Here is a 144179-nt window from a genome sequence, read left to right on the forward strand (position 1 = left end):
AACCAAGAGAGATCACTTGGGATTTGTTTTTACAATCCTTCAAGAAAAGGTGGTTTCCATAGTTATTCTTTGACAAGAAGATGACAGAATTTCAAAACCTTACTCAAGGTAATATGTCGATAACATAGTACTGGGAGAAATTTACTAATCTCCTTAAGTATGTTCCACAATACCAGATGGATGAAAGATTCTGCATTCGAAAGTTCATTTTGGGTTTAAGAACCCATATAGGAGCAGAGGTGGATATCCATAATCCATTAACTATGGTGGAGGTATTTGAAAAGGCGACTAAGCAAGAGCAGAAGTTGCAGCAGTTGGGGAACCTCCGAAAGAATGAGAACAACCGACCAAATTTTGGGAATAGAAATTTCCAAAGGAACCACAATGGAAACAATTGACATATAAGAAATCTTAAGAGGGGACCCAACACCCAGGAAAAAGGAAGAGCAAATCAGGATGGAAACAAGAAAGCAAACAATAACACCAATGCTCGACAGAATATGGATAGAGGAAGGTCAGGTGGCCATCCTGGTCCTAGGGATGGGTGTTATAATTGTGGAGGGAGTCATTTCCAGTTGTCCACAACGTACCCCTGCATAGAGAGGAGCATATCAGCAAGTAGCCCCTCAACATTAGATTCACACTGCGGTCGACAATCGTCAAGCTGATTTCCAAGCCGCACCTATCCAAATTACGGGTAAGCTCTTTGGACAAACAATTTCTATTTTAAAAGATAGGGGAGCTACTGAATGTTTTATTGATCCACAAGTAGTTTCTAGAATATCTGTTAAACCTGGTTATATTTCAAATTCATGGATGGTTCAGTATGGAAATCGAGCAGAAAAGAGGGTAGATACTTGTCTATTTTGCAATGAATTAGAACTTCCTAGTTTCCAAACCCAAGTTAACCTTTATGTAGCACCACTAGGATCATATGATGTGATCTTAGGTATTAATTGGTTGACTGAACATAAAGCCATAGTGAACTGTGAAGATAAGGTCATTAGTTGCATGGATGATTTTGGGAATTCCGTTGAAATTTTCGGGTCTCAAAATCCTCTTGAATTGAGATACATTTCAGCAATGCAACTCAAGAAGGCCCAAAGAAAAGGATGTTCCATCATTTCCGTCATGGTTAATGATTTGAATAATGTAGAGAAAAGTCCTACAGATTATCCTATCCTTGCAGAGTTTCTAGATGTCTTTCCAGAAGATCTTACCAAGTTACCACCTAAGAGAGAGTTTGATTTTTCTATAGAACTCTTACCTGGAACGGAGCCGCAATCTAAGGCTCCATATAGAACGACAACAACAAAACTGTATGAGCTTAAGGCTCAATTGTAGGAGTTGCTTAGGCAAGGTTTTATTAGACCAAGCATATCCCTGTGGGGTGCACCGGTGATCTTTGTAAAAAAGAAAGATGGTACTTTGAGGTTATGCATTGACTATAGGATGTTGAACAAAGTAACCATCAAAAACAGATATCCTCTACCAAGGATAGATGAATTATTTGATCAAATGAAAGGTGCATCTGTATTCTCCAAGATTGATCTTCGATTTGGGTATCATTAGTTAAGGATTAAAGATGAAGACATTCCTAAGATTGCATTCCGAACAAGGTATGGGCACTATGAATTCACAGTTGTACCATTTGGTTTAACTAATGCCCCAGCAACATTCATGAACCTCATGAGCATTATTTTCAGAGAATACTTAGATGATTTTATTTTAATCTTAATTGATGACATATCGATCTATTCTAAGAATGAAGAAGAACATAAGAAGCACCTGAGGATAGTTTTGCAACGATTGAGAGATCGTAAACTTTATGGGAAATTCTCTAAGTGTGCCTTCTTTTAGAAAAAGGTGCAATACTTAGGTCATGTCATATCCGTCGAAGGAATTTTAGTTGATCCTGCAAAGATAGAAGCAATAGTAGATTGGCCAACACCCCAGAATGTTTCAGAAGTTCGAAGTTTTATGGGACTTGCAGGATATTATAGAAAATATGTGGAAGGGTTTTCCAGGATAGCAACACCAATTACCTCACTTCAGAAAAAGGAAAAAAGGTTTGAATGGACTGAGAAGTGTGAGGAATCATTTCAACTCCTGAAGCAGAAATTGACAACAGCACCAGTATTAACAATACCAGATCCCAACGGACATTTTGTAGTAATTACAGATGCCTCGGGTGAAGGTGTGGGAGCAGTGTTGATGCAAGAAGGAAAGGTGGTTGCATATGAATCACGAAAGCTAAAGCAATATGAGATGAATTATGCTCTGCATGATTTAGAACTACTAGCTATTGTGCATACATTACAAATGTGGAGGCATTACCTTTTAGGGAAGCCTTTTGAGCTTAAAACAGATCATTTAGGATTGAAGTATATTTTTACACAACCTAACCTAAATGCAAGACAGAGAAGGTGGCTTGAGTTCCTAAGTGAGTATGACTTTGGTATTAAATATATCAAGGGGAAAGAAAATAGAGTAGCTGATGCTCTCAGCAGAAGAAGACACCTATCTGCTATGGTTACAACAAAGACAAACTTGAAGCAACAAGTGTTGCAAAATCTTCCAGAAGATGAACATTATCTAAGGGTTAAGCAAGCCTTGGAAAGAGACTCTTCAGATCATCATTATGATGGATATGAGATAGAACCAGAAGGTATTTTGAGGTACCAAGGAAGGATGTACATACCAGAAGGGGGAGAATTGAGGAAGTTGATATTACATGAGATGCACAATACACCTTATTCAGGACACCCTGGAATAACAAAGATGGTAGCTGATTTGAAAACATTGTATTTCTGGCCAAAACTCAGGAAAGAAGTGGTTGAGTATGTAGCACAATGTCTGGAATGTCAAAGAGTAAAAGTTGAACATGTTCATCCAGCAGGACTTCTATTCCAACATGTTATACCAGAATACAAGTGGCAGGTAATCAGTATGGATTTTATCCAAGGATTACCGATGAGCAAGAATAAACATGACACTATCTTAGTAGTGGTGGATAAGTTGACTAAAGTTGCACATTTCATACCTGGGAATCTCAAGGATGGATCATTTGTTCTTGCCAAGAAATTCGTGCAAGAAATTTTTCGGTTACATGGAGTTCCAGAAACTATAATATCTGATAGGGATACTAGGATGACTTCCAGATTTTGGACAACATTGAATGCAGCATTGGGAACAAGGCTAGATTTTAGCTTAGGATATCATCCTCAGACTGACGGCCAAACAGAAAGGGTTAATCAGGTAGTGGAGGATCTTTTGAGAATGTATTGCATGGATCAGCAGTACAAATGGGAGGAGTACTTGCCCTTAGTTGAATTTGCTTATAACAACTCCTTTCATGTATCATTAGGGATGACACCTTTTGAAGCACTCTATGGGCGAAAATGTCGCACACCTATCAGCTGGGATAGACTAGAAGATATGATCATTATTGGTCCAGATTTACTTAAGGAAATGGATGAGCAAATGGTGTTGATAAAGAGTAGGTTGAAGGAAGCAGCTGACCGAAGAAGAGTTATGCAGACCGAAACAGAACTTACAGACAATTCTCTGCAGGAGATAAAGTCTTTTTGAGAGTCAAACCTCGTAAGAGCTCTATCTCGTTTGGAAAATCATCAAAATTGGCCCCAAGATATGTGGGACCCTTTGATGTACTAGAGGTTATCAATCCAGTTGCTTATAGATTAGCTTTACCCCCTGCTCTAGCTCGAATCCATAATGTGTTTCATGTGTCTTTACTGAAACCTTACAATGCTGATGCATCTCATATTCTTGATTGGCAATCCTTACAGGTTCAGGATCCAGGGGTGGTGCTAGTGGAGCCCATCTAAATCCTAGATCAATGTAGTGTGAAGCTACGTAGCAGAGATTTCACTTAGTATAAGGTTCAGTGGGACCAATATTCTGAGGATAGTGCTACATGGGAGGATGCTGAGACGATTGACCATCATTTTCCTCATTTGCTTTCTTAGGAAATAACTGCTATTTATTTTAGATATTTTGAAACAATTATTTAAATTTTATGATGTAAACTTGGATAGCATGTGTGCTATTGGTATTATTATTTGAATTTGAGGTATGATTGACATTTTATGAGATATTATTTTTTTGTGATTATTGTTGAGTGGCAAGACATCGAGACGATGTCTCTTCCAAGAGGGGAAGGATGTCACGAATCGTTTTTTTTAATAATGTGCATTTTAAAGATTTAATGTGATTTTGAAATTAAAATAGATTAGATCATTCATAATCTAGTGTGAGGAAATATTGTATGCATTTTTACTCATGCAATTGATATGAAATTCGACATTTAATATTCTTTTGGGTTTGTCAATACTGATGAACTTTCGAGTGCAAGTAATGCAAGATCAGGTGAAGGAGGTCGAAGGTGAGAACACAAACCAGGTAGAATTGTTTTTAACTAAATGACTTCGATGGAAAAAGGGAATCTCACACACCACATTTGCATATACATTTATCTTTGCATTTATGAATGAAATATTATGTTAAATTCGACCATATAGGATGAAAAATTTATTAATGATTGAATTAGATAGCGATTCCATGATTTCATTTGCTTTGTGTGAAATTATCGATTATGTTTGGTTTTCAGAATTACATTTTAGTCATACGAATTAGGAATAGATTATAAACTTGTATATTCAAAAGTAAATATAGTTCATGATTTATAGTGAATATTTTAGTACAATTAATTAGTCGTTAAATAAATTGAATTATATGACCTAGTTTATAAATTGATTAGTCATTGTTATATAGATGGTAGGAAACTTGAAATATATCGATTATATATATATATATATATATATATATATATATATATTTATATTTAGGTGAAATTGTAAATTTAATCATTACGGAAATGGTCATACGCTATAAAAGCGATTACATAAAACATATTATGAATATTAATATATATATTAAATTAGAAATATAAATTATAAAATTTCAATATTTCTAAGTTTATTATTTATATTAGTTAGTCGCATTTTAAAAGGTGGTGGAATTAGTTTGAAAAGCGACTATGTCGCATGTCTTAAGGGAGGCCGCTTAGACTCCATTTAACTAATGCATGGCCAAACTAATCAAACCAAAACTATCAACTAACTTGGAGTTAAAATAACAACTAATATGAGTCAAGTGACATGGCATAAAACCAAGATGTTAGTTAACACGTAGAAGATATAGGTTTTAATGCAGAAATTTGAGGATGTTAACATGGAGTTGATGGCATGCAAACGTTGGAACTTAAAACAAAGACTTTAGTTAACATTAGTGATGCGAAAACCAACGACTAAATGCATGGATTGGATGATTTTAACGTGGGTAAATAGCATGCAAACAGTTTAGTGAACTTGGAGCAGAAAAATAGGGAACGTGGCCTTGCATGGAGCGTTAAATCTGCCATTGCACATGTTTGAATGCCATGCAACAAGAGGAAGACTCTTAGCAGTGACATAAACCAAGCAAGTTAGCCTCGACGTGGCGTAGACCCGGCAGAGATAGCAATGAAACTATGAAATACAACACATAAGAGCTTGTTACATCTTCCAACCTCCCTATTCGACTGATAAGAACTACCATAAACACGATCAAGGGAGAATAGAAGCAGTAAACAACTTAGAGATAAACTCACGTCGTGGAGGTAATGTAGAGATAGACTGCTATCGTGGTGTTAATCTTGCATAATAATAGCAGGAATATAACAAAAGATGCCATCTCTCTCAGACGTGGAAGAATAAGAGGAGATGAAGGTAAAAGATTTCTAAACCTTTGCAATCACCGAGCCCTTAATAAAGGAGTAATCTTAGGGAAAAATTATATAAATAGTGGGAGAAGATAGAAGAAAGGATCATCTTTTCTTCGCTAGCAAGAAAGAATGAGAGAATCAAGAAGAGAAGGATAGAGTAGAGAAGAAGATATTTCGATAATATCGAAGAGAGAAATAGAGACAGATTTGATAGGAATAGTTTTGAGAGAGACTTGTGAAGAAGGCGAGGAACTATTTTGACGAAAGAACGTCAAGGTCGTACAAACCGGACCAAGTTTTACAAGAGGTCAGAATTCCTTGTTTATGGTTATTATTTGTTATTATTTGGTATGAGAATGTATAGAATTAGAAGCTTTAGATATTAGGTATGATTATCCAAATTTGTTTCATATGTCATTATCTTATTTGAAATGCATTGTAAATCATTTTAGAATAGAAGAAAATAATATAGAGAAAAAGATGTTAACTAATTGTTAATAACATATTTTGTCCAAAATAATTAGTTATAATTCTATTTTAAGAATGTGTTTGCATACTTTTTGGTTATATATGAGATTAAATTCATACATGTATAACACCTTCTTTTGCATGTACCTTATTTAGTCGAAAGATTGATTATGAGATTATTGTTTATGAAAGTTTATCATTTTCCAAAATATGAAAGATTGTCTTCGATAGATATATTAGACAAGTAATGATTAGTAAGGAAAATGATATCTCTATTTTTGTTTAAAAGAAAGATTGTATTCTCAATTGAATTTGTGCTCGAGGGAACCAAGCTAGGGTTAAGCTTGAGTTAGAAAATTACCTTTCGGGACGGGTGCTGAATGTGGATGTTTTTAGGGAGAATAGTTGTTTTTTCCAACTATTATTTTGCTGTGCATGGCATTATACTCGGCCGAGTTATTATTTGAATTATCCATAGAAAATGATGGAAATTCCTTATTTATGCTCTCTACCACATCCTAGTATGATAGCGAATGCTTGTTTCTTAGAATGAAGTAGAAAAATGAAAATGCATATATTATCTAGGCATGCACCAGATTCCCTCTTGCTTTCGAATTCTTTGGTTAAAACAATTCGTGCAGGGTCGGGTATTCTTGATTGACCAAGAATTTCGGGGAAGTGTAAGCTTCAAGGTTGGGTGGAAAAAAGCGTCTGATTCTTGTTCTCATCTGCGTTCAAAGGACTGAAGGAAGCAACTCAGACTAAAGATCGACAGATGCATCTTCTTGTATATTTTTAAGGCAATTTGGAAGCCTAAGTAGGAAATAAGGACTTCTAAGTGAGAAATTGTATTATTCATTTGCATTATAATGATATATCTATGAATGCTTTTATATCCATATTCGATGTGTTCTTATACCTTGTATGAAATAGGCTTAATTTTTGAAATCTAAGTTTATTTATGAATAAAGCGTAGTTTAGATTAGGTCCTAGATTGACGTCTTTACAAAAAGCAACTTTGTAACATAATTGGTCAAGTAAACCCCTCCACCGCCAAAATTATCGATCCACTCCTCTAATTTGTCAATGTATATCCTAAATAAAGTAGGGGATAATGGGCATCCCTTCTTGAACCCAATATCACTTCCAAAACATTCTAAAAATCCCTATTTGGTTTGAATTTTGGCCCAAACTTGTTCATACAGCCTATGAACAACAAGTCTATATTGTTTTGAAATTTTCAATTCTTCCATCCTACTCCACAATTTGCCCCTAAGTATTGTATTAAAAGCTTTCTTGAAGTCAACATAGCAACAAAATATATTTGCTCCCTATTTATCCTAGACCTTCTCGATCAAGTGTCTAAGTGTCATGCAATGATCAATAGTAGAATGTTTTGGCCTAAAGCCCACTTGCCCTTTTGCCCACTTTCCCTCCTTTTCAGCCCAAACACTGATCCATTTTTCTATCATGCTCCCAAAGTTTTACCAAAAAGAGGATTGATCATTATAGTGCGGTAGTTTGAAGTGTTGTTGATGTCACCACTTTTGAGCAGGGGGATGACAACACTAGTTGTCCAATTTGTTGGAAACCCATACTGAAGGACCTCATTGAATATTTTTTTAATATGAGGTGTGAGAGCCTCCAAACCCCATTTTAAGTGTTTTGCTTGTAAACCATCTATGTCTTGAGCTTTACACATTGCCAACTTTTTTATTCAGGTTCTTTAATATTTTTCGAAGACAAAAGTTTAGCTCCTGAATTAATTATTGGAGGCTTGTCTTTATTTGGCCCCCTCTCATATAGTTGCTTTGCATACTCTAGCCATTCAAGATTTGTAATATTGTTCTCTTTATTCATGTCTTGATGCCGCAATTCTCTCCAAAAGCCACTTGGATTGTGCCTCCCAAGTGATATCAACTCCTTTCTTCTAGTTTGCATATAAACTTCTATTTTCAGTCTAACCAACTTTACATATTCTCTGTTATTACCCCATATTTTAGCCATTTTCTTTGTTGCCTTACAATCCTCATTGTACCATGGGTTTGCTGGAAAGCTATTTTTATTGCCTCTTTTAGGCCTAGACCTTTTACAAGAATTGAGGGCCTTGAGAATAATAGAGGCCAGCATGATGTCGTCCACAATTTTCTTATTTGAATTGATCATCCCATTGGTTACCACTTCGTGTAGCTATTTTTCGAGCATCGTTTGAAAGGTTTCTTGGTTTTCATGTGTCAAAAGGATTGTACCTTGAGTAGCCTCTTTCTTTTCATTATGTTGCGTCATCTCTTGACGTTGAGTACCATTTTGTATGTTGATCTTCACATGTATTGGATTGTGATATGAATTCATTTTTATGGGACTCTCCTTTACCTCTATGTCTATTAAACTTGTCATGAGTTTCTTTGCGCTTATATCATAATCCACCACACTTTGACCATTGTATGTGCGACATGTGATGTTCCCAAAACTTGGCCACATTTCAATTCTGCTCCATATTATGTGATAACCTTTTTTTCATCTTGAGATAATCTTTCCCACTTTTGGTTCCCTTCCTCTTCTAGCCATAGAGGGTTGTCCCCTATTCCCTCCTCATTAGCAAGACAAAGAGACTGGTTATTTGCAGTTCTAACATTAAAGTCTCCAATTAGGGTGATTTCACCTTTGTGGTTGTATGTCGATATATCCCTTTTCAAGGATGCATATGGGTCCTCTTTGTCTAATTTTTTCTTCTTGTAGAATTTTGAACCATGGGGAGCAAAGTAACATGTTGTAAGATAAATTATGTTCTCCTTTACCTCTATTTTTATCCATATGCACTACTTATTTGGGTCTTATTTTTCTACTTGTATAATTTTTCCCCAAGTGTCTCTTACTAAAATTGTTACCCCTCCATATCCCTTGCTGCTTTTGGTTAACTCATTCCAAACTGACATCTTTGTGTAACCCTCAAAATTCAGAACCTTGTAGCCCTCATGCTCATGTGTTTCAAGGAGGGCAATTATGTCCATCCCCTCAGCTATGGGCCCTAAACCAGGCCCCCTCCTCCAAGGATAGCCCCTTCAATTCCAACTTACAATTGAGAAATGTGCCTGAGGGGCCCCGCCTTCCTATTTATCATGTGTAGTTTGGTTGCTGAATTGAGCTTTCCCTCTATACATCCAATATTCTTACTTGCATTTCTTGCTACTACGACTTTTGCCCATTCCTTTCTTCTCTCTTCTAATTGTAGTGGGGTTAAATCTTCATCTATGTAGAATGGCGTTTCCTTGAGAAACCTTTTGTTTTTCATAATTTTGTTCTTGTCCTTTGTATTTTTAAGTGTTACCCTTACTTTCTTGTTCTTGCCATCTTGTGCCACTTTGCCAATTCTACTTGCTTGCTGAATATGCTCCACCCACTCACACTTATCCGCTAAAACATCTTTAATTAGCTTATTAGTGTGCTCACCTTATCCATAATCCTTCAATCCTTTTATTATTATGTTTTCTCTTCTATCATTCCTATGTTTTTCTTCCGCTAAATGCAACTTAATCTGCTTCTCTATGAGTTCTCTTTGACTCTCTGCCGACCCTTTCGTTACTTGTGCCCACGATTTTGCCTCTTCCAATTGTTTCTTTAGCTTGGCTTCCCTAATTTCTATGCTTGCTATTGCTGATTGGAACTCCTCTATCAGTGGGACGCTCCTTTACTCCACTTCTATAAAGGAATTTCCATCTTTAATCTACTTTATCTCATACTCCATGGTTGACATTTCCTGCTAGCCTATTTTCAGATTGGCTTGAAGTTTGAATATCTTCTCCCTAAAAAACTTGTTTTCTTGAGAGAGTTTGTGATTGGTATCCATGATCTCTTGCCATTTACTATACTTCCTCTATTATACTACTTCTAAATCTTCAAGTCTCTTCTTTAGCTTCATTAATTTATTAACATACAAGTCTGAAGACCAAGTTAAAGGAGTTGAGTTAGGACTATATTGGTTCACCTGACCTTCACCTTGCACATCCCCCTCTGTTTCTGCTTCTTGCTGCTTCATTCTCTTAATACAATTAGATTGGTGATTTTGCAAATATATCCTTTCAACTTCATTTTCCAAGTTTTCAACTTGACTTTCCAGATTTTCAAATTGAATTTCCAGGTTTTCACGATTTTTTAGTAATTCTATCACTGGTTTTGCTTGCTCTTGTTTAGTTTCATGTGCGACAATTGTCTGATTGAAGCTTATTACCTTTGGAAGGATTACGATAAATTTACTGTGCCCTAGCCATCTTAATTTTCTGGTTATTTTGGCCTGCCTTCATTACAAGATCCTCTTTTATTGCTTGGCATTTAGAAATGTCAATCTTAATCTGACTTGTGTGTAGGCATGATGCTCCATATTCCAAGAGGAATCAATGGGAAAATACGGTGCTAGCATTTTTGTCTGAGATATTATTCCTCATTTCTTTTTGTTCCCAAACACTTCCTGTGTCCTCTTTGCATGGATGCATCTATTCTGGGTCCAAAACCTTCAATTCGTACAACATGTTCTTGACAACTTAAAAAACCGTGGCCGTTCTTTTCAAAATCAATGATGTATAACGATCAATGACCTACTTGTTATTGACTCCATATGCAACCCTCTTTGCATCTTGAGATATCCATTGATAAACCCACCACTAACATTGGTGTTTCTCACCCATCTGATCTTAGTTTGAGTATTTCGATTTTAATGTTGGACCCACACTCAACAGTTGCAAACATGCCTGAAATTTGACAGGCTATATGGCCGTTTTTGCACTTTTAGACCGTATATTACAACTAATAAAATTAGTGGACCTTATGTATCGACAGACTATTTTTTCCCCAAACCGTATATATGACACTTACAATTATTAATAAGCCGTAAAAAATGATAATAGGTAATATATATTGATATATATTATTTTCCAACATTTATTATAAATATATGAATTTATTTAGAATATTTGAAAATGGTAGGATTAAGATATAATTGTTTTTAATTTTATATTATTTTTATATGAATTTTTAGTATGTTTTTCCTTATATAAATTTAGAAACTTTGTTAATTTATTTTTTAATATTTTTTATAAGATTTTCTTAAATATCAATATAGAAACTTCTAACAATTGAAATGATAAGATATAATCATTTCTAATTTTTGAAAATATTGTAATAAAAAAATCTAAAATAGTTTCTATTTTTATAATAAACAAGATTTTTGGGTGTGAATTTAGAAACTTATAAGTAAATTTAAGATTTTTTAGTGCATTACTAATTTATCATTTTTTTTTTGATGGAATTATTTTTTTTCATCCCAATTTTATTAGAACTTCAATTTTGTGAAGCTTAAAGAATTTATATTAAACTATTCATAAATTTTAAAAAAATTGACACTCAACATTTTTTTAAAAACGTAAAACGAAAGACATTAGAATTACTAAACCGTCATAAAAAAATTCATATGACAGGCAGAGGTGGCCGTCAAATTCCAGGCATGGTTACCAAAGTTACGATGTTACTTGTCACCGAAACCCGGACTCACTTTCTAGTTATTGGATTACACCTCGCATCCCAACTCGCATCCTATCTGCTGCGTGCGTTCTCCTCTGCGCTCAACGCTGTGCGCTCTCTTCTTGTTCCCATCGCATCAACCACGTTGGCAACGATCTATTTTATTACATTTTGTATGGCCGCTTGCCTCTGGAAAGGCACCGGTTGATTTAATTCATATCCCACAGAGTGCCCACTTTTTTAGGAAATCATTCTTTGCGTCCAGCTCTACAGTTTCATTCCACTGTCCACCTCTTCCAGTCAGCCCTAATTAAATGCTATCCTCTCAATGTCGTAGCTTTCACTCCGCCTTTGGCTGGTCTTGGAAATGATGGCGATCTCTGCAGAATCACTCCCTTCTTGCTGAAGTGGAAGGGCTGTGAATACATCCAAAGGTTTTCAATTATACCATAATCTTTAGAGTCTGTCTGTTACTTTCGTTGTTTGTTTTATGAGGATCGGTAGAGATTATTATTGTTTACATTTTCCTAGACTGTAAGGTCTGGTGGCTGAGAGTTGTTGCGTTATATTGTGTTGTCATTTGCATGGGCATTATACTTTTCAGGCAAAGGCTTCGTGTGGGTTGCTCTTATGTTCTGTAAAAAATAAAAAATGTTTCATCTAGGACAATAGGTTGGCCATTGTAATATGGGATAGGTCATGTGAAGGTGGGACATCATACGTAGTCTGGAAAGCACTTCAGTTGGTTTGGCCTTTACCATTTATGTTTAAAAGCACCACTGGGGTTTGCCTTTTAAGGCCAGCATAATTGCTTTTTCACAAATGTATGAACAGTCCTTTCCTTCCCAGGAAACTAAACATCTAAGCGTCTTTTTTCCTTGTAAATACATCCAGTGGATGATGTTGCAACTGAGGCATTTCTTTTGTTCATTTTCATATCCGCTGCTGAACCATTGTGGTGTACCCCCTGTTTGATTATGAAGAGCGAGTAAATGAAAAATGAAAGTGCAGAAAAACAGAAAGGAAGAAAGAATGAATAAAGACACAACACAGAATTTTATGGTGGTTCACCCAAATTGGCTACGTCCACATTAACAGGGGAATTCTCTATTAATCTCTGTTCTCTTGTTACATTTAATAATACACAGCAGCAAACATATATAATGGCTCCAATACATAAGGCTCAGGAAGCTGAACAGCCAAGTGAATTGGAGGGAAGAAGACTATTGGTGTTTCATATTCCACACCCCCAGCATGTGTCACGTCCACACTCAATTGTGGATTATGTTTACAACTTTACATCTAAATTTCTAAAAAATGTATATATTGCCAAACACATGAGTCCGCTCGCACTTGCTCCCTAATCACTGCCACAACGACACTTATCTTAGTTTTTTCCCCCGTACACAGATATTTCCGAGCAGTCATTATGGAAGGTTCAGTTTGGGCTGTTACCTTTTTGGTTTCATTGTTGAAAAATAGCATGTATGTTTCAACAAGGTTATAAGACGTAAAAAACTGGTTCAACGAGGTTATAAGACAGCAACAGCTAAGGAATCCCCTGCTATCTCTATTCATTTGCACCTGTTATCTAATCTCAGATTTACTCCTTGCTTGAGTTGGCCAATCGGTGCATCAGAGAGTTGCAACTTGCAGTCAAGCTATCTTCACCTAGACCCTCTTAGCCCAGGCCATTAGCTTGACTGTTTTGTGATGCTTGACAAGGATGTGGGTGCTTCTTATGCTCCTGATTTTGATGCAGACTAAAGTCGTGTTCTCCTTCGTGCTCCATTTTCTTTGGGTGGTTCTTCTTGAGACGCTGAGCCTTCCTTTTATAGGATTGTTTTATATTATAAGATCTTTGTTTGCAATGTGCTTCAAGTTATATATTCTTTAGATGCTTTTTGTTGTTGTTGTTGGAGACGTGGAGTCTCTTTTGCACTCCTGATTTTCCATTGTCGTTTGCTCTACATTTAATTGCCATTAACCTTCAAAGATGATATTTCCGAAGTCCATGAAATTGTAATGGTAAAGCTTCTGGTAGTAAACTGTGTATAAGTTTTCAAATATATGTTTCAGATCACACTCAGTAAATCATCATCATAAGACGAGATGGCCATTGATATAATTTGTTTCTTTAGTAACTTTTTAGAAACTTCTAGCACCTTTTGTAGGTTTGTCTGATAAAGTTGCTGTTGTATCAGCTTATTCAGTTTCAATGGCCAGGCCATACGGTGGACAGTGGAATGAAACAGTCGAAGAGCTCAACAGAAGTAATGAAGAGTTGAATGCAAAGAATGATTTTCAATAGAAGTGGGCACCTCTGACAAAGCTTGATCAATATAGTGACATTGTTCTTGAACTGGAAGATGGTTCTAAGATAAAGGCTCACAGAATTGTCTTGGTAATTTTGTCTATTCCATCTGCTAAAGAATTGCCTTACAAGAAAAAAAAAAGTAGTTAGAAAGAAGCAAGATTGCTTATGAACATTATTTTTATAAGAGATATATTTGTATTGATACAATTACTGTTATACAATACTAATACAAGTTGGATGATAGCTGAAAAAAATTAAAAAAAAGTCCATGTCATCCTCACCATGAATGTCAATTGTCCCTTTTCTTGTAACTATTTGTGATTGTGTATTCTTAGCAATTTATGAAATAATCTGTTTTATTGGTTCAGTATTATGCGATTGTAAAGTCTTGCAACCATGTATTTGCATGGCAACACTTTAGATCTGCAGAAATCATTCTTGTAACCTGCAAAGATGAATCTATTAGCAGATATAATCGAATAAAATACAACCTCTTATATGATCCATTCAGTCACTTTAACAAGACTATTCACAAAACATTATAAATAGTGGATCTACTAAATTTATAGAAACAGGATATCGTCTGAGAGCTTACTACTGTTTGTAGCAAAGTCTCTGGTTGGGAATATGCATTTTATTTTCATTAGAATTCCACAAAATAGTAATGCACAAGAATTTGTTGTTCTTTAACTTAGTATGAGATTAAATTCAACTCCAACTGTTGATAGGAACAAGTGCTATGCTTGTACTCATATATTCAACTTGTTTTGCATGCTCTTTTAGGTGTTTGAGATAGTAAATTAATTGCAATAAATAAAAACACACAATAAAGAAATCAAACACATTAGCAAAACAGAGACAGATGCAAGATGTTACCCTGGAGAAACCCAATGTGGAAAAACTTTAGAAGGGTGAAGCATTGCTTCTTTATCTCCACTACTTTTGTTGTAGTTTTACTTCCTTCTTGAGATCTTCAAGGACACAAACATTCTTCATAGCAATTTAACACTTGCAAATGCTTTCTGCAATCTACTGTGAATGACTTGCTTTCTTGGTCAACATAACTACCCTCTTTCATATTGGCTTTGCTGTTTTCACTTTTCAGTGGTCACAATTCACTATTTACCATGTTTTTGATGTGTCATGAATTTCTCTTGCATACAATGCCTTAATTAGACTTTCAATTACCTTCTCTAATCTTCTTCAGTCTTCGGCAAACTTACAACGTGCTTTAGTCTCAAACAAGAATCCCGAGAGTCCAGATTATGAAGACAAAATGTTTCCTAATTTCCTTCTCTTCCTGTACATTTCATTGGGAAGAAACTACCACTTTATGCAACACAAAATTGCCACTGACAGAACCATCAATTGTGAAACGGCCCCAGTGGTTATAAAACTGTCATTGAGAAAATCAAAACTACCTCTTAGCTGTTTCACAATTCCTTTAACTTGCGGAGGTCATAACTTGTGCACACAGACTTGAAATCAGGTACTATTTTTCTGAAGTGCATAGCTTTTTGAGAGGAATACAATTATAATAATATCTCGCTTTAGGCATTACTCTTATGGTGCTTTTTCCCCTGAAACAAACTTGCTGTAGTCCGAGCATGTCATAAAAACTTGTGATAGTTGATAATGGTTAACTAAATTCAGTGACTTTGAAAAATAGAGTGACATTTTTTTTCAAGTAACATTTTGAGAGGACTCAGAATATGTAATTATATTCCACTTTTGAGATCTTCCTTATGCTGTTTTTTTCTTCTGAAACACACTTGCATTTATGAGGTATTAGAATGTTGTAAACACTCCCAATAGTTGATTAACTCAACTGAATTTGATGGTTTTCATGACCCAATTTTGGATTATATGTCTTAAATTTGAAGGCTTTGGGTTCCACAAAAGCTCTATAAAGAAAATATAATGATTCACTTTCTATTATGTCAAATGGAATCTTTGCTCTTCATCATCTTACCTGGACTGTTAACGTCTCTTTCTTAGAGATTGCAGTTCCACCCTGTACTTTGGAAAATAAGATTGGTCCAGTCCTTGACTCCTTCATATACTTGCCATCTGATCCTTTCGCACTCTTGGGTGTCTTTGTCCCTCTTGGCAACTCTCTTGGAATGCCCATGTTTCTCTTGTAATGTCCCCACTTGGGACTTCCCTTAATTTAAACCTGAGACATCCATTCTAACCTCAAATTAGAATAGTAATATATTAATAAATACAATTTTATCAGAATTAGGTATATTTTACTAAAAAATTCTGAGATTAATTCGAATAATGGAACTTATCTTGATCAGCTTTCTGGATTTTGACAATTGAGGATATGTTATGACTGATAGAGTTAATGATACCAGCAGTTCTGAAGGTGTCATTCATTGATATGAGTATGCAACTTGTGTCTATGACTGATTTTGTAATGGCAACTGTACTGTCGTGGTTTGTGTTGTAGTTCTTTGTCACTATGCTATGTATATACTGTCATCCCTGACACCAGTCCATGTATTCATGTGATCTGGTTTACTGACTCTGTGGATATAGAACCACCCAATTGGGCAATGATGGTGGTGTTCTTCCGGTTTTCTATCCATAAGTATACATAACCACTTAATGCCAAAATGTGAATGAACAACTCAGCTCATCCCCATGCATACCACTAAGAACAAAGATGTTACTGCTTGTAACATAATAACAGTTCTGATCTTATCAATCCATGGTGATGTTATTGGATGCTTTGATTCCTTTCCTTTATATCTCTCAATGTGAGGGAGAGGTCACACCACTTCATCATGTATATCCTTTGGCAAGAGATACGCCCTTTCACTATTAGCACCCTTTGAAAGAGTGCAACTCTTCATTATTTCTGCCCTTTGAAAGGGACACAACCTCTCATAATCAGATCTGCACTTATTATTTAAATCAGATCTGCACCTCTCATTTTCAAATTATTCCCCCTCTCAAATGAGGTTCTCTTCTCCCTTTTATATCTCATTGTTGAGGGAGTCACGACTTTTCCTTTCATGTCTTTTGACTTTTCATTAACTTAATTAATCATATTTAATTATATTATTTTATATTTTAATTTAATTTTATTATTATCATTTATTATTAAATTTTATTTCAAAGTGGGGACATTACAGTCTCCCCCACTCAAGATTGCTTGTCCTCAAGCAATGATCATGGAGTTTTCAAAATGATTCTTAATATGAGATGGCTTTGGAAACACACATGGAGCAAACACGCTGAAAATACATCAGATATGAAACAGACACAGAGAATACACATAAAACACGGAGCAAACATATGCAAACACAGAGTATACACATGGAAACATATATTGTTAGGTTCTTGACACTCACTAAGAGTATTCCGTACATTCACTAAGAATGTCCTTAGCACTCACTAGAATGCTCCTGGCACTTGCTAAGAGTGCCCCAAACATTCACTGAAAATGTTCCTAGCACTCACTAAGAGTGCCCCTGACATTCACTAAGAATGCCTCTGACATTCACTGAGAATGCCCCTGACATTCACTAAGAATGCCTTGTTTCCTTGCTGGATGTTTCTCCACCACAGTCTTCTTCTATCATATGTATGTGTCCTCTTTTGCATTGATTATAATGCATAATCAATTTATCCTTACCCTACAGGCTGGCAAGATCATGCTCTGATACCACTTGTAATTTCCCCACTTGGGATTTCCCTTAATTTAAACCTGAGACATCCATTCTAACCTCAAATTAGAATAGTAATATATTAATAAATATAATTTTATCAGAATTTGATATATTCTACTATAAAATTCTGAGATTAATTCGAATAATGGAACTTATCTTGATCAGCTTTCCGGATTTTGACAATTGAGGATATGTTATGACTGATAGAGTCAATGATACCAGCAGTTCTGAAGGTGTCATTCATTGATATGAGTATGCAATTTGTGTCTATGACTGATTTTGTAATGGCAACTGTACTGTCATGGTTTGTGTTATAGTTCTTTGTCACTGTGCTATGTATATACTATCATCCCTGACACCAGTCCACGTATTCATGCGATCTGGTTTACTGACTCTGTGCATGTAGAACCACCCAACTGGGCAATGATGGTGGTGTTCTTTCGGCTTTCTATCCGTAAGTATATATAACCAATTTATGCCAAAATGTGAATGAACAACTCAGCTCATCCCCATGCATACCACCAAGAACAAAGATGTTACTGCTTGTAACTTAATAACAGTTCTGATCTTATCAATCCATGGTGATGTTATTGGATGCTTTGATTCCTTTCCTTTATATCTCTCAATGTGAGGGAGAGGTCACACCTCTTCATCATGTATACCCTTTGGCAAGAGACATGCCCTTTCACCATTAGCAGCCTTTGAAAGAGTGCAACTCTTCATTATTTCTGCCCTTTGAAAGGGACACAACCTCTCATAATCAGATCTGCACTTATTAATTAGATCAGATCTGCACTTCTCATTTTCAAATTAGTCCCCCTCTCAAATGAGGTTCTCTTCTCCCTTTTATATCTCATTGTTGAGGGAGTCACAACTTTTCCTTTCATATCTTTTGACTTTTCATTAATCATATTTAATTATATTTAATTATATTATTTTATATTTTAATTTAATTTTAAATATTTTAATTTTATTATTATCATTTATTATTAAATTTTATTTCAAAGTGGGGACATTATAGTCTCCCCCACTCAAGATTGCTTGTCCTCAAGCAATGATCATGGAGTGTTCAAAATGATTCTTAATATGAGATGGCTTTGGAAATACACATGGAGCAAACATGCTGAAAATACATTAGATATGAAACAGACACAAAGAATACACATAAAACACGGAGCAAACATATGCAAACACAGAGTATACACATGGAAACATATATTGTTAGGTTCTTGACACTCACTAAGAATATCCCATACATTCACTAAGAATGTCCTTAGCACTCACTAAGAATGCTCCTAGCACTTGCTAAGAGTGCCCCAAACATTCACTAAGAATGTTCCTAGCACTCACTAAGAGTGCCCCTGACACTCACTAAGAGTGCCCCTGACATTCACTAAGAATGCCTTGTTTCCTTGCTGGATGTTCTCCACCACAGTCTTCTTCTATCATATGTATGTGTCCTCTTTTGCATTGATTATAATGCATAATCGATTTATCCTTACCCTACAGGTTGGCAAGATCATGCTCTGATACCACTTGTAATGTCCCCACTTGGGATTTCCCTTAATTTAAACCTGAGACATCCATTCTAACCTCAAATTAGAATAGTAATATATTAATAAATATAATTTTATCAGAATTTGATATATTCTACTATAAAATTCTGAGATTAATTTGAATAATGGAACTTATCTTGATCAGCTTTCTGGATTTTGACAATTGAGGATATGTTATGACTGATAGAGTCAATGATACCAGCAGTTCTGAAGGTGTCATTCATTGATATGAGCATGCAATTTGTGTCTATGACTGATTTTGTAATGGCAACTGTACTGTCATGGTTTGTGTTATAGTTCTTTGTCACTATGCTATGTATATACTGTCATCCCTGACACCAGTCCACGTATTCATGCGATTTGGTTTACTGACTCTGTGCATGTAGAACCACCCAACCGGGCAATGATGGTGGTGTTCTTTCAGCTTTCTATCCGTAAGTATATGTAACCCATTTATGCCAAAATGTGAATGAACAACTCAGCTCATCCCCATGCATACCACCAAGAACAAAGATGTTACTGCTTGTAACTTAATAACAGTTCTGATCTCATCAATCCATGGTGATGTTATTGGATGCTTTGATTCCTTTCCTTTATATCTCTCAATGTGAGGGAGAGGTCACACCTCTTTATCAAGTATACCCTTTGGCAAGAGACATGCCCTTTCACCATTAGCACCCTTTGAAAGAGTGCAACTCTTCATTATTTCTGCCCTTTGAAAGGGACACAACCTCTCATAATCAGATCTGCACTTATTGATTAGATCAGATCTGCGCTTCTCATTTTCAAATTATTCCCCCTTTCAAATGAGGTTCTCTTCTCCCTTTTATATCTCATTGTTGAGGAAGTCGCAACTTTTCCTTTCATATCTTTTGACTTTTCATTAATAATATTATTTTATATTTTAATTTTATTTTAAATATTTTAATTTTATTATTATCATTTATTATTAAATTTTATTTCAAAGTGGGGACATTACAGATTGATGGTCCAACTTGTACTTCACAAAACCAGATTTGTCTGAGTCCTTGACTCTTTTAGATACCTGCCAGTCTCCTTGCACTCTATGGTGCCATGCTTCTTATCTTACCTTGCCCTTTTTGCACTCTCTGTGCCTTGCCTTTCTGTTCTTTTCTATTCCTCTTAGCCTCTTTTGTTGCAATGTACATGCTTATTGGCTAGGGTGATGCTCTCTCTTGGAGATGCTTCCTAGAATAACTTCCTTGCTGTTCACATTCTTTGAACAAGTGAAGATAACATTCACACATGTAAGTTTATTACAACAAAACACCACTTCTACAAAATTGCCCATCTTGGGTCTTACCGTTCAATGTTTACATCAACAACAAATGCAACATATATGTAATGAAAATATGCTTCCTTCTACAAAGTTGCCACTGTCATGCAACTCAAAGTTTGCATCAACAACTATTGCAACATACATGGAATTAAATAAAATCAATGAAGGAACATGGCTTCACATTCAACAAAAAAGCAGTCTTTTTGTGGAGTGCAATTTGCCGTGAGTGCTCTTCTCACCTTTGTATTGGTGACCAATGTTATGCAATCTATTCTTCCACCTTGGAAAATCTTATTCCCATGAGTATACTTCTAGATGCCCACCAATGTGTTTTTATGACTGTTGTACCATTAGATAAGTTTGGACAAACCTGCAGCAACCTTATTCCCTGTGTATATGAGTTTATAACAATTAAACAATGAAGCTACATCATGTTAAATCTGTTTACAACTTCTTATACCAAAACCTTTGCAGCATCTATAATTATGAAATTAGGCATATACCTTTATAAACATCACAATGCCCACATATGTTCTACAACAATGAACATGCTACAATTGATGCAATTACAAACATAAATTGCAATCACCTTTGTTGTGCTTGGTCTTCAATCCTTCCTTCGAATGCTCTGACAACTTAGAGTGCCTCTTTTTTACTTAATCTTGTCATGTGCTACAAGTGGTAAAGAAATCTTGCATGATTTGCATGTCAACATGAACATATTAGAATGCTGGAAATTTGACGCAATGAGAACCTCATACTCGTGGCTCTCAAATTGAGTAGATGGCTTCTCTGTATTCACCCTTTATGGATTAAACTACTTCCTACAAATGGAATTAGTTTCATAGTTACCTTCTTGTTCCTTTCAATAAATAGAACATAACAAACAATTAGATGCTTCTCAATTTGAGTGTGTTGCAGTCATATGCATGCTGATCGATGTCTTAGCTTCACAAATATTCTAGAGTCTACCCATGAAACCTTTAATGAATTTCTTACTATTATGAACTTGCAATGTGGATGTGGAATTCTCTATTGATCCACCAAAATACCTTGAGCACTGATGACATGGCCCAAGTAGAAGATCTTTGTAACCCTAAACTCTCACTTAGATTTCTTAGCAAAGAGCCTATATTGCTTCAGTATTCCAAGGACTATGTCTAAGTGTCTCATGTGATCTTCCCAAGTTTTCCTGTATATCAAATATATCATCAAAGAGCACTAAATACTTGATACATGGCAAACAGAAACGTGATTGGCGTGTTTGCCAAACTAAACAAGGCATGACTAGGAACTCAAAGTGTCTATAATGGTATCTGAAATTTGTCTTGTCAATGTCCTCACTGTGCACACAGATCTGATGGTAGATTGATCTTTTGTCAAACTTTGAGAAGTAGATTGTTCCATGTAACTTCTTAATGAGCTCATTGATCTTGCGAATAAGACAACTATTTTTTGATGATCTTCTCGTTCAATGCTCTTTAGTTGAAACAAGAACCACTAATGATGCAGATGGGCTAGATTTAGGTCTTATGTGGCATATCACCAATAACTCTCTGATGGCCTTCTTTATCTCTTCTTTGTATATCTGTGGTTGGTGGTAAGTGATGATAATAACAAACACTATGATGTGTTGGGATCCCCTATCTAGTGGCAAACTTAGAGGCATATCACCAAACATCATATTGTGCTTATCCAAAATGTTTGAAATACCAACATGATAACTAGAGTGCTTACTGGAAGATGAAGTGGTGTGCATGCCTTTCATCACAAAGCAACGAGCTGCCTATAATGTCCCTTGTCAAATGATAGGCCACAGGGAGTCAAGTTCTAGCCTGCAATATTCCCAAGGCTAGAATAAATAAATAATAAAGGGAATAATTGAAAAAGCTATAGCAAGGAGTTGAAAATGTTTTAATTAATTGTTATGGCTTAAAGAGGGGGCCATATTTTAAAGCAATGTTATGTTGTCTAGGTGGGGTCATTTAAAAAATTAGTAAGTTTGCATTTTAGACAAAGTCGACCAAGTTAGAAGCTTCTAGTATAGAAGCGACTAGATACAATGTATCTGTGGCTGGCATACAATTATAAAAGAGAGGTCGATGTTATTGTGGGATTCTATTCTACAGCGATTGATATATGTTTGTATCTATTTGGAAGCTCTGCAAATTTTCTTCCACAGGATGAAACCCGTGTTCAGGCCTGGACGTCACCCCTGACCAGCAATCTGTGCATTAAGCAGAAATCAGCTTCTCAGGGAAGCGATAACAACGGTTATTGATCATAGTGCATACATGGTGTCATACAGATGTGAAGGCAGCGATGCTTAGGGTGTATTTAATCAATATTATGAACAGCTGCATAAATCGTAGAAATTAATAGGTAGTCTCACTGCAATTCAGTCCTATATCAATTCCTTGTGTTTGGCAATAATAATCTGTTTACAATATTGTAATCAGTGCTGCTGTAATAGAATTATCAGTCTATATCATTCAAAAGGGATAATTATATTGTCCATAGATCACAAATTCCCAGTTAGTTCATTTTAGTGTTACCAAAGCAATTGTCTGAATTCAAATCAATAGTATCTAACTGTTGTTCTTTTAAATTCCAAGTTAGATCATTACAGTGGTATCAGAGCTGGTGATGTTGCCAGACTGTTGGGGTTTCAACGTTGCATGTCAGTTTAGTGATCTTTCATGTCAGTTTGGTAACTACCAAGATAGTTGCATGTTAAATCTGAGCAGTTCTGGTTAGAGGATTTGTCTTATGCACTCTAGAGGAGCAGGTCCACATAGATATTTCACCAAAAGTAGGTCGGGTCAACAACAAGAGGAAGCACTTGACATGCAGGATCCATTATTTGAAGGAATGGCTGAGCAACAAAATGATGGTAATGGGCAAGCCAATATTCAGGACGTGTTGGCTCAAATTGCACAACAACAACAGCAGATGATGCAAACCTTTATGTAATCACAACAACAGCTCTTGGCTGCCATTGGGAACCTGCAAGTGCAACAACCGCGGGTGCAAAATCAGAATGGAAATGGAAGTGATAATAGACGTGAAACACAAGGTGCATCAAATGCTGTTCGAACAACATCAACACAGTTTGATCGCTCCATAAGACCTGTATTCCTTCCAATGCCTGCAAAAGAAGAGGCCGCACCAGAGGTGGAAGAAGATGTAACCAACATCACTGATGATGTTATGGTTGCATATGATGAATATAGAATGCTTTCGGCTGATGTAAGGCAGCTAATGAATGTAAACCAGTTCATGAACCAGCGGAGAGAAAAAGCCAGATTTTGCCTGGAAAGACAGGAGAGGAGACCTAGATGGCCAACTAGGCAGGGCACTCTGCCTCAAGAATTCAAGGATGCTTTAAACAAGGTCTCTTTGCCTACATTTGATGGAAGTGGCAAGATTAGCGCTAGGTCTTGGGTACACAAACTTGACACATTTTTGTCACTTAAGCCTATGGAGGAAGACAAGGCTATTCAGTTTGCTACGATGCACTTGGAGGGTGTGGCATATGATTGGTGGCACCACGGACTGGTAACACAAGATCATGGCTTGATCCATTCGTATGAAGAGTTTGTCAACAAGTTGTTTGCGCGGTTTGACAAAAAAGATGTTGAGGTTTATTATAGGGACCTAAGCTCAGCTGAAGCAAGTTGATCATGTTGAGACTTATATTAATGAATTTCAGAAAATTTCTGTCATGGTTCTTGATATGTCAGACAGGTGAGTTACCATGCTGTTTTTTGAAGGTCTAAGTGATAAACTGAAGGGATTGGTGAAGGTGTTAGCTGTTTTGCCATTGATGTCAGCCACAGGTTCTCTGGTATGATAATATCCATCTCTGTCACAGAAGCATACACAGATTCTTTTTAGCCACATTTGATGATAATAACAGTCTAAGTTACCGGTTCGGGTTCGGGTACCGGTTCGGGTTCGAAGAACCCGGTACGCCGGTACGGCAAAATTTTGAAAAGGGGTTTGGGTTCGTTTGGGTTCGTTAGTACAAAAACATGTAAATTATATATATATGCAACCTATAAGCATGAATTAAGATTAGCATGTCACATAGCATCATATAAACAACAAAACCAACATAAACTTGTAATTGTAGCATCATGATCATACCATAACAGCATCATATACATCAAGTCTAATATCAAAATGATAAAATATTCAAGTATCATTGTTTCAACTTTCAACAATTTAAAGTTTGATCATTAAATGCTAAGTTACCGGTTCGGGTTCGGGTACCGGTTCGGGTTCGAAGAACCCGGTACGCCGGTACGGCAAAATTTTGAAAAGGGGTTTGGGTTCGTTTGGGTTCGTTAGTACAAAAACATGTAAATTATATATATATGCAACCTATAAGCATGAATTAAGATTAGCATGTCACATAGCATCATATAAACAACAAAACCAACATAAACTTGTAATCGTAGCATCATGATCATACCATAACAGCATCATATACATCAAGTCTAATATCAAAATGATAAAATATTCAAGTATCATTGTTTCAACTTTCAACAATTTAAAGTTTGATCATTAAATGGATTCAAACTAAGAACATCCAAGTTTAATTTTTCAAACTGAGGACCTGAATTTTGCCGGCAACACCCCCAACGGGGTCAAGGGGCAGCGCCCCTTGTGGGGGTTTGGGGGCAGCGCCCCTTGCGGGGGTCGAGGGGCAGCGCCCCCAGCGGGGTCAAGGGGCAGAGCCCCTTGCGGGGTCGAGGGGCAGCACCCCTTGCAGGGTCCCGGGGCAGCGCCCAGGGCGCGCTCCCTGTCGCGGTACAGGGCGGGGTCGAGGGGCAGCGCCCCCGCCGCCAACACCAAATCACAACCTTCGAACCCACACGGAACTCCATGGCGTGCATCAGTTTTCTGTTTTTTTAAAATGTCTAATTTTCTGCTTATTAAGGTTATAACTTTCACTTTTTACAAGGCGGAATTGAAAAAAAAATTAAATTTGCATTGTTTTTTGACTTTACAAGCCGCCCAGCCACCCAGGTTCGACTGGGTCTGCCCGGGTTCAACTGGGTTCGATCCCGGGTTCGACTGGGTTCGACCAGGGTCGAACCCACTCTGGGTTTTTCGAACCCTGGTCGAACCCAGGTTGAACCGGACCCGTACCACGGACCCGGTCGAACCCGGACCCGTACCAGGGGGGCCCAGAGGCGAACCCGGTAACTTAGATAACAGTTAAAAGTATATCAAAGCATGATGGCAATTTTACCTTAAATCTGATTATATTCTGCATATCTGCTGGGTTGAATTCTGAATATGTTGGATGCTTACGTCAATCTATCTATGTCAGATTGGACTCATGTCTTTTTATTTTTATTTTTATTTTTTTTGTGGTTGAAGTCGGTTCAAACTTTAGCAGTATAATCTTTCACAGAGCAGATTATTGTTTGATTTTATCAAGTTATATTGATATAACTTCTGGTGTATCAGTTAGAACTGGTGGTAACTGTCATTGGTTACTTTATTTTATTAACAAAACAAATTAAAAAGAAACAGGTTCTAGTTGGTTGAATGGTTTCTAAAATTGGTTTGGTGGTTGGTCAACATTGATGTTTTCTAAATTGGTTTGAAGGTTAGTTTGTTAACCAAAACAGTTACAAACCAATTTCTAACCATACAACTGAAAGCTAATTCTTTATAAAGTCAAGTTGGACAAATGAAGGATGTGTTGGATGAATAATGAAAAAAGGTAACATATGTATTTCTGAAAAGAATGATATGAATATAATGTGCTGAATGGAATATTACCTATTCAGGAGATTGATATGAGATGACTGTTCTCAAAGAAGAATGATATAGCTTGAAGAAGTTATAGACTTTCAGATTTACTTTTGGTGGTGAGACTGTTTCAAGTTTTCAATTCAAACTGTTTTACTATTTGTTGATTCAAGAGTACCGAGAATTGTTAATCATGGCTGTATCAGATTGACCTATTACAATTAATGTTCATTCTGAATCTGTGAAGACAGGGCCACTGGAGTTAATCATCAACTTTCAGATATTCTTTGTATTCTGAGTTTATTTTGCAGTGTTACGGAGTTTTCCTTTGTGTTAATCATTTTCAGAATATAAACTTGAAAAGTTCAGAGACTTTCAGCATCCCTCACAGAACATTGTTTTTGCAGACACCAGAAGATATTTGGATACTAAGTCAGTTTCAGATTTTCAATGATCTTATATCTTCAGATTGATTGATCTTTCAGATTGATGAAATATACTTGTATGTTTGTTTCTAAAGTGACAAGTAACAGTGAGATTTTTGTTCTAGAGTTGGTGCTCTAATACAGTTTAGGTTGGTGCCCAAAGATAGATTGGGTTGGTGCCCAAAGAATTGTAAACTTTTCACTTGTGAGACCAGATTAGGACAGTAGATCTTAGTGGCATTTCTCACCTTGGTTTTCCCACGTTGGGTTTCCATGTAAAAATCTTGTGTTGAGTGTTTTTGTGGTTGCATCTCTTTCAGTTTCAGTTTGCTATATCTTTCATCTTTTAGTTTGCAATTGATAAAAAGTTTTGAATTAAAGATATTAAAAATCTAAGTCTACTACTAATTCACCCCCCGCCTCTCAGTACTAGGTAAGTGTTCTACAGAAGGCTCATAAGCCTAGCACTTCATAATGCCATTGGTTCCAGTTGCAGAAGAAGACTTTTGGTGGATTCTAGACAAAACAGAAAGGTTTCAATCAACAAAGGAACATTCCACCAAAATCAGAACATGAATCCAAGAATGAATTGTGGAGGAAGAAACTATGTTTCTCCTACAAAGAGCCATGGGAGCCTCCTCATCGTTGCCTAGGCAATGGCAAAGCACATTTAATAGAGGTTCTTTTTGATAATGATGATGATCAAGAGGATATAGAGACTAATGCAGGCAATGACAGTGATCAGGAGGAGCAGCTTCCACAGTTGGAGTTGGATGTTCCTGCAGCCAAGGAGATGACCCAGAGCACTATTGCAACATTATCTGGAGTTCCTAGGCTTCATCCTTTCCAATTGAGAGGAGTTCTGAAAGGGTAATGCATGGTTTGTCTCGTTGATAGCGGAGCCACACACAACTTCATCGATGAAGGCATGGTGGTGAAGAGAGGATTGCAAGTTGTGGAATTCTCAGGATTTAATTTCATTGTAGCTGACGAGTTTTAGTTGAGTTGCACCAGAGTTGTTCCTCAACTCAGTATCCAGTTGGGTGATTACACTTTGACAGATGATTTCTTTGTCTTAGTTTGCGCAACATTGATGCGGTGCTGGGATTACAGTGGCTGTGATCACTTGGTCGCTACATTCAGGACTTTCACAAAATGGAGTTGGAGTTTGTTGTGGACAACAAGAAAATTGTGCCGAGAGCAATGCCAGATGGAGGTCCACAAGAAATTTCAGCTAGGAAGATGGAGGCACTCTTTAGGCATGGAGAGGTTGATTGGGCAGTACAGTGCTCCATCTCCACAAAATCGACATCCAACACCAAGTCCGAGAATCATCCTGACATTTAGGCTGTGCTTGACAAGCACAACATTGTATTTGGAGACATACCACCAGGATGACCACTAGTCCATGGATTTGAACATGTGATTGAATTAGAAGAGGGCACAAAACCAGTAATCACTATGCCCTATAGGCATCCTCGACACTTCAAAGAGGAAATCGAGAAGGCTATCAAAGAGCTCCTCGACATGGGCCACATACGTCCTAGTTCGAGCCCGTTGGCATCGTCAGTGGTTTTGGTCAAGAAAAAGGATGGAACTATGCACATGTGCATAGATTACAGAGCGCTCAACAAAAAAACCATCAAGAATAGGTACCCGATACCTAGGATTGATGAGCTAATAGACGAATTACACGGGGCCGTGCACTTCTCTAAATCGATCCACGCTCTGGTTATCATCGGATATTGGTTATAGAGGAGGACATCCACAAGATTGCCTTTCGCTGCCATTACGGGCATTTCGAGTACCTGGTAATGCCCTATGGTCTCACAAACATGTTTGCGACATTCCAATCCTGTATGAACCACATCTTTAGAGATCATCTGAGGAAATTCGTCTTGGTTTTCTTCGATGATATATTGGTGTATAGCAAGACTTGGGCTGACCATCTTCGTCATCTGGATATAGTCTTGGGCATAATGGAAGCTCAATTGCTTTATGCAAAGGCTTCCAAATGTGAATTTGGAATGACAAAGATTTTATATCTTGGGCATGTCATCGGGAGCTGGTGGAGTCAAGGTTCACCAAGAGAAAATTCAAGCAATCCTAGACTGGCCACCACCAACAAACACAACGGAGCTGCGTGGTTTCCTTGGCTTGTGTTCATATTACAGGCGATTTGCTAAGGGATTTTCACTGTTAGCATCTCCTTTGATGGACCTGACCAAGAAGGGTGCTTTCCTATGGTCAGAAGAGGCACAAAGAGCTTTTGATAAGCTTAAGGATGCTATGAGCACATGCCTAGTACTGGCACTCCCAAATTTCATGCAACCATTTGTCCTGGAATGTGATGCATCAGGTCAAGAAATAGGAGCTGTGCTTATGCAGAATTGGCACCCGATTGCTTATGAGAGCAAGAAGATTCGAGATGCTGAAAGGTTGTATTCTACATATGATAAGGAAATGCTAGCTATCATGCATGCGCTAGCAAAATTCAGACAGTACCTGGTAGGATCAAAATTTGTGGTCCACACTGAGTATAACAGCCTCAAGTACTTCCTAGAGCAGAAAGACTTGAATGAATGGCAACAGAAATGGGTAAGGTACAAGCTTATGATTTTGATGTTGAATATGTTAAGGGGAAAAAGAATATAGTTGTCGATGCATTGTCCAGTTTACTTGCTTTGTTTTCTCTTATAGAGATTTCCTTTGATTGGAAATCGGAATTGATTCTAGAATATGTTAAGAATTCCTTTGCTACTGACTTGTTGGATGGAAAGGTACAAGATGATAGATATTCAGTGGTTGACCATGTCATCTATTACAAGAACAAAATTTTCCTGGTACCTGGTTCCAAATTGACGGCCAAAATCTTGAAGGCATTACATGATACACCTATGGCAAGACATCAAGGCTTCTTCAAGACCTATCATCAGGTGCGAGAAAGATTTACATGGAAGGGGTTAAAAGATGATGTTCTGCAACATGTTTCAGTGTGTCTGATTTGTTAGCAGAACAAGTTGGAGCACATGTTTCCAGTAGGTCTTCTATAGCCACTTCCTATTCCTGAGCAGAAGTGGGCAGGACTCTCAATGGATTTCATTACCGGACTTCCTTGTGTCTAGGGGAAGGATTGCGTATTTGTGGTAGTTGATAGACTCACAAAAATTGCCCATTTCTTTGCAGTTTCCAGAGACTTCTCAGCACAACAGATTGCAGAATTATTCTTCAGAGAGGTCTTCAAATTACACGGGCTCCCCAAAACCATTGTCAGTGACAAAGATAGCAGATTCATGAGCATGTTTTGGCAAGAGTTATTCAGATTGGTGGGAACTGGATTGACACCTACCCCAGCTACCATTCGTTTTCCTCAAACAAATGGTCAAACAGAATTGGTGAACAAGTGGTTAGAAGGTTACCTTTGCAACCATGTCACAGGACAGCAACGTACATGGGTGAGATGGCTCTATCTAGGCGAGTATTGTTACGATACTACCTATCACATGTCCATTGGCATGTCTCCTTTCAGAGCACTCTACGGGTATGACACACTCTCACTAATGGATTTGGCATTCAAAGATAGCAAAGTTCCTCGAGATAAGGAGGTAGTTTAGATTTATCAAGATATCCTTTGAGCATTGAAGGACAACATTCAACGCGCACAAAATCAACAAAAGATGTACGCAGATAGATGTGTTGAGAGGTCTTTCGAGGTTGGTGATTTAGTTTTCCTATGTCTTCAACCATACAGACAATCGACTTTAAAGAAAAGCGGAGTAGAAAAGTTGAAACCGCGAGTCTACGGTGCTTACAAGATTTCCTACATCTTCAACCATACAGACAAACGACTTTAAAGAAAATCGGAGTAGAAAAGTTGAAACCACGATTCTACGGTGCTTACAAGATTTCCTACGTCTTCAACCATACAAACAAACGACTTTAAAGAAAAGCGGAGTAGAAAAGTTGAAACCGCGATTCTACGGTGCTTACAAGATTCTCAGGAGGATAGGTGAAGTTGCATATGAGCTAGAGCTTCCTGAAGGCAGTAAGATCCACAATGTATTCCATGTCTCTTGTTTGAAAAAAGCATTGGGTCAGCATATTGTGCCATCAAACAGAATTGCCACCTTTGGTTGAGGAAGGAAATTTGGTACTCGTCCCTGAAGGCATTGCTGATTGGAGGGAAAGGAGGTTGAGAAATAAGGTGGTTCGTGAATATCTGATAAAATGGAAGGACTTACTGGTTGAGGACGCCACTTGGGAAGGAGAGGATATCCTTCAGCATCCCAATTTACAATTGCTGGAGGGCCAACAATCTCGGGAAGGGAGGACTGTAATGTCCCTTCTCAAATGACAGGCCACAGGGAGTCAAGTTCTAGCCTGCAATATTCCCAAGGCTAGAATAAATAAATAATAAAGGGAATAATTGAAAAAGCTATAGCAAGGAGTTGAAAATGTTCTAATTAATTGTTATGGCTTAAAGAGGGGGCCATATTTTAAAGCAATGTTATGTTGTCTAGGTGGGTTCATTTAAAAAATTAGTAAGTTTGCATTTTAGACAAAGTCGATCAAGTTAGAAGCTTCTAGTATAGAAGCGACTAGATACAGTGTATCTTTGGCTGGCATACAATTATAAAAGAGAGGTCGATGTTATTGTGGGATTCTATTCTACAGTGATTCATATATGTTTGTATCTATTTGGAAGCTCTGCAAATTTCTCCCACAGGACGAAACCCGTGTGTTCAGGCCTGGACGTCACTCCAGACCAGCAATCTGTGCATTAAGCAGAAATCAGCTTCTCAGGGAAGCGATAACAATGGTTATTGATCATAGTGCATACATGGCGTCATACAGATGTGAAGGCAGCGATGCTTAGGGTGTATTTAATCAGTAGTATGAACAGCTGCATAAATCATAGAAATTCATAGGTAGTCTTATTGCAATTCAGTCCTATATCAATTCCTTGTGTTTGGCAATAATAATCTGTTTACGATATTGTAATCAGTGCTGCTGTAATAGAATTACCAGTCTATATCATTCAAGAAGGGATAATTATATTGTCCATAGATCACAAATTCCCAGTTAGTTCATTGTAGTGGTACCAAAGCAATTGTCTGAATTCAAATCAATAGTATCTATCTGTTCTTTTAAATTCCAAGTTAGATCATTACACTTCCCATGCACTTTGCTCTTTGTAGAAGGTCCTCTTCATGTTCTTAGTTGTGATCACTTGTGCTAACCCATCAAAAATGCCTCTAAGCACCATATCTTTCCCTTGAGGTTTAAATTCTAATTCCATGGTTTGATAATTTTGTGAAAACTCTTCAAGGGAATGCAACCATTATACTTCTAAGAACATTTCTATTTAACGTAGTCCCATAATATAAAAATCATCACATGCCTTAAAATCACCAAGAGATAATTTTAGTTGTCGAATTATCTTTATGCATGGAATGGTAAAACCCATCAAGCAACAATGACATTGAATCCAGCAAAGTATTAAGCTTGCATCAATGAAGTTTTGGATAGCCCCAATATCAATCAGTATCATAATTTTCTACCTGCATAACTCCTCACAAACATTTTATATGTGTTATTGTTATGCTCCCAGAAGAGCTGCAAGTGTGCTGCTACTACCTTGCGAATTTCTCAAGTTCACGTTCAGTGATTTGTTCTTCAATAGCATGCAGCAACTCTGGTTCTTCAAGTTCATCTTCCTCATTATACACTACCTCAAAATGATGAACTTGGCCCTTGCCAAGGCATCTATGACCATGCTCCCATAGATCTTTGCAAGCGAAACACAACTTCTTCCTTCTAAGCTCACTGTTAGTGTTATCATCTAACTTCTTTGTTGTCATGGCTGTAGTGTAGCTTTTTGAGGGTCATTGCAGTTAGTTTGTTCACCTTATGATTTAATTTTTTACCATTATTATTCTGGTTACTGCCTTGACCTTTTCTATGTTTAATATTTTTTCTCAGTAGCTCGATTTATTTGTCGAAGGGTATGGCTACCTAAAAATCTTCAATCATTCCATTGATATTCTCTGGCCAATTTATTGGGCTCCTCTGCAGAAGAAGTTTCAGTGCTGGTTGGTTATTTGCTTATGAACTATACCACCTTTGTGGTGTTTTGGTGTGACCTTGATTTGGCAAGGCCAGGATGGTTATATTCATCTAAATCTGCAACTTTCTTGTCAACAATTTGGCCATTCTCTCTAGGCTTGCTGACATTCTCTCTTGTCTTATCTAGAGGCTTATTATTTTGCCTTGAAGAAACTCTAATCTCTCCTCCTTTGTTATTAGTCTTCCCTCTCTTGCCATATTCCATGGACTGGTAGGATGCTGGCTCTGATATCACTTTATTGACTAAAACAAATTTCGATGTAAAATATTTAACTCTTTCGAATCACCAAGGACCCATGAAGGTGAGGTGAGAGGATACAGTGAGTAAATATAATTATTGAGCATTTATTGATCACCAAGATCCCACGAAAGCATGGTGAGAGCATATGATGGATGAATAATGATTTTTATATATTTTATTAAAGTGAATGATGCTCAAAATCTGTAGCAATATATTGCATGGACATACAAACATGTTTGAGTTGAATAAATATTTTGAAATATCTCAAATAGATAACATATAAATATGTTTGGCCGTAATTTTTGCAAGGATGTTGGAGGAGAACTCAACATGGATATGACCAAAGCAAGGATAGCTATCAAAGGTATTGTGCAGAAGTTAGTTCTTGAAAGAGAAACCAAGTACACCGTTGTCAAGTCTAATGATCCCCATGCTCAGATTCTTTTTGAATCTTCGGGTTTTGGGAATTATTATCTACATATAGATGAAATCTTGGAGTTCGCTAAAGATTGCCCTTTTAGCAGCTCCGACATTTCACTACTTTCAGCAAATGGAAAATTTGCTGATATTGAGCAAGACCAAGCATTGGAAGATGGATCTTCAAGTTCATATATTATGGTTGAAGAAGCTTCATCTCTTGTTGCTGTTGAAAATGCTCCACTATCTACTTAACAAGAAGAGTTTCACTCTTCTCCTACACAAGAAGAGAGTTCATCTTCTCCTATGGAAGAAGATGACAACTTTTCTTTTCATAATGCATCCATTTTGGATGAAGGTAGCACTAGTCGTTCTAATGAAAATGACAGTTCAAATGATGTGTGGACTCTTGAGTTTGATGGTAGCTGCGCTACAAATGGATCCGGAGCTGGCGTAGTTCTCATATCTCCCAAGGGAGAGATCTTCCCTTATTCTTTTAAATTGCAATTCGCTAATACTAACAATACAGCTGACTATGAGTCGCTTTTGTTAGGAATGAGCGTTGCATTGAAAAGAGGAATCAAAAATCTCACGCCCAGGGTGATGCAAAATTAGTAGTTTGTCAAGAAAGGAGTATATATCAAACAAGAAATGATAGACTCAGGCATTACCGTAATTTGGTATGGGAAAATATTGAAGATTTTGATGCTTTTAGCATCTCAGTTGTGCCTCGTGAGTACAATGATAGGGCTGATTCCCTTGCTGTTTCAGCTATTTTGTTGGTTCCCCATCTTGACTTTGATCAAGATAAATACATTATTGAATTAATCTGCAGACCCAGTGTGCCTGACAATTGGGATCATTGGCAAATCTTCAATGATGATAAGCAGATTAATAACTTCCTGCAAGCATAAGATGGTTTCAACAACCTGTACTTCGAAGGGAGTAATTCTCCTTCCTCTTCGTCATCAGATTCAATGTTTTCCCAAGGGGTTGTTTTCTCTTGAAAAACTTTTTGATCAACATGATCGTTATATCAAGAGACGACAACAAGAAAGTGTTGATTCTCCTTATGGGATATGAGAAATATAATATTGGCTTAGATGAAGACCTAAAATTTGTCAATATTGGCAATAACTGCACTTCGGATGAAAGAGATCAGTTTATTCAGCTTTTGTGCCAATACCGTGATGTCTTGGCATATTCATACGATGATCTTAAATCTTTTCAACCCAAGGAGGTGCAGCATGACATTCCCCTCAAGCTTGGTGCAGTTCCCTTTAGACAAAAGCAGCGCCAGTATAATCCAAAAATCTCAGGTACCATTCTTTCTGAGATTCAAAAAATGCTTGATGCGTAGATTATCTTTCTCATCCATCATTTAACATGGTTGGCAAATATAGTTTGGATGCGTAAGAAGAATGGAGAAATACGTATCTGTGTTGATTTCAGAAATCTTAACCAATTGTCACTAAAGGATAACTATCCATTGCCAATCATGGATCAAGTTTTGCAAACAGTGACAGGATCTGAAATGCTATCTATGTTAGATGGATTTTCAGGATATAATCAAATTGAGGTTAGTGAATCTGCTCAGCATAAGACTGCATTCACTACTCCATGGGGTACGTTTGTCTACCGTATAATGGCTTTTGGGTCGATCAATGCAGGAGCTACTTTCCAACGAGCTATGGACTTGGCCTTCCGTGGTACTGTGGGAAGATATATTGTAGTGTATCTTGATGATCTTACTGTTTTTCCAAAGGCCGCGAGAATCATCTTTTTCACCTAAAAGATGTACTTGAAAGATGCCGCAAGCATGGCATCTCTTTGAATCCCAAGAAGTCAGTTTTTGGGGTGACCGAAGGAAAACTTCTTGGTCATATTGTTTCCAAGGAAGGGATAAAAATTGATCTTGAAAGGGTTAAATCTATCCAAACTCTTCCTTTGTCGTCCTGTAAGACCGTTGTTCATTCCTTCTTTGGTAAAGCAAATTTTTTGCGAAGATTCATTCTTGACTTTGTAGAGAAGATTCGTCATATCGTGGATATGATAAAAGGAAAGACCGTTTTCCGCTGGAATTCAGAAGGAAAAGCTGCATTCAATGAAATCAAGGATGCAATTGCTCACGCGCCTGTGTTGGTATGTCCCAACTACACCAAGGAGTTTATCATGTATAGTTATGCTTCCGAGCATACTATGTCTGCTATTCTAATGTAGAAGAATTCAGAGGAGATTGAATCTCCTATTGCTTTCATGAGTTGTCCTCTAAAATCCCATGAACTCAAGTATTCCTCTATTGAGAAGAATGCCTATGTTGTTGTTAAAGCAGTCAAGAATTTCCGTTTTTACATTCTGAATTCTCATACTGTTGTGTTAGTTCCTAATACATCAGTCAAGTCTATTTTGACACAACAGAGTTTGGCACAAAAAGAGGGAACTGGATTGCCAAAATCCAAGAGTACGATTTGGAGATTAGGCTTACAAAGCTTGTTCGAGGGAGAGGAAGGGATTCCAGAGGCGCAAGAATTGGATGATTCTGAAGATCTTCCCAAGTTGCTGTTTGTCAGTACTATTGATGAATGGTATTCTAATATAGCATTTTTCTTGACTTATGGTGAATGTCCAAAACATTTGTCATTCAAGGAAAAGAGGAGTATCAAGCTGAAAGCTGCGAACTTTGTATTATGGGATACTGGTTTGTACAAAAGAGCAATTGATGGTACTTTCCTCCGTTGTGTTGACAAAGCACAACAAGCCAAATTGCTAGAATCTTTCCTTGATAAAGCTTGTGGTGGTCATTTTTCGACACCAGTGACTGCTCACAAAATTTTGTGAGCTAAGTATTATTGGCCTATGCTCTTTCAAGATGTTTTTAGATGGGTGCGTAAATGTATACATTGTCAGTAGTTTGTGGGCAAACAAAAACTTGCAGCGTTACCATTGAAACCGGTGATTGTTGAAGAACCTTTTCGGCTATGGGGTATTGATTTTATTGGTGTTATCAATCCTTCTTCAAGTGTAGGCCATTCATACTTACTGCTATAGACTACTTCACCAAATGGGTAGAAGCAATACCGGTAAAGAACGCTACTTCTGAAATAGTATGCAGATTTCTGAAGGAGAATATTATTTGCAGATTTGGTGTTCCACACAAAATCGTGACTGATAATGCAGCAACATTTTCTTCCTCTGAAATTACACAATTTTGCTTTGAATATTGTATTCTGTTAATTCATTCATCCGATTATTACCCCAAAGGTAATGGTCAAGCGAAATCAAGTAACAAGAATTTGATTACCATTATTCGCAAACTTGTGGAAGAGAACCAAAGGTCTTGGCATAAGGCTCTTTATGATGCTTTATGGGTGGACAAAATTACACCCAAAAGGGCTATTGGTATGTCACCATTTCAACTTCTTTATGGGATTAATGCAGAAATACCGGTCACTTTGGAACTTCCTGCTCTTAAATTGGCTAAAGCAATTGAAGATCAAACTTTTTAGAATGCTTTAGACAAGAGGATCATGTACCTTTCTTAGTTGGAAGAACAAAGAACACAAGTGGTGGACCGGATCGCTCAGCACCAACAAGAAGTCAGTCCTTTTTGACAAAAAAGCAAAGCAAAGAGGATTCCAAGTGGGTGATCGTGTGTTACTTTGGAATAAGCGAAGGGAACGAAAAGGTTTACATGGAAAATTTGACTCTCTTTGGCGAGGACCCTTCACTATTCACCGTATTGCTGGAGAAGATAGTTTTATCTTGGCTTATCATGATGGTACACCATTTGCGCTGCCCTATAATGGCCAACATTTGAAGCATTACATTGAATGAAAGTTCAAGGTAACTTCTTGTAAATAATGTTTATATCTTTTTCTTTTTGCCTTTTGTCTTTTTGTTTGTTTGTTTTCGCGTTGATTGACTCTGTGGCCCAATGGATAAGAGGAAGGCACATAGAGATTTGGTTTCTATTCTTTCACAATCTTGAAGGATAAATGAAAGAATTCCCTAGTCGGAGCCAGTTGTTGTCCTCATTTTTGTCAAAAAATAAAAATTTTACTCTACAACATGCTTCCCGAGGCAGAATTTTGCTTCGCCCTTGGACTAGCTTAATTCTCAGTCCATCCTCAAACCACGTTTCAAATTTCATCGCATTCTGGGTTTGTTTGTTATGTCTTTCCTTCAATTTCGGGATTTTTCTCCTTGACTGCAGGTGGGAAATTTTCCTTAAATTGCAAGTTTTAATGTTTTTTTTTGTTTTTGTCTTTGTAGGGAAATTTTTAGCTAATTACAAGTGCACTTTATGAAAAAAGAATTTGTAACTTACTTTTTATTTCCCCCTTGATGCTTTTTGGCTTTTTAAGTCATAATAGAGATTTTTTGGATAAGTTACAAGTTAATTTTAAATTGCATATTTAAAAAGTCACTTGTAATTCTTTTGTAAAGTTCTTATTTTAGTGTTTTTACTTGTAATGGGGATTTTATTCCCCTATTACATGTGGTTAAGTTATTAAAACTTGTTGAAGGGATTTTATTTTCCCTTTTACAAATTATAACTTGTATATCTCTCTCAAAAACCCGATTTTGCTTAGAATGGAGAAAAGTGATATTTTAAAACTTGCAATTGAGTCTTAAAAATCCGATTTGCTCAATAAAGAGAAAATAGAGGCATTTTAAACTTGCTAAAGGGTTTTTAAAACTCGATTTTGCCTTGTTGAAAGAAAAGTGAAATTTTATACATGTAATATGAACTCCAAAACCCGATTTTCATTGTTTCATGCAAAATAAAACTTGTTCTTCATTTCCAAAAACCCGACCAGCCAAGAAGGCAGATTTGTTGAAGATCTCAAGCAACTTTTGTGGACTTTTTTTTGGGAAGAAGAGGCGTTTTGGATTCTCATGCTATTTTCATGCATGTTCAAACTCTTTCCACGCCATTTGGTATGTTCATTTGCTGGTTTGAAGGCGAGTTTGCAGCAAACACGTGATTCCTCCAAGCCACGTTTCGGTGGATTCAAATGCCACAAATCTCTTCTTCCCTAAGTCGTTTTGGCTTCCTTCACCTAGGCGTTGAGGTTAAAGGAAGATTTGATCGGTTCTTGTGCCATTATACTTGCATTTTGTGCCAGGTTTTTGCTGTTTAGTCTCCAAATCCGAGTTTGGAAAACGTGGCCAGGGTTTTCAAGTTAAAAAAATTGCTTACTTAAGGGATTGTCTTCTTCTTTCAAAGATTGTTTCATCCTTTGAAGAAGCATTTCGGATTGAAGCAAGGTATGATTTCTTTTCTTCTTGTTTCATTTTCTTGTTTTCTTGTTTTCTTGTTTTTCCATTTTCTTGTTTTCTTGTTTTCTTGTTTTTCCATTCTAGTTGTAAATTTGTGTATATGTTGGTTTTGCCCCAAAATCGGTTTTGTGAGAGAGATTTTCCCCTTTGCAAGGCAATTTGTGAATTGCATTGTTCTTCCCCATTTTCCCTCTTTACTTGTATTCGGGATTTTAAATCCCGATTACAAGTTGGATGAAAATAATTGATCTTCCCTTATGGTTATAAGAATTTAACCATCTTTTGTTGAAATTCCAAGTTGCAAAGATGAAAAGCACCCATTCTTCCAAAATCGGGTTTTTAGAACCGGATTGCATGTTGAAAGTTCTTCCCATTCTCTTGAAAATGACATTCCCAAAATCTTCCCATTTTAATCCATTCATATTGCCTATATCCGTACTTTCCGTTCACGTCATTTCCCACAAGTCTAAATCTCATTTTTCACTCATTTCTCCTTTTTCCGTTTTACAAGTATACTTGCATTCGGGTTTTAAAAATCCGATTGCTTGTTCGCTCTTCCCCACCTGTATACTAGTAAAACTCTCCCCAAGATCCGAAATTGGTCAAAGTCGAATTTCCAGTGTTCCCATTTATTTCCCATCTCTCTCACAAAGTCATGAAGTGCAAGGGTTGGAGTTCTTCCCATTTGAAGAAGGAAAAATGTTAGTTGCAGTTGATTATGATGTTGCCTTAACACTTTTAAGTCTTCATCGTAGTATACCAGGTTGTCCTTCAATGCCAGATTTACCATCCTCTCCTATTCCGAAGAAGATGAAGTATAAATATGACAAGTACCAGAATGAAGTTTCACCTTTGCAAGTTTCCTCTCCTTTGGATCACATTAAGGGCACGGAGATAGGGCATGTAGACATGTCATAATTCATTAAGAGAGTGGAGGATCCGCAGGATAGTAATATGCAGCGACTGTTGGACATCCACATCCATCATGCATCTTCTTTTCCAGTGGCTGCCCTAGAACTTGAATTTGTTCTCGCTTATGCCCATCACTTTGACAAGGAGACGAGAACCATTAGAAATGATGATAGTGAGGCAATAATCCGCCTTGATGCAAATACTATTGAGAAAGTCTTCAGAATACCACCAACACCTGTCTATATGGAAATTCCAAAGGATAGTACAATTGAGTACTATGTCAAGAGGGAAAAGGACTACAAATGTCATATTAATAGGTGGATTCATGAGCCACGAGCTGCCTTCACGAGATGGGCTAAGTTGTACCGTTGTGACTTTAAGTGGGAAATTGGAGATATCATTACTCTCCTCAGCAGGATGATGGGTCTTGAACACTCTAATGTTTTTGAGCCCTGGATGTATTGGTTTACCATGTTCATAAGATAGTCCCATCATATATCATGGGGAGAGATTATTAGTGATGCTTTGTGCGAGCAACTTGCAGTAGTCCCTACTACCATGACTTTCTACATGAATTCATACTTAGTGTATTTGGCAACATCACTCAGACATTTCCCTGGTCTTTCTACCAAGGGTGATCGCTTGCTTATACTTGTGTGGGAATATTATGATCAGCTGCCTTTGAGACCTAATAGATTACATTTCAGAAGGGTTCAAGATGCATTCTTTGGTTACTTCATGTGCCAGTTTGACAAGACTCTAAAGAACAAAAGGGTGTCAGATGAAGCATGGGAAAGAGTCAATGAGTATGGGTGCTTATTTCTCCAATTCCTAACTTTCACTTACGTAAGAGTCAGATGCTATAGTGGGCAGCCATACATGCTTCCTAGATACTCGACCAATAAGATCATTCTTATGGAGTTGGGAAGACAAATCATGGCTGTGCACGCTCATCAATTTGTCAGACATAAGGTCAGAATGGGGATTTCTACAACAAACCCATTGAAGATTGGCCTATATTCTCGTCACATCCGTCAAAGCCAAAGCTATGGAGATTGAGATGCAGGAGATTAAACTCAAAAGGTTTAAATCAAGGGTAGATTTTGACTATCGGGGTATGAAGGAAAATATCAAAAAGTCCTTCGTACATGTGCATCCTATTGAGGATATCTGGGTAGATCTTCGAACCGAAATGGAGGTTCTCAAGATGGATTACTGCAGGCTTACTGTTGAGCAGGTTATTGATCTGAACCTGGTGGACATTTCGCAAGGAATGATTGATGATGAGAATGTGCTCGATCCAGAGTATGTCTCACAAAGGGTTGAGAAAGCCCCACTTCCTTTAATCCAATGGTCACAGAAAGAATGCACTTCCATTCTTGAAAGATTTCAGCCTATCTTGGCTAACACCAACACTTGGCTCAGAGGTAATGGTGTTAGACTCATTAAGATCAAGGTTGGAAAAGAAGTTGACTCTACGTGGCCTCTTGGACGTAAGTCTGAGATTCAGATTGACAGCAAGGAAGGTGCATCATCTTCATGCACTAGGATCAAATTGCGGGTTAGTCGGGCAATAGTGCTTCCTCTCGAGGAGGTGACAGTTCGTGGGAAAGAAAAGTCTCGGCTTCACGTTCATGTGATCGATCCTGATAATCCAAAAGGACAACAATCAGATGATGCTCCTAAGTCACTAGCTTCAGATTCACCTCATGAGATTCTCTCAGTTTCCATGGAGCTGCCTCTATCTCCTCTTGACATAATAGTGGAGGAGTCTCCTCAGAATGTCGTTCCTATTTCAGCAGTTGAGCCACCTCTTGATCATCAACAAGAGAGTTTGCTAGAAATTCCTGAGGATACTCCTGCATGTATCCATTTGTCAGAGATTGATACTTCTACTTCTGGCTTTGAAGAATTTGTGAGGCAATCTTCATGTCCTTTGGTTACTGAGCAAACCATGGTCGCCATCCAAACAGATACTCCTCCCAGGGTGACCACGACTGTTCAAACAAAAACTGCTTCTCCTTCGCCTTTAGCAGCTACTAGAGGAGAACTAGTCGTTTTACCCCCATGGCTTAGTTCTTTTACTCCAAAGAGAAAGAAGAAGGAATCTCTCCTGATGTCTTTGATTATCAGCAACTAAAGCAGTCTAGGCCCAAGGTTGCTAAAAAAGCCAAGACAATCTCAAGAGTAACTGTTGGTAGCAACAAGATGAAAGTGGCAGAAATTGTTGAGCCCCTTGCGGATAAGCCATGTGAGGAAATGCAAGTTGCTGATTACAGGGTTACAAGGATAGAATTGGGTAAACAAACGCATGAAGTGGTCAAACATGATGCCCAACAATCCGTAGCCTTACTAGTTCAGCGGTATGATGAACTTCTAGCAAAGAAAGACAAGCTAGAAGAGGAGAATAGGCAACTTGTTGCAGTTGTTCATAAAATTACAAAACCTACTGGTGAAGGGAGTAATCCTTCAGGTTCTTCCGATTCACAGGAATCAATTTGGGGGGTTGAAAGAGCTGCTCATAAAGTACAAGCATTGGATTCTTGGGTGGATCAACTTCATGATCTGTGTGCACAAGTGTTGAAAGACATTTTCCAAATGATGTCTAAGTTGGAGACCATTGAAGAAAAATTGAATCATACCTCCGAGACTTTCAAACAAAATTTGGAAAGGGTTGAAGTTAGTTTGACAATTTGGCGCACAATGCCCCAACAACAGTTGAGTGTTCTTCAGGAGCATGCCATTATTTCTTCCAGGGTCATGTACTTGGAATTTGAAGAACTCCTAGAGAACAAAGCCCTTGTTCTCAAATCCCTCATTGAGGAGATTGATAATGCAATAAGATTGCGAGTTGAAGTATTCCAAGTTGTTGTTTCCCACTGTGAGAAGGCCTCTTGCAATATCATGAGTCAGAATGGAGAGTTGATACCATAAGAAGAAGTGCTCGTAGATCTATAGATGACGATTCATAATGAGTGGAGGAGCGAACAATTTTCAGCTGCCTCAATTCAGGTTTTGATGAAACATCAAATCTTTTTGCACGAAATCCAGTCCACTTTGGAGAAGAACGATTCTATGCTTCTTCGATGCCATGACACCATTGTGAAGACCATGGTTGTTGCCAAGAACACCCACAAACCAAATCCTGTTGAGCTACGAATGATCATCCAGTAGTTCGAAGGACTCATGTCTTCACATGCTGCAGCTTAAGTGTTTTTCGACACTTGTATTTTTCCAGAATTGTAATCTCTTAATTGTAGTTTTTCTTTTGACAAGTTACATGTAAAAACTTTTTGTAAATTGCAAGTCAGGTCTTTACTTGCACTTTTGTAATTACATGTAAATCAACTACAGGTTGTGTTCAGTTAGGATTGTAGTTGGAATAAGTCATAGTTAGTTATTGAACAAGTCTTGGTGGTTGAGAGAATCTCTCAAGTTAGTTAGGATCCTCCCACCCTTTTCTCAAGACTCCTCTTCTATAAATGCTTGAGGGGTCTATTGTAATCTTTATCTTTTAGAAAGCAAGCAAAAACTTTGCCAAATTTACAGCGAAAAAGTCTTTGAGCTTTCATATGTAAATTCAAGAATTGAAAGAAATTGAAGAAAATTACTCAAGCTTTGAGTCTTTGTGCTACATTTTTGAGTTTGTGTTCTATATTATCTTTCTTGCAAGTGTTTCTTTAAGAGCTTAATCGAATTTGATTTGTAGTCTTTGTGCTGCAAGTATTGGAGGTTAATATAAACTAGAGTAAATATTCTTTTGAGAAGAGTTGTAAGACTTTGTGCTTGCACTTGTTCTTAAGAGAGTTTAGAAGCAGATTCTGTAAGAAATAGCTATGAGTCTTTGAGCTCGTACTAGTTCCTACTGTTTTATGTAGAAAAGAATAAGATATATTAGTCTTTGTGTTGTTATAATTTGTTCTTGATAGCATTAGTATAGAAAAGGGTAGATAGGACTTCACATATTTAGGACTTTGAGCTTGATATTGCTGTCCCGTCCTGAAGGAAGTGACAAAAGTCTTTGAGCTTTCAGGAAATTTCATTTCCTTTCTCTCGTTTCATTTCACAAGTCGTCGTTGCTGTTTTATGTTAAAATTGCTATCACTTTTCTGTGAAGAGAAAAGAAAATTGCCTTTCTTGAAAAAAGAAGAAAGACTGTTGTCCCATCCTATTTTAATTTTAAGTTGTAGATAGATAGGGGGAGCCTTCCCTTAATTAGGAGAGTTTTACTCACACATTGTTGTTGAAGCCACAATTTTATATATTTCCCCAAGTGTACAAAATTTTCAACCAACAAATATGTTGTTCCAAAAATACAAAACAAAGCTTTTAGCACAAGTACAACCTCTAGATGAGATTGCCCTCAGAAAACAAAAGTGATTTCATAATTTGACCTTCGAGAATCCAAAGATTTTTCATTTTTTGATCTTCAAACCTAAAGGTTTTCAAACTATGACAAATTATTTGAAAAATGACAATTGTTTCAAAGGCCAATATGCTCCTCAGTCTATAGCACTAACAAAGCACAAATTCCAATGGCACATTTTCCCTTTTCAAAACAACAATCAATAAATTAACAAGATTCTCTTCAAATTAGACCCCACTTTGTCATGAATACTAAATTGTAACCTCTCTCATTAGAGAGTTGTCATAGAATTTATCATAAACTTGTCATTGAATCTGTCATGATGAAAATGGCAAGTATCTCAAGGTTACAACAGCTTTTTATGGAACTCACACCCCCATATGCAGGGAATTATTTTATTATTATTTATTACTTTATTTTATTTTACTTCTACTTTCCCAACTCATGAAAATAAGGATTGCACCTATAGAAGCTAAATTAATTCAAAAGGGACATTTCAACTGTCTAATAGAACACCAATTTGGTGCATGATGCTTTATTTTTCTCATTTTTGGCCATGTCAATCCTACGTAATGGCCCACTAAAATGCTATTCTAGGTAGGATTGAGCATGTATTGTTGCCAATATAGTTTGTGAAGTTTTGGCATGTTTTCGCTGTTGTGCTTGTAATCATTTTTTTTAGCAATGATCTAATGAATTTTATGTTATTGTTGGTCAAGAAAGGATAGTCTACATTATTTTTGCCCGTTAAATAACAATTTTCAATCCCCCAAGGATTGTTGACTTTTCTAGATGTAAAAGGTGAAATTTAATCTACTTTAAATTTAACTTCATATTAATATATGCTCAAAATGAAAATGCTAATTTATTGGAATCTAAAGTATGGAATTGACAAATTAAATTTAGCATTATAAATAGCAGAAAATAAGAAACTTGCCAACGGAATATGGGACATATTTGGCCTAGCTCTGACCCCTTTGCTTCCTCCATAGTATTGGTAAAAAAGAAAGATGGTACCATGAGAATGCGTATTGTTGATTATAGGGCCCTAAATAAAAAGGCTATTAAGAACCATTCCCCCATACCTAGGGTAGATGAACTAATTGATGAGCTTCATGGGTCTACGTTTAAAATACCACTTGTTGATGTATTTTATATGACACCTCAAAAACAGAATAAAATACTAAGTATTCTATCCTCTTGAACAAGGAAACCTTGAATGCTAAACTTTGTGATAAAACAAGGCAACCCCAAAGTACACAATGCGAACAATCGACTTTAAATGGTGGATAGACTCAGTGTATATGATGTGATTTTGCTGGTTAACACAAAGGGACTTACATTTTGCTGGAACATGGAAACTAACTTTACTTATCAAACAAGGAAAGATTAAAATGGATAAAGGGATAGGAAATCTAAAATAAGACCTAACAATGCAAGAAATGATTGTTGACTTAGTGAAACCAAACCAAATTTTGTTTCACCATGAAGAACAACTACCCAAAAATGGTGCAATCTCCGAAGGGTAAGCAAATGATTATCATATCACTTATGTGCATCAACACCATGAACAATGAACATAGAACAATTGAAGTTAAGCTTTCAATTAAGTTCAGACTAACCATGCACTGCAACTTGCAATCAACAAATTCCAAATTGTGTGAACATATAGGCTTCACCATTAATCAACAATAAGATCTTCCATTCAACTAATTCAACGAAATCATGTGTTTATTCCAACATAGCTTTGGGAACAATTTCTGTCTCCTCCTGTAAATGTTATTCAATTTTCAATTCAAGATGCAAGTTATATTCAAGGTTATCTTTTCTTTCAAGTATGTGTTATTTCTTAATATAATAAATCTGATTATTGTCTGGTATGTTGCAGATGGAGAAAAAGCATTTATCAATTTCGACGTCCTTCTCACAATCACTGATTGATATATATATGTCTACAAGGAGGATCAAGCAATACCTTGACCGGTCATGTCTATTAGACATGACCGATCAAGATATTACTTGATCACACCTCTTCAATCATAATCGCATTTACCAATCGGTATATATAAAACTTAACAAGTTACTCGATACTAATCGGCGTGTATATCATAAACAAGTCAACCGATACTAATCGGTATGTATGCAGTCATATACTAAACCCGATAACAATCGGTGTTTACATGGTTAACATGTTTGACCGATACTAATCGGTGTGCATACGATTAACAATTTAAACCGATACCAATCGGTATTCTGTGCTTTATGGTTTACAACCGATAATTATCGGTAGTTAGGCATTGGTTAAGAATCCGATGTTGATAGGAATTTGCAAGCAAGGTTGTATATATATAAGTCGAAGAATAACCATCAAATGAAGGAACGATAACTAAAGTCTTTATCATAGTCTATCGATAAGATAGATGATTGAATGAGAGACTTCATTTATCTCTCATTCAATCATTTATCTTACTGAGGCTATCATGCATCAACACTCCCTCTTAGCTAGGTAAGATAAATGAAAGGCAACATATCTAGCATCACATTTCTAATGATGGTCAGTATTCCTTACGTAATCTGACTCTCTAGAAGATCATATCACCTAAGCACATGACATGAGGTATCACCTAAACATGTGATACAAATGTTCATCACATCAACTTGTGATGACAAGATATCACCTAAGCACGTGATATCAGTATTGCCTAAACACACAATACTTTAGAAATAAGTATAGGAAAATAGTTAAATTCTCTACTTATTCAAGTTGCGATATGTGCACTAACATTTTAAAAATGTTTTACCACAACACAATCATGGCACATCCATGGCATACTAGAGATCCAACATGATAACTGGTTTGAACATCATAAGATTGTCACCTTATAATGTCTACATACAAGTGTTCATTATCTGAGAGATCGTCACCTCTTAGACATGAACACAGGGGGCTTAAACCCATAAAAGTCCTAACATGACAGAAGTTTACACATAAAACATCTTAATAAGCATAGGAGTACAAAGCAAATTACATTTCAATCATACCAAGACCTTTTCTGAAGTGCTCAACTTTCACCCTTGAAAGTGGTTTGGTAAGAATATCTGTTGTCTGATCTCCTGTACAAATGTATTCCAACTGGATCACATTCCTATCTACCATGTCTCGTACATAATGATATAGAATTTCAATATGTTTGGATCTGTCATGAAATACCGGATTCACTGAAAGTTTTATAAAACTTTGGGTGTCGCAATGAATAATTGTAGGCTTCATTGGTTCACCGAATAACCCCACAAGCAGTTTTCTAAGCCATACTGCCTCTTGAGCAGCCATGGAGGCTGCAATGTATTCGGCCTCAGTGGAACTCTGTGCTACTGATGATTGTTTTCTGCTGATCCAGGATATCATGGCTGAACCTAAACTGAAACAGCACCTTGAGGTGCTTTTCCTGTCAGTTACACTTCCAGCCCAATCTGAATCTGTGAATCCATTTAGATCTAGTTCAACTCTCTCATATTTGAGACCAAGTTTTAGGGTACCTTGTAGATATCTCATGATATGTTTTACTGCTACCAGGTGTATTTCCTTTGGTTCACACATAAACTGACTCAAAGCATTAACTGCATAACATATATCTGGTCTCGTATTTACAAGATACATCAGGAACCCAATCATTTGCCTATATAGAGTAGGATTTGAGGGTTGTGATTCTGCTGCTGCTTCCTTAAGTTTATGAAGGTTTGTTTCCATTGGAGAGGTCATGGGTCTATAGTTTAGCATTCCAAATCTCTTCAAAATGTCCAAGGTATATTTACCCTGGTTTAGTATAATGCCATCAGAATTCTGCCATACTTCCAAACCTAGGAAGTAATGAAGGAGTCCCAAGTCCTTCATATCAAATTCTTTAGCAAGGTCTTTCTTACACCAATCTATGAGGTGATCTTTTCCTGTGATTAACAAATCATCAACATATAAAATCAATATTAGCATATCACCTTTGTTTTGCTTATAGTAGAGATTAGGATTTGCATCATTCTTGGAGAAGCCTAGTTTTGAGAGATAGGTATCAATTCTTTCATACCAGGCCCTGGGAGCCTGTTTAAGCCCATAGAGAGCTTTCTTGAGTCTACACACATGAGACTCTGCATCATGAATCTCAAACCCTTTAGGTTGCTCTAGGTATACTTCTTCTGAGATCTCACCATTAAGGAATGCTGTCTTAACATCCATCTGATGAACTTTCCATCCCTTTGATGCTGCAATGGCTAAGACTGCTCTTACTGAGGTGTATCTGGCTACAGGTGCAAATGTTTCCTCATAATCAATTCCTTCCTTTTGAGAGAACCCTCTGGCTACAAATCTAGCCTTGTGTTTCTCAATGTTGCCATCTGTAGCGTGTTTGATTTTGAAGAGCCATTTGGAGGTGACAACAAATTTCCCAGCTGGCCTAGGGACAATCTCCCAAACATCATTTTTCATAATGGATTGGTATTCTCAGACATGGCATTCTTCCATACTTGATGTTTAAGTGCATCTGATACATTAGTAGGTTCTTCTTTTGAGAGATCATTCAGGAGAGCGACGTAGTTGGTAAGTTTGTTAGGCCTTTTGTTTTCTCTGAAAGTTCCTAAAGGGGCAGCATACTTTTGAGCTTCTTCTACAGTTTTGGTGGCCCATAGTGGTCTTTTCTTGAAATTTTCTCTAGGTGGGTTTTGAGTTTCACCTTCATTTTCCTCAGGACTCTCCCTTTGAAGCTCAGGAGCAGGGTCTTCATCTATGCTAGGGGTAGGGATATAGACTTCAGGTTCTATTGAGCTTTGGGCTCTTTTGAAGGCTAAGTCTTCTTCAAAGATTACATCCCTACTCAGTTCAATATTCCTCTGACCAGGTATATAGATTCTGTAGGCCTTGGAGGTTTCATTATATCCTACAAGTATTCCCCTTTTTCCAGAAGGCTCTAATTTTGATCTTTTCTCCTTCGGTACATGAATATAGACAGGGCACCCAAATATCCTAAGGTGGCTGATATTTGGTTTTGTTTTAGTAAAGACTTCCTCAGGGGTTTTATCTTCAAGATGGGAGTGAGGACATCTATTTTGTATATATACAACAGTGCTGGTTGCTTCTGCCCAAAGATTGGTATTTAGATTCTGATCAAGAATCATGGCTTTGGCAACTTCTACAATTGTCCTATTTTTCCTCTCAGCTACTTGTTGTGACGTATTCACGCATCGCCCCATTGCAAATGGGACCCCTGCTTTTTGCCTTCTGGGGTGTGTTTTCTAGGTCTTTTAGGGTTTTTGTCTTTTAACCTTTGCTTTTCGAGTGTCGCCAGGGGGATCACTAGGATGGCAGGCTCTGCTTGAGCCGAGGTGAGTCTTTGGGGCCCCAGAATTAGGGTTTCTTTGAGAGTCTTCCTTAGGGCCTAGTTTTGCTCTTGTTGCTAATTGTGTCTTGCTTGGGGAGTAAGGTCCGAGCTAGGTCAAGTTGGTGAGTGATGAAGTCTGGAATGTCATCCTGATCTTCAAATGCCTTGAAATTTGGCTAAGTGTGGAATGTCTTGATCCTGAAATTTGACTAAGTTTGGAAAACTGAAGAATCCTCCAAAAACTAGATTTTGCAATATAACTCCTGGAGGTCCGAAACCACTCTCAAACATCCTGACAGTATATATGGAATATAACTTAAAGTATAAGTGACAAGAAAGAAGAAATGTCACTTATACTTAAATGTTATATTCCATAAAATGATCTTGACGGAGAGTCCAAAATGTCAAATTTCGCTCTTGACCCTTCCAAAGGGTCCAAAGCGAATTTTGCTCCTGACCCTTCCAAAGGGTCCAGAGCGAAATTCTTGAAAACACTAATTTCTCCCTTAGCCAAAGTCAGGATCAAGATGGAGATGCATGAGGAAGTATCTATGTTTGCCTCCCAAGGAAGATTAGAGTTTGAAAATCAAGAATCAAGGTCAAAACATGATTTTCGCTCTTGACCCTTCCAAAGGGTCCAGAGCAAAAATCCTTATAACCCTTGTTTTCTTCATTATTTTGGCTAGGTGTTGGCTTGATGGAGGTTGAATGGGTATGTTTTTGCCTTGAGAGGGAGTTAGAAGCTTTGAAGAATCAAGATTTTATCTCAAAAGGAGAATTTCGCTCCTGACCCTTCCAAAGGGTCCAGAGCGAAATTCCCTATAAACTTCATTTGCTCCCTTGTTTTAGCTTGAAACCTTGCTCCTTAGATGGAAAACGATCTATATTTGCCTCCAGGAGAAAATTGAAGTTTGAAAGATGAAGGATCAAGTCAAGAATGAGATTTTTGCTCCTGACCCTTCCAAAGGGTCCAAAGCGAAAATCCTCCTAGACCTCATTTCTTTCCTTATTTGGCCAAATTTTGATGTCCAAGGTATGTTGAAAGAGAGAATGGGCATATTGAAACCCTTAAGGACGTTTGAAAGAGTTGAGGAATGAGTGTTTTAGCCAAGGAAGGAAATTTCGCTCCTGACCCTTCCAAAGGGTCCAGAGCGAAATTCCTTACAAGCCTATATTTTTTACCTTGCTTGAGCTTAAAACCTTGTTCCTAGGGCGAAGAGAGATGAGATTATACCTTGCAATGAAGATTGGGTTTGAAAGAATGATGATTTTGGTCTAAAAAGTGAATTTCGCTCCTGACCCTTCCAAAGGGTCCAGAGCGAAATTCTAAAATCCACCTTTTCCCCTCACATTTGTGCCAAGCCAAACCTAGACAAAGATGATAGAAGCCCTTGAGATTGCCCTTGAATGGATTTTTGTCTCAAAAAATTATGATTTTGGGCTAGAAAGGGAAATTCGCTCCTGACCCTTCTAGAGGGTCCAGGGCAAAATTGTGCAAAACCTATCTTTTCCCTCAAATTTATGCCAAGTCTAGTGTGGGTCAAGATTAGAGGTGTCCTTAGGCATGTCCTTGAATTGTCAAGAGTCATCAAATATGAAGAAATGAGCTCAAAATGAGAATTTCGCTCCTGACCCTTCCAAAGGGTCCAAAGCGAATTTTCTCAAAACCACCTTTTTTCCCAATTTTGTGCCAAGCCTAGTGCTGACTAAGGTGAGTTTTGATGGGAGAGGTCCTTAGAAATAACTTTGACTTATCAATGATTATCAAATGTGAAGGAATTGAGCCTAAAAAGTGATTTTCGCTCTTGACCCTTCCAAAGGGTCTAGAGCGAAAATCCTAAAAACCATCTTATCCTCCAAATTTTGTGCTAAGTCAGGCCTAGACTAGGGTGAGAAAAGCTATTTGGAATGCCTTGGAGAGATGTTTGACCTTCAAAAGTGTGAATTTTGAGCTAAAAGGTGAATTTCGCTCCTGATCCTTCCAAAGGGTCCAGAGCGAAATTCTTCATCTACCTATTTCCTCCTTGTGTCAAGTCAAGACTAGGAGTCCTAAGGCGTAGTTGAGGTTGAAATGATGTTACTTTGCCCTGCAAGATGAATTGAAGTGAAGAAAATGAAGAGTTGTGACCTAAAAGGTGAATTTCGCTCCTGACCCTTCCAGAGGGTCCAGAGCGAAATTCCCAATTTCACTCAAATTGCTCATGATAAAGGTCAAGTTGTGGATTCCTAGCCTTTGGTGAGGAGAAGGATAGCGTATGCTTGCCTTGGAAGGCATTTTGGAGTAGAGACATGATGGGATTTGTCCAAAAGTGCAAAATTCGCTCCTGACCCTTCCAGAGGGTCTAGGGCGAAATCCTTTGAAACTGCTATTTTTCACCTTGTTGGGGCTAGGCAAGGAGCTAATTGTGAGGTAATGTTGAAAAGAGGTCTAAATGAGCTAAAATGAGAATTTCGTTCCTGACCCTTCCAAAGGGTCCAGAGCGAAATTCTGGATAGGGCTTGTCCCTGGAAAGAGTCTTGAACTAACTTCATTTTAATATCTTTTGTTGATGATTTAAGGTGTGAAATACTATGTTGAAATGATTTTATTATGTGTCCTTAATAATCTTTTGGTTTGTCTTGCAGTTAAAAGAAGACCGGGCCAAGACAAGGACGACCTTCTCCAGTCCAACATCAACAAGGACGACCTTCTCCAGTCCAGCATCAACAAGGACGGCCTTCTCCGATCCAGCATCATCAGGGACGACCCCTTCCAGTCCAGCATTTGAAGGAAAGGTACACCATCCATCCTGCACATCAAAGACAAAGGAGGTTAAAGCAAGGGTTCGTTGAAGAAGCAGACAGTTTCAGAAGAGTTAATTAAAGTTAGCTTCTCAACGTCATCAAATTGAGCATCTACCAAGTTACAAGTGTCAGACAAGGTGACATCCCAGTCATCACTCCTCCAGTCGGATTGGTCCACCTCAGCGTGTCTAGATTCAATGTACCTGACTCATTGGAGATGGCACAAACTTCGATGTACCTACCCCGGTTATCCATTGGTCGAATATTCCAGAGAAGACATGTGTCCAAATAATGCAATTATTTCATTGGCCAGAATTGAGTTGTTGTAACAAACCCTAATTAGGGTTTTCATTGTAAAATCTCGGCCATTGATCTCAAGTTGATCTGAGCCATTGAATTGTATTGAGAGCACTATATAAGCCTTGGCTCCTCATTTGTAAAGGTTAATAGATAATAGTTAGTCAGGAGTTAGAAGGTGAATAGTTAGAAATAGTGAATAAGTCAGTTAATAATATAGCAATTAGAGTAGAATAGAAAGAGAAGGCAAAGATTGTTGCCAAGGTGTTGTTGTAAAAGGCTTGTAAAACTTCATTGAAGAAATGGTGAAATCTATGGGTCGATTCAACAATTTGCATAGTCTCTATACTTCTCAGATTTGATTTCATGTTATTAGATGAGTGGAAGAAATGTGTTTGATTGATGGTGAAATTTGTATATCCATACTACTAGCAGTTTGTTGATTGCAGACTTGCCTTGTGTAGTCAATTGGAATCATTCAGCTTAAGCTTAACTTCAATTGTCGCTTCTTCACTGATATGCATCAGCCTGATGGTGTCTATGCCTGTAGCGATGATCTGAACATCATAAAGCTTTCCTCTGAAGATCGCACTAATCTTGTGGAGATGGTCCTGGGATGTCAAAACAAGACTTAGTTAGAATTTCATCAAAGATCATTCATTGCTCCTACATTCTTAGTGTCAGAATTAGATCCTTCCCTCGCCCTCATCCTTTTTTCCTTTTTTTTCAAAAAATCTAGGCTAGTGAAATCCTGTGTTCCAGCAATATTCAAAGCAAATCAGACGTTTAGTCATCAAGTGTAAGTCCCCTGTGATTCCAGCAAAATCACATCATACCACAAAGAGCTTATCCACGAGTACAGAACCTACATACAACAACCTTGGAGTTGCCTCGATTGATCCTTCGGCGAGATCTTCAGCAGTCGGGAAACTTTGCTCAAGAGAGGATAAGGTACCTTTAGGTATTTTATTTTGTGTTCGCATGTGCATGAAAAACACATCAACACTACCCCATTTTGTTGAGGATTATAAGGTATAGTAAGCTCCCTCTTAATCCCAACATTTTTTCAAAAATCTTCAAACAAATCTGAGGTGTATTCCCCCCCATTGTCAGTTCTTAAGGTTTTAATTTTATTTCTTGAGTAGTTTTCTGTTAGTGATTTAAATTCCTTAAACCTATTAAGGATCTCTTCTGATTCTTTACATTTCAGAAAGTAGATCCAAGTTTTCCTAGAGTAGTCATCAACAAATATTACATAATACAAAAATCCCCCTAAAGAAGGTACGAACATAGGTCCACATATATCAGAATGAACTAACTCTAAAACTTTGCTTGTTTTCCTAGTACTATTTTGAAAAGCACCCTTAACATTTTTACCTAGGGCACATCCTTTGCATGCCCCTGAATGATATTGCTTTAACTTAGGTAGGCCTGTGACAAGGTTTCCCATTGATGATAAAGCTCTAAAATTCAGGTGACCTAGTCTTCTATGCCAAACTTCACTAGCATCTATAGTTTCAGGGATTAGGGCTAGGTTGGGCTCTGTGCACAGCTCATACAAGTAGCCTTGTCTTTGACCAATGGTTTTAGCTTTCTTGATAGATGAATTCTTTGGCCAAGCCAACACTCTGTTGTCCATGAAGGTCACTCTGTATCCATTATCCTCTAGTGCTGATATGGAGACTAGGTTTCTCTTGATGCCTGGGACATATAGTACTCCTTCAAGTTGTAATGATACGCCTGACTTTAGTTTGATGGTGCAGGTTCCAACTCCTCTGACTGGATGTGTGGAGCCATCTCCGATAGTCACTTCCTCATCATTCTCCTCTATCATGGAGTCTAGCACTTCTCTAAACCCTGTAATGTGTCTGGATGAGCCATTGTCGATCACCCAAGAGTTAACCTTGTTTGATGCTTGGTTTGTAAGTGCTGAATAGAGTACATACTTCTCGGAGTCATCTTCCTTTTTAGATTTTCCTTCTTTGGCAAATGTGGCTTGTTGTTTGGCTCTTTTTGGACATTTGGCGACTTAGTGCCCAAATTTGTCACATCTGTAACATTGAATCTGTGAAAGGTCCTTCTTGAAGGTGTTCTTGCCATGACGACCTTTCCTCTTCCTAAATTGTTTCTGCTTGCTTTTCTTGTTTGAGTTTGTATTTAGGACTTGAAGATCTTCATCTATATTCTTTTGTTTGATCCCTTTCTTATTTAACCTTGATTCTTCTTGGAGACAATCTGCCTTTAGCCTATCAAACTTTGGAAATTCATCCTTTGCACTGATGCCTTGGACGAATGTTTCCCATATACTAGGCAACCCATCTAGAGCAATGAGTGTTAATTCTTTGCTTTGGATCTCATATCCAAGTGTTGCTAGTGCATCCCTTAGGGCTGATATTTGCATGAAGTAGGCATTGACTGACTCCCCTTTGATCATAGCTATATGATTTGTTTCTCTTTTTAAAGCCAAGGTTCTACTAGCATTGGATATCTCAAATGCATCTTCAAGTGCTTTGAACATGTTGTAGGCCGTTTCATGTTTCCTTATGATGGGCATAATATTATTTCTCACCCCATCAACTATGATTTTGATGGCCTTTTCATTTCCCTCTCTCCAAGTTGTTTTGTCAGGTTCAGTCTCAGGTTCTGTAGTTTCAGTTTTTACAAATGATTCGACTTTATTTTCTTTTAGAATCATCTGAATTCTGAACTTCCATGCTGAGAAGTCATCACCTCCTCCGAGTCTATCTTCGAATCTGATAGCGCTAGCCATTAGAAGAAATGTGATGTTGAATATATGCTTGTTTTGAATTTTCCACAAAATTGAATAGCCTCAGGTTCGATTTAACTATAGCTCTGATACCATGTAAATGTTATTCAATTTTCAATTCAAGATGCAAGTTATATTCAAGGTTATCTTTTCTTTCAAGTATGTGTTATTTCTTAATATAATAAATCTGATTATTGTCTGGTATGTTGCAGATGGAGAAAGAGCATTTATCAATTTCAATGTCGTCCTCACAATCACCAATTGATATATATATATGTCTACAAGGAGGATCAAGCAATACCTTGACCGGTCATGTCTATTAGACATGACCGATCAAGATATTACTTGATCGCACCTCTTCAATCATAATCGCATTTACCAATCGGTATATATAAAACTTAACAAGTTACTCGATACTAATCGGCGTGTATATCATAAACAAGTCAACCGATACTAATCGGTATGTATGCAGTCATATACTAAACCTGATAACAATCGGTGTTTACATAGTTAACATGTTTGACCGATACTAATCAGTGTGCATACGATTAACAATGTAAACCAATACCAATCGGTATTCTGTGCTTTATGGTTTACAACCGATAATTATCAGTAGTTAGGCATTGGTTAAGAATCCGATGTTGATAGGAATTTGCAAGCAAGGTTGTATATATATAAGTCGAAGAATAACCATCAAATGAAGGAACGATAACTGAAGTCTTTATCATAGTCTATCGATAAGATAGATGATTGAATGAGAGACTTCATTTATCTCTCATTCAATCATTTATCTTACCGAGGCTATCATGCATCAACACCTCCTCCTATTGCTATTCTAACATCTTTTCCTTCTCCTGACTATTAACTATTAACCCTTACAAATGAGAAGGCAATGCCTTATAGAGCTTTGAATTACAAATGAAAGGCCTGAATTGATTCTAAATCAACGGCCAAGATTCAACAATAGAACCCTAATTAGGTTTAGTTAAAACTGACTCCTCTTCGATCAATGAGAAAATTACAACATTTGGACACATGTCCTTTGAATGTGGACCAATGAGAAATGAGATTAGGTCCATTTAATTTAGTGCATTTCACATGTATAGTTGTTGATGATTTAGGTACATTGAACTTGGACATGTCAACATGGCATCTCTTGATTAGTCAATGATGAATAGGTGCCACCTCAGCATATATATCTCTTAATACTCAACATTTCCAAGCTTTGACTAATTGTGATGGTTCATATTCCCAAATTGCATCATCTTTGTGATACTTTGCTTAACTCTTCTGAAGTTATCTTCTTTCCTTGATCACATTTCACTTTCAATCTTAACATTCAGGAAATTTCCTTCTTGTGATGTTTTGCATTTCCATCCTCAACTTTGGAATCTTAAATTACTTCCTTCCTTGATGCTCTTTGATCTTGAAATTCCTTGCCTTGGACTTGGATCCTTTCTTGAAGTGTGGATAGTGATGTGTAAGTCCTTCATGATGTTGAGTTCTCCTTATTGTTGTAGAATCTTTCATCTGCATCCCTGAATGACCTTGTTAAGTCCATCTTCTTGTCATACTTGAATTCCTCCTTTTGAAATGTGAATGCCTTCCTTGAACTTGAACATATTTACTCTTACATGTGATTAAATCTTAGAGTTTGTAATGATCTTTCTCCTTGAATGTTCTTGATGTTGATTCTTTGACTCCCTTGCACTAGTGGGATATCTTTCTCCTTCATTTGTTTGAATTTTTGTGGTTGTAATGATCTTTCTCCTCGTATGTTCTTGACGTTGATTCTTTGACTCCCTTGAACTAGTGGGATATCTTTCTCCTTCATTTGTTTGCTTATTTCGTTCTTCATTATTCCACAAGCTTCCTCTTATTGTAGTTGTATTCTTCAAGTTGTATCTTTATCTTCTTTTGAATTTGAACCTTGATTCCCCTTGCATGTTGTGAAGTCCCTCATTCCACGGTCCATACACCTTTGTTGCTTGCATTAAACATGGAAAAACAAAGAAAGAACCTTGAATTATGATGGTGAACAAAACTCTAAATAAGCAAAAATGTAAGATAATTCACAAAATTGGGTTGAAAAATCTGGAAATTGTTTGAAAATCAGAAATTTCTGGAAATGTTCTTTTTCAGATCGGGAAATGTCTGATTAATAAAAAGATATATTCTGATATGTTCTGCTTTGTTTTCCTCTTCCAACAGTTATCTTCTTGCAGTTCTTGTCATCAATACCTTTTCACTCAATGTATGCCTGGGCTTTAATTTCCTTCTATTGAATTCACCTTGGTCTGCTCCTAAATTCGCTTATGCTCTGCCTGAATTCACATCTTATGATCTGCTCTGCTCCTTCGTGAATGCTTGATCAAATTTGGGCCTCTTGCTGGTAATTCACCTCTGAAATCACCTCACCTAATGCTGTGTTTTGCAACTTGAATCTCCTTTTGAACTCATACCTGAGATCTGCTCTTTACATCAGATTTAATTGTGTTTGAATGAATGATAAATGATTGCTCATCAACTTACATTTACATTGATTGAACTCATTTCAAACACTTCTTGACAAGGGGCCGGCCTTGTGTTTGCATTTTAATTATTTGTTTTAAATTGCCTTTACAATCAAGTAGGCCATGTTGAATATTTCCTCGTGTTTTAGGGACTTCAAATTGATTATACCTTACACTGCATTTGGATTGAAGAAATTTGTCTTTCAAACTTAGGTCAGCCTCTATTGAAATTGTATACTTTAAAAGGGTATAAATAAAGAGTGAAGTGCTTCATTCCCAAACTCATTCCACATTGCTCACTAATTTTTTCTGCTCTGTACTTTTAGGTCTGTCCCCAATTTTACCCACACTTTTGAATTTAACCCTCACTTGATTAGGCCGACTTAATTGAGCAATCTTCCTAGGCGGGTTTTAGCAATATGTATGCATTAAGGAAGGGCGGGATTTAGCAGACCTTCTGCATTAAGGAAGGGCAGAGATTCACCATACCCTTGCTTTGGTTAAAGTCAGGATTTTACCATTCATGCATAGATTAAAGGTTGCATTTTCAGGTTGTTTTTGCATTAGAAGGGTCGAAATTGGCTATCCCCATGCATTGGTTGAGGTGGAGTTTTGAGGACCTTATACATTGAATCAACGGTGGATTTTGGAAGACTTCATGCATTAAGCTAAGGGTGGAATTTCTCATTTTGTGTGCATTAAGAAGAGAACAAGGGCGGAAATTGCATATGATCAGGCATTGATAAAGGATTCAGGGCAGAGATTAGCATTATGCATGCATTGACCAAGGTGGGATTTTCATGTATGTATGCATACAACAAACAAATTTGCACTTGCCCTTGTATTTTTTGGTCATTGTTATCACTTGAACCTGCACCCCTGTTTGCTAAGCTATCAACTCAGCAGGCTTGTGACACATGGGAACCCTCCTAGGCCTGTGGGTTGCCGAAAAATTGGAGTGAACCTCCAGAGTAAGCTGGTTCTTTTCAGATTCTGCACCTAAACTTACAATTTCTTCAGGGAAAAGAGTAAGGAGGAGAACATGTAAAATTAAAATTTAAATCTAAGGTGATTGCACCAAATGATATTTTGAAATCTAACTAAGCAAAAGACACACAGTACAACAGTGATAATAAACCTCTTTTACACTAACCAACAACCCATGATCCTTGCATCAATGCTTCATAAGCAGGCTGGATAATCACAGTCCTAAGAGAAAAAATCCTTTTCACAACCTAAGACTATTAATCACTAAAACACAGCTTATGACCTGCAAGTAGTATATATGTTTCTGCATAAGGCATCAAAAGAAAATGCAATTTTAAGGGGGGGCAAAAAGCCAACCACAAAGAACTGACTAACCCTAAAGATGCAATAACAGAGAAAGATGAGAAGTAGAGAGGTAAACCAAGCTATTATCCTTGCCAAACAGGTATCACCAAGCTTTATAACTCCTGAAAATGTGTTACAAAGACATCCCTTCTTGCAGAGAGAACTAAAAAATTACAGTCTGCTCCAAGATGAATGAATCAGAACCCCTACCAAAATGAAGGCTTGCAGTATATATGCTTTTTTCCAAAGTTATCAAGAAGACTCCACCTCCTCATTTTAGGTCGAGCAAACTCAAAAAACCTACTTTTTGGGCCTCAAAAATATCTGAAAAGGAATAAACCTGAGCCAAAAGGTCAAGTCATCCATTCTGCAACCATAAAACCTCATAAATGCATCATAAATGACCCTGAAATGTCTCTGACAGGCCTGTAAGCCCTTATAAATGCAAAAATATCCCTCCCTGATCTCCAAACAAAATATCTGATAAAGTGATTTTAAAAAAAAATTTATTATTATCTGGTCAGACATTTGTTTGATTTTATTTTTATTTATATTTAAAGGTTTTAATGATATAAAAATAATAGAATTATTTTATCTAAAGTGATAAATAAAATAAATCACCTTAATAAGACAATTTTATTATTTTTATTTATTAAATAATAAAATTTAATAAAAATATATTTAATAAAAGTGTTTGATTTACACTTTAATAAATAATTTTTTTTTATTATATTTTATTATTTTTTAAATATAAAATAAAATAAAGTAAAACCTATGTTTGATCAGATAATGATAAATAATAATAAAAAGAAAACTTTAAAAAACATTTGCTTACATTTGTTGGAGGGCGTATTTCCTAAGTGTTTTAAAATTACTTGCTAAGTAATTTGCAAAATGAGGACACTAAGTGATATAAGATCACTTAGGAAGCAAAAAGTTTACAAAATTTAAAGTGATTTAAAATCACTTAGAAGAATATGGCGAACTTTACCATGGTTTCCATACATCTTGCGTGGCATAGAAGAGAAGGGAATAGAATGCGAAGGAAATAGAGATGATTTTTTTATGAAGATATTTTAGGGGAAACATAACCCTAAAAGTTTCATTTGCCTCTTCACTTTTGATGTTCGACACTTCTGGAAACTTCGCTCTGCATCTGGGCGCGGTAGGGTTCGAACTGGGCATGGAAAGGAGAAGAAAACTCAGTCTCTTCCTGTTCTGGGCGCCGAAATGAGTGCTGGGCCTCTGTTTTTTGTTTACGGCCTGCTCTTCTCTCTGTGTTTTTGCTAGTTTCGGGCCCATTTTAGGGAGCCGCCATGGAAATCTCTTGCGTTTCTGAGCATTTTCTGGGCGTTCGAACTTGGTTTCCTTGCTGGGCGCGATCTTTTCTCCTTGCATCCTTCATTCTTCACAGGTTCGCTATCCTTTACTGATTCTCTTCTTTTCGGAGGGCCACATATTTTTATTTATTTTTCCCCAAGAACTTATACCACTGAAACAGAAAGATTTCAATGAGTATGGGTTTTATATTTCCTTGTTACAAAACAATCACATAGTTGTGAAAGTGTAGCTCCATGCTTTTCAATTGCTTCCCACAGGTTTTCTTGTATGGTGTGACATGTTCTAATAGGCTAATTCTGGCTCCCTCATGCAATATTGCTGCTTGTTTCTGAGCATAAGAGAATTTCCTGAAAACATGAAATAACATATCGGACATCATCCTCTAAGATCTGGTGATGTGTGACAATTCTGAATCTGGTGTTATTCTCTGGAAAAATAATAACACCTTTGTCCTTCACAGCTTCACAAAGCTCTTCTGCATCAAGAGCCGAATCTGCAGTAACATCCACAAAGACAATATTTGTTTCAACGGCGTCCAGTTTCACATGCAGCCCTTTAATTTTATTTAAATTTTCAGCTAAAATTCGACAATTTCTATGGTCATTCGGAAGCCGACCAACCAACTCATCAAGTGCAACAAGACCTGCTGCACATAATACTCCAACCTGTCTCATCCCCCCACCTAAAGTCTTCCTCAGCTGGTTATTTCATTAGAAATCAGTCCAGAATCTGGATCAGATGGAAATAGGTTGTACTTTTTACATTTTTCACCAGCACTGGTGATATCCTCAAGACAAGTCACATTAGACAACTCTATTACAGTCTCATCTATAATTTTACCACAAATTTCATACCTTGATGCTTGAGAAGATTTACTCGCTCTATATCTCTTTGTTTGTGACTTATCTGATGATATCAGCTTTCCTGTTTTGCAACCTGTACCAGGAAATTCTGAAACTGCTTTTTTTAATTTTTTGAGTTTGTTGTACTCGTGAAGTACAGTTGCTCTTCATTTGGTCCAAATGCTCATTCTCTGCAGGTGATTGCTCTGTTCCATTCTTGTCAATTCTTTGATGAACAGTGTCCCCTGCACTGTCAAAATGGCTATTTGTCTGGTCTTGGCCACCGCTTTCTTTTGTAGCTGAGCACAACAATTGTGTTAATTTGGCTTCAACAAGACAACTCCCACTCTGGATCTGCTTCTTGGATTCTCTCAATTCCTTCATACTTCTTATTACATCATATTTCACAGTATTCTTATTTCTCTTAACAGAATATTTGTCTTCTTCAGATACTAAGACTTTGAGAGACTTCTTCCTCAACAATTTACTGCCAGAATCTATCAAATGATTTTCTTTATCAAAACTTTCATAGGTTTCTATACAAGAGAGCATTTGTTCTGGAGTCATAACTTTCTTTTCTACACACAGTATGAATACCCGAGGATAAAATATTAGAATTCTCAGGTAATTCCACAAAGGGAATAAGATCTTTTGGCTTGCCGGTTATGCTTAAATTGTCACATTTAAGTCGCTTTGATGATTGAATAGCTTGGGAGCCATATCTTCCCCTCTTTCCGCCTCTTACCAAGGATTCTCTAGAAATTAGTTTGGATGTGCTTTCTTCTACTTTGGAAATCTCAAAGCTCCATCCATATTCTTTATGACATGATTTCCCTTCACTAGATCCTCATATGATTTTTCTTCATATTCTCTAATCTCAGATTCACTAATATCACCGTCACTTTCACTGGACAAATCCATTGCAACACTAACCCAGTTCAGAATAAAGCAGAATGATGCCAATTTCTAGGTCCTATTAGGTGCTCCACAAGTCTTTTGATGAATTTCATTGCTGTGTGCATCTCGGAATGACTTTTTGGACTGAAAATGGTGAAAAACAAACATTAAAAACCCCCCCTTTTGTCATCTGCCATTTAATGCTGCACATTAAGGTATGTTTTTTTTATGAAAACTGTAGCTGCCTATTTCTGCAAAATACTCTTAAATCTGAATATTATTTCCAAGGACGCAGCTGTCTTGAAATTATCGAAATGTCTAATCAATAACGCCTTTTCCAGTTTATCATTAAAAAAACATGTTTTAGGCTTTATGCATAAAATGTCCTCTTGTTGATCATTTGTAGATATTTGCACATCTTATTCACGTTCTAAAGAGAAAGAAGTCTCATCATGCTTATTGGTTGATAATGTGATTGCATACTTGTGTTTTTGTTACTCTTCTTCCTTTTATCACCAGCTCTGATATGATTTGATTGTATGAAACCTTGCCATCGCTTCACATGAGCTGGGCTCAACCCTTGTGGGAGCCGCATTCATCTCCACTCATCTTTGTGAACTTCATGACCAGCAAGCTGTCCTTTTTCCTTTTCCTGCACATGAAACAAACCTGTTAGCAAAATATGCATATGTATGGTGATTTTCCTTTGATCTGATATTTGCCTTTCGAGATTCCTTTGTGATTCGAGTTATATGCATCTGATGCATGTAGGGATCATATATATATATGCGTGCATTAGTACACATGTTAGAAATGCAGTCAGCCATTGCTTAGAACAAAATGTTCCAACGTATTGCTTGTTTCAACTCTTTTGCAGATATCAGAAGGAAAGCATCAACGGACCAGGGTGGAGCAGCAAGACAAAGGCGACATCGAGTGTACCTCAACCGTTCCAGTCATTCAAGCAATGACTGGTTCCATTCTCGACATGCCTTTCCTCATTTTTTCCTTTGTACTTGTGCATACATATATGTATATTTCCTTTCTGCACTGGATGCACGTAGCTAGTCTCACGGCTCTTTGTGTGGGACGCATGTTTGAATATGAATAAAATACTTCTCCTTTTGAATGAGATGTTTTTCTCTTTTGTTGTTACAGACTAGAAGTACTTAAAAATATCATCTTTAAATCATTCCTTAGTACAGTTGGAAACACAAAAAATAGAGAATTAGTATACACTAGCTTTCTTTTGTTCATGCTAGCATTTCTTATCCTATTTTTCAGCCAGGAGCGAAAAATAGGTAACATTTTTTTTTTTGGCGACATCTGCTATATGTTTGCCTGCTAAACATCTTGACCAGCTGCCTTGAAAATTCATTGGGCACAGAGTCACTTGCAACCTTTGTGAAAACTGGAAAATCGTATCATAATACTGCAAAACTCTCTCCCTTTTCCCCTCTGGAGCTGTCATAGCCTATTGAGTATAGGTGTGGGGTTCACGGTAGCGGTCTTGACAAACCGCTATCATGAATTCTACATGTGTATTTGATAGATTAGGACGGGTCAGCGACAAAGCACCTCTGAAAAGCACTCTCTTGCATTATTGAAACTCGGATCTAAGCTAAAAAACCTCACCAAAAACATCCTTAAAAGACTGCTGTGAGCTGTCCCAGCTTTATGAGGTGGATATGTATGATGTGTGGCAGTGGAAGGTATTCACTGCTTCATATGGTAGGTATCATCTTCATCAAACTGCGGCAACTTACAACAGTCTTTCCTCCGCAAAACTGAAACAACTAACATCTAACTGCGCACGAAGCGCTTAGGGAAAACTAGACAGCAACTAACCAATTGTGCAGCAGCACTTATTCAACATCCAAAACCTACTCTATTATATACAAGCTGCAATCATACCTCAAAAGCAATGCTTGAGGTGAATCCCGTTGACCGGGATTGGCTCCACATTACCGTCCATCTTGGAGAGCTGGAAAGCGTTGTGCTGCTTACATTCAGAAATAATGTAAGGCCCGCTCCAAAATGCATCGAACTTGGAATGCTTTCCAGGCTTGCTTTTGAGGGTGTCCCATTTCAGCACCACATCTCCTTCCCGGAAGCTTCTTGGAGACGCTCTTCTGTCAAATGATCACTTCATCTGAGTCTGATGCTGCTCTATCTTATTCAAAGCGTCCTTTCTAGTCTCTTCTAGCTCAAACAATTGAGCTAATCTCACTATAAGGGGGCCCTCCTCCAGTGAGTCCAACTGATTTGCCAGGTCTAGTGCTGGAAGCTCGGATGAAATAGGAAGCCTTGCTTCCTTACCGTAGACCAGCATAAAAGGTGATTGTCCTGTGGACCTTTTTGGGGTGATCCTATCAGCCCATAAGGCTGATTTTAACTGAGTATGCCAAACCCGTTGGTTGCCTTCCATGGTCTTCTTGATAATCCTAATCAGATTTTTATTAGTCGATTCTGCCTGGCCATTGCCTTGCGGATAATAGTTGGAAGACGTATTTAGGTAGATCCCTTTCTTGACAGCCCAATCAGAGATTTTAAGACCAACAAAAGCGAGCCCATTATCTGAAATTATGGACTCCGGTACCCCAAATCTGGCAACTAGATCTTCGTAGAAATTTAGGACAGCAGTCTCATTTGCCTCTTTGAGTGCCACTGCTTCAGTCCACTTGGTGAAATAGTCAGTGGTTGTAAGTATCCACTTATGGCCAGCGCTGGATGCAGGGTTTATCACTCCAATAAAGTCCAAACCCCACCTCATGAAAGGCTGTTCCACCTGAATTGGCTGCAAAGGTAAAGCTGCCAATCCCATTTTGCCAGCAAACATGGCACATTCTTTGCACTTTCTGACCCATACGTGTGCATCTCTGAATAATGTGGGCCAATAATAGCCACCCTTCATCACCTTAAGAGCTGTTGCTCTTGGTGAAAAATGGCCCCCAGCTGATCCCTCATGAAAATCATGCAGCAGCTTACTTATTTGGTCAAGCCCAACGCATCTCAGCAACACACCATTAAAATCTTTACGAAACAAGATGCCATTAAGGAGTGCATAAGGTATAGACTGCAGTTTGAAATACCTTCTTTTAGCTTTGTCTAGCAACTCAGGACACTCGCCAGTTTGCAGAAAATGACTCATTTCCTGCACCCAATCAGCAGTAGGAGTCTCAACCTCTGCTTGCTCGTCACCTTGCAGTGTTAGAACAGCTTCCTGTTCATATTTTGGCGAACTAGAAATGCCATCAACAAGCTGTTCGCATAAGCCTTTGCCTCTGACCAGCTTGGTAACCTGAATTTTGACGTCATATTCCATGACCTTGGTTACCCAACCAGCTCTCTTGTCATTGAGATCCCTGCTCAATAGAAACTCCTTTACGCTTGGGTGAGCAACCATTAAATTAATGCTATTGTTAGATAGCATGTGTTTGAATTTCTTCAAACTCCTGATAACAGCCAGCACATGTTTTTCCACAAAAGTGTACCTTAGCTCGTAGTTCTTCAATGCTTGACTGAAGAAGGCTAATGGCTGTTCCAAGCCTTCATCGTTCTGCTGTACCAACATAGCTGAGATAGAATCTACATTCCCATAGGCATACAGAGTGAAATCCTTAGAAAAATCAGGATTTAGAAGTGTAGGGCAGTGGCTAACGCTTCTTTAATCAGCTGAAAACTTCTCTTGCCCTCCTTGGTCCAACTATAAGACACATTCTTTCTTAACATAGCAGTTAGAGGGTTTAGCAAATCTGCAATATCAGGGATAAATCTCCTGACAAAATTAATTCTTCCTATGAAGCTCTGCAGACCTTTCTTATGAGCTGGTAAAGGAAGGGCCAAGATGGCACTTATCCTCTCAGGATCAATGGTAATACCGTGCTTGGAGACCACGTACCCAAGCAATTTGCCCTCATGGACAACAAATATACACTTTTTTGGATTAAGAGATATCCCAAACTGTCTGCATCTTTTGAAAATTAGCCTCAAATGGTCTAGATGATCCTTTGCTTCCTTTGAGAACACTGTGATATCATCTAGATAAACCAGCACTATTTTATACATCAAACCTTGAAACGCCATATCCATGGCACGCTGGAAAGTTGCCCCTGCATTGGACAACCCAAAAGGCATCTTCTTATAGGCCATAGTGCCCCATTTAGTAGTAAAAGCTGTCTTGTACTGGTCCTTCTCTTTGACTAAAATCTGGTTATAACCGGAAAAACCATCTAACAGAGAAAACATCTCAGAACCTGAAACTACCTGCAAAATCTGCTCCATAGAAGGTAAAGGATAATGGTCTTTCAGTGAGGCTCGATTAAGGTCTCTAAAATCCACACAGAGCCTGATTTCACCATTCCTCTTCCTTACCGGAACTAAGTTTGAAACCCACAAAGTATGCTTGATGGGAAAAACTATGGCACTCTCAATCAGCTTGTCTAATTCCTTTTTCATCAGGGGCTCCAATTTGGGATTTATTGGCCTCTGTTTTTTGTCTCACTGGTTTGGAATTAGGCTCGAGTTCTATTGTATGTTGTGCGAGTTCAGGGTCAAATCCCCTCAAATCAGAATATTGCCAAGCAAATATATCATTAAATTCTTGACAGAGGGATATAAAAGCTTCCTCTTTTCCTTTGATATGAAATTTGCCAAGTTTAAGAAGCCTACCTCTCGAAATCTCAACTTCTTCATAGTGGTTCTGATCAATCTGAATGCTGGACCTTTCTTTCCTAACTTGGTCGTCAGAATTGAAGATGGATTCCAAGGAGACCAATCCCTTGGGTAACTTATTACCTTTCAGCTGAATGATCTGGTCACCATACTGGTGTTGTAGTTTCTTCTGGTTAGTATGAGAAAACTCAGCTTCCTCTCTTAGGAAAATCACAATCTGCTGGTCACTTTCAAAAACCTACCAATGTATATCATTATCTGGTACAGCAGGCCTAATAACAATCTTTACATGCTGATGACTACCATTGCTACCAATTTCCTTGGGAATATCAAATTCTGCCCCTATGGCTGCTAATCTGTCAGCACACTTATTTTGATTTCTGGGTATGGATATCAGATTGAAGGCATCAAATCTTTCTAAGAGGTCCCACACCCTATGCTTATAAGACTTAAGCAAATCATTCTTTGTAAGACAAATGTTCCTTACCTGATTAGCAACTAACTCGCTGTCCCTAGACACTTTCAGACAGTTAATACCTCTCTGTCTTGCCCATTCCAAACCGTGGATAAGAGCCTCGTATTCAGCAACATTATTAGTACAGCTGAAACAAAATCTGAAAGCTGAATAGTATCTCTCACCTCTTGGGGAAACAAGCATGCATCCACCACCGGTACCAACTTTGTTCTTTGAGCCATCAAAAAAAAGCTCCCATAGCTCACAATCTTGTTGATCACCGTGCTGTTCTGGATTTTTTTCTATATCAAGCATGAAAGGATCAGCCTCAAGTATCATAAAAACACCAAAATCAGTCTCTTCATATTGTTCACATGGAACACCAGCGTGGGTCTGAGCTGCCCACTCATCAAGAAGAATATCAGGTATACTTTCTGTGGATGTATTGCCTTCTTGAACTGCAGATTCCTCCTCATATTCACTTGCAATCAAATTGGCATTAAGGGGGGGTGGATTGTAAGGTTTTATATGATCCTTGGCTATAGGTTCCGACCTCACAGTGACTTTTGTGCCATACCTGGTCCTAAATAGCATATGGGACCAATCTGAAGATAAGTAACCTCCTATTTTTGCAGTAAAATCTCTTGATAAGCATATAGCGAAATAAGGAGGCAATTCTATAACGTAAATGTCTTGTGGAATAGAGAAATTTGGGCAAGCATGAAGGGTTAAACTTAGGTTTTTAATAACTCCTACTGTGTTAACAGCAGTCCCGTCTAATTGGACAACTCCTTTTTCTAAAGGCTCGTATTCGATCCCCAACCTATCTACAATCTGCTTGGGCATGACCGAACTGCTAGCACCCGAGTCTATCATGCAGTTATGGACTAATTGATTTCCAATGATTAAAGACACATAAAAGGGTGGGGGTTTAACCTTTGAAGCTTCTTTCTCTTTATCATTTGTAGTAGCATTGGTCAACACAGCCTTGGGTTTATCTTCCTTAAGTTCTTCAAACATATCTAAATTTGACAAGGCTGATTGGAGTAAGTCCCTTTGGCCGGGGATACACAAGGAATCCCACATAGTCATGGATATGCTTGCTTTCTTCATATGATCAAGAATATTGAAAGATGCACTTGACTTTGCTTGTATTTTAGGGGCAACAACCTCACCTTGAGCAGCAGCTGTTTGGACTGATGGATTAGGTTGCTTCTTGCCTACCAAGGGCTGACTTGTTGGCGATTGCCTGACATTTTCAGTGGTTGATGGGACAGCAGCATTCTGATCCAAGTTCGACAGCTGATGTATCAAGGTTTGATTATTATCAAATTGTTGCTGTCCTTCTATGGCTCTCTTCTTGGACCTTGTATAGACCATAGCTGCTGGATCAGCTTGGTTAATCCCACAAAATTCTCCTCCTTGCCAATTTAGAAGAGCTGTCTCAAGTTGTTGATCCCCTTGCTGCTGGATAGAATCTTCACGGGGCGTATCCAATTGCCCACTTGAATTATTTTGGACCATCAAGGCCTGGTTAATCACCCCATTTGCACAAGTGCTTTGGTTATGGGGCAAATTGCAGGGAAAACACCAGTCAAAGTCCTGTGCCAAATTGTTTTGAATGGGCATGAGCTCCTTTGAAGAGCTGGCAGCATTGGGGGTATAAGCTTGATAAGGCCTTGGATTGTAGACTTGCCTTGGGCCTTGATTATTTGGCTGATAAGGTGGTCTGTTTGACTGATTTTGCTGATAATTAGACTGGAATGGAGGCTGGTAAGGCCTGAAACCTTGATTTTGCTGCCTCTTCAAGTTTACTATTTCGCTGCCAAATGTTTGCAGCAGTCCCTTGATCTCTTGTAAATCACTTGATTGTGCCGGAAAATTATTCTCTGGTCTAACAGACTGAGAACTTGGTGCTGGTAAGGCTGGTGCAGCTGGGATGATAGCTATAGGAGGTATTTGCATTGCTATCGGTGGCTGGATGGTAGGAAAAATTGGCAGAGCAGGCCTTGGGGCAATTTTACCAGCCTGTATAAGGCTGTTCTCTGCTCTAATGGCTATAGAATAGGCCTGGGGCAATGAAGTGCCTCCCATCGATTGCACCATCACTGAGATATCACTATTCAAAGCTCTTAAATAATATAAGAAAGCGTGGTCAGCAGTGGGTCTTACCGTTTGTGGGATTCTATCCCAAGTTTTCTGAAAACGGTGGCTGAAATCTAACATGACCTCGTGGGGAGCCCTCTTTATTGTTGACAGCTGCTCCATTAGCGACAAATGGTCTGATTTGTCCTCGAAGAAACTGCATAATTGGTCACCCAACTGGTCCCATGTCGCAATAGAATTGATAGGAAGGCCTCTGAACCATTGCAAGGCTTTACCCTTGAAAGATGCTGCAAGCAATCTGACTGCAACATTCTCCTCTGTCACATGGTGAACAACGCATAAGTTTGCAACATCCTTTATGTGTTCAGCTGGGGTAATTTGATCTTCACCATGAAAATATGGTAAGCTTTTCAAAGCAGCCACGGGAATATCATCATGCTGTGTTAAATTCAGTGGACTGCCCTGGTTAAATGCAACAAATGGCTGATTCCTGCCTGCTGGAATCATGATTACTGGGATTATTTGTGACACAGTTTGAGCCCTAACAGCAGGGGGAGTAGACTTGGCTCTCCTGGAATAAACACGGTTCTCTTTTTGTTTCTCAACTACCCTCCCTCTTCTTCTAGGAGGGGATAACTGCAAAAATTCGAAGGATAAAGAGTTGCTCCTGGTTTGTATCCTTCTCATAAGCAAAAGTGCACTGGCTTTACTAAACCAGAAATCAGAGTCGCCAGGTATGTTGTAAGAATGTCTCTGAAAGACTAAAATTACTGCTGTACACACCAAACAGCACCATAAAACATCTTATAAGGGCTGAAAAATTATACTCTTAGTCCAACCGGGCGTGCCAAAAACTGTTATCACTTGAACCTGCACCCCTGTTTGCTAAGCTATCAACTCAGCAGACTTGTGACACATGGGAACCCTCCTAGGCCTGTGGGTTGCCTAAAAATTGGAGTGAACCTCCAGAGTAAGCTGGTTCTTTTCAGATTCTGCACCTAAACTTACAATTTCTTCAGGGAAAAGAGTAAGGAGGAGAACATGTAAAATTAAAATTTAAATCTAAGGTGATTGCACCAAATGATATTTTGAAATCTAACTAAGCAAAAGACACACAGTACAACAGTGATAATAAACCTCTTTTACACTAACCAACAACCCATGATCCTTGCATCAATGCTTCATAAGCAGGCTGGATAATCACAGTCCTAAGAGAAAACATCCTTTTCACAACCTAAGACTATTAATCACTAAAACACAGCTTATGACCTGCAAGTAGTATATATGTTTCTGCATAAGGCATCAAAAGAAAATGCAATTTTAAGGGGGGGCAAAAAGCCAACCACAAAGAACTGACTAACCCTAAAGATGCAATAACAGAGAAAGATGAGAAGTAGAGAGGTAAACCAAGCTATTATCCTTGCCAAACAGGTATCACCAAGCTTTATAACTCCTGAAAATGTGTTACAAAGACATCCCTTCTTGCAGAGAGAACTAAAAAATTACAGTCTGCTCCAAGATGAATGAATCAGAACCCCTACCAAAATGAAGGCTTGCAGTATATATGCTTTTTTCCAAAGTTATCAAGAAGACTCCACCTCCTCATTTTAGGTCGAGCAAACTCAAAAAACCTACTTTTTGGGCCTCAAAAATATCTGAAAAGGAATAAACCTGAGCCAAAAGGTCAAGTCATCCATTCTGCAACCATAAAACCTCATAAATGCATCATAAATGACCCTGAAATGTCTCTGACAGGCCTGTAAGCCCTTATAAATGCAAAAATATCCCTCCCTGATCTCCAAACAAAATATCTGATAAAGTGATTTTAAAAAAAAATTTATTATTATCTGGTCAGACATTTGTTTGATTTTATTTTTATTTATATTTAAAGGTTTTAATGATATAAAAATAATAGAATTATTTTATCTAAAGTGATAAATAAAATAAATCACCTTAATAAGACAATTTTATTATTTTTATTTATTAAATAATAAAATTTAATAAAAATATATTTAATAAAAGTGTTTGATTTACACTTTAATAAATAATTTTTTTTTATTATATTTTATTATTTTTTAAATATAAAATAAAATAAAGTAAAACCTATGTTTGATCAGATAATGATAAATAATAATAAAAAGAAAACTTTAAAAAACATTTGCTTACATTTGTTGGAGGGCGTATTTCCTAAGTGTTTTAAAATTACTTGCTAAGTAATTTGCAAAATGAGGACACTAAGTGATATAAGATCACTTAGGAAGCAAAAAGTTTACAAAATTTAAAGTGATTTAAAATCACTTAGAAGAATATGGCGAACTTTACCATGGTTTCCATACATCTTGCGTGGCATAGAAGAGAAGGGAATAGAATGCGAAGGAAATAGAGATGATTTTTTTATGAAGATATTTTAGGGGAAACATAACCCTAAAAGTTTCATTTGCCTCTTCACTTTTGATGTTCGACACTTCTGGAAACTTCGCTCTGCATCTGGGCGCGGTAGGGTTCGAACTGGGCATGGAAAGGAGAAGAAAACTCAGTCTCTTCCTGTTCTGGGCGCCGAAATGAGTGCTGGGCCTCTGTTTTTTGTTTACGGCCTGCTCTTCTCTCTGTGTTTTTGCTAGTTTCGGGCCCATTTTAGGGAGCCGCCATGGAAATCTCTTGCGTTTCTGAGCATTTTCTGGGCGTTCGAACTTGGTTTCCTTGCTGGGCGCGATCTTTTCTCCTTGCATCCTTCATTCTTCACAGGTTCGCTATCCTTTACTGATTCTCTTCTTTTCGGAGGGCCACATATTTTTATTTATTTTTCCCCAAGAACTTATACCACTGAAACAGAAAGATTTCAATGAGTATGGGTTTTATATTTCCTTGTTACAAAACAATCACATAGTTGTGAAAGTGTAGCTCCATGCTTTTCAATTGCTTCCCACAGGTTTTCTTGTATGGTGTGACATGTTCTAATAGGCTAATTCTGGCTCCCTCATGCAATATTGCTGCTTGTTTCTGAGCATAAGAGAATTTCCTGAAAACATGAAATAACATATCGGACATCATCCTCTAAGATCTGGTGATGTGTGACAATTCTGAATCTGGTGTTATTCTCTGGAAAAATAATAACACCTTTGTCCTTCACAGCTTCACAAAGCTCTTCTGCATCAAGAGCCGAATCTGCAGTAACATCCACAAAGACAATATTTGTTTCAACGGCGTCCAGTTTCACATGCAGCCCTTTAATTTTATTTAAATTTTCAGCTAAAATTCGACAATTTCTATGGTCATTCGGAAGCCGACCAACCAACTCATCAAGTGCAACAAGACCTGCTGCACATAATACTCCAACCTGTCTCATCCCCCCACCTAAAGTCTTCCTCAGCTGGTTATTTCATTAGAAATCAGTCCAGAATCTGGATCAGATGGAAATAGGTTGTACTTTTTACATTTTTCACCAGCACTGGTGATATCCTCAAGACAAGTCACATTAGACAACTCTATTACAGTCTCATCTATAATTTTACCACAAATTTCATACCTTGATGCTTGAGAAGATTTACTCGCTCTATATCTCTTTGTTTGTGACTTATCTGATGATATCAGCTTTCCTGTTTTGCAACCTGTACCAGGAAATTCTGAAACTGCTTTTTTTAATTTTTTGAGTTTGTTGTACTCGTGAAGTACAGTTGCTCTTCATTTGGTCCAAATGCTCATTCTCTGCAGGTGATTGCTCTGTTCCATTCTTGTCAATTCTTTGATGAACAGTGTCCCCTGCACTGTCAAAATGGCTATTTGTCTGGTCTTGGCCACCGCTTTCTTTTGTAGCTGAGCACAACAATTGTGTTAATTTGGCTTCAACAAGACAACTCCCACTCTGGATCTGCTTCTTGGATTCTCTCAATTCCTTCATACTTCTTATTACATCATATTTCACAGTATTCTTATTTCTCTTAACAGAATATTTGTCTTCTTCAGATACTAAGACTTTGAGAGACTTCTTCCTCAACAATTTACTGCCAGAATCTATCAAATGATTTTCTTTATCAAAACTTTCATAGGTTTCTATACAAGAGAGCATTTGTTCTGGAGTCATAACTTTCTTTTCTACACACAGTATGAATACCCGAGGATAAAATATTAGAATTCTCAGGTAATTCCACAAAGGGAATAAGATCTTTTGGCTTGCCGGTTATGCTTAAATTGTCACATTTAAGTCGCTTTGATGATTGAATAGCTTGGGAGCCATATCTTCCCCTCTTTCCGCCTCTTACCAAGGATTCTCTAGAAATTAGTTTGGATGTGCTTTCTTCTACTTTGGAAATCTCAAAGCTCCATCCATATTCTTTATGACATGATTTCCCTTCACTAGATCCTCATATGATTTTTCTTCATATTCTCTAATCTCAGATTCACTAATATCACCGTCACTTTCACTGGACAAATCCATTGCAACACTAACCCAGTTCAGAATAAAGCAGAATGATGCCAATTTCTAGGTCCTATTAGGTGCTCCACAAGTCTTTTGATGAATTTCATTGCTGTGTGCATCTCGGAATGACTTTTTGGACTGAAAATGGTGAAAAACAAACATTAAAAACCCCCCCTTTTGTCATCTGCCATTTAATGCTGCACATTAAGGTATGTTTTTTTTATGAAAACTGTAGCTGCCTATTTCTGCAAAATACTCTTAAATCTGAATATTATTTCCAAGGACGCAACTGTCTTGAAATTATCGAAATGTCTAATCAATAACGCCTTTTCCAGTTTATCATAAAAAAAACATCTTTTAGGCTTTATGCATAAAATGTCCTCTTGTTGATCATTTGTAGATATTTGCACATCTTATTCACGTTCTAAAGAGAGAGAAGTCTCATCATGCTTATTGGTTGATAATGTGATTGCATACTTGTGTTTTTGTTACTCTTCTTTCTTTTATCACCAGCTCTGATATGATTTGATTGTATGAAACCTTGCCATCGCTTCACATGAGCTGGGCTCAACCCTTGTGGGAGCCGCATTCATCTCCACTCATCTTTGTGAACTTCATGACCAGCAAGCTGTCCTTTTTCCTTTTCCTGCACATGAAACAAACCTGTTAGCAAAATATGCATATGTATGGTGATTTTCCTTTGATCTGATATTTGCCTTTCGAGATTCCTTTGTGATTCGAGTTATATGCATCTGATGCATGTAGGGATCATATATATATATGCGTGCATTAGTACACATGTTAGAAATGCAGTTAGCCATTGCTTAGAACAAAATGTTCTAACGCATTGCTTGTTTCAACTCTTTTGCAGATATCAGAAGGAAAGCATCAACGGACCAGGGTGGAGCAGCAAGACAAAGGGGACATCGAGCGTACCTCAACTGTTCCAGTCATTCAGGCAATGACTGGTTCCATTCTCGACATGCCTTTCTGTTGTGCGTTGCACACGCTCCCTGTCGCCGACAGGGTCCCCCTTTCCCGTTTTGAGTTTTTTGATCGTTATCCCGAGGATCCAAGCAGAGTTTCTCGTGTCTCTTCGAGCGAGTTCGTGACCAGTCCATAAGCTGATCGACGTTGGAGTAATGAACCAATGAGTCCTCCTGACTGATCTGGCTTCCGAAAGTTTTGTTCCAAAATTTTAAAAGATTGCCTTGGATAGGCGTAAGATGGTAAGAACTAACGGACCCCGCCAACCGAGAGCTATAAGGCTAATTGCATAAAGTTTGCTACTCGACCCTTGCAAGGAACGGGCAAAAGATGATTTTCACCTCCTAAAGGATCAAATTGCTCGGCCCAGTGCCTGGGTATTTTGATGCCTCCCAAGTCCAAATTTGTGGAGTCTGGCGAAGTTGCTGGGAGGTCCGACATTCTGTGTAAGTTTCCAAAATTCTCTAAGGAGCAGATTTCCCCCCCCCCAAGATCACAAGTATAGGAGAACGATTTCGGACCTCACGTCCGAAATTTTTGATAAAGGCGGAATGTTCTGAAAAGAATGCATAGGGTCCGAAAGCCCGAAAAGGTGCTTAGATCCGAGGTCGCGGTGTCTTTTAACGCGTTAAAGCTCCGAACTTTTAAAAAAAAAAAACGATGATAAAAGAAACGGAGTTTAAACCGAATGCAAACATTTTTCGGACTTTAGGTCCGAACTTTCATGAAAGTGAAAGTTTAAACATAATGCAAACATTTTTTTTCGGACCCCAGGTCCGAACTTCACGAAAGTGAAAGTTTAAAACACAAAGGCAAATTTTAAACATGATACAATCCTTTTCGGACTTAAGCTCCGAACTTTTGCGAAGGCAAAATTTAAAACGTAAAAGGGAATACTTTTCGGACTTAAGCTCCGAACTTTTGCGAAAGTTCAAAGTTTAAAACATAAGGGAGTCTCACTTTTCGGACTTTAGGTCCGAACTTGTCCGAAGTTCAAGTTTAAAAATCCTAATGCGCCCACTTTCGGACCCTAGGTCCGAACTTGGCGAAAGTCAAGTTAAAACAAAAACATTATGCGCTCCTTTTCGGACTCTAGGTTCGAACTTGGCGAAAGTCAAGTTAAAACAAAAACCGAATGCGCTCCTTTTCGGACTCTAGGTCCGAACTTGGCGAAAGTCAAGTTAAAACAAAAACATTATGCGCTCCTTTTCGGACTCTAGGTCCGAACTTGGCGAAAGTCAAGTTAAAACAAAAACCGAATGCGCTCCTTTTCGGACTCTAGGTCCGAACTTGGTGAAAGTCAAGTTAAAACAAAAACATTACGCGATCATTTTCGGACCCTACGTCCGAACTTCGTCCAAAGTGAAAGTTTAAATATAACGCGATCATTTTCGGACTTTAGGTCCGAACTTGTCCAAAGTCGAGTTTAAAAACCTAATGTATCTCCTTTTCGGACTTTCGGTCCGAACTTTGGCAAGTTAAAACATAAACTTTGGCGAAGGCAAGTTAAAACACAACCAAAGGCGCTCATCTTTTCGGACTTTAGGTCCGAAGTTCTAAAACGCGGAGAGCAAAGGAAGAACGCGGAGGCGAAGGTCCGAAGTCCGCAAGGCGATCATTATTTCCAACTTGAGGTCCGAAGTTTTAAAAACAAAGATAAAAGTTATATCGTAGAGCTTATTTCCAACTTGGGAGCCGAGGTTAAATCCGAAGCCGGAAGGTTTTAACGCAAGAGCCAAAGCTTCAACGAAGGCACAGTTTTAACGCAAGAGCCAAAGCTTCAACGAAGGCACAGTTTTAACGCAAAACCCAGCCTTCAGCACAAAACGCAGTTTTAAACCACGGAGCCGAAGGTTGTATCGCGAGGCCAGGTTAAATCCAAAGCCTCCAAATTTGTCAAAATCCAAAGTTAGAAAGAATGCAATTCAAAATTTGAAAGAGCTCTCAAATCCGGAGAACAAGGAGGTAAGACGCCGCATTACCCTCCCGTCAACCATTTAAAATTCAGATTGCTAGGCATAGAACCATGTGAAATTGATAAATCCTCTTTCATCCTCCAAACCGCGAAAATTTAAATAGGAAGGATAACCGTTGGGATTCAAATTTTGCAGGATCATCCGTTCGCTTCGCGCGACGAGGTCCGGCAATCTCTCGTCATTCGCTCCCATCAGGTAAGTACGCTTTACCGCGTATGGTCATTTGAAATGTGTAAATCAAATAGGCAAATGCGCAAAATTTGACATGCTTGGAGTCCGCATCTCCTTTTTATAAAATGTTATTCGAACATCCGAAATTTAGGATTCATTCCCGAGGTTTAGCCAGAAACTGCATCTCTTTTCAAATTCAAATTTCTCATGTTTTGCCTCTGTTCAAAATTAATTCCAAATTCGAAAGTGATGATAGTCATAAATCTTTAGGAATATGATGCTGTTAAAGTTAATCAAGTTGTTAGCCAAAATGATATTTAAGCTAATCTCGGTCTGTTGAAACATTATCGTTCTTGTATCACCTTGTAATCCGTGTCCGGCTGTGCAGGATAAATGCCTAAGTCGGCGGCAGAATCATCAAAAACACCCGCTGCAGCCGAAACCTCACAAGCATCCAAATCAGACATCTTGCGGAAAGGTGAAAGAATGAAGTATCAATATCAGAGGGGAGGATTAAGAGAGTCGAAGGTCCAGAGCGTCTGGGACAACATTGGTGACACCGATCTTGGCCACATTGATATTCAGGACTTCAGGGATCGGGTCTTCTCACCCAACGCATATGGCAGGCCTAGGCAAATGGTGGAAAGTGGCATCGCCCAAGCAGCAGGTTTTCCTCCAGCAATCCAGAACTATGAATTAGTAGTGGAAGCTGCTCGGCATTACGAACCAAAGTCTAGATTAGTGCTTCTGGAAAATATGACTATCGCCGACTTCTCCCCTGAGGCTATTGGTGATGCATTTGATATCCCCTTTCCAAATAATCCCATAGCTACAACAATGGACGAGGCGCAAGGGGCATATGATATGAACCCGGCCCGATGTAGGGCATTGATTAAGAAAGAATGGTTCAAGGAGAAAAGGCCTTCAAGCACCAGGATTGTGAAAAAGACCCCCAGGAGTGACTTTCATAATGAACATGGGGACATGGTCACCTTACTCAGCCGAGTCATGGGACTTCCTAAGTCCAGCTACTTTGAAGAGTGGATGTTCTATTTTACAGAGCAGGTCTTTGCCGGAAAGTCTAAGTTTGATTGGGCCCAGATCATAAGTGATAACATCCACGCTCAGCTGATTGAGCTCGAGACAAAGAAGTACTTCACCATGACCTCCTATTTGGTCTATATGTTCGCAAAGAACCAGCCACTGCCAGGGTTAATAATGAAAGGTGAGATCGGGAATGGGCCTGGTCAGATAAAGGTTTATGATTGCTACCCGCAGCTGCATTATCAAGATATAGCTCAAAGGGAAAAGAGCAGCCCAGCTTACGCGGTTGGACAGTACGAACGCGTCAACGACGCCTTCACAATGCGCCTAGTCAGGCTAATGCAGGGAGGGTTACACGTAAGGCTCTCAGAGCAAGCTACCACTTTAGTGCAGAGGTATGGGGCCTGGTTCATTCAGTTCCCAAGGTTCTCCTACATCCGAATAGCTGGCTTCGAAGGTGCCCCCCTTCGACTTCCGCAGTACCCAACCGATAAAGTAGTCCTCATAGAGGTGGCAAGACAATCACGCCCTGCCGGCATATTACTACGAGAGAGCAAGCAGGCTGGATTTGCATTTCCAATGATCATAAGCAGCCATGATGTCCAATTGAGAACCCCCACCCTAGTAGAGGAGTCCCTTGCAGAGCTAGCCTCTTACGGCCTATAGGAACATTTCCCAAGGAAATGTTTTGATCATGACAATTTGGCGAAGAGAGCTTACGGTAGGCGCTATAGAGCAAAGGAGTCAATTGAAGATTATTGGAAAAATTGCTCCGATGACTACGAGGTCAGGCGACGGGAATATTCTAGATTGAGTGTGCAGCAAATGCGACTCTTTGAGTACCGTCAGGTCCCGGATCAGCTCACAGACTCGGGGAACTGCCTCCAAGTCCGAGAATTCGAGGCAGTGAGGCACCTCTTGCCAGGCGTTGATTGGTCTCAAGACCCAATTACAGATTTCGAAGCAGTCATGGCAGCCCCGGCAAGATACACAGATCAGTGGTTACATCACCAGATCGAGAGGCTAGTCCATGAGGGGGTCCAGTTTACTTACCATCTGATGGGCAGTTTCGACTCTCAGTCTTCCGAAGGCGAAAGGACATCAGCTGAAAAACCAGAGAAAAGGAAGAAAGCTAAGGCTTGCAGAGGGACTCGGACGTCCAAAAGAACAAGAAGGGAGAAGATTCCCATAAGGAGGCCAGAGACCACTTCATCTTCAAAGGACCCCAGTTCGTTCGACGACGCCATAGATTTGGATTGCATACCTCCCCCGCCTTCCCAGAGCGACATAGAGGCATTCCAAGCCAATGATCCTCCTGCTCCAGATATGCCGGACACCGAGCAAAAGGGCCCCAATTCGACCAAGCCGGGTGACCAAATAAAGGAAGGAGAAATTCCATCCACCCAGGAGATCGAAGTGCATGAACTTACCCAGCAGAGCCGTCACGAATTGCTACTCCTCCATGCAGCCAAGGACGACTCGACTGTCGAAGGGGAACAAAGAACAGACGAGATTTATGAGCTCGAGGGAACCAAGGAGCCACCATCACAGGAAGATGTCAGACAATTGTTCAGTGAAATAGGGGAGAACTCAGATGCAAACAAGGAGCTTCCTCCTTCTTTCACCCCTCCGATGGCGGGACAGTTGCTAATTTGTGATCAGCCGGTTGAGAGCATGGGAGAACAAGGTGCTAACTTAACCCTATCCTCAACCCAGACGGTGCCTCAAGAGTGGCTGATTGCCAGAGCTCAGCGCAGGGCCGCCACCAAGGCACCCATCGATCTGGAGGACATCTTCTCATGAATGGATCAAGCAAAAGCTAAAGGGAAGAAGAAACCAAGAACATACTCTAAGATAACCAGGGATGAGCAAAGGAACCGCACTCTTCATATTGCCACCCCGCCCGTGAACAAGCCAGCAGATCAGATAACACTGGCAGATTATAGCATTACGACTGTCCCCATCGGACGAGCTACAAAAGAGCAAGAAAAGGAGGAATTTAAGGACTCAGTGCAGAACATACTCAGACAGCTCGAGGAAATCACTGCCGAAAAGGATATGTATCGGGCCCGTGCTGAACAAGCCGAGGGATACATCGATAAGCTCCTACAGCCATTACACAACCCCTCTGAATCCCATATTCCCCCAATAGCATTGGCGCAAAGGACCACAACTGAATTTGAAGGAATTCGGGATACCGCAAAGGCCGTCAAGGAATGGGTGCAGGACATCAAGAAAAAGGGAGAATAGATCCTCAGAGAAGTAAAGGAAATGGCTCTCCATCGAGAGCTCACTCTAGTCAGGCTGTTGGAGGTAAAGAGGGAATCCCTTCACATGCATGAAGTAGCGGCCTCTACCCTTCCCCTCATAAGAGCTCTTTTCTGGACACATACACAGATTCCCACACTGCCTAACATCCTAGATCCCCATGGCATCAGTGTTCTCAAGGAATGGTACTGGACCGTCACCATGAAGAACGACGCCCAGGAAATTATTGACAAAGAAAATGACGCATGTGAGGCAATTCTGGGGAACATGCAAGAACTAGGAAAGACCATCCTCCGATCAATGGTTTCGGGGTGGATAAATGACCTATCCGACAGTGTAATCCGGCCGGATTGGGAGGAAAGGTTGGGAGCAGATAAGGTTTCTTATTCCATTGAAGACTTGAGTTTTGCTGGTCAGTTCCATTCAGACATATTGTGCTTCGAGCGTAATCGCTCCAGCTGGAAGGACGGTTTAAGGCACGTGGACCAGTATCTCGAAGGCATGCAGTACAAAATTCGCCACCCTCCCATGCCACCTTTCAGTCCCCTCTTCCAATTATGTATCAAGTTTCAGGAATATGTCCGCAAGGAACGAGCAGCAGGTCGTGATTTATGGCGAGAATACCTGCATGGCGAAGACCAGTTTCTACAGAAAGAATGTGAAACCAAAATAGAGAAAGTAGTTTCTCAAAAATGCCTTTTTCCCTCCAAGTCTTAAAAGTGCACTTTTGTCCCAAAAAGGTGACAGTTGACTTCTGGTTAACATATTGTAAAGTTTTTTGTACACCTTTTTTTGGATTATTCCAATTGTTGTAATTATCCTTTTTTGGTAGTTATTGCTCCCTTTGGGGTGGTTGTTGATATTTACCCCCCATTTATGGGAGTGGGTCCCTCTTTTTGTAAGGATGAATCTGGGCCACTTGTCTAGATTAGATCTTGGCCATTCATCCATTTTTGGAAACCTATTTAAGGGGACTGGTTTTCCCTCATTTAAAAAGAAGTTCTTGGATTGTTGCGAAAGCTCTGAAGGAATTTTGCAGGAATTAATACAATGGATTAAAATTACTTTCAAGTTTCCTTGTGAGTGCATGGTCTCCTTCTTCATTTAATTTAGAAAGCTTTTAATTATGTCTGTTTATTTTGCACAGCAGTTTTTACCAAGCATCTGATAGAACCTCCACAGTCCATACCATTAGAGGATAGCTGATTGCTTTTTCCCTTTCCGCATGGTTAATCTGGGCTATTTTATGATTCAGTTCGATTATCAAATATATGTATATCATGAATGTAGAAGTTCTAATATCATATTTGGTAATATGAAAATCTGGTTTCTCCTTTGAAGATTGCACTAAGTTTATGCAAACATTGTGTCTGAATGACTGATGATGCTTAATTCAGTTTCCTGGAGGTGTCTGTCTGCTTGACTGAATCTGCTGTCCTAGTTAGAATTTACAGTTCTCTCTCTCCCTATCCTTCCTTCCTTTCCTCCCAATTTTATCCTTTTTTTTAGAAATCTGCAGTCCTGCTAAATCAGCTTAAAATTAACCGTCACCTGAAAGAAAACCGTAAAAGGTCCCCGGGAATTTATACATGGAATTGCCAATCAAACGTAAGTCCCCTTGTGTTTCCAGCATAAACACATCAAGCCACTGAGAGATCCCGCAGTCAAGACCTGACAAAAGAAACCTTGAGGTAGTCTCCTTTGATCAAACTTAGAAAACAGCATTAGAGACTTCCTTATCTCAAGAGAGAGTAGGATAATCAGTCGGCTATTCTATTCTGCGTTGGTCGTATGGAGTTTGCAGCAATGCGATTTCAGACACGTCAACACTTTCCTCATTTTTTCCTTTGTACTTGTGCATACATATATGTATATTTCCTTTCTGCACTGGATGCACGTAGCTAGTCTCACGGCTCTTTGTGTGGGACGCATGTTTGAATATAAATAAAATACTTCTCCTTTTGAATGAGATGTTTTTCTCTTTTGTTGTTACAGACTAGAAGTACTTAAAAATATCATCTTTAAATCATTCCTTAGTACAGTTGGAAACACAAAAAATAGAGAATTAGTATACACTAGCTTTCTTTTGTTCATGCTAGCATTTCTTAACCTATTTTTCAGCCAGGAGCGAAAAATAGATAATAGTCATCACTCATGCATAGATTACCCCATACAAGGCAGGAATTCAACCTCATCACACATAAAAATCATACCTCAATGGCAGAAATTCACCTTAGTCACGCATGGATTACCCCATACAAGGCGGAAATTCACATTGTTCACACATTAAAGGGCTTATACATGGCGGAAATTCACCTTGTGCACCAATAAACTATCATACCTCTTCACTTAAGCCTTCATCTCAATCTTTCATTAACAACTTTTGCAAGTTTTTCTCGCTCCTTGACAATTTTATTGTTGATAACTTTTACACTTTTTACATTTTGACAACATTTGAAAGCAATTTTTGCCAAAAATGCAATTCAATTGAAGCTTGCAATTCCAAGCAATCTTGAATTTTCACCTCTACACAAGATTTGATTTTACCACTTAATCCTTGGACTCACTCCTCGACTTATCAAGATGAAACCTTCTCACTCTAAGGCTAGAAACTTCTAAATTACTGCCAAGCCAACTAAACAAAGCAAAACTACTAAACTAGAAAGCAAAAAGCGTGGATCCCCATTTGCAATGGGGCGATGTGTGAAAACGTCACAACAACACCAAATAAAAGGATGAAGGGTGCACACAAAACAACTTTTAGGTGTCCTTTTGGGCACTTTGAGTCCCTTGTCTTACCTGTCGAACTAACCAATGCCCCTGCAACCTTTCAATCTTGCATGAATCACCTATTTGGCAAAAAAACTAAAAAAGTTCCTCTTGGTTTTCTTTGTCAACATTCTTATTTATACCAAAACTTGGGAAGAACAACTAAGACATCTAGATGAAATGCTGGGAATACTTGAACAGCGATCATTATTTGCCAAATTGTCCAAATGTTAATTTGGATTAGAGGAATTTTATACATAGGACACAAAATTAGTACCCAAGGAGTCAATGTTGATCACAAAAAGATTAGAGCTATAAGGGATTGGCCAAAGCCAAGAACTTTAACACATGTAAAGACAGTTTTTGGGACTTTGCAGCTACTACAGGAGATTGGATAAAAGCAGCCCAAAGTTTACAGCGCCTCTCATAGACTTGACCAAGAAAGGTGCATTCTCATGGAGTACAAAGGCCCAGCGAGCCTTTGAAAAGCTTAAGGAAATAGTGAGATCTTGCTCAGTTTGGCCATCTCCAACTTCTCATTACCGTTTGAGTTAGAATGTGATGCTTTAGAAGAAGGTGTTTAAGTAGTACTAGTGCAAAATAAATATCCTATAGTCTTGAAAGCAAAAACTGAAAGAAACCAAAAGTAACTATTCCATATAAGATAAAGAAATGCTAGCAATCATGCAAGCCCTAGAAAAATTTAGACAATACCAAGTCTGTGGGAGGTTCATTGTAAAAACTGATCATAATAGCTGGAGATTTTTTTTAAGCCAAAAAGATTTAAATAACATACAACAAAAACGGGTGAGCAAATTACAAGCCTATGAATTTAACATCGAGTACATGAAAGGGAAGAATAATGTTGTAGCTGATGCCTTATCATGAAGACCCCATCTATGCTCCATGATAGATGTCTTCATCCATGGAAAAATTCAATAATTGCAGAATATGCCAAGGACACACTCTCAAATGATATATTAGAAGGAAAGCTACAAGAAAGGTACCAAGTATTAGATGAACTCATCCTCTACAAGAATAGAATATATATCACTTCGGGATCAAAGATGATGGGGAAAATTATGAAGGTCTATCATTACAATCCATTGGCAGGAAATCAATGATATTACAAAATCTACAAACAAATAAGAGAGAGATTCTCATTGAAAGACCTCAAGGGAGATGTCCTAAAATTCATTAGAGAGTGCATGGTGTGTCAAAGGAAATTACATTTCTTGTATGATTACTTCAACCCTACCCATATCTAATTATAAATGGGAAAAAATTTAGTGGACTCTATTACAAGATTCTTAAAGGTACAAGGAAATGATTGAATAGACGTGTGGTTGACTGTTTAACTAAGTATGCACATTTCCTTGCGATGTCCACTTTGTATAGAGCTCCTCAAGTGGCTGATGTCTTTTTTTAAAGAAATTTTCAAATTACATGGATTACCCAAAAATATTGCAGCGACCAGCATAGCAGATTCCTTAGTTTGTTTTGGCAAAGAGCTTTTCAGACTAACGGGGATTGAACTCACCCCAAGTTCAAGCTACCATCCACAAATTTCCAATAAATCATTGGAGGGATATCTAAGAAATTACGTAGTAGACAACAAAATGCATGGATCAAATGGTTAAATCTCGAGGAATATTGCTATAATTTATGGGTATTGTTATGTTGCAATTGCAAACATACATGCCCCATTGCAAATGAGGACCCCACTTTTTCGCTTTTACTTAGTGTCTTAGTTTTAGTTGTCTTCAAGCTTGGCGATGGTCGTAATTGTTAGCCTTTGCTAGTGAGAGAAGGTATGTTGTGTGAAAGTCAGGATTGACGAATGTTGCTAAGTTGCTAAGTTGTTGATGTTGTCATGTTGCAAAGTTGCTTAGCTGCAAATGTTGTCAATAGTGTTAACGTGCTGGATGTCATAAGGAGCGGGTTGAAGGGAAAGGAGTGGTCAGTTGCTTGCAGAATTGCAAGCACGACACCTAAGGTTATGAATATCAAGATCACATTATGTAAGACCTAGGATGGGAAAATAATGAAAATTTGTCTAAGTATGGGGTCAACCCCCTCCTGGCATGTACCATTTTGTGCAAGGTTTAGGGGGGGTAAATTGTGCACTAATGTCAAACCTAACCTCATGACCAAGCTGTGAAGTGACTAAGTGTTGACTTCAATGGACTTCAATCCACCTTTTGTGCATTTTATCCCTTCATTTGCGCTCTATTTGGTTTGTACATGCCAGCTATTCAAACCCACTCCCTACAATTTGTGTAGACCACTACCTTATGTGTGTTCTTTCAAGATGCATTTTGTGCACACAAACAAGTAACCTTGAGCACTCCAACTCCTCAATGCCGCCCCTCTTGTGCAAAGGAACCCCTCCTATGCGCTCAAGCCGTTGATCTATGTAAGAAAACCCTTTAGATGCGTTCTTGAGGAGGTTGCGCAAAGCTATACCTAAATCCCACCCATCCTTTTGTGCAGTAGAGGGCATAAATCCTATTCAAAGGCAGCTTAGTTCGATTCCACTAAATTTGTTCAACATTTCCTACATTCCTAGGCTTAGAATAGATTTCTTGAACCCTATTCCCTTTTGTCATTTTTTAGAAAGTCCTGTTAGAATTAAGTCCAGAACTACATTGCCAAATCCTAAGTTATCATAACACCTATTCCATGTTCATGATAAACAAAGTTAATCGAACAATTGTGTAAGTCCCCAAGTGAAAACAACAATTCACATCGACCATTGAGTTACCCACTCATCAAGACCTGATTGTAGAAACCTTGGAATCCTTTTAGTTGATCTTATACTTAGCATCTAAGGTGATTTTGTTCAAGAGAGGGTAAAGTACTTTGGTATTTTATTCTTAATGTTATGTGCATAAAACACACATCAACACTATGCGCTCAAGCCATAGATCTGTGTAAGAAAACCCTTCAGATGCGCTCTTGAGGAGGTTGCACAAAGCTATACCTAAATCCCTCCCATCCTTTTGTGTAGTAGAGGGCATAAATCCTATTCAAAGGCAGCCTTGTGCAAGCAGATTTGTCAAATGCACCCTACACTTGATCTTGTATATTGTCACCCCTAGACTGCAACCTAGTCAATTGTGCATGTGTAGCCTCCAAATGCACTCATTAAGTAGTGCAAGCAGGCCCCTCAAATCCGCTGTGAAGGGTTAGGCCTCATGTGCTAAAGGGAGGTATAGTTCAGATCTAAAAGCAGAGAATAAGGTCTAAAAACAAACCTATGAACATAAGAATAAGACTTAAGATCATGGAACTCAGACTATGTTGTGACCTTTTCACACATCGCCCCATTGCAAACGGGGACCCCCTCTTTCCTGCTTCTCGCGTTGTTTAGTTTAGGGTTTTGGCAGCATAGTGGGCAATTTTTATTTCCTGTGTCTGAGTCTTAGATTTTTTATCATGTCTAATTGTCATTTAGGGTTTTTGAAGTGATAGGATCAAGCACGTAAAGTTGAGATTTTAAATGATCCTAATTTTGTCTAAGTGTAAGCTTTTTGGAGTGTTAATGTGTTTTTGAACGTCTACGTCAGTGATTTTTTAAGTGCTAAGGTGTTTCAGGACCTTTTGGAGTTATTTTTTCGCTCCTAGGAAGTTATTCAAGTTGATTTTGCACTTTATCCCGATAGGTTTCCTAGTGTTTTGCTCGAAGTTTTGGTAAATTTGCCCAAGTCCAGATGAGTTTTATTGAGTTTTGAAGTTTCCTAGTGGTTTTGAGTGGAAAAATCATTATATTCCGGATGAAAATCCATATTTTAAGGGTTAAAAGGTCAAAACTCCACACTAGAGGTGCTTTTCCCCTCATATTCTTGATTACCCATGATTTTCCCCCACTCAAAATCCAGACTGGACATGAATTTCCCCTGGAATCTAGACATGCCCAATTTTTCCACCATTCGAAATCCATATTAAGGGCGATTTTCCACCAGATGACTGAGAATTTGGCTAAGTGTTGGAGATTTTCCTAACAGCTCACGTTTTTCCACTGGGAGTGCAGATGCAGTTGTGGATGATTCCTGACATGAATCAATTTTCCACCAGAACTTTTGTGACAGGATTTCATAGATTTTAATGTGGATAATCATTCTAGACCCTAGGCGAATTTCCATTGGGGATGTTTTGATGATTTTTGTGTCGGGATTGTTGTCTAGACAGGGGTCGATTTTCCCCTGGACCCAATTGTGCAAAGTTGATGAGGATTTTTGATAGGATTTTTATCCCAAGAAAAAATGATTTTCCCCCAAGTGGCCATTTTGATTCAAATTTTGAAATATTTTAAATGAATGGGCCCGAAATTTAATTGTTTTTACGAAGTGCAATAATTATTTAAAAACTAAAAACAATTAATAAATGATTTGCAATAAGCATTTGATAATTTTCACCTTCTAGAAGCAAATCAACTTTTGCTAGGCAAATATAAGTACAAGTGTTTTATCCCACATTGCTTGTGTGGTGAAAGTTAAAGGCAAAATCAAGTTTAAAAGAGAGAGGCCAGCATTATTATATTATTATATTTGCCAAGTGTATTTCAGACAGACAATTTTCCTCCAGCTGGATATTTTGGTAAAGTGTCAAGTTGACACCATTGAGACTTGAAATTGATTTCCTAATGCATTTTCCGTCCATTTCCTAGCTGGGCGATTTTATTTGGCTGCCACTGGAGAGTATTTGTTGCAGATTTTCCAGACTTGGCAATTTTTAGCTAATTGGTGCTATTTTTGGAGAGGGCGATTTTTTTTTGTTTGGAGAGGTTTTCACCTCCAATTTTGGCGATTTTCCTTCTTGGGTGGTGGCGCCATTGCTGGGAGATTACTGATAATTGTTTTCAGACCTGATTTGCACCATTTTTCAGACTTGTATGACCTCCATTGCTGGCTGGAAAATCGATTTTCAGACATACATTTTGTTCCCAGCCAAATTCCACCTCAGGCGATTTGTCCAAAGGGCTGATTGGAGTTGTTTTCAGTCAATTTTCAGAGTTATACGTCATTGTTGCAGGTCTGAAATTCGTTGTAGGGGGGCAGTCCTCAGAAAACTATCATTTCCAGCCACCTACCTAACTTGGCGATTTCATTTGGGAAGCATTTTTGCTTCATTCCGGGGCCATTTTCTGAGTTTATCTTCATTCCTAAGGGTGCTAAACGGGCGGCGTTGTTGGAATTATTTCCAACCGTTGGATGGTTTGGAAGCAGCATTGAAACAACCTTGCATCCATCCTACCGTTAATACGTCTACAATAGAGTGATTGACCCTCTCCTACCCTCGCCATTGATGAAAGCAAGCCCACTACCCCCCGGGGGCAACCCGGGTGGCTACGAGACAACATTGGCTCTTCTCGAGGAAAGAAAGGGAGATGGGAGGAAGATAAAGGTGCCATCCTGACAGACAACCATCCCGATAACGCATCTTCAGACTAAGTTTTTATTTCCAGCACTACATACAGACTCTGATTTTCTCATGTTTGCCTTGGAAAATCGATTTTCATCAAGTTTGTGCACATTTGGGTGATTGCAACATGTTTTTAGAGATTAATTTGTGAAATTGCAGGTTGTCTTCAGATTTGCTAGCAGCCATTGTTGACCTCGGAAGGTGTCTTCAGACATAGTTTTGTGTGAAAACACAACCATTCACACCTTTCTGTAGTCATTGTTTGATCCGGTATACTCCTTTGCACTCTGATTTGAGTAAAATTTCTAAGTAAAAGGAGGTGTCTTTAGACTTAGGTCTGAAAATTATTATTTTAATGAATTTCATGAGGGTTTTATACCCTAACCTTGTCCCATTTTGCATTCAATTGTTGAAACCTATTGAGAATGTGGATTATTTTCCTGATTTCCATACCCAAACTTGTCTAAATCATTAGGAAATCAGAATTTTTGTCAAGAATATTTTCCGAAGTTCTTACTTCTAGCTTCGTACAGGTATGATGTCGAAGTCTAGACTCAAGGAAAGGAGAGAACAACAGAGGATTGTTGAGACGAGATTTAATCCAGAATCCAAGATGTCATCCAGATGGAAGGAGATTACAAAAACGAACATGCATTTCTTGAACATGAGCCAGATGCGATGACGGATGTTCAGAATTGGAAGTTAGATTCCTTCCCCAGCTTATGTGAACATTATGAAGAGTGGCATTTATTAGGCCGTTGGATTCTCGCAATCCATATAGTGCAGTGAGCTTATCCTGGAGTGTGCACGATGTTATGATCCTTGCTCCCGAATGATCAAGACTCCTAAGGGTGCCATCATTGCCTACCTTGTTGAGGATGCAATTGCTAAGGTGTTTGGAATTCCACGTGGAGCATACATGAAAGATATAACTAAGGATGAATATGAAGAGAGATATAAGAAGATGGATGCGTGCAAGACTGTAGTAAACAAGGACTGGATGATTGATCCTAGGACTCATCATTCCAAGGCTCCCAAGACACTTATGTGCACAGATTTCAAAGATGAATATGGTGATTTAGTATTCCTGCTTAACCGAGTGATGGGGATGCCGCAGGGTGCAATATACGATGGATGGATGTTCTATTTTATCCAGGATTGTCTGAAAGGAACGTTGATTGATTGGTCGAAAATCATAAGTGACAATTTGGATTTTCAGCTGAGGAATGTGGAGTGATCCAGGTCATTTGCCATGACTTCCTATTTGGTGTACCTACTTGCACGATTTGTTACCTACAAGGGATTGATATGCAGAGGTGAAGTCGGGAATGGACAAGGACAATTCATGAGTTATGAGTGCTATCCACAACTGAACATGTATCGAATTGAAGACTATAAGAGAGTGAATGGTGTATTCACAATGTACATAACACGAATGTTGCAAAGTGGAATCCATAGGAGGTTGTCCAAGGAGGCAACAAAGCTAATAGAGAAATATGGATCGTGGTATATACAGTTTCCCACTTTCACATACCTTAGGATTCATGAATTTCAATCCGAACCTTACAGGCTTCCTAGGTATCCTTCTAACGAAATGATCTTGTTGGAAGTGGTGAGACAACTTCTAGAGTTTGATTCTACCCAGAAGGAAAAGTACAGAATGGGCATGTCATTTCCTATTTCAATGGGGAAGACATTGGAGGTTTGCCAATCCACCTTAGTAGCTAGGACAACAAGTGACGAGCTTGCATTCTATCGGTTTGCAACATACAAAAGAAGAGAAAGATTTGATCTAGATAAGAAGGTTGGAAGGATCAGGGAAGATAGGTTCATCCACAAGGTAGATAGAGGATTATTGGGTCGACCTGATGGACGAGTAGGCAGTAAAGAGAATAATGTGGTCTAGAATGTCAGTGAATTTCATGAGGAAGTGTGGACTTTTCCTCATTCTTGATCAGGTGTTAGATGATAAGGATCATACGCATCCACAATATGAGAATGAAATAAAGAAGGCGATTTTATTGCCTAATTTGTCAGAACCAGAAGAAATAAATTTGAACATATTGATGAGAGAGGTCTTGAGTTTCTCCTGAGCTTGGGTGGATATTCAGATGAACAGGTTAGTTGATGTGGGTGTTGCCTTCACTTGTGAAAAAATGAAACAAGAAGAATCCACTTCCGAGGATGATCAGAGGACTATCAGTGATATCAGGATTCATGCGGATGAGGAGAGTCAAGCTCCCAAATGAAGCAAGAACACACCAGGAGAAGTCAAGGCTAGAGGGAAGAAGGTTGAAGAGGTCAAGAAAAAGAAACAAAAGACTATCATTTCTTCGCCTATGATTCCTTCACCACCTCTCAGTGCTTCATCAATTAAGGAAGTTGAAATGCTAGAACAGAACAGGGAGTTTGAGCAATGTTCAAACACAATTGTATTACTAGAGAATATTCAGGATTTACATGCCACAACGGCATTTGCTCCACCTAATGAGGATGATGATCAACCGAGATTCCCTACTGTCCTTTTGGAGGTTAGTTTGGGAAAGAATGTATACGATTTGACAAGGGATAACCCTGATGATGATGATGATGTTATCTCGACATTGAGAGAGTTTGATCGAGAGATATGTCTCGATGATGGTATGGAGATGGCCGCTATTCTTGATTGGCTGATGAGGAGTATGGAGAAAAGTAAGAAGATGGTAGAGGCACAACCTATTGATGATATTGATGGCTACTTAGCTAGGAGCAATAAGGAGAAAGAACCTAGGAAAGCTGAGATTTTGTCACACATAGCTAGAGATGAGACAAGGATGCAGATTGCACAGGTGGCTATTCCTATTGGCAATGTGACGACGGATATTGCTACTCCCATGGATTTCCAAATTACCTCAGTTATCCTTGGCCGTACTACAAAAGAGCAGGAATTTCAGGAGGTTGGTGATACCTTCAAGGCAATCAGTGCCAGATTGGATAGGGAGATAGAGAAAAGAGAGAAATACGAAGTAGAGAATATCAAACTTAGAGAGTATATTGCAGGGATAAGGCGTGAGAATCCCACCCTTATTTCCCCTATTGCAGTTGATCGTGGACTACATACACATTATGAGGTGGCGAGAGGTACACTCTTGGAAGTGGAGAAATGGATTGAGGATACAAAGAGACAGGCGGTTGATTTCCTCATTCTCTTTGTCCATGCTTATGACATGACAATAGGGCTTATATTCAAGATACTGTATTTGGAAGGAGTTTGGGAAGAATTCCGACCTATTCAGGAAAAGACCATTCCACGCCTCAGAGCTTTGAAGAAGATTCCTATGTCCATGTTGATCAGGGAGAATGTTGTGCACAATGGAGATAGATACGATTTCCATGACTGATATTGTTCATTGGCCATGGAGAAATCCACTTATGAGAGCGCACAAAAGAGTTGTGCAAATATGGAAGGATCTATTCATGATATTTAGTCGAAGATCCTTGCTTCAATTAAGGAATTATTGGGGGTTGATGTCAATGAAGCTAGTGGGTTACACTTAGTAGAATTAAGAGACAAAATGAAATTCATGTATTTCAATTAGTTGGACTCTTTGAAGAAGAGTCGGATTGATGATTTGGTCTCTTTGTTGATTCATGTTCATGGTTCGCAGAATCTTATGCCAGATCGGGAGAACACTTTGGATGCTTGCTCAGATGCATTGGACGTGATTGATTTACAACAGGATACCTTACCTAGCATTTCCATGGAGGAGTTAGATTCTGTATTGGTTAGATTCTTGGAGTATGCTAGGAGAGAGAGAGAGATGCAGGGAGGAATCTTCTAGACGATTCTCTATTTGATGACTAGGTATCTTTCTATTGGGCTATATGTTGGTGGCACCATTTTTGATGTAAAATCTAATTAGGGCAACTCTAGGGTTTTGTTGGCATGATCTTGGCCCTTGATTTAGTTTTAATCTTGGCCATCCATTTTGTATGAGACTCTATATATACCTCATTGCCTCTCATGTGTAAGAGAGAGATTTTGTAGAATTGTTGGTATATGCTGCAACTTTTGAATATAAATCATAGTTCGACTTGATGGTGATTTTGTTTTTCAAGTGTTTTGCATTCAAGGTTCTCAATTCCTCCAAGTTAGATTAAAATTTTAGATTTAGAATTTGCTTTCAATGTTTGTTAGATTGAATGAAAGAATTGTTGAGTATATTTGTGTGGAATCCTTAATCCATACCACTAGCCTCTTGCTGATTGTAAGTGTGCCGTGCATGGTCAATTGGAAATTTATGCAAGCTTAATTTCGATTATTATATGTCCATTGTTATGCATCAACTTGGATGGTCTCAATGTTTGATGGTAATAATTTGAAAATCTATGAACTATACCTAAAATGATTGCACTAAGCTCATGTCAAAATCTATTCGACTTGATGGTGAGACCTAGCCTAGTTCGATTCCACTAAATTTGTTCTTCATTTCGTACATTCCTAGGCTTAGAATAGATTTCCTGAACCCTATTCCCTTTTGTCATTTTTAGAAAGTCATGTTAGAATTAAGTCCAGAACTACATTGCCAAATCCTAAGTTATCGGCACACCTATTCCATGTTCATGATAAACAAAGTTAATTCGAACAATTGTGTAAGTCCCCAAGTGAAAACAGCAATTCACATCAACCATTGAGTTACCCACTCATCAAGACCTGACTGTAGAAACCTTGGAATCATTTTAGTTGATCTTACCCTTAGCATCTAAGGTGATTTTGTTCAAGAGAGGGTAAAGTACTTAGGTATTTTATTCTGAATGTTATGTGCATAAAACACACATCAACACTATGTGCTCAAGCCATAGATTTGTGTAAGAAAACCCTTCAGATGTGCTCTTGAGGAGGCTGCGCAAAGCTATACCTAAATCCCACCCATCCTATCCTGTTCAAAGGCAGCCTTGTGCACACAGATTTGTCAAATGCACCCTACACTTGATCTTGTATATTGCCACCCCTAGACCGCACCCTAGTCAATTGTGCATGTGTAGCCTCCAAATGTGCTCATTAAGTAGTGCAAGCAGGCCCCTCAAACCCGCTGTGAAGGGTTAGGCCTCATATGTGCTCAAGGGAGGTATAGTTCAGATCTAAAAGCAGAGAATCAGGTCTAAAAACAGACCTATGAACATAAGAATAAGACTTAAGATCATGGAACTCAGACTGAGGCATAAAGATCATACCTGAGACTTAAATCCACTTATAAGGATGGGGAATAAACCTAAATCAGACCTGCAAACACAAGGATCTGACCCAAGGCAAGAGAGCTCAAACTTGAAAATCCTAAAATCAGAGTCAATTCCCATCAACTCAGAGCAGAAATAATTAAGTCTGACTGTGATATTTGAGTTGTGTTGAGGGAGGGCTTTGTTACACCTTCATTTATACCCCCCTTTTGACAAGCAGTTAAGATAATACCTAGGGCAGACTTGTTGTGTATACAAGATCTGAAAACCCACTCCATATATTGTGGACGTGTACTCTTGAAATGCATTGAGCAAGCCCTTGTTTAAAACTTTCTCAGCAGGGAGGAGACTTAGGTTGGCTTCCCTAGTTAGACGGCATATTAAAAGTTTAATGAGTAAAATTAGCATTCTTTAAAGCTGGTCGGCCTAATAAGGAGGAGATGAATGCTAAGCAGGCCTATAAAATAATCTTGCACATCAAATAATCTTCTAATGGGGTTTGAGCCACCCATGTGTGGTCTGTTGCAAGAATATTTTGTTGGTACATCTATAGAAGACACATCCATCTTTGACGCTCTATTTTGATTTTGAGTTGCAACAAATGCCCCTATCATTAAAGCATGGGAACTCAAATTAGAAACTTTCCCATTAGGACTTTATTTATCGCTCACAATATCATATTACAGTACCTCATTTAGGCAACGATTGACACCATTTCCAGGTATGTGAAGAAAATGATTCCTCATCCCTACGTTAGTACCTTGCCATGATGTTTGGCAACGCTTACACATGATCGTCACTGTTCCAACTGTACCCTTTTGCCCCAAAACATGGTTGCAATACTTCCACAATGGTTACAATTGTGTTTTCACCCACCTGACATTCTGCATGAAAAAACAAAAAAATATTAGCAGCATATCCCACTTAATATAAGATTTTTTCACTGAATTCATTAAAGTTTAAGTGGTTGCAGCTATTTTTAGGAAGATTTAGATATTTTATAAATTAGTCCATTTTAGAAGTCAATTGTTGTTTTGTTTAAGGATTAGCTTTTTAGTTTCTGGAAGCTAATTTTTTTTTGGTCAATCTATTGTTTTAGTTGCCTAGATTTTTTGTTGTTTTGTGATTTTTCAATCTATTATTTTTGATAGTGTACACTCTATATAAGGCTTCTAATTACACTCTATATAAGGCTTCTAATTTTATTGCAAATGCTTGCAATTTAGGGGTTTCTATGCTATTTCCCTTTTTATACATAGAGAAAAAGTATCCATTGATATGGCATAGATAGCAGCCAAGATCAAATGCCAAACTGGCAACATAGGCATTCACAATTATTAGAAAACAAGGATGAGTTTATGTGGGAGGATAAGGATAGATGAAAAATAGGTCACATTTTAATGGCTCATATTGGCCCGCACAAACAAGAGTTTGACGTTGACTATTTACTTGTGGCGTTTTTAGTCTCTGTCGTTTCGAGTTTCCTTTCCTACGGTGTTTTTTGTCGTTTTGGTGTTGAGTTTCCTTTTTTGTGGCGTGTTTTCTTTCTTCTTGTTGATTTTTTTCCTTTGTACACACATTTTAATTTAGGTTTTATGTGGTACTTTGTGGGAGATATTTCACTTTTAATAGGAGATGCGTGGAGACATTAGGAGATGGTGGTGGGATGCCCCATACAAAATGGGGCGTCTCTGAACCATGTCTTCCCAAGGAGGTTGGAAATGCATCTCCCGATAACAGTACATTTATGTTGTTTTAGGTTTTTTCTTTTAAGAGTTTAGAATGTGGGTATTTTTGTTTTTTGGAGGATTTTGTTGGGCTCAGTCTAACCATTAATTAAGACTTGTAAGAATAGAAATAGGTTTTTCTATGAAAATATATATTAAGTGCACTGGGATAACTGAAACTTGATATGCTCCTTTCAACTAGACCTTTGAAAAAATTGCTCATAGATTCTTATGAGACAATTTAGATTTCTTTTTCTTTGTGAGATAAACTGAATCAGCAGGTACAGATTAGATAGGATGAATTTTCTTACATTGAGATTGATCATGCTTGCCAAGCCCCTAACCCCAGTGAATCACCAGTCAGTTTTCATATCAGAAGTATCATAGTCTTCAGAAAGTATGAACAAAAGTTTATTATAACAGCAGCTTTAAAGCATTATAAGAGAACTCACAATCTTGAGTCTGTATTCTAAAAATTAGGTAGAATTCAATCTTTCTTGTAGTATTGGATTCTTGGGTACAATTATTATTATCTTCAGACTATTTAGGTGATGCCAAACATTCTTATTAAACTAATGAAGAAAAATTATTTAACGAGTGTCTTGGTACATATTTATTATTAAGTTTAGTTACACTGTAAATTTATTACAACAAACTTGACCACTACCAGCAGTTTCTTATTGTATCACATTTCCTGTTTCTTGTATATAGCAATTCTCCTTCTCACCCTTCTTGTATTGTTGCCATATACTGTTTGCAAAGGTTAGTGCATTCCTAAACGAATCTATAAATATTGAATGCTCTTGGATGAAACGGGCATCCTCTGGACTCTTTTAAAGACACTATGAATTAGTGAAACATTCATAGATTAAACTGGCTTCATAAATACTAAAATTAAATAGCATCCATATATTAAACAGAAAGGCAACCTCCTATCATTTTGATCTGATATGAACTGTTCAATAAAATTTATGCTCTTTTCAGACACCTTAATTTCTACTATAATTATTAATATTATAAGGCTTCCTGGGTATACTTCAAAATTGATTGCTTTGAATAATAGATTTTGAGTAGAATTAAAATGGGCACAATGTCATCGATTTGCATGAAAACTTTCACAATGATATGTCTTACCTACTAACAATTTTATTATGGCGTAGGGGTAGTTTTGCAGAGCACGAAAAGGTTTGAACTCACTATAAACTAGAGTGTAAGTGTGCCAAGGCTATATGCACATTTAAGCTTGTAACCAGCCAGCTCTTATTACGTGTAGGGAACCATCTGGCCTCGGGCCTATTTTTATGGGAATATTGATGTTTTTTAAAACTAAATTAGTCCTCTTATTGGCATAATTTAGATGTTTTCTGTGATTAATGTTGTCATAGATATGTTAGCTTACAATATTTATATATTTTCGTGTCTATAGTTTGAAGTGTTCAATGACTCTGATTTTGAATTCATTCTAATGATTAGATCAGCAGGTCACCTGTTTTTATGGCAATGCTGGATAATGAAATGGAGGAGACCAGGAGTGGCACCATCAAGATTACTGATTTCAGCTATGAAGCACTTCATGCTTTTATATGCTACACAGCTGAGACTTTTCTAGATGAACCTATGGCCTTTGACTTGTTAAAGCTAGCAAACAAATATACGGTGAATGAACTGAAAACTGTATGTGAGGAATTCCTGATGTCCAAGGTGAACAAGGACAATGCCATCATGACCTTTGCCTTTGCCCATCAGCATGATGCGATGCATCTACGCGAGGCTGCACTTTCATCAATTTTTGAGATTATGGATGCTTTGACAACAAGAGAGGACTATCATCTCTTGGTTAAGAAGGAGCCAAAACTGGTTGTTAAAATCTACGAGAAACATTATCAGAAATATCATCAAACTGAACAAGTGAAGACTGCAGGGAATGGAATCTACAACTGCATCAGTGAGATTTTAAATATATTGGTGGCAAACTATTGTTAACTCAATTGTGTCTAAAAGCTTCAGAGCCTGGGAATTATCAATTGTATTTCCAAGCAATGAAATTTGTGCTTTTTTTTTTTTGGTATATTTATGTCAATGTACCTTATAAATATCATTGTCTGAATCATTTAACAAAATGTTATTGTAATTTGACTAATTTCCTGTGCAGGAGGATCTAAGGTGAAGAAATCCTCCCAAGTTCTCTATTTACAGGGCTGTAGTTATAAGCTTCACATGGTGTAAGTTTCACACGTGGATATCTGATTTTGATGCATAATTGTGCATCCAAGATTCAAACTTGAGTATTACTAAACCGAGCAAATTTATGAGTTGCATTTCTCTTCTGACATGCTTGCAAGTTTCAATATTTGGTTCTTTGTCTAGGTACCCCATTATACTGAAAAGCTTTTGATTTGAATTGATTGATCATGTTTCCATGTAAGGTCATTTCTTTACGATGGCTGTAACTCAGATAACACACCCCATCTGGATTTATGTAATGTTTCAACTTTACACTAATGGGCATAATTGGAGTTTGATTGGATTGAAATGTCCTATTTTGAATTCTATTTAAATTCCCTATTGGCGGTGTAATCAAATGTTTAAAGCATCAGAGCCTAGAGGTTAATAGTCCAGATTTACTTGTTTAAATTATGCCACTCATTGAAGGAGATGGTGAACGTGATATAAACACGACTATATTTAAAATCCAATTTCAAGTAATTGCCTAGAAGATGGATTTGGTTGCTGTTTAATGCTACATTTCTATTTAAGGTACATTCTTTGTAAGTTTGTAAGATTTCTTATGGGTTCTGTTGTGACCTTTTCACACATCGCCTGCAATGGGGACCCCCAGTAGTTTGCTTTTTAGGGTTTTGTCTTAGCATTGCAATTTCATAAGTCCATTTATTTGAGAGTTTGGAGTTAGAGTTTTTTTAGAGGTCATCTAGGCCAGTCAAGGAAATCATGCTGAAAATAGTGTGTGGACATCATCGAAGTGCTTAGAAGGCCCGGAAGACGAAAAACACAATTGCTTAGGGTAAATTTTGGCACTTTCCTATTTTTGTGGGATTCTGTTTTTTTGCATTTTTTTAATTTTTTATTTTTAGCACTTTGGGACCAATCCGGGAAGTAGCTTTTTCACCTGTTTTTTTGCTTTTTTGCTTTTTTACTTTTTTACTTTTTTCATCTTTTTTGAAAGTTGACCTAGGATTGGGTCGCTCAAGTCATGGCATCAAGGTTCTTATCTTCAAAATAAAAAATTTCTGTCTCCAAGTGTAAAAAGCAAGGGAAAATCTCTAGACAGTTTGTCAATCCAGATGTTCCGGACAAACATGGATTATTGGGCAAGAAAATTCATCTCCGTGTTCATGACGAAAAAGAAGATGGCCATGTCTCAAGCTAATCATGAAGTCCGCCCAAGAAGAAATGGCCATGTCCAAGCCATGTTCAAGTCCTCCATCCTCAAGCAAGGAAAATGTCCAAGGCATAGCAAAGTCTGCCCAAGGGGAGATGGCAAGAAGTTGGCAAAGTCTGCCCAAGGATGGCATGAAGCACCCAAAGTCCGCCACAAAGTGGCATGGAAACTATCAACTCTGCCCTTGGAAAAGGAAGATAGCCTATGCATCATGAAGTCTGCCATATAGAATGTCCAGCCAGCTAGCAAGTCCGCCCAAGTTAGAATGCAAGTTTGTCTTGTAAATTTTCTGAGTAAGGAAGAAATTTACCAAGGATTTCCAGAAGTAAAGGTGGATTTTCATTAAGAAATTCGGTCAAAAAGTATAGCTTTGGGATCAAAATTTAAGTTATTGACTGATTTATTTCTGACTTCTAGACTTATTTTCACAAAATTTGTTAAGTGTCGAGCCATTTTCTACCATTTTCAGCTTGATTTTTCAAATAAATTTAGCTTTTTGACACACTGAAGGTCAGATTTTTAAGCTGAAAGGTGCAAAATCAAAGTAAAAATGTTAAAGTTTTCTTGAAAGTAATGTTAAATTTTTATGCTTCTTGTGGGTTGATGACCACTAAAGGAGGACTTTCACGAAAAGTCCAGATGAAGTTCACCAATAAAGGGTTGCAACCTAAATCAAAGGTCAACTCCAAGTGGAAAAATGTTAGACACACCAACCTTGGTCACGTGGACTTCAACGATTTCAAAAGGAGAATGTACGGGCACGATGGATACTTGCCTACACCTATTGCTCACCATATGATGAGGAATGGCCTTGTCCAGGCAGCTGGATTTCTGCCAGCTATGGAATGTGTCGAGTTAATGATTGAGTATCCTATACGTTACAATGCCCAAGAAAGGCAAATCATTGCGCCAAATGGGAGAGTATTGGCTCATCATGGAGAATTGGTCATTCAAGAAGTATTCGGGATACCCAGTTACAATCGGACTTCATATAAAACTAAGGAAGTGCATTGTCCTAAATCGTGCCTAGTGCATTTATGACACTTATGCATGGCGCTCGGTGCATTAATGACAAACTCATGATCAAAATTCCACTATTTTAAGCATTATGAGCTCAAAAGACAAAGTGCCTTTGTATGCCTCAAAACTGCCTTTGGGCTTATCATTGGCTGGACGAAAGCATGACACGTAGACGTCACTGCACCATGCTAACGTCCCAACAAACCTGCAGAATCTCGAATTTGGCAGACTCAGACACTGGCCAATGCGTGTCTGTTGGCTTGTGTTTGGCCGTAACGACTCGCCACGCCTCTTCCGAGTTTAAAAACCCTTCCTAGCTCATTTGGAGGGGTTCCCTCCTGGGTTCTTGGCTCTTGGTTCTCATATCACGCTCTTACTCATATTGCTCTCTACACTCTCTTGGATGCACTTCTACCAACATCAAGTTGCAACTATCCTACTGCAACTTTTACCAACAAGCACGTACCAAGGGCTTCGTCACGCTCGTATTTCGAACAAGAGGGGTTTGGCTACACGCCTTGTCTTCTCTTTATTTTCTTGTCATTGCATGCAATATATCTTTCTTTTATTTTGATTGTATCTATTATCTAGGTGCATTCATATTACCAATTTAATAATTTTGCACTACATGTAATAGGGGTTTGCTTCCATTAAGGGGAGTACAGTTTCTATTTGCATCTTTCCAATTTACCAAGTCACCAATTTATTTATTTTTCCAATCTATCTATCTGGTTGTCCGTGGCGGTGGAAACACCTAAGCGGGGTTCTGACTGAGGCAGGCCCCTATACAGTCCCCAACATTTTTCCCGTCTCTGTGTGTGCAGGTGGTTAATAGGTCCCGCACGTTGGAAAGCGTGAAGAGTAGTGTTTTCTAGAATTCTCTGTTCGCAGGCCGTATAGACGACATCGTGTCGCGTTGGCGTCTGCACCTTGCGCTGAAGTCCAAAACCCAAGAGATTCTTGACCTAGAGGTATATTCTGCTTTTGATTATGCTCTGTTCTGTAAAACAGGTTTCCCGTGTTTCACTATTTCTGCATTATAAATTATTTACTTTCGTATAGCCATTAGTTTAGTTTTGTTATCCCTTGGCTCATCTTAGCGCCAGTTGGAGGAGGTAGCGGCAGATTGGTTTGTCCTCTGAGATTTATCATCTTGGAGGAGACAAATCTCCTCCCCTACATTTTTGTGAACTTGATGTGAAACATCTAATGTCAGATCTATTCCTCTTAGAGTTCGATGCTTTTGATAGAGCATTCTCTAAGGATGACTTTGACATGTTGGATGAGGTTTTAGGTGCCTTCCTAGAAACACCTCTTCCCAAGAGAGATGTAAAGGGAAAGCCATCCTCCACGACATCCTCTGTCAAAGATGAAGAGTCTGTGAATGTTATTGTTGTCTCCACGACTCCACAAAGGCTTAAGAGACCCTACATCCATGTGACTGCAACTAGTCCTTCTCCCAAGAAAGTTAAGACCATCAATGGGAAATCTTTCAAAGGAGAAACCTCTTATTTGTACACTAGATTCATGCAATCCAAGCAATTGTCTCATGATACCATTGCTCACATGTACAACACTCGAAAGAATAAACAAGTTTCTTTACCTCCTTATCAACCTAGTCTTCTTAAGGCTCCTTTACCGACAGATAAGCGACCTAGTGACTACAATCTTATCGAGCAACTTAAGGTTACTCATGCTAAGATCTCACTATAGGATTTGTTTCAAATCACTGCGGTCTACAAAGGTATGCTACAAGAAGCTTTACGAAAGATCTTGCTACCTTCTTTTGCAAGACTGGTGGATGTGAATGTGTTGATGGATCATATTTGCGTGGATTCACCTAATATTACTTTCTATCCGCATGAACTTACGCCTCCTGAAGTAAGAAGTTTAGTAGATCCTCTAATGGTAGTTGTTCATGTAAATGGTGTTGATATAAGAGGAACACTTGTTGATATAGGTTTTGCATTGAATGTTTGTAGTTTAGATTTGCTACCAAAAATGAAGGTGGATCCAAACTCCTTGGCAGCTTCTTCCTTGTTCATTCGAGGATTTAATAACAGTGTTGAAATTGTCGCAGGGACTTGTCATATTGTCCTTGAAAGTTGGGCTTGTCACTATCTCGACCCTTGTACATGTGATGTCGGGTCCTTTATCATATAACCTCCTTTTAGGCAGACCATGGCTTCATGCTTTGGGAGTTGTTTCGTCTACGCTTCATGGATTTGTGAAGTTTGTAGCTAACAATCAAGTTGTCACAGTTAAGGCTGACCCTGAAGCTATGCAGTTATGTCAAATACCAACAATTGGTCAAGCCTCTATTGCACCTTCATTTCAGAATTATGTACCCACTTTGTCTTCTTCAGTGACAACTTCTACCTCTACCTCCTCCCCTAAAAAGGAGGAACAAAAGAAGGGAGAAGTCATTAAAGTGCAAGACACCGTGAAAGAGAGATCACTTGAGAAGCAAGATTCTTCGAAAGAAAAATCCCTAAAGGTAGATCCTCCTGAGGTGCAAACGTTGGAGTTTACTCTCGTTAAATATTCTCCAGTTAAATGATCTTCTCCATCGAAGATGAATGCGTGCTTAGGTGACGATTGGGGTTCTCTGGACTTCGTCGACTCTCATGTTGGTGAATATAAAGTAAACCCTGTCCATCTGAGTTTTCCCAAAATCTCATTCACCTTGGCTACGAGAGATGATTATGCATCCATAAAGCCAGGTGATGCTTATCATGTTGATCATCTTTTCTGTACGAAACCACCATCGTTCAAAGAATTACAAAACATTTATGGTCCTGGATATAAGCTTGTGTCTCAACTTGGCTATGACGGAAAGGGTTGTGGACCTAATGGACAAGGAATTCAAATTTCTTTGGAAGTCGAACCTCGTCACCACAACACGAGACTGGAATATCGTTACAGGGGTCGAAAGTGTTGGCATTAGATTGTCATTGATGTCAACATTTGAGGAAATGCAAAGATATACATTAGATAGAGATGCAACATTATGAATGCCCTAGATGAAGATCAGGTCTGGTTAAGATGGTGTGGTCTCAAATTGGCAAAGTTGAGCAATTCTGAGTGCTCAAGGGTGGAGATAAGATTGGACAGAGATGTTGGATGATGCATATCCCGAAGGAAGATTAGATTGGTTGAAGGTGTGTTGCTGTGGTGTTGATGAAGAGAAGAGTAATTCATGTTGTTAGAGTTGAGTAGATCTTATTGTATACAAACAAGTTGAATAAGTATTGAATGTGCATGTAGTCAAAAGCCACTAAAAAGATAAAAAAGACATTGGGGTCAGTTATTTGGAACTACAATTGGATAAAAGGACAAAGGCAATAGAACTGTGAAGGCACTGGGCAAATTGGATTGGCTTAGAAAATGTATTGTTGCAGTGCAAAATCCCATCGTGCTATCTATATGCAACAGGGCGCCTGAGTTTATTGATGAGAGATCTTATTTTTGCAAGATACCTTGACTGCCTAGAAGATCAATCGAGTCTTCTTGATAAAGTTTCTATAAATAGGTTTTGGCAAACCCAACGTGTATATCACCACACACAAAGACAAAGAACATGGGGTGGTTGTTGCGTAGATCAACCTGTTTGTATTGATCAAAGATGACTGGTGAAAAGAAGAGTAGATATCACATTGTGTTTATCACTACGGTCTCTGCAACCCCATAAGCTCCAACTCCACCGCTAAAAAGTCATATGCGAAACTGCGGGAAGAAAGGTAAGCGTCTCCGCAGTCCTGCATGTCAACTCGCCTTGACTTCCAAGTCATTTGCGGTTCTACGGGAAGAAGGAAGGAATATTTTCCGCATAAGATCGAATGACGTGTTGTGCACCATGCCTTGCCAGCTTGTAGCCAAGAAGTCAAATAACAAAATAAATATCACGGGGCAAGTTAAGTGTAAGAAAGTGTGTAGTCTCACCATCCTGCACGTGCTATTTGAACAGTTGAGAACACGATGTGTTTTCTACAAATTGCTGACACAAAAGTGGTGCACTCAACGTTTGACCAAGTTTGACCTGACGATTTAAAAAGAGATGTGGAGGACGTGGCATGTACATGACCAATCAGAGATCACTAACAAGATATGATTGTTAAGGAAATGACAACTAGGAGTTTCATTTATGAGAATAAGTGTTGCATGCAAAGATCTCTCTAGAATGTTGAGTTAACTAAATGAATTTTAGACAGAATGTGATAGGCAGAAAATCAGAAAGCACAAATCAAGGCAGATTAAGCTCTAGATCTCGATAAGAATTTTTGAATTTTTCTTTGGAGGGAAAATTCTAAGGAGTAAAAAGGATTGTGATCAAATGAATTTTAGATGAAGAAATTGCTAAGTGCTGAGTGTGTGTTGTTGAAGGCGAACTGAAGTGCGTTGTTGTAGACAAAAGAGAAGTAAGAAAACAAAGTGTAAGAAATATGTGTATTTCACACTGTGCAGAGCAGAGTAAGAGATAATCAAAGAGCAAAGATTTGATCAGAACATAGATAAGAAGAGCTGGTGAAAAGACAAGATAGAGTGCAAAGTGCTATTGCAGAGATCAAAAGAGTTGGTGAAAAGACAAATTGAGTGCAGAGAGCTATTGTAGAGATCAGAAAGTAGAAGACAAAGTCTGTAAGCTAAAAAAGAGCAGTTTCAGTTTTAGGTGTGGAAAACACGACGTGTTACAAAACATCATTTGTAATGAGGTATTCAATCTGTAGCTATTATAAATCTTTTGTAATCATTCGAGTGGGTGCTCAATCAGGGGTTGGTGCCCATAAACATTGTAATCAGATTTGCTTGTGAGGCTGGATTGGAGCAGTAGACTCCAGCAACAAGTTTTTCCCACATTGGGTTTTCCTCGTATATCTTGTGTTATGGGTTTTTCTTTTTGTGTGTGAGAAGTTTAGTTTGATATCCTTGCTCATAGTTGCTTGACCATTGTTTTAGAGCTTTAATCTTTTAGAAAGTTCAAGTTTATGAGATACCACTGATTCACCCCTTCTCCTCTCAGTGGTCCATTTGTGTTCCCTTAATTGGTATCAGAGCCTAGGTTCCCTTTTTGAAAAGCTTTCTCTAGCTTGGGTAGATTCAGGTTTGTGAGCACAATGGTTAAATTTGAGTCAATCCCTAGAGCTATGTTTGATGATTCAAACTATGTCGTTTGGAGTTCAAGAATGGGAGTCTGTTTGTCCTCCTTAGGGTATGATGTCTGAATGTCAGTCAAGAATGGATACACTGTCCCTGCTAGTCCTCTTACTAATCCTGAAGCAATGAGTTCAAGAATGGGAGTCTATTTGTCCTCCTTAGGGTATGATGTCTGAATGTCAGTCAAGAATGGATACACTGTCCCTGCTAGTCCTCTTACTAATCCTGAAGCAAAAAGAAATGAGTGCAATGTAGAAGCCATGAAGGCTATATTCAATGGGTTGCCTGTTACAGTGTCTTCAAAGGTCGATAAATGCAAATCTGCAAAGAGCTTGTGGGATAGACTAAAAAAACTATATGGTGAAGAGCCTACCACTATTGGATCGGATTGTGAGAGGAAGAAGATTTATGAAGCAGATAAATGTGAATATGATAAAAGAAGATCTGTCAGTTGCTGTAATAAAGATGAGAATGAATCACATTTACTTATGGCACAAGAGATCCAAAATGAGGAGAAGACATCAAGGTGTTATAGTGAATCTAAATCTAGTGATCAAAACTTATTTAGCAGTGATGAAGAAGGTGAAATTGATGCTGAGGTGGATCTTGAAGGAGAGCTGAGTTGTGGTCTTGAAGAATTAGATAATCTAAGGAAAGAGTATGAAAAGTGAAAAAAGTTTGCCATAAAAGAACAAGAGTAGCTAAGAAAGAGTCTTGAAGAATCCAATAAAAAATTCATTGCATTGGCAACTCAGCTAGAAGAAGACAAACATATTAGTGAAGTGTTGAAATCAGAGTTGAAGACAAAAGAAAAGCAATGTCAGAAACTAGAACAAGAAATGACAAATCTCAGAAAAGAGCTTGAGAGTTGCAAAGAGGATCTGAAGCTGAGGATGAAGTGTGAGAGCAACACCAATGCACTAAATGATATGTTGAGCAAGCAAAAACAATCAAAGGATTCTACCGGCTTAGGATATGAGGTTGGACAATGTTCTACCAATGGGGAGACATCAAAAAGAGACATAAACTTTATATCTTCAAGCATGAATAGTCATGGGAAAACCTTCACAGTTGCTGCCCCAAAGAAAGAGTATGATGCTGCTATTGCTACAAGGAAAAATCATGTAGATCCAAAAGGAAAAGGTAAGCTGAATGAAGATGGCTTCATCAGAGATAAGGATACAAAAAGGAGGTATGGAAGACCAAAATATGTTGTTGCTTACAAGACTAAGAATGAGAAGAAATCTGAATATGTGACTGCTACAAGTAGACAACCGAAGAACAACAACAGAGGAAGAAGATATAGAGAAAACATATTCACAAGATCTCCATCTATTCAACAAAATCACTTTGTAAGGTACAATCCTCCCTTTTCTAGCTATTGTTATTCATGCCAAGGCTATGAACATAAGGCAAGTGAGTGTAGAAAAGTGTCTAAGAAGGGTCAAGTTGCATTTTCTGGAAATAAAAATGTAGTTTGTCAAAAATGTAATGCATATGGACATATAGTTTCAAGTTGAAGACTCATGCATAGATCCACTCCAAGTTATGAGAGAAAGAATATTTTTGTTACTCTAAGAAATAGGAATGTTGTATGCTACAACTGTAACGAGATTGGTCATAAAGGCTATGAATGTAGAAAGAAAATGTTTTTGTCTAGTGGCAACCCTTGTACTTTCTCTTTCAAAAACAATGTAAGAAATAACAACTATGGTCATCATGAAAGAGTAGGCAGAGTATATGTAAGAGATGAATGTACATGGAACAAAAATAGAAGGGTCTCTAATTTGTCAAGAAGTTCTTTTGTTCCATCAGCTGGTCTAAAAAATATGGATTGGAGAAGAAAACCCTATCTATCATATAGGAATTAATCCATTCCTCAACTGGATGCAAACATGATGTGTTTTACATGTCATAGTTTTGGGCATAGAGCATAGTATTTCATAAGTAATCAGATAAAATCATCCAGATACAACAAGGTAGACACCCCCATCAAGCAAAACAAAGAGTCTATGAATGTTTGGAGAAGGAAACACAACCTAGGGGATGAGAAAGGCAACACGGATGAATCTATGAGTGTGCACGGTGCACACCATACACATTCAATATCCTTTTAATTTTAAGAAGCAGAACCTTAAGGGGGAGCTAAACCTGATCATATCTCTCACCCCAAAATTTCCGAGAAAGGACAAGTGTAAAGATAGTTAAAGGGAAAGGAACTTGTGACAGGGAAGTTGTTGAGAATGATAATTGTTTATGTATATTTCAGTTAATGTTGAGTTAGTTAAAATATTTGTAAATTTGCTACAGTTGTTTTTGAGTTTCTAAAGTTTATGCCTTGGAGGTATATCAAGGTTTGACATTGTTGGCATATAGGTCACCATGAAAAGGCATTTGGTTGTAGTTGCATATGTAAGGCTATGTGCAACTGCAAGTGGTGAAAACAAATTGCAGACAATCTGCACTACCTTGTATTTAGCAAGGAATAATATAAATCACTTAATCAATTGGATGATAAGCATGGTGCAACATACAAGTGGAATGACAGATGCAACAACATAAGGATGATGATGAGAAATTACACAACAACGATACAGGGGAGTTGGATGTATCAAGATGGACTAGATGTTCAAAATAGCTTTGAAGCTGAAAGGACAATGCACATGGAAGCAATTGTAGCCTGTATGAAATAATTGATGATGTAATATTTGCTGGCAAGTACAAGGACTACAAATAGTTTGTTTATTGCAACAATGATCATATGGACATATGGACATATGGAAGAACTTTAGAAGAGAAGCTGAGAGTATGTGTATAAAACGATGTGTTATGCAGAAGAGCATATGGAAGAGAACAAAGAATAGGCCAGTAAGAGTGTAGATTGGTTCAAGGCATGAAAGAAGAATTTCAACAAATGTGGAATAAAAAATAAATCTAATCAGAATTTTTGCAGCAGAAAAGAAAAGAGGAAAAGATACCAAGCAAGATAACAAAGGCACATGACAATGCTCATAAAGTAAGTGAAAAATGAAATATGTGACAGATTGGAGTATGAGAATGTAAAGCACTTGGTTCAGGGGGATCTCATCACCTCAAATTATATATCCTTGAACTAGTTTGTGCACTTCAAGGAAGGAGGAGCCTAAAGATTATATTATTCTAAGGGGAGTCAATAGAGTTTGTAGAATGGTAACCGGTGCTGCAAATACGCAGTAAACAAAAGAAAAGATATAAGTGGTCTCTGTGTGATAAAAACGATAGTCTTCAGCACTTGAAAGAGAGGAAAAGGAAGTCTGCATTTACAATTTGTAGGTTATGGTTCTCAGGGGTAGACTATTGCTCAAAAAGAGGTTCAACAAAATGATAGCAGGTGTTGTTGATGCATAGGCATAGTAGAAGTATATGTGATAAAACCATTGTGATTGCAACTATATGTACAATGCAAATTGTCTTGGGGGGAGTGTAATCAGCTGAGAGAAGAAGTTCAAATGGGGAGAACATGTGTGGTTGAGAAAGGTTGGCATTTGGTTGCCCCACCTTTTGCAATTGTTGTAAAGGGGGAGAGATTGAGAATGGTTGACATCAATGCCAAAGGGGGAGATTGTTGGCATTAGATTGTCATTGATGTCAACATTTGAGAAAATGCAGAGATATACATTAGACAAAGATGCAACATGATGAATACCCTAGATGAAGATCAGGTCTGGTTAAGATGGTTTGGTCTTAGGTTGGCAAAGTTGAGCAATTGTGAGTGCTCAAGGGTGGAGATAAGATTGGACAAATATGTTGGATGATGCATATCCCAAAGGAAGATCAGATTGGTTGAAGGTGTGTTGCTGTGGTGTTGATGAAGAGCAGAGTAATTCATGTTGTCAGAGTTGAGTAGATCTTATTGTATACAAGCAAGCTGAACAAGTATGGAATGTGCATGTAGTCAAAAGCCACTAAAAAGATAAAGAAGACATTGTGATTAGTTATTTGGAACTACAATTGGATAAAAGGACAAAGACAATAGAACTGTGAAGGCACTAGGCAAATTGGATTGGCTTAGAAAATGTATTGTTGTAGTGCAAAAATCCCACCATGTTATCTATATGCAACAGGGCGCTTGAGTTTATTGATGAAAGATCTTATTTCTACAAGATACCTTGACTACCTAGATGATCAATCGAGTCTTGTTGATAAAGTTTCTATAAATAGGTTGTGGCAAACCCAACATGTATATCATCACATGCACAAACAAAGAATAGGGGGTGGTCCTTGTTTCGTAGATCAACTTGTTTGTGTTGATCAAAGATGGCTAGAAAAAAGAAGAGTAGATATCACACTTTGTTTATTGCTATGGTCTCTGCAACCCCGCAAGCTCCAACTCCACTGCTAAAACGTCATTTGTGGAACTGTGGAAAGAAAGGTAAGTGTCTCCGCAGTCCTGCATGTCAACTCGCCTTGAATTCCAAGTCATCTACGGTTCTGCGGGAAGAAGGAAGGAATGTTTGCTGCATAAGATCAAATGACGTGTTTTGCACCATGCCTCGCCAGCTCGTAGCCAAGAAGTCGAATAAAAAAATAAATATCTCATGGGGCAAGTTAAGTGTAAGAAAGTGTGCAGTCTCACCATCCCGTAGGTGCTATTTGAATGGTTGAGAACACGATGTGTTTTCTACAAATTGCCGACACAAGTCGCCCACTCAGCGTTTGACCAAGTTTGACCCAACGATTTAAAAGAAGATGTGGAGGATGTGGTATGTATAGGACCAATCAGAGATCAATAACAAGATATGGTTGCTAAGGAAATGACAACTAGGAGTTTCATTTACGAGAATAAGTGTTGCATGCAAAGATCTCTCCAAAATGTTGAGTTAACTGAATGAATTTAGATATAATGTGATATGAATGACAAAAAATCAGAAAGCATAAATTAAGGCAGATTAAGCTCTAGATCTCAATAGGAATTTTGAATTCTTCTTTGGAGGGAAAATTCTAAGGAGTAAAATGGATTGTGATCAAATGAATTCTAGATGAAGAAATTGCTAAGTGTTGTGTGTGTGTTGTTGAAGGCGAGCTGAAGTTTGTTGTTATTGATGAAAGAGAAGTAAGAAAATAGAGTGTGAGAAATACAACGTGTATTTCACAATGTGCAAAGCAGAGTAAGAGATAAGCAGAGAGTAGAGATTTGATCAAAACATAGATACGAAGAGTTGGTGAAAAGACAAGATAGAGTATAAAGTGCTATTGCAGAGATCAAAAGAGTTGGTGAAAAGACAAATAAAGTGTAGAGAGCTATTGCAAATATTAGAAAGCAGAAGACAAAGCCTGTAAGCTGAAAAAAGCAATTTCAGTTTCAGGTATGGAAAACACGATGTGTTACAAAACATCATTTGTAATGAGGTATTCAATCTATAGCTATTAGAAATCTTTTGTAATCATCTGAGTGGGTGCTCAGATCAGGGGTTGGTGCTCCTTTGGGTTGGTGCCTATAAACGTTGTAATCGGATTTGCTTGTGAGACTGGATTGGAGTAGTAGACTCCAATAGCATTTCTCACCGAGGTTTTTCCCACATTGTGTTTTCCTCGTATATCTTGTGTTATGGGTTTTCTTTCTATATGTGTGTGAATATAGTTTGATATCCTTGCTCATAGTTGCTTGATCATTGTTTTAGAACTTTAATCTTTTAGAAAGTTCAAGTTTTTGAAATATCATTGATTCAACCCCCCTCTCAGTGGTCCATTTGTGTTCCTTCAGAAAGGTGAAACCATGGTTAACTGTTAACACGATTTCGGCTAATCCCGTTCCTCTCAAGGTTATTCATCCAGAATTCTTTGATGGTAATGCATCACCTAGTAAGATTCCTTTAGACCTTTTTCCTTCAGAAGAATCCTTCAAGGAATTTTTGGGTGCATATGATGAGCTGCCCTCTTATCATCATAAATGTCAATTGCCTTGTTATCTGAATACCCAGGCATATTTCGGGGAATCCATTGCATAGGGGACACCTTTATCTCGCAATGAAGAGAAAATATCTACATCTCATCCAAAAGACTGTAGTGCACTCCTTAGTGTAGAAACTACTGATGTCATCATGAGCGATAAGACTCCTGACAAAGCAATCAAAGTTAGGAAGTGCTTATCTTCTAAGGAATTTAAGGAATATTCTGATCTTTTACATCAATTTCTTGATACCTTTGCTTGGTCTTATGATGAGATGCCCCACATTGATGAGTCAATTGTTGTACATAACATTGTGCTTGGTCCTGATGCTAAGACGATGAAGCAAAAGTTTCAAAAGATGAATCCTAAGGTGGCCTTATTAGTCAAGACTGAGATAGAGAAGCTCTTAAAATATGGCTTTATCTGTCCCATCGACTATTCACCTTAGATCTCAAACATTGTCCTGATAAGTAAACCTAATGATCGGATTTGCATCTGCATTGACTTTTAGGATGTGAATAAAGCTTCCCTCTAGGATGACTTTCCACTCCCCAACATTGACATGATCATGGATTCAACCGCAGGTTATGATTTACTTTCGTTCATGGATGGTTTCTCGGGTTATAATTAGATTCGCATGAACCCTGAAGATCAGTAAAAAGCCGCTTTCACAACCCCTTGGGGGAATTTTTGCTATATTGTCTTGTCGATCTGGTTGAAATACACATGAGCAACCTATCAACATGCCATGACCTTGATATTCCCTGATTTCATCCGTAAGATCTTAGAAGATTATGTCGATGATATCTTGATAAAGTCCTTAGCACATAAAATGCATATAAAAAATCTCCGTCTGGTCTTTGAAAGGCTTTGAATATATAAGATGAGATTGAATCCCCTCAAATGTGTCTTTGGTGTGGATGCTGCAAAACTTATGGGTTTCATTATCTCCCGCCGAGGGATCAAAATAGATACAGATAAATTCGATGCAATCGTGAACATGCCTCCACCTAAGAATATCTCTCAGCTTCGTTGTTTGCGAGGGAAGATTCATGCCATTCACCGATTTGTAGCACAATTGGATGATCGTACTCTCCCCTTTACATGATTGCTGAAGAAAGATACCCATTTCAAGTGGAATGAAGAATGTCAAGAGGCTTTCAATTCCATCAAGGATTACTTAATCCTCCCATTCTAATGCCAACTATGTCTGATAGACCTTTCTTTCTATACATTTCTGCCTCATGGCACACTCTAGCAACTTTGTTAGCCCAACGGGATGTTGAAGGTCAAGAAAGAGAAGTCTATCACATTAGTCATACTTTGATAGAATACGAAACCTGATATTTTGTTGTGGAAAATCAATGTTTAGCTCTTGTCTTTGCAACTCAGAAGCTAAGACATTACATCCTTCATGTGGAACCGTGAGTAATTGTTGTAAATGTTATTCAAATTTATGTTCAAGTCTGAAGTTGTATAATTTTTGTTATTCTTTTACTGATATTTACTGTTGCTTCTTATGTTACAGGTTGCTGTAGATAACATTATTTTATTTCTATGTGTCTACAACATTTCATACGACATATACTTATAAGCAATGTCCATCGATCAAGGCATTCCTTGACCGGACATGTCTCTTGACATGCCCGATCAAGACATGTCTTGATCGGTGCACAAGCACTACTTCATTAGAGTGTTATGCCGATAACTATCGGGTCACGTCAAATGATATTTAATATAATCAACCGATAACAAATCGGGTCACGTCAAAATGCTATTTAATATAACAACCGATAACAAATCGGTATAATGCGAGATTAATATGATAACTATTATAGTTATCATATGATAACATCAATCGATGCTATCATATGATAGCTATGATAGTTATCATAAGTCTGATCTGTTCTTATTACAATCACAACATGATCGATTATGTTTGATAATGATGTCCAAATGTCAAACTATGCAATCCGATGTTTTGGATAGTGAATGCATATAAAGATGATTATAACAAGTTTATTTATTTAATCATGAAGTCTACCATTAGCTTGTAGTTATATCGATAAGGTAGATGATTGAATGAGAGATAAATGAAGTCTCTCATTCAATCATTTATCTTATTGAAGCTACTAAGTTTCAACACTCCCTCTTAGCTAGGGAAGATAACTGGAGACCTATGTAAATATTGAAATAAGCATCATATTTCTCATAATAGAATGTATTACACGACCTCGTAATACAAAGGCTCATATCACATATGCTCATGACATGATGCATCACTTAATAAGTGACACAGGAATATATCACATAACATGTGATATCAGTATCGCATAACATGCGATACATTGGATATAAAATACTTGAGAATTTTGAATTCCCTTATATCCAGGTTATGGTATGTGCACTGACATTATGTCACATAATGTCTACCATAACATATCATGGCACATCCATGAGTTAGAGTGATATCAAGTCAACATGATATCAACATTACAAGATCGTCACCTTATAATTTTTAATACAAGTGTTCATTGTCTAAAAGATCGTCACCTTTTAGAAATGTACACAGGGGGTGGAGCCCATAAATTTATAACATGACAAAAGAAGTTTACACATTAAACATGTCATATATTAGTACAAATTACAAAACTAATTATAACTCAATGATACCAAGACCTTTTCTGAAGTGTTCAACTTTCACTTTGGATAGAGGCTTGGTCAGTATGTCTGCTATCTGGTCTCCTGTACTGATATACTACAACTGAATCACATTCGTATCCACCATATCTCTCACATAGTGATAAGGGATCTCCATGTGTTTGGATCTATCATGAAATATAGGGTTCACAAAGAGTTTTATACAACTCAGATTATCACAATGAATTATAGTAGGTTTCATTGGTTCTCCGAATAATCCCACAAGTAGCTTTCGTAACCATACAACTTCTCGTGTAGCCATGAAAGCTGCGATATATTCGGCCTCTATAGAACTCTGAGCTATTGAAGACTGTTTCCTACTAATCCAAGATATCATGGCTGAACCCAAGATGAAGCAGCACCTTGAGGTGCTTTTCCTGTTAGTCACACTTCCAGCCCAATCTGAATTAGTGAACGCGTGAAGATTCAAACCAATATTCTCATACTTGAGTCCATGGTTAAGAGTGCCTTGAAGGTATCTCATTATATGTTTTACTACCATAAGATGAATCTCCTTAGGTTCACACATGAATTGAATCAAGGCATTTACTGGATAATAGATATCAGGTCTAGTATTGACCAAGTACATTAATGATCCAATCATCTGTTTGTAGAGAGTAGGATTTACCAATGGGGAATCTGCTGCCGCCTCCTTCAGTTTGTGAAAATTAGTTTCCATGGGAGAAGTCATGGGTCTGCAGTTCATCATACCAAATCTCTTCAATATGTCTAAGGTGTATTTTCCTTGATTAAGTATAATGCTGTTAGAGTTTTGCCAAACTTCCAATCCAAGGAAGTAATGTAGAAGGCCTAAATCCTTCATATCAAACTCTTTTTCAAGGTCTTTCTTATATTGACCAATAAGGTGATCTTCTCTTGTAATAAGAAGATCATCAACATATAAGACCAATATTAGCATGCCACTTTTGACTTTCTTGAAGTAAAGATTCAGATTTGCATCATTCCAATAGATAGCTATCAATTCTTTTATACCAAGCCCTAGGAGCCTATTTTAGACCATATAGAGATTTCTTTAATCTGCACACATGTGTCTCTGCATTGTGGATCTCAAACCCTTTTGGTTGTTCTAAGTGGACTTCCTCCTCAATTTTACCATTCAAGAAAGCAATTTTCACATCCATTTGATGGACTTTCCAACCTTTGGCTGCTGCAATGGCCGGTACTGTTCGGATAGAGGTGTATCTAGCAATTGGAGCAAATGTCTCATCATAGTCTATTCCTTCTTTCTGTGAGAACCCCCGAACAACAAGTTTGGCTTTATGTTTCTCTATGCTACCATCTGCAGCATGTTTGATTTTGAATAGCCACTTGGATGAGACAACGAATTTCCCTAGGAACAATTTCCCACACATCATTGTTGAGGATGGATTTATATTCTTCCGACATGACATCTTTCCAAACTTGATGTTTAAGAGCTTCTGGTACACTAGAAGGTTATGATTTGGAGAGATCATTCATTAGGGCTACATAGCTAGTGAATCTTCAGGGCCTCTTACTTTCTCTAAAAGTCCCTGAAGCAACTGCAAAGTCCCTTGTATCTTCCATTGTTTTGTGAACCCATAGAGGTCTTTTCTTAGAGATTTCTTGGGGAGGAATTTGTACTTCATTTTCTTCTGAACACTCCCTCTGAATCTTAGGAGTGGGATCCTCTTCTATGTCTGAAGATGGAACATAGATTTCTAACTCAATAGAGTATTTGACCCTTTTGAAGGCTATGTCTTCTTCAAATATTACATCTCTACTAAGTTCAATATTGCTATGTCTAGGCATAAATATTCTGTAGGCTTTAGAGGTTTCACTATATCCAACAAAGATTCCTTTTCTTCCAGAGGGTTCTAGTTTTGTTCTTTTCTCTTTAGGTATATGAAAGTAGACAGGGCATCCAAATATCCTAAAGTGAGTGATATCAGGTTTTATACCTGTGACAACTTCTTCAGGAGTTTTATCTTCAATGTGGGAGTGAGGACATCTATTTTGTATGTATACAATAGTGTTGGAGGCTTTTGCCCAAAGATGAGTTTTTAAGTTTTTATCAAGAAGCATGGCTTTGGCTGTTTCTACAATGGTTCTATTTTTTCTCTCAGCAACCCCATTTTGTTTGGGGTTGTAAGGGACACTGAAATCCCTCTTAATCCCAACTTCTTTACAAAATTCCCTAAAAATGTCTGAGGTGTATTCCCTCCCATTATCAGTCATTAGGGTTTTTATTTTCCTTCCTGAAGAGTTTTCAGAGAGAGTTGAATTCCTTAAATCTCTTGAGGATCTCTTCAGATTCTTTACGTTTAAGAAAGTAGATCCAGGTCTTCTTGGAGAAGTCATCAATGAATATTACATAATAAAGGAACCCTCCTAATGATGGTACATACATTGGCCCACATAGGTCAGAGTGAACTAGTTCTAAAACATTGCTTGTTTTCCTAAAACTATTCTGAAAGGAACTCTTAGTATTTTTGCCTAGGGCACACCCCTTACATGTACTAGAATGATATTGTTTTAACTTAGGCAAACCAATTACTAATTTTTCCATTGAACATAAAGCACGGAATTTTAGATGACCCAATCTTCTATGCCAAATTTCATTAGAATCTGCAATCTCATGAAGTAGGGCTAGGTTAGATTCAGTACATACCTCATGCAAATAACCTTTTCTATGTCCTAGGGTTGTAGCCTTCTTGATGGAGAAGTTTTGTGGCCATACTAGAACTTTACCATTCATGAATGTTATTCTGTACCCATCATCTTCAAGTGCAGATATGGAGATTAAGTTCCTCTTGATGCCAGGAACGAATAGAACTCCAGTGAGTTGAAGAGACATGCCTATTTTTAGCTTAATGGTGCAGGTACTGACACCTTTCACTGGATGTGTAGAGTCATCACCAATGGTTACTTCTTCATCACTTTCTTCTAACATGGAATCCAATAATTCTCTATACCTAGTGATGTGTCTTGAAGACCCACTATCAATGATCTAGGTGTTAGATATATTGGATACTTGATTGGAGAGGGTAGAGTAGAATACATGCTTCTCGAAGTCATATTATTCCCTTTTAAATTTTGCAAATGTAGCTTGTTGTTTGATTCTATCTGAACATCTTGCTGCATAGTGTCCATATTGATCACACCTAAAGCACTGAATGTGAGAGTTGTCTTTCTTAGATGACCTTTTCTCATGTCGGTTCTTTCTCTTCTTGAAATGTTTCTTCTTGTTGGAGTTGGTATTTAGAACATGAAGATCTTCATCTATGTTCTTTTGCTTGATCCCCTTCTTATTTAGCCTTGACTCCTCTTGAAGACAATCGGCTCTTATCCTATCAAATTTCAGATATTTAGCCTTTGCACTAATGCCTTGGATGAATGTTTCCCATGTACTAGGCAACCCATCTAGAGAAATGAGCGTTAGCTCTTTGCTTTGGATCTCATATCCAAGCGTTGCCAATTCATCCCTTAGGGCTGCTATTCGCATAAAGTATGCATTGATTGACTCTCCTTTGTTCATACTTATATGATTTATTTCCCTTTTTAGAGCCAGAGTTCTACTTGCGTTGTTTATCTCAAATGCACTTTCGAGTGCTTTAAACATATGGTAGGTAGTCTCATGCTTTGTTATTATTGGCATAATGTGATTTCTCACTCCATCGACTATGATCTTCATGAATTTTTCATTTCTCTCAATCCATGTCAATTTGTCAGGTTAAATCTCTGGTTCTTTAGATTCAACTCTAACGAATGATTCAACTTTATTTTCTTTTAGAATCATCTTAATTATGAACTTCCATGTTGAGAAATTATCGCCTCCATCAAGTTTGTCCTCAAATATGATAGCATTAGCCATGGGAAATATGATGTTTATATCTTCAATTTGAACTTCTCAAATTTGAATGCCTTAGGTTCGATTAGCGTGGCTCTGATACCATGTAAATGTTATTAAAATTTATGTTCAAGTTTGAAGTTGTATAATTTTTGTTATTCTTTTACTGATATTTACTGTTGCTTCTCATGTTACAGGTTGTTGTAGATAATATTATTTTATTTCTACATGTCTACAACATTTCATATGACATATACTTATAAGCAATGTCCACTGATCAAGGCATGCCTTGACCGGACATGTCTCTTGACATGCCCGATCAAGACATGTCTTGATCGGTGCACAAGCACCACTTCATTAGAGTGTTATGCCGATAACTATTGGGTCACATCAAATGATATTTAATATAATCAACCGATAACAAATTGGGTCACGTCAAAATGCTATTTAATATAACAACCAATAACAAATCGGTATAATGCGAGATTAATATGATAACTATTATAGTTATCATAAGTCCGATTTGTTCTTATTACAATCACAACATGTGTAATATGATCATATCATGATCGATTATGCTTGATAATGATGTGCAAAGGTCAAACTGTGCAATCCGATGTTTTGGATAGTGAAAGCATATAAAGATGATTATAACAAGTTTATTTATTTAATCATGAAGTCTACCATTAGCTTGTAGTTATATCGATAAGGTAGATGATTGAATGAGAGATAAATGAAGTCTCTCATTCAATCACTTATCTTAACGAAGCTACTAAGTTTCAACAATTGTTAAGAATGATATCCTTAAGTACCTCTTTCCAAAGTCTGACCTCTCAGGAAGGCTGGCCAAGCTGGTGATGTTACTCTCTAAGTTTGACCTGAAGTTCATAACTCAAAATTTAATCAAAGGGCAGGTCATTGTTGATCAATTGGCCGATGCCCCCCTCACAAAAGTCCTTTCCTACCTTATATCTTTTTCTTGATGAGGATGTGTTGGTTACCGACCATGACCCTGTATGGGACATGTATTTCGATGGATTGAGATGTCAGATTGGTTCAAGAGGGGGTGTAAATTTGGTCTCACCTGAAGGAAAGCCAATCCGTCTCTCATTCCATTTGGAATTCCATTGTACTAACAACATCGGTGAGTACGAAGCATTAATTGTGGGGCTGCGTGCTACGATTGCCATGGGGGTAAAGAATATTCACATCCATGGGGATTCTGCACTTATCGTAAACCAGGTCACATGAGTTTATCGTGTGAAGCAATTGAAACTATCTCAATATAAAGATTTGGTGGTAACCATATTGAAGCATTTCTCTACTTACACGATCGACAATATTTCTCGAAGAGAAAATCATCATGCAGATGCAATGACAAGTTTTGCCTCCCTTGTAGGCCCAGACTTTTGACATGATGAGTATCGTTTTGTGGTACAAGTTCTCCACTCTCTGATTGTGACTGATCAAGTTCAATTTCATAATTTCATGTGTGCTCATATTGATTCAGGAGAGTGGTTTGCACACATCTACAATTACCTAAAAACTGGAAGCTTTCCCGATGACGCCAACAAGAGTTCGCATATGCAAATTCTAAAGCTAGCCACTAAATATATCCTTCTATCTAATGTCCTTTATTGAAGATCATATAACGGTCTTCTCTTGTGTTTATTAACAAAAGATGAGATACCCCTTGCCCTGCAAGAGGCTCATTCTGACTCTGGAGGTGGGCATTTTGGGGGTAAATCCTTAATTCATAAGCTGATTCACATGGGTTTTTACTGGCAAACAATGGAACAAGATTCCTTTGCCTTTGTCAAGAAATGCCCCCAATGTCAACAACACAACAATTTGATTCGGGCTCCTGCACAGGAGCTCTGGACTCAAATTTCTCCATGGTCTTTTTAGACATGGGGAATAGACATCGTTGGCAAGATATCTCCCCCTTCCTCTAAGGGTCATGTCTTTATCATCACTGCTACAAATCATTTCACATAGTGGATCGAAGCTATACCATTGAGGTCCACTTCGGTTGACATGATTTGTGGCTTCATCATGGATAATATTATTGTATGTGGGAAAAGTGGGTCGATAGCACTCAATATGTGAAAAACAGAGCTCTATGGAGCCTTGCTCACACACTCACAAGACTTCTTGGTGCAAGCTATAAAGTAATGAAGTATCACTCAGCTTCCCAAGGTGGGTCCCATGGTTCTCTATCTTACACGGTCCCTCAAACCAACGTTTTTGCTCTCTGATCACTGAGCAAAATGGTTTAGGGATGGCAAATGCAAGAACGAGGGATGCTTTTTGTTGATTTTAATATGAGATGCTTTCTAAGCTATGCATGACTCTAGAAATGCAATAAACTAATTATAAGATGACAAGATTAGTAAACAAACTATCCTAGCATGCTATATTAGTTAATGATTTAAGCTAATGATAATAGAAATACTCTAAAATGTATATTAGATTAATTTCTATTTTAAAGAGAGGCTAAATGATGAGCATATATGAAATGAAAGCTTGAATGTATTTGAACATAAGTATGATACTACAAACTTGGATTTTTTTAATGGAGGGATGAGAGCTCTATTTATAGCAAAAATAGGACAATGGATGGTCAGGATTGAAAGAGTTAATCAAGGGTTGAGTTTGAAAGTTGGGAATCTATGTTTACAATTTGCACCAATGAAATGGTGACAAATGTCAACATAAGACTGATTGAGAAAAGGGGTTGGAGACATTAAATGTCTGAGAAGACCTTATGGTTATCTAGAGGGTAAGGGTCAAGCTTAAGCTAAGATTACCCATTGGATTAAGTTTTAATCCAAGGATAAATTCTTGTACAAATGATTAAGGGATAACCATGGTCAAAGCAATGAATGCTTGATGAGACCCTTGGGTTATATGGAGGTTGAGTTTAGAGAAAGTCTCTAATCATGCTAGAGGGTTGAGTTAACCATTAATGGTTTGTAAGAGAAAGTTGTTGGAGACTTGGAGCCTTTAATGGTTTTTGAAGACTTTGAGGGTTTGAGAAGTGACTTCCCTTTGTTTAGGGATGTGACAAAGTTTAGAAGATGGGTTAGGTTAATTTAGAAGTGATTAGAAGGGTCTAGAAGAAATTAGGAATAGGTTTTAGAATGCAAGTGGGAGATGTAGGAGAATGCAAGTGGATGGAGGGATAATAGGATTTAATTGAAATAAAGTTAATTTAATTCAATTTGGTTGTAATTTGGGGAAATTAAATAAATTAGATTTATTCAATTTAGGATAACTATTTAATTAAATTTGAATTTAATTAAAAGTGGATAGAAGGGATTTAATTGAATAAAATGATTTATTCATTAAATGGGTATAGTGAATTTAATTGAGTAATTTACTTAATTAAATAGAGGAATGCGGGTAATTTAATTAAATTGGATTTAATTAAATAGAGAAATGAATATAAAATATTCATTTAGGAATATGGTCATTTTTATACGTCTACATTTTGCCCCTCTTTGAAGTGACGTGTGTGCACATGTTATTTCAAAGAAAATGATGTGTTATCATGATTTATGATCAAATGAATTTTTTTTTTTTGCTTTTTTGATTTTCAAGTCGTGCTCCAGATTTGATTTGATGTGTGATGCCCCATATTCGATATTTGATGGTGATGCCCCCTCGGGAGATGAATCAATATTTTGAAAATTTGGTTTGATTTGGTGATTTGTGTTTGGTGTGTATGATTTTGTCTATGTGAAATGTTTAAATTGATTCATCTCCCGATAATTTACATGTTTTAGGGTATAAGGGAGACCGCAAGCAAATTACATGCCCAGTTCCCTAACCCTAATTTCATTTTCCTCCTATAAAAGGGGAAAAGTGCTTTGATTTGATTCATTTGTGCATTGTTGACTTTGGAGAAAGAGAATTTGGAGAGAAGTCAAAATGCCTATTCCGTATTCCAGGCATCGTTTTGAGCGCGTTCGGAGGTACTGGAGACCTGCCGCATATGGACCACCAGTAAGTCAACATTTTTGACCTTTTTTTTATTTTTTATTTTGTCATTTTTGGTCAGTTTTTTATTTTTGAAATTCGGTTTTATCGATTTAGAGCGTCAAAGCCGTAATTTAGCACATACAAAAATTTAGGTAGCGCATAAAGTGTGATTTTAGGGCTGCGTCTGAAACAAATGGTGTAGCGCATAGAAGTTCTAGGTTAGCGCGTGGTGGGAAAGTAGCACATCAAGTCAATAGGGTAGCGCGTGAGAAAGACCTAGTGCATAAGGGTCACAGGGGTTCGCATGGGTAAGGGGTTTTAGTGCGTAGGGTAGACCTAGCGTATAGGGTCAAATAGGTAGTGTCGGCAAGGTATAGGTTAGCGCATAGGGTAGGTTGGGTGGCGCATTGGGGAAAAAGGATAGCGCGTAGAGGCAGTCTAGCGCATAGGGTAAATAGATTAGCACGTGGAAAAAACAACATAGCGCATGGGTGTATTTTAGCACGGGGAGAATCTGTTTTAACACACCAGGAAAATTGTGTGAGATGGGCTGATTTGTGAATGAGAAAAATTGATAGGATAAAGCCAGGTTTGCCAGGATAGGTGTAATTGGTGCTTTGCTGTGTTTTGCTGTCATGGTTTTGATTGATTTGTCCAATATGGGTGTTGTTATAACTTGTTTTGATTTGCGATATTTCAAGTTATGCATAGATATTAATGTGATGTTTTGATCAAAGCATAATTTGTTTTTGCACTTTGTTTCAAGTTCAATGTGTGAAGCCTGATTTGTGTTACAAGCTGATATGGGTTGGAAACTTGAGTTGTTTTATAAGCTGATATGGGTGGGAAACTTGAGTTGTTTTACAAGTTTATGTGATTTGGAGACTTGAGTTGTTTTACAAGTTTTGATATGGTTTTTGATAACTTGAGTTGTGTTACAAGTTGATATGGTTTTTGATAACTTGAGTTGTGTTACAAGTTGATATGAAATGATAGGATGTTGAACTTGATGTAAATGAACAAATTGTTTCATGTGGTTGATGTGATTTTGATTTTGATATCTTTGTTTTGATTTGGAAACTGATATTGGACTTGTTTTGCTGGTTGACAGGAGCGATTGGGCGTGGTTCAGTCGCGTGAACGATTTCCTAGGCCTTGGACTTTGATACCATGGTTGACACAGGTCGACTTGGATATTATTGAGAGATGCGGGTTGACGTCCCTATTGGATATGCCTTGGTTCACTATGAACTGGGGGTTACTTACAACGCTCATAGAGAGGTGGCACAATGACACGAACATCTTCCACTTTGCCACGGGTGAGATGACAATCACGCCATATGACTGTTATAAGATTCTGTGCATACCAGTAGTAGGGTCACTACTACCTTATGAGCAGTCGGAGGAGGGTGGCACAGAGGCACTTCGCTGCATATTCCATGATGAGACAGTATGTGGATATGAGATCCTTTGGCAGGAGTTTCTGGACTTGGATTATGCACTGCTTCCATCAGTACTGGCAAGGTTTATAGGTGGATTCCTTTGTCCTGATCGTAGGTCAAAGGGATTCTCTGTGGGATGGGGGCTGGTGTTAGAGGACATGGTTACATAGGGCTGCAAGTTTGCGTGGGGATCGACTATGCTAGCCCATCTGTACAGGGATTTACACGAGGTGGTATACCTAGGTTACGACAGTTTGTTAGTTGGCGTGATGCTCTTACAGGTATGGTGCTGGGAGCACATTCCGTCCACTAGGCCATTAGTAGAGATAGGCCCATTGGACGTGCCTATGCCTATGGGTACATGGGTCTAGTTGTCCAGCGGAAGCTAGGCAAACTAGAGCATTGGAGGAGAGTGCTGGATGACATTGATACGGTCACATGGCGACCGTATACAGGGTGTGAGGTATGGGTGAAGGACAGGCTGGAGATGCCCTATGTGTTTATGACGAGATACCTGATCAGGAGGACCCCATTCATGATTGAGAGGTTCGTGGTCACCCGAGTTTTGCAACAGTTTGGTCGACAGCAGGGTATACCTTAGGGGGCCTGCTTGTATGCATGATGGAGGCAAGACATACCAGATTGGGGTCCAACGATTGATAGTACGGTGGTCGTGGAGGAGTTTGTTAGTTTGGCGGGCCAGATATGGGATTATGCCCCAGATATTTTGGATGTGGGTATGACAAATGAGTTCGAGAGATTGTTTGCTGCGCGGGCAGTGGCGAGGATTTCAGATCCAGAGGAGATGCAGCCTTCATTTGATGAGGATGATGATGAGGGAGGTGGAGATGATGAGGATGACGAAGATGGTGGGGGAGGACGACGAGGGAGAGGAGATCGGGGGAGGAGGGGAGATAGAGGTTTGGAGAGAGCAGTGAGATGGGTGGTGAGAGATAGAGGGAGAGGGGGGTTGGCCGTTGGAGTAGGTGGAGATGTGTGATTATCACGTCTCGAGGCAAGTATCCACACAGTACAAGTGATCGCCTCCCAGATAGAAGACTAAGAAAATATTGGAGTTTCCCCATGATCTCTAGCTTTGGAGCATTTAGTGAGAAAAGACAGAGAATCCAAAAAAGTTCAAAATGCAAAAATAGTCAAGACTTTATGCGATAATGCCACATTTAGTACTTCAAAAAATCATCCATCCTTGGCATTTTTGTGTTTCTTTGTTTTGCTTTGCGATGAAGTGTAGTTTTGGTTGTTGGATGCAATGTTTCTGAGTTTTGCAAATAGTTTTGGTGTCTTGAATGTTTGCAAGTTTTGACGATTTATTGCCCCTAGCTGAGTGTGCCTCTTGATGTGAATATGTACAGTGTTTTCCAAGCCATGGTGGAATGTGGTAAGAGGATATATATGGATAGACCAGGATAGTGACTACGCTAGGTATGTCCTGAATGGATATATGCTAAGTGTTGGGCGATGGTCGATAGTGTTTTAAGGATACAGATAAAATGGTATGGAGATAGATAGAGGAGCCGTTCTTTCACAATAGCGCCCGTTACCAGGTTTTCACTAGTTGCTTTTATTGTACTTTATTATTTGCTTTTTCTGGATTTTTTTTATTTTTTTTATTTTTTTGCTTGTTTTGGGATTTTTTCCGTGCATTAGGCTACTTAAGTGTAGTACTTCTTCAGATGGATGTTGTTAGTTGGTTCGTTGAGCATATCTCCTTCTGAAGTTGTTAGCTGATAGGCACCTGATCCATAGACCAATATGATGACATAGGGACCCAACCAGTTAGGTTCAAACTTCCCTTTCTTTTCTCGATCTTGCTAATTTCTTGGATTTTCTTTGAGGACTAGGTCACCAACTTTGAAGTTGCGAGAGATGACCTTGTGGTTGTAGCTCCTGCGCATGCGTTGTTGATATGCTTTGAGATGAGTGTAAGCATGCTGACATTGTTCATCTAATAGTTCAAGTTCTTGCAGTCAGTTAACTCGATACTCTTCATCTAGGATTAAACCAAAGAGACTCTGAGAGATGGGATTTCTACTTCCAAGGGTAAAATGGCTTCTGATCCATATACCAATGAGTATGGTGTTGCTCCTGTAAGTGTACGGATGCTGGTTTTGTATGCCCAAAGTGCTGGATTAAGTTGTACATGCCAATTTTTGTCTGCATCATTCACTGTTTTCTTTAGGATCTTTAGTATTGTCTTGTTAGATGCTTTTGCTTGACCATTTCCCTGTGGGTAGTATGGTGTAGAGAACCGATGTTGGATTTTGAATTTTTCACATAGTTCTTGTACATCTTTGTTTTTGAAAGGCCGTCCATTATCTGTGATGATAGAACTTGGAATACCATATCTGCAGATTAGATAATTTAGGATAAAGGAGGCAATTTGTTTCCCAGTTACTGTGGTCATAGGAACTGCTTCTATCCATTTGGTAAAATATTCCATTGTAGTTATAATGAACTTGTGTCCATTTGAAGATGAAGGATGAATTTTTCCAACTAAGTCTAGTCCCCACTGACAAAAGGGCCAGGATGTTGTAAATGGCTGTAGTTCTTGTGCCGGTGCATGTATCAGATTGCCATGGATATGGCATTTAGGGCATTTCTTGGCAAAGTGATATGAATCTTTCTCTACTATAGGCCAGTAGTATCCCATCCTTAGAAGCTTTTTAGCAAGAGTAGTCCCACTTGAATGTGTTCCACAAATACCTTCGTGAAGCTCGTGTAAAGCGGAATCAGAATCATTACGATCAAGACAACGAAGAAGAGTACCATCTAGACCTCGACGATACAAAGTATAAGCGGTAAGGGTATAACGGGTAGCTTGTTGGATAAAATTACATTTCTGGTTATGGGATTGGTCAATGGTTAAGATATTATTCTTGAGGTAGTCATATATTGGTCCATATAATGGAGAATCTGAACCAGTCAAGGCATAGATAACATGGGATTCAAAGTGGTCATAAGCTGGGGAGAACAGTTGCTCTACCAGGAACTCGTAAAGACTCCGTTTCTCTGGAATTTGTAGTAATGAAGTGATAGTAGCCATTGCATCGGCTGCTTTGTTGTTCAACCTTGGTATTTGATGCCTATAACCAATGCCTCATATTCAACCACATTATTTGTGCATGGAAACATAAGCCTATATGATCTTGGTATACTGTGTCCTTTAGGAGTGATGAATAGAATGCCAGCACCTGAACCATGTTGTGTGTAGGATCCGTCAAAGTATAGGGTCCATTGTTTGGTAGAAATAGCAAGAACGTCCCTGTCCAAAAATTCAATTTCCATAGTTTTTTTTCCTGGTAGCGGTGCTTCAGCCAGCTGATCTGCAATTGCTTATCCTTTGATGGCTCATCTTTCTGTGTATTGGATGTCGAATTCACTGAGAATCATGACCCATTTAGCCAATCTACCTGGAAGAGCTGCCTTGCTGAGTAGATATTTGAGAGGATCAATTTTTGCCACTAGCTTAATTGTGTGTGCTAGCATATAATGTCGGAACTTCTGAGATGCGAAGACCACTGTTAGGCAAGCCTTTTCAATGAATGTATAGTTGAGTTCATAGCCATTCAATGTCCTACTGATGTAGTCTATAGCTCGTTCTTTTCCTTGTTGATCTTCTTGTGCCAATAGTGCCCCTAGTGATATATCTGTTGTTGAAATGTATAAAATGAGTGACTTTCCTGCTATTGGTGGTACTAGAACTAGTGGATTCATCAGATACTGTTTGATTTGATAAAAAGATTCTGCACACCTGGTCTCCCATCTGAATGGTACATTTTTGTGTAGTAAATGGTTAAATGGTAGACTTTTATTTGCTAGCTGAGTGATGAAGCGCCTGATTGATTGAAGTCGTCCTTGTAGGATCGGAGTTGACTGATATTCTTTGGTGGTGGCATTTCCATAATGGCTTGTACCTTTGCTGGATCTACTTCAATACCTTTAGCTGAGACTATGTAGCTTAGTAACTTGCCTAATGTAACCCTGAAGACACACTTCTTAGGGTTGAGTCTGACTAGGAATTTTTCCAATCGATCAAAAATCTTTTCTAAGATGCTTAGATGTTCTGCTTTGGTGAAGGATTTAGCTAGTAAATCATCCATGTAATCTTTCATAAATGTGTGCATCATGTCATGAAAGATTGTTGTCATTTCTCTTTGATAAGTGGCCCCTGCATTCTTTAAGCCAAAAGGCATAACATTCCAATAGTACGTTCCCCAAGGATAGGTGAATGCTGTTTTATCTTAATCTTTCAGAGCTATTTTGATTTGATTATACCTTGAGAAACCGTCCATTAGTGAGAGCATTGTATGTCCTGCTGTGAGGTCTACAATTATGTCGATACTGGGAAGAGGAAAGTCGTCTTTTGGACAAGCTTTGTTGACATATCTGAAGTTAGTGCATATTCTGATACTACCATCTGGTTTTGATACTGGAACGATGTTGGAAATCCATTCTGCATAGTCAATGGGTCGGATGAATTCGACATCTAATAGTTTCTTTAGTTCAATTTTGAGCATGAGTGCCACCTATGGATTCATCTTTCGTAGCTTTTGCTTGACTGGTTTAACTCTTGAAGAGATGGACAAGTGATGCATGATCAAGTGTGGATCTACTCTGGGCATATCAGCATATGACCAAGCAAAGTTAATTTGTTGTTCTTTAAAGAAAATGATGAATGCTGATCTTTCCTCCTCTGTCAGAGATTCTGCAAGGTGTATGTTTTTGACTGCTTCTATGGTACCAATGTTGATTGATTGAGTGGGCTCAATCAATATGGGTGATCGCTCATGAAAGTGCTCAGGAAGAGTGTCAAGTCTCCCATCGTTAGGCACCTTAAAAAGGTTTTCACCCTCAGATGCGTCCTTTATTTTTACTTTTTTGTGATCTAAAGCTGCCATTGACTGGTTTTCAGCATCAGATCTTTTATTTGGTTTATTTTTGTGACTGAGAAACTTGGCACTCCCTGATTGACAGACATCGTTACTTTGTTCACTGGTAGAGCCTATTTCCGGATTTATGGTACATAGGTAGTGGATAATAGATTCGTCATCTAGGAAAATTGGTATATCATGGATTTCAGGTTCATCCCAGTCGATGAGGTCAGGAAAGACAAGCGGTAAGGAATCATTTGGTGGATCAAGTTCTGCTACTGTAAGTGTCAAGACAAAGGTTTTATCGTGATTGTTCTTGGTTTTAAAGAAGTCCAGGATTTCGTCGAGGTCTTTGATGGTATTATCTTCCATATAGACTTGTTCATAATGTTTCTGTTCACTTTCCTTGGCATCATAGATGTTTGGTGGTCCAAATTCAAGAGGTCTATCTTCTGCATTATGCTTTTCTTGAGAAAGGGGTATGGTGTCAGTATCATTAGGGATATCTATAGTAGGATTTGAGCAGGTACCCCATTCATATTCATTGGAATTAGTCTCTAAGGCATCATCCCAGATTCTATCAGTGTTGTAAACAGGTATGTTGTATGGTGAAAACAAATCTTTGATGATGGATACCATTTTGATAGTTTTGTTGACTCGATATCAGATCCTGCTTCTACTTTCTGTATTTGTTCATAGACTGTGCCTCCTCGGGGAGAAATAATGGTATCTTGAGATGATTTTATTTGTTCTTACTGCAGATATGGCCTTCTTGTGGCTTAGAAGTTTTTCCTGATGTAATTTCTATTCTTGACATTCTCGTGCCTTGCGGATTGTTTCTGCTGACTCAAAGAGTGCTTCCTACCAGGATTCTTCTTTGTCCTTCTTCTTTACTTTCCATTGAGGTTTCATAGTTATGCGGGGTGGCTTTCTTAATAGGAAAGTGAGCTTACAACCCAATCTTGTTTTGTCTCTACTAGGTTGTGAAGGAAGATCTATGGGTTTAGTGACTCCTTTGCATTTCCCAATTGGTCCTTTACCGTCATATCCCATTTGCTGCATGATTAAGTATCCTTTTCCATATAGGTGTGTAGGTAGAAAAATGTCCAGAGCAGCTGCTCTGTTATCTTCTTCCTCATCTTTGTATAACCAGCTAAGAATATCCTTATCTTTTGATTCATGTGCTAGAGTGCCCAATTGGATGAAGGTACCATCGAATTTGGTGATAGGTTGAGTTACCAGATGCATTGATGTAGTAGGCAATCCATGAGATCTGGGTGATGTCGGTAATTTGGCCAAACATAGGGGCTCCAAAGAGTATTCTCCCATACCTTGGTCTTTGATTTGCATTTTTTGCTTGAAATCTCCAGATAATGAGTTGGGCTTTGCTGTTTGTAGATTTGATGTTGAAGATCGCCGCTTTTCTCTATTATGAGGAACCAAACTGTCTTGGGCTACCCCCATTGCGTTGCAATGTTGAAATGGATTGTGATCAGCAGATATGGAGATTTCTTGTCCGTCATAAGAAAATTTGACACACTGGTGATACGTAGAGGGTACTGCTTGCATTTCATGTATCCAGGGTCGCCCTAACAAAATATTGTAGGTGAGATCTATGTCTAAGACCTGACACATAGTATCCTTTTGCACTGGTCCCACTTGAATAGGTAACATCACGGTTCCTTTAGAGGACCTTTCTTCATCATCATATGCCTTTATGGTAATCTTCTTGCAGGGATCAATAGACTCTTCTGAGAAGCCTAATGCACACATAAGCTTTAAAGTACATATATTAAGTCCGGCTCCTCCATCTATTAAGACTCTTTTTACTTGGTGTTTGCGAACAATGACTTCGATATGGAGAGGAGTGTTATGCGGATGACTCAAGGAAGCATTGTCATGCTCTAAGAAGGTGAGGTTATGAGGTCCTGTCATATGGGCGACCATGGCTTGAAATCTATCCGTATCCAGATTTTGAGGTACATTGGTTTCCAATAGCGCTTGTTCCAATATGTCTTTGTGCTTCGGCGATAGTTTCAGCAATTCTAGTATAGATATCTAAGCTGGAGTTTTGCGTAGTTGGCTAACCAAGTCATATTGGATTTTTGGTGTAGTAGTTGTAGGCGCAGTATGTCCTTTTAAGACATATTTCTGAGTTCGGGTTGTCACATTAACAGATTCATGATCACGCTGATCTCGGATGGTGATGACATTTACTTGATGATCTTTAGTTGATATGTGATTTATGGTGTTGTTGTAGATATGGTTGATACGAGCTCCGCGTGTATCATCCGAGGTTTAAGCTCCATCTTTGTTGTAATTTGGAAGAGGATTTTTAAAGGCTCCATGATAACCATTTGTTTTGAGACCATCCACCATTAAATCACCTCGATCAATCATGTCTTGAACAATGTTTTTCAATCTCATGCAATCGTTCGTCTGATGACCCTTGTTACAATGGAAATCACAATAGTGTGAATCATTCCACCAAGGTGGTTTGATTTGGGGTTCATAGTTGCTGATCGCAGGCAAGGAGAGAATTTTGTTTGCCAGAAGTTCTCTGAATGCCGATTCTAGTGATTGCCCCAGTGGTGTGAAGACGCGCTTTTGAAAATTGTTTGTGCTGTTGCGTGAATTGTTGTTAGGTCCTAGATTCATGTTTTTGCTTTGAGTATCGTTGGTGTTGCTTGTGTTGAGTTGTCCTTGATCGGTGTTTGGTGCATATGTGTTAGCATTTGGATTAACATTTTTAGGATTTTTTGTATTTTGAGGATTCCCAGATAATGCAAGCACTGGTTGCTTAGATTTGGGATAATGTGAGTCATTGTTGCCTTCATTTTTGTTTCGAGTTGAAAATCAAGATTTGTCTAAGTTGTTGTTGCTCTGGTTATTGTAGTTTGATGAGTTTGTTCCCTCCTTGTAGAATTTGAGTGTTCCCTTTTTGACACACGCTTCCTCTACTTGAATGCCATTTTCAATCAATTTAGCAAAAGACGGTATGCATTGAAGTTTTAGCCTGTAACTCATTTCACCATTCAAGTTGTTGATGAAGATCTCCATTTTTTCCTTTTCAGGAATATCTCGAGGATATCGTGATACCATACGCCACCAGCGTTGAAGGAAAATCATGAATGTTTCATTGTTCTTTTGTTTGGTGTTGCAAACATCTAGCATGGTTATGGCGTGTTGGATGTTATAGGAGTATTGGGTTATGAATTTGTTAACCAATTCATCAAACGATCTGACAGGTGGTGTAATTTTGGATAACCATTCCATTGTCTGCCCTCCCAATCTTCTTGGGAATAACCTCATCAGATAGGTGTCATCATGAGCAAACTCAAGAGTCATGGTACAAAATTCTCTGACATGATCACGGGGATCACTTTTGCCATCGTATTTGTCAAATTTAGGTACATCTGAGTTTGGAGGAAAAGGGATCATGTGCAATCTCCTGTCGAAAGGATAAAGACAGATTTCATTTAAAGAGTACTGTATTGTTGTCCCTTGTTGCATATCCTGCATTTTCCTTTGTAACATTTGCATTTGTTGAGTAAGGGCAGCCAAAGGTACATTGTCTTGTCGAGGGAAAAGTTCTTCCCTTGTATTGATCCTGGGTTGAAATGGTGTTTGGAACATTATATTTTGCTCAGGAAGGTATTGTCTTGGTGTATGTTGCTCCGGTATGTTTTGATCCGAGATGTTTTACAGTGGTGTATGTTGTTCTGGTATGTTCTGATCCGGGATATTTTGTTCAGGGTCACAGATTTCCCTTTCTCGTTGTCATTCTTGATATTCGTAATGCTGAGGGTGTGTCCTAAACATATCTGCGTCAAGGTTTTTAGGGAGTTTTACTCCTTTACTTGTGAGCATGAGAAAATATTTTTCTTTGTCACTTTCCATAAGCCTTTCTACAAGCTTTTGGAATGAAGGGTTTTCCTGACATTCCTGAAGAAGTGCTTCAGAAATTTCAGTCTCTTCTAGGTGTGGACCTTCAAAAGGATTTGACAACCTTCGATTCATACTAGACTCTGCATGTGTCTCACTTTGTTGGTTTCTTTGAGAGCGAGTAACAGACATTTTAGTAGAAACTTTCAGTGACAAAGGGGACAAAATCCTCGTTGATATGTTGCTCGGGGGTGGGTGGTTCTAGTCGAAATGTGTTATAAATGATACACTCGTCAGGCAAGAATGCCGGATTGATCTTTCCTCCGTGGTTTATGATTTGATTAAAAGCAAACTTTTGACAATATGCCCTTGTTTTTAAAGGCTCTTTGTCAAATTCATTGGATTTGTTTTGGATATAACGTTTGACGTGATGAAGGAATACCCGATGAGATTTGAAGAGTTGATGATTGATGTATAAAAACTTATTTCTCTTGATGAATTTGGGAAAACTAGGTTGGTGTTTCTTCAACGTGATGTTACGATAAAGGTTCTTTCTTCTTAGAATATGGGAATTAGTCATGCATGAGTGATCAATGGTTTCCTTTGATTTGTTTGGATTCAGTTGATCTTGTTTGGAAAATTTCAAGTCTTACTCTATCAAAATGAAGGTTCAGATGCCCCTTCACGACAAAGCATATCAAATGATATGGATAAAAGCCTCCCGATATGGAGACTTGATTTGACAACTTGAAATTTTTAAACAAGTGTTTTTGAGATGAAATCCGTAAGATGGTAAAAGATTCTGTTGATACTTATGATGAGGTTTCTGGATTATGATAAGATAGATATGTTTTATCGTGTGATCAGTTTTGGATTTTTACAACATTCGTTTTGACACAAACTTAGGTCAAGAAATAGCTTTTAACGGTTTGTTTTCGGTACTCCGCTTTGATGAAAAATATTGTTGATAAAAAGAGGCTTCTGAAAATGTTTTCAAAAATTTTAAAATTCCTCACTGTTTTGTCCCCTGTCTATATGTTTTTGGTCATGCGCTAAAACAGAGACGAAATGCGCTACCAAAATTACTCCACGCGCTAAAAGAATGACCACACGCGCTAGGCTGCCCCCAGACACGTGCTAAAGATTTGATTGTTCAAAATTTGTTTTCTACCTGTTTAAAAAGTTATGCGCTAACCTGGGTCTGTGACGTGCTAACTTTTAAACCTGATGCGCTAATTTTTGGTTGCTAAGCGCTACGCTGATGTTTCCATGCGCTACTGTTTCTCTGATGCGCTAAATGTTTTAACACTGTTTTGATTTTAGGATAAAACGCTACTGTTTGGAACAGTTGCGCTAACTTGATGGTTTGATGCGCTAACTGAAATACCCTAAGCACTAAGGAGTTGTCCTCACGCGTTATTTTGCCCTGTTTTTTTTTGTTTTTGTTTTTTTTCTTTCAGTTGGTTTTTGCAATTTTTGGTTTTGATTGTGAGTTTTTCAGTCTAGATGGATGATTTTCTAAAGTAATAAATGTAAGCACAGCACAAAAAGTACAACCATTTTGCCTAATCTAACAAAAAGTTTATGTTCTGCGAGGATGTGTTCAAATCCCCAATGTTTTAATAGGTTTGGATATGAATAATACACTTCAGAAAGACTTTTTATTCAAAGGTCATAAATAACATCATAGCCCACTAGTCTTGATACTCCGTTAGCTCAAACAACCGTGTCACCCTCTAGAGGGCGCCTGTTTTTTTGCCTTTTGCCAGAAATTAACTCAAAGTGAATCGCTTCACAGTTGAGTAGTTATCTTGGGAGATATATGGTGAGTAATCTTGGGGGTGGATTCTTCCCTACCCTTGCACTATGATGTTATAAATGTTTGGTTACTGAATCAGTTCAAAGTTTCTATTTCTATGGCTCGTAATCAGGCTTCCTGTTCGACCGTCAATGATAAACTCCCTCAGGAGGCTTCCCAACCTTTAGAACAAAGGCTTTACATATCTCAAGGATACTGGGGGAAGGCTAATCGCTGCACGCAACCGTTGAAATGGACTTTCGTCACTTTTCACTTTTGATTATAGTGGGTTGGAATACTTGGCATCAAAGTCGTTCCCCACTTAGGTCGTTCCCTTCACACTGGCCATAAATGGCTTTAACAGTTGATTTCAACTCCTTGGAAAGGCAGGCCTGCTAAAGGATGTAAATGCTTTTGAAGGAAAGAAAGCTTTTTAAGAGAGGTTTGGTTTTTTGGATCACCCAGTTAAGGGGAGAGCATATACCTTCCTCTTTCGATTCAAGGCAATCAAAAATTCCTTTTAAACATTCAATTCAGTGATTTTCTAACCTCTACTAGGAGATGTTGCTCCAAGAAAAGCATGTTGTTCCTTTTAGTTCCTCAAAGCAATGATTATTTAATCTAGTGAAAGAATCTGGTCAACAAAGCAAATTATTTGATGTGGTCAACGAAAGAAAATCAGAAAAGGAGAATAACTTCCTTCTTTTGATTTTGAACAAAAGTTTTGTAAGTGAGGTTCTTTCCTTTGCAAAATTTTAAAAATGAATCCTTTTATGCACCAAAGGATGGTGAGGTTCTTTTTATAGCTCTATTTTTGCAAAAAGAAATTTTTGTGTTGTTCTTTTTAGAGCTTAAAATGAAGGTTTTCTCCTATGAAAGCAAGAAATTTTTTGATAGTGGTTCTTTTTATAGCCCAAAAACAAGGTGAGTTCAATTTTAAGAAAAGAAAAATAAAATTTTTAAACTAACCTAGGAAAGTTAGTAAAAATCTAACTATCTTAATCTTAAGATGAAGCTCCTATCTGCAATGAAGTTGTTAGAAACCTACAAAATAACCAGTTAGATACCTCGGTGGACTTCTACAAGTCTAATTTCTAAATTTTGGTTACAACGATTGTTTTTCTTATTTTGGTTTGTGATGCGCTACAAAACAAACTGTACGCGCTACAAAATCACAGTAATGCGCTAGAATAAAGAAGTGATGCGCTATATGGTCTTCGGGATGCGCTACTCTGTGTACCAGAGATGCTGCTCTATTTTTCTCTCGTGCTGAAACCTACAGGAAAAATTAGTATTCTTATGGCTGATAAATGGACTTTATGCACTAGATGATGGACTCCACGTGCTGAACAGTGAACCGAATGCGCTAGGCTGTTAACCGGATGCGCTAAACAGTTAACTCAACATGCTAATTCATTTTTCCCGCGTGCCTGCAAAAGTGGATATATTTCAAAACCGATTAGATATATGGGGTAATGCCCCATGGTGGGTGCCAAGAAATGTATGCGGGAAAAGCGGGTCGATAGAACTCAATATGTGAAAAATGGAGCTCTATGGAGCCTTGCTCACACACTCATAGGACTTCTTGGTGCAAGTTGTAGAGTAATGAAGTATCACTCAGCTTCCTAAGGTGGGTCCCATGGTTCTCTATCTTACACGGTCCCTCAAACCAACGTTTTTGCTCTCAGATCACTGAGCAAAATGGTTTAGGGATGGCAAATGCAAGAACGAGGAATGCTTTTTGTTGATTTTAATATGAGATGCTTTCTAAGCTATGCATGATTCTAGAAATGCAATAAACTAATTATAAGATGACAAGATTAGTAAACAAACTATCCTAGCATGCTATATTAGTTAATGATTTAAGCTAATGATAATAGAAATACTCTAAAATGCATATTAGATTAATTTCTATTTTAAAGAGAGGCTAAATGATGAGCATATATGAAATGAAAGCTTGAATGTATTTGAACATAAGTATGATACTACAAACTTGGATTTTTTTAATGGAGGGATGAGAGCTCTATTTATAGCAAAAATAGGGCAATGGATGGTTAGGATTGAAAGAGTTAATCAAGGGTTGAGTTTGAAAGTTGGGAATCTATGTTTACAATTTGCACCAATGAAATGGTGACAAATGTCAACATAAGACTGGTTGAGAAAAGGGGTTGGAGACATTAAATGCCTGAGAAGACCTTATGGTTATCTAGAGGGTAAGGGTCAAGCTTAAGCTAAGATTACCCATTGAATTAAGTTTTAATCCAAGGATAAATTCTTGTGCAAATGATTAAGGGATAACCATGGTCAAAGCAATGAATGCTTGATGAGACCCTTGGGTTATATGGAGGTTGAGTTTAGAGAAAGTCTCTAATCATGCTAGAGGGTTGAGTTAACCATTAATGGTTTGTAAAAGAAAGTTGTTGGAGACTTGGAGCCTTTAATGGTTTTTGAAGACTTTGAGGGTTTGAGAAGTGACTTCCCTTTGTTTAGGGATGTGACAAAGTTTAGAAGATGGGTTAGGTTAATTTAGAAGTGATTAGAAGGGTCTAGAAGAAATTAGGAATAGGTTTTAGAATGAAAGTGGGAGATGTAGGAGAATGCAAGTGGATGGAGGGATAATAGGATTTAATTGAAATAAAGTTAATTTAATTCAATTTGGTTGTAATTTGGGGAAATTAAATAAATTAGATTTATTCAATTTAGGATAACTATTTAATTAAATTTGAATTTAATTAAAAGTGGATAGAAGGGATTTAATTGAATAAAATGATTTATTCATTAAATGGGTATAGTGAATTTAATTGAGTAATTTACTTAATTAAATAGAGGAATGCGGGTAATTTAATTAAATTGGATTTAATTAAATAGAGAAATGAACATAAAATATTCATTTAGGAATATGGTCATTTTTATACGTCTACAATTATATCTCATTTTGGCTTACATGCTACCCTTGTTTCTGACAATGGTATGCCATTTAAGAACAAAGAGGTTAAGAAGTTCCTCAAAAAGTTTCACATTCAACATCATTTCTCTACACCTTATTACCTTCAATCTAATGGTCAAATAGAAGCATCTAACAAAACTATTGAGCAAATATTACATAAGACTGTTACCAAGCATGGTAAAGAGTGGCATATTCAGTTGGTCTACGCATTATGGGCCTATCACAAGAGTGTTTGAATGGCTATGGGAACAACACCCTAAAACCTCATGTATGGCGCTGATGCTATTATGCCTCTTGAGTTGGAAATCTCATCATTGTGTGTCTCCCTGAAAGAGGTGATTGATGATGACTTGTCGTACTCTTTGTCTCAACCAACTTGAATTGTTGGATGAGCGTTGTTTGAAGGCCCTTCAACATCTCCAAGCTTATAAAAAATATTTATCTCGACAATATAATCAAGGTGCACTACCTCAAGATTTTAAGATAGGTGACTTGGTTCTTTATGAAAATCAAAGAAATGTTAATGCACCACCCAATCAAAGAGGAAAGTTCAGTCCAAATTGGTTAGGTCTGTACATTGTCACCTCTATTTATGGTTCAGGTGCCTATGGTTTATCCTCCATGGATGGTACTCCTCTCAAAGAATTAATCAATGTGGCACACCTACGTAGGTACTATGCATAGAAGATGCACAATGTGCATTGCACATGTGATACCTAGATCTCTATGGTGATCGCATCATGATGCATATGACTTCACTAACACAACATTCATTCCTGCTTTATGGAGTGACTATGTATCCACGTGCATGTGTGCATGTGAACATGTATGATATCTACACAAACACCATCATGGAATTTAAATGCATATATACAAAAATGTATAAATTAAATCATGATGTACATCTAATCTAAATCATCCATCACATGAGCATACATAATGAGCATGTAAAACAACAAGAGCATCCATCGATGATAACACAAGGCAAGATCAAAAAATGATGAATCTCATATATATAGGTGTAATGTATAATGTTAATATCAATGTACATGTATCACATCACTACAAAAAACATGTGATGGTGTCATGTGTCTCTGAAATAATTAGATACATCCATCCATCCATCCATCCATCTGTCTATATATATATATATATATATATATATATATATATATATATATATATATATATATAACTGTCTCATGACCCCTCGGGTGGGCAGGTCCTTGAGTTTGCTGGTGCTTGGGGATCTCGACCTCAATGAGAGGGCTATCTCACTAAGGTGGACTACGATCCCATGGTAGTGGTGCTCTGTGATTGCATGCCCCTCAAATCCCCTTGAAGCTCTGCTATGGTCTCTCACTACATCATAAACTCCTCCCAAATAGTCATCTCTCACTGATGCGATGCCTCCAGGTCTGCCATCAGCTGACGCACTCGGGGGTGGTCCAAGCAACCCATGACACCCTACTGGGTGGCATCTACTTGTCGACAGAGGTCATCGATCTGGCTCTGCATAATTTTACATGCCTTGTCAACACTCTCAGCCCATGTTGCTACTTGGTCTCTCTCTGAGGATAGCATGAACCTCCAACAAGGCCTAGTCCCTCTGCCCCATCATGGAGGCTAGTTGCGCTTCTCCCTGCACTAGCTCCACTCAGCCCTCCTTGTATGTTGTCCATAGTTGTGCTATAGGCTCAAACAATTGGACATGCCTCCCCACCGTCTGGAGGGGTTGATAGGCGTCTAGGACAGGACCCTGGGTTTGTACATCGGGTACAATCTCTGTGATTTCTTAGTGGATGAAGCTCAGCCACTCAACGAAGCCCTCTACAAAGACAAAATATTTCTACATCAGTATCCATAGCATTAGAAATATTTATATATATACAAGTGCACAAACATATGTAAAGAAAAGACTAAAGTACATCAACTAAAATCAAAGCAAATACCAAGATCGCCCCTTTGCCAGTCTGTATCTCGCGGAGGCACCCTACTGGTGGATCCCTCTGCAACTGCTGTTGGTGCTATTGGTCATGTTGGTGGCACATATGGTGGTACAACAGGTGATGGTGGGAGCCCCCTAGCCGCAAGAATAGGTCTGTTTGAGCTTGAGCTCCCCACTAGTTGTCTCCACCCTGGTCTCTCAACCTCATTGCTTGAGGAGGCTTGGTCATCACTATCCCCTCCCATAGCTCCGACATCTCCTCCTGCTACGCCCAGTGAGAAGATCGGTGCCGAACCTACCCTACCCCATCAAGCTGTCAAATCTGATGTGACTTTGACATTGTCTATGTCCAGTTGTGGGGTGATGTCATCATCATCACTATCCTTGGAGTTGTCCCATACATCTTCTAGGGTAGGGCGGGGTAGGTCTTGTGGCTGTAATGCACTCTTGGTCGATCCAGTGTATGTCGGTGTGACAAGTGGAATAGTTTGCACCTATCCAAAATACCGCATGCATTGCTACCAGTAGTAGGGCATCACGACATGATCTTGATAGCCAAGAAGAAAGCGATCCCGCTGCATCCGAGGGATTTGTGTACGGTCTGTAACCCAAACCCCCATGTCTCAAAATGCCTGCTAGATGACATCCTTGATCCCAAGCTGGTCTAGAGTGATCCTTTAATACATAAGGTCTCCTATATGCCATTCGCCATGTCATAATGGATATGCTTGTCCTCGTGGCATGTCTAATGACATGGGTATTGGGAAACCCACTGGCCATGTATAGGTGATATGCTCAAAGGACCAGACCTATTGAAGGGTGCACGCTATAAGGCTCTAGTACTATTGGTGAACGTACCAAGAAAACTAATAGTAGAGGTGGGCTAGCATGCTATGACCCCATGCGTACATTGTCTGTCTCTCCTCCATCTCACGTATTAGAGGCATGATCACCGCAGTTAGCTCTGAACCTTGGCCAATTGTCAACACCCGCCATGCGATGATCGCTATCATGATACACTACATCACGGGAACTAAAAATTTCCCTTGGCCTAGCGCTCGTAGATACACATGTCTTGTGGCATCAATCCTTCACCCCAGGGCCCACTCCTGTTGTCTGCCTAGCTTTGCGATAGATAATACGGCCGATGATACCCACTCCCCCTGGATGGGAAGTTAGAGGATGTGGTACACGTTGATCAAGATCACTGTCATCTCCCTTATTGGCAGGTGGAATGACATAATGTCTGCATCCCATCTCTCCATCAGTGACCGTAGAATCGGGGCATGAAATTGAAACTCGGGTAGAGAGAATGTCCATCATAGACCTACTCTCTAGAGAAGTCTATCAACCGTTGACAACTCCTCTGCCCGACTGCACAGTGTTTGTAGTAGATGCCCCAAGGTATGCTCTCGCATCTTGGGCAATGTCTGCATGCACCATAACAATTCAATCAGTCTCCATTCTATTTTACAATGATTGCACGCCCAAATCTTATGGAAAGAAGCATCTAGAAGAGACGCCAACACAACGTCTAGATGACCACGTGCATTGGAGACGACAACACGTTGTCTAGGCAGCAACGCGTCCCCTGGATGCCTGCGCTGCTGTCCAAAGTAAAACATCACAAACATGCATAAAATGACAAATTAAGGTGTGTTTCAAACCGTACCTTCTCGATCTCATCGCCCTGCTCTATTGCGGTCCGCAACTACTTGATCCTACTGGCTCTGTGCTCTCGTCTGTGTGGCATTTTCGCTTGGCCTCTATTCAAACCCTAGCTCCAATGCCTGCGGTGAATAGTGAAAATGACCCTTCTCTGGGCCCACTTTCGAGTATATAGCCTAATTTTGGCCCAACATTTTTCTTGCTCATTTTGGCTTGTTTTCCTTCTTGTTTTCCTTGCCTCACTAGGGGCAAAACATGAGGGGGCATATAATCATCTTTATCTGATTTTCTCTTCTATCCATACTAATGCTCCTTAAGCATTCTTCTTGCCGAAGTATCTTCCATCGATTTTCGTGCTGACACATTTTCATGTTTTGTAGTACGGAATTCGTCATGTTGATTTCTATGGTTCCTCATGGAGATTCGAGGGCATCGTCCATGATTGCTGACTCAACCTTTGCGGCCTCTATAGTATCCTTTTTTGGGCTAATTATTTATTGCACTTACTACATTTATTGCACTGCATGAGCTTAATGCATGTATTCTTTTGAACTACTTTAGTGCGACTGATCCCTTGAGCCGATCAGTCCACTAAAGTGGGGGGCAAAATGTAGTGTCCTAAATCGCGCCTAGTGCATTTATGACACTTACGCTCGGTGCCCGATGCATTAATGACAAAATCATGATCAAAATTCCACTATTTTAGGCATCATGAGCTCAAAAGATAAAGTGCCACTATATGCCTCAAAACCCCCATTGGGCTTATCATTCGTTGGACAAAAGCGTGATGTGTAGACGTCATCATACTGTGCTAACATCCTGATAAACCTGCAGAATCTTGAATTTGGTAGAGACTCAGACACTGGATGACACGTGTCCTTTGACTCATGTTTGGTCATAAAGGCTCTCCGCGCCTCTTCCGAGTTTAAAAACCATTCTTAGCTCATTTGGAGGGGTTCCCTCCTGGGTTGTTGGCTTTTGGCTCTCATATCACGCTCTTACTCTAATATTTCTCTCTACACTCTCTTGGACACACTTCTACCAATATCAACTTGCAACTATTCTACTACAACTTTTAGCAATGAGCATGTACCACGAGCTTTGTCACGTTTGTATTTCGAACAAGAGGGATTTGGCTACATGCCTCATCTTCTCTTTATCATCTTGTCATTGCATGCAATATATCTTTCTTTTATTTTGATTGTATCTATTATCTAGGTGCATTCATATTACCAATTTAATAATTTTGCACTACATGCAATAGGGGTTTGCTTCCATTAAGGGGAGTACAGTTTCTATTTGCATCTTTCCAATTTACCAAGTTACCAATTTATTTATTTTTCCAATCTATCTATCTGGATGTTAGTGGCGGTGGAAACACCTAGGCTGGGGTTTGACTTAGGTAGGCCCCTATACAACCCCCAACATTTTTCCCATCTTTGTGTGTGTGTAGGTGGTGAATAGGTCCCATGTGTTGGAAAATGCGTAGACTACTGTTTTCTATAATTCTCTATTTACGGGCCATACAGATGACAGCGCGCTGCGCTGGCATCCGTGCCTTGCACTGAATTCCAGAACTTGAGAGCTTCCTAACCCAGAGGTATATTTTGCTTTTGATTATGTTCTGTTCTATAAAACATGTTTCTTGTGTTTCACTATTTTTGCATTATAAATCTATTATTTACTTTCGTATAGCCATTAGTTTAGTTTTGTTATCCCCTGGCTCATCTTAGTGCCAGTTTGAGGAGGTAGTAGTGGATTGGTTTGTCCTCTGATATTTATCATCTTGGAGGAGACAAATCTCCTCCCCTCCATTCTGGTGAACCTGACGTGAAACGTCTAATGTTAGATCTATTCCTCATAGAGTTTGATGCTTTTGATAGAGCATTCTCTAAGGATGAATTTGACATGTTGGATGAGGTTTTAGGTGACTTCCTAAAAACATCTCTTCCCAAGATAGATGTAAAGGGGAAGATATCCTCCATGACATCCTCTGTCAAAGATGAAGAGTCTGTGAATGTTATTGTTGTCTCCACAACTCCACAAAGGCTTAAGAGACCCTACGTCCATGTGACTGTAGCAAGATCTTCTCCCAAGAAAGTTAAGACCATCAATGAGAAACCTTTAAAAAAAGAAACCTTTGATTTGTACACTAGATTCATGCAATCCAAGCAATCACCTCATGATATGATTGCTCACATGTACAACACTCAAAAGAGTAAACAAGTTCTAGAATAACTATAAGTTTCTTTACCTCCTTATCAACCTAGTTTTCCTAAGGCTCCTTTATTGGTAGATAAGCGACCTAGTGACTACAATCTTATCGAGTAACTTAAGGTTACTCCTGCTGAGATCTCACTATGGGATTTGCTTCAAACTGCTCCAGTCTACAAAGGTATGAGATTTGCTTCAAACACCATCATGCAATTTAATCATGCATATATACAAAAATGTATAAATTAAATCATGATGTAGATCTAATCTAAATCATCCATCACATGAGCATACATAATGACCATGGAAAACAACAAAAGCATCCATCCATGATAACACAAGAAAAGATCAAAAAATGGTGAATTTCATATATATAGGTGTGATGTATAATGTCAATATCAATGTACATGTATCACATCACTACAAAAACACGTGACGATGTCATATGTGTATCAAAAAATAAATAAAAAAATAAAAATAAAAATATATATATATATATATATATCAGAAAATGTTGTACATGGAGTGAATCAAAACTGTCTCATGACCCCTCGGGTGGTCCCTGAGGTTGCTGGTGTTGGGGGATCTTGACCTTAGTGAGAGGGTTGTCTCATTGAGGTGGACTGTGATCCTGCAGTAGTGGTTCTTTGTGATCACATGCCCCTCAAATCCCCTCGTAGCTCTGCTATGGTCTCTCATTGCATCGTCAACTCCTCCTGAACAACCATCTCTCACTGATGCGATGCCTCTAGGTCTGCCATCAGCTGACGCACTCGAGGATGGTCCAAGTGACCCATGGCACCCTACTGGGTGGCATCTACCTATCAGCAGAGGTCATCGACCTGGCTCTGTAGAACGTCACGTGCCCTCTCGACACTCTCAAACCATTTCACTGCTTGGTTTCTCTCTGAGGACAATGTGAACCTCCAGAAAGGTCTAGTCTCGATGCCCCATCACAGTGGCTAGCTACGCTGCTCCCTGCACCAGATCCACTCGGCTCTCCTCGTATGCTGTCCGGAGCCATGCTATAGGCTTGAATAGCTGGACGTGACTCACCATCGTCTGGAGGGGCTGATAGATGTCTAGGATAGGACCCTGGGTCCATACATTAGGTACAATCTCCATGAGTGCCTGGTGGATGAAGCTCAACCACTCAACGATGTCCTCTGCAAACACAAAAAATTTCTACATCAGTATCCATAGCATAAAAAATCTTTATATCTATACAAGTGCACAAAAATATGTAAGAAAAAGACTAAATTACATCAACTAAAATCAAAGCACATACCAAGATTGCCCCTCTGCTAGTTTGGATCTCATAGAGGTACCCTACTAGTGGATCCCTTAGCAGCTGCTGCTAGTGTTGCTGGGTGCATTGGTGGCATAGATGGTGGTGTAATAGGTGATGGTGGGAGCCCCCTAGTGGCAGGAATATGTGTATTTGGGCTTGATCTGCCCACTCGCTGTCTCCGCCCTAGTCTATCACCCTTATCGCTCGAAGAGGCCTGGTCGTCACTATCGCCTCCCATAGCTCCGACATCTCCTCCTACTACGCCCAATGAGAAGATCGATGCTAGACCTGACCTACCCCACCAAGCTACAAAATATGGTGTGACTCTGAAATCGTCTATGTCCAGCTATGGGGCGATGTCATAATCATTGCTACGCTCAAAGCTATCTCATACATCTCCTAGGGTAGAGTGGGCTAGGTCTTGTGGCTATAATGCACTCCTGGTCAATCACGTGTATGTCGGTGTGACATGTGGGATAGTCTGCACCTGTCCAAACTAATGCATGCATTGTTGCTAGCAGTAGGGCATCACAACATGATCCTGAC

At 38.4% G+C, this 144179-nt stretch overlaps 1 protein-coding gene across 9 annotated transcripts; it reads left to right on the forward strand.

The window, feature by feature from the left end:
- The first annotated feature begins 11794 nt into the window (after positions 1 to 11794).
- Positions 11795 to 97864, forward strand: LOC131048004 (BTB/POZ domain-containing protein At4g08455). 9 transcript variants are annotated; one of them, XM_057981829.2, is made up of 5 exons: positions 11795 to 12201; positions 13972 to 14171; positions 23236 to 24467; positions 97006 to 97477; positions 97685 to 97864. In XM_057981829.2, the coding sequence occupies exons 3-5, from the start codon at positions 24378 to 24380 to the stop codon at positions 97756 to 97758; spliced, it is 636 nt and encodes a 211-aa protein (XP_057837812.2). In that variant the 5' UTR covers positions 11795 to 12201; positions 13972 to 14171; positions 23236 to 24377; the 3' UTR covers positions 97759 to 97864. The 9 variants fall into 9 exon arrangements, 7 of the variants coding, with proteins under 7 accessions (XP_057837812.2, XP_057837811.2, XP_059069002.1 ...); XM_057981828.2 differs by having other exon boundaries at positions 23240 to 24467; XM_057981830.2 differs by lacking the exon at positions 11795 to 12201 and adding an exon at positions 13022 to 13568 and having other exon boundaries at positions 23240 to 24467.
- Positions 97865 to 144179: the final 46315 nt, after the last annotated feature.

This window comes from Cryptomeria japonica, chromosome 10 (assembly GCF_030272615.1).
Source record: "Cryptomeria japonica chromosome 10, Sugi_1.0, whole genome shotgun sequence".
Classification (NCBI taxonomy): domain Eukaryota; kingdom Viridiplantae; phylum Streptophyta; class Pinopsida; order Cupressales; family Cupressaceae; genus Cryptomeria; species Cryptomeria japonica.

Coding starts and splice junctions, on each gene's coding strand:
- LOC131048004 (XM_057981829.2), top strand. CDS start 24,378: ATGCTGTTTTTTGAAGGTCTAAGTGATAAACTGAAGGGATTGGTGAAG. Junction 24,468..97,005: donor TGTCAGCCACAGGTTCTCTG/GTATGATAATAT, acceptor TCTAATGATTAG/ATCAGCAGGTCACCTGTTTT. Junction 97,478..97,684: donor TGGAATCTACAACTGCATCA/GTGAGATTTTAA, acceptor TTTCCTGTGCAG/GAGGATCTAAGGTGAAGAAA.